Here is a 144,179-nt window from a genome sequence, read left to right on the forward strand (position 1 = left end):
TTTTCAGATTGGGTTGACCATTTCTGTTAAAAATTAATTTAAGGCATACTCCTAAAGGGCATTACTATTATCAGGTAATTTGCCGCAGTTTTTGAAAAAACATAAATAGGTATAAAAATGCAGCTGATTTTTAGATATTGTAAATCAGAACGGCCCAAAATACCTTCAACAATTATTTGCCTCCACCTGTTTTGTCATTTTACGTACAGAAATGCTTTCTGTATCACTAGGTTATATTCTTCTTGTTACGTGAATTGTCCCCAAGCGATGTCATAATTCAGACCCACAATATGAGAGCGGAGTTTAAAAACCCAGCGTTGTTCCTTCTCCAGTAGTTTTTTCTCCATGTCTGCATGTGGTTGTTGTATTTCCAGAACCACCCACCGCATGTCATTAGGGGTGTGAGCCTTTTTCCTCCCTCTAACTCCCTTCTCTTTTGTATTAATACATTGCAGCGCGCAGCTGCGGGAGATTCTATACACACCTTACACTGTGACAAAGGCCAGTTTATCAGTTGACATACAAAAAACAGAATACATAGGAGAGACCGTCATGGCAGAAATTACAGGACTCTCTTTTACTGAAGATGAGGCAGACAAGATAATAGCCTCCATGCTCCTTCACACCAGTACACCCTACAAAGACACGAGTGAAGCCCAGCAGTGTTGGGATGAACTAACAGAATTAAAACGCAACCTAGTGAAAACAATAATACATGGAATCATGATGAGCGAATATCATAGGGCCAACGCAGCACCACGTGGCCTGATAGTAAACAATGAGCCTTTCATTTTCCAGGACGATTTCATTTTTTTTAAAAAGACTGGTCATTGATTAGCTGGCACTGCACTAGGGACTGGCTAGTCCTTATTGTAAAAACTGCAGCACGCCGAGCAGAGACAATGAAAATTGAAATCCATGATCTAGAGATCAAATTAAAGTCCTACCACTCAACAGCAGAACTTAAAAAAAGATTGGACGAATTGAACAAATCAATGACTGAGTTTGAAATCTCACTGAAGGATACTAAATATGTAAAATTCCACAAAGACAAGAAGTCTTTCTCGCATGAGAAAGTGTATCCATCCATATATCAAGGTCGACTATGTCCCTTCCGGAAAAAACCCTGGTTACAACACAGACAGTGGGGGTTCAGATTCAGGATCCGATTCTTCTGACTCAAGTTACAACCATAACCAGCCGAAGAACAGACGAGGTAGAGCTGGGAGGATGAGAAACAGAGGGAATTTTTGGCAACCTTATCAGGGACCACCGCCACCCCAGTTTTTCTATGGCCATCCGCCGTTTCATCAACCATACCCTCACCAACCATTCCCGTTTTGGGATAACACCCAGATGTCAGGCATGCAACAGCAGCCTTTTTAAGGGAGAGGCAAGAGGCCGGGAAGAGGAAAAACCAGAGGCCAACAAGTACAATGGGCACAACCACTGGAAACAGGCAGAACACACATGAGGAGCCAAGGGCCGGTGACTACACCATCAACCAGCCACATCTGAGAGTGGTGGTTAATTTATCTGACAAGGTTCTCACCCCAGACCAAACTAGAGTGCTAGAAAAGGGCCTGGGTTTTGTCCCAACAACAAACCTGGATAAATTCAAGTTATACTGTGAGTTGAAGGAGTTCGTTCGCAGTATAAAATTACAAGTCTATTTCAAAGATAGACCACAGTCAGTGGAAACCTTGAGTGATACAGGACTAAAGAAAAAATCTTCCTTTACTCCGCCGGCAGCAAGCCTACCAGTGGAACTGCTGGCTTTTGAGAAAGCAATCCTTAAGGATGTGATGGATCTGGATACTGGGTCATTGAGAACATTTTACAACACCAGTAGATCTGAAAAAGAGGCAATACAAGAATTGGCTAATGATACAAACATTACAATAAAACCGGCTGACAAAGGCGGAGCAATAGTGGTGCAAAATTCAACAGACTACGAGACAGAATGCCTTAGACTCTTGGCGGACCAAAGGAACTATGAAATCCTAGCTGTGGATCCAACAGAACGTCTAAGAGTTGAAATTGCAAGAATGGTGGAAGAATGTCTAATAAATGATTGGCTATCTAAGAAAGAAGCAGATTTCCTTGAGAACAAACATCCAAGGACTCCATATTTCTACACAATCCCAAAAATCCACAAAAGACTAGAAAGTCCACCTGGGAGACCGATCGTCTCTGGGATTGGGTCGATTTTGGAGCCTCTGTCCAAGTTTGCAGATGCTTTTCTATGACCACGAGTACAACAAACTGAGACATATCTACAAGATACAAAAGCAGTATTATGCTTAATCAAGGACCTCACATTTGACCCTACCACACAAATACTGGTTGGACTCGATGTGGAGAGTCTTTATACGAGCTTGCCCCATAGAGAAACATTGCAAATCTTGGAGGATATTCTATTTGAAAATGAGTGGCAATACAAGACACCTAGATATGTTGTTTTGGAATGCTGCCGCCTAGCACTGACCGAGAATTTCTTCCTATTCCAGCGAACCATGTACAGACAAACCCATGGAACTAGCATGGGAAGCACATTCGCGCCGAGCGTGGCCGGATTATATGTCCACCAACTAGAGAACAAAAGAATTCTGACTCCCGAACAATCCATTCTCTGCACATATCCAGATGTGGAGACGTTATATTGACGATGTCATCCTCATCTGGAATGGAAATGAGATGGAAGTGGACCTTTTTCTAACCTGGTTAAATTCACAAGACCCTTTTCTGAAATTTACCTCCACAATGAGCAGAGAACAATTGGTCTTTTTAGACCTAAACATCAGAGCAGAAGCTGGTAAACTAACCACTACGACACCTTTCAAACCCACGTCGAGAAATTGCTTACTAAACTTTGAAAGTTTCCACCCCCACCAGTTACGGGAGAATCTACCCTTTGGACAGTTCTTACGCCTACGGCGTAACTGTTCAGAAAAACGAGACTATGAAACCCAGGCTTAAGAACTGAGTATGAAATTACTCCAGAGACAATACCCACACAAAATTGTATCAAAGGCCAAAAAGAGAGCGTCAATCAATAACAGAGATGCTCTCCTAGAAATAAAACCCAGAACTGAACCCAAAAATGACACTGATAGAAGGCCCATCTTTGTTACAACCTACACTGTGGCCTCACAGAAAGTGACAAAAATTGTCAAAAAACATTGGAAGACACTGAACAGTGGTGGCCTTAACCTCACTCAACCCATGTTCAGTCACGGCAAAGGTAAAAACCTGAAGGACTTAATAGTCCATACACGCCCAAAGACTGTAGAAGGCACAGTTCGTCGCCTACATCCACTGCCAACGGGACACTATCCATGTTCCAATTGTAGTGTCTGTCATTTAACGAGTGCTACTAAACAAATTACATGTAACAATGGCCTGACCTGGGATTTGAAATCCTTTTCCAACTGTAACACAGCAGGGGTAGTCTATATGATCACATGTAGTTGTGATCTACACTACATCGGCATGACCACCAGGAAGGTCAACACAAGGATGGTGGAACACCGCAGTCATTTCAGATGTAAGCATTCCAATACAAAAATGACTACTCATTTTTTGGAAAAGGGACACACCCCTAATGACATGCGGCGGGTGGTTCTGGAAATACAACAACCACATGCAGACATGGATAAAAAACTACTGGAGAAGGATCAACGCTGGGTTTTTAAACTCCGCTCTCATATTGTGGGTCTGAATGATGACATCCCTTGAGGACAATTCACGTAACAAGAAGAATATAACCTAGTGATACAGAAAGCATTTCTGTACGTAAAATGACAAAACAGGTGGAGGCAAATAATTGTTGAAGGTATTTTAGGCCGTTCTGATTTACAATATCTAAAAATCAGCTGCATTTTTATACCTATTTATGTTTTTTTTTAAACTGCGGCAAATTACCTGATAATAGTAATGCCCTTTAGGAGTATGCCTTAAATTAATTTTTAACAGAAATGGCCAACCCAATCTGAAAATATCGGCCTTTCAAATGAGGAAAAGGTACTTCATACACCTAAGATGGCCGCCGGTTTCGAACGCTCCGAACAACCGACACGCACCAGCTCTCCACAGAGCGCTGCGTACAATGCGGAAGCAACCGGGCGATCGCAGGTCTTTAAAACAAATCCGGTCAAACAACATTCGGAACGGAGAGACGCTAGTAGGTGTTTACATGAGGGAGGTATCCTGTGAGCAAGTAAGTGTGTGCTAATGAAGTCTGGCAAACGAAGAGCCTTCAGTTACCGTTGTGCGGGTTGATTAACCATCGCACAGCCTTGCAGGTGGGAAGAAACGAGATCAGTAGATGTAATTTACGATTTGCCTTCCACCCACCTCTCGTAGATTGCTAGGATACTGAACCCCTCCGAGTCCATGGGGCACAGTTAGGTCCCACTACATGTATGTAAATATGTATGAGTGTGTGAGCAAGATGAATGTTTGGTTTTGTCACAGTAAGGTGTCCATCACGTTTTGATGCATGAGAACTACCACTTTTTGTGCATAAAAACAATCACGTTTTTGCATATAAAAACGTCCTGTTGAGGACCACGGGAAATGTAATCACGTTTTCCACATGCAATCCAGAATATGTGTCATGTGTGTTTATGTTGGGGGTAACACCCCTTGACTTTTCAAGTTGTCTTTTGTTTTACAGGAACCTCGTGATTCAAATGAATACGTAGGTACTCATGCATGCACTAATTATCGTTTGCAGCATTATTTACTTAAAGTAACTTACAGCAGAGCTAAGGAGTGGCGAACACAGGGCTGGTCCCTGTGTAGTCCCGAAGAAGTGCTTGGGGTATGCACGAAACATGTTGACAGGAGTTGATAGGTACACCTTAACACATTACGTTTAGGGACCCTATTTTTCCACCCCATTTTTAATGTTACCACCTAGAAGCAGGAATAAAGTTTATTGAAAGCTTACTGGGCAGGTATTTTTAAACATATCACTTAGTCCCCTCCACTATTACACCCGCACCACACATAGTCAATTATAAGTGCTCCTACGTAATTCGCAAGTCGCAGCACGCCCCAGCCCGTAGAGGACTGGGATGGCCCCAATGATGAAGCATGTCACCATGGGGCTACCCTGGTGAGTGAAGGGACACCAAGAAAAAGAGCAATTTTCTCTTTTTCCATCTACTATACCTTCCAGACCAACCCCATTGAGCGTTGCGAATGGAATTATAGTGACCGGCTAGGCTCTCAGGTATCTGGTAACAGAGACCTTATGTTGAATGCAAGTATGACTTGCTCATAGTGTGTGAGTTTGTTATTTGTTAGGTTCTGCATTTTCATTCTCGTCATCAGGAGCTCAACTGAGTGTAGAATATATACAGTTAAAGGATGACCCATGACTATACTTTCACATATTTTAATGCTGACACCCTTTGCAGCAACAGATTTGAGACATCTGTGCAATGCAGAAGCTACCGGGTCCAAGGTAGCTGAGAAGTATGCAACTGGTCTATGAACTCTTCCATGAGTCTGAGTTAGTACTGACAATGCACAACCTTCTCTCTGACAGCAAAACAGTGAGAATGACTTGTAGTCAGGCATTCCTAGACCCGGAGAATGGCAAAGGCTCTCTCTCAGCTCCAAGAAGGCAATCAAGCATTCATTATCCCATGGTACCAGATCACTTAGGTCCTTGTGTGCCAATCTCTGCAAAGGCTTCGCCTTCATTAGCGATTCTCCATTTCCCTTCCGTAAGCGCTCATCTTCCCTCCTCCGACGCATGATTATACGGAGACGGACGCTCTACTAACATCCTTTCCAACAAGCTGTCATCTGTATCACTATCATCTTCTTCTTCTTTCCTTTTTTGGGCTTCTCCTACTTTCACCAGCATCTGGAATAGTCTTTCTCCCTCAATAGTCTCTACTCTCCATCTTTTCGCCAATGCATGCCATCATGCATCCTGAAACGCCTTATTGACTTTTTCACTCTTTCGTGACTTTGATCCCTTTTCCTCGCATGTGTTGCTCTTATCCATGCATCTAGCCTCAAACTGCGTGGGTCTGGGTGGGGTTCGCAATGAAGCCATTTTCACTCTCAACTGGTACAATACATCCAACCCGAATCACCCATAACGTGGGAAAGCCAACTCTCACTCTTTTTCAGTAACTTTGTGCCAATTCTGAAGCCAAACTATTGTATGAAGTCCTACTTTTTTGGCCATGTAATGTACTGGTGTTTCCTCAGGTGGTGCCTCTTCACCCACGCGAGTTACTGCTCCTCTATCTCCCCTACAAAGATCATGTAACACCCTAAAACATTGCATGATTGAACCACTCTTTTCCCTTACAAGATGTTTCATTTTTTTTACTTCCTGAAGGTAATCCGCCAATCCCAGCGGAGCTTAACACCAACCAACCTATCGCAGCTCGGCACACTCCGATGTTACCTCTCCTCCTCCCTCAGCTCAGTTCAGCAATTCACCTCCCTTTTCAGGTTCTTCCTTACACATTCACGCACGTCATTCATAGAATCAAGTAACTGTCTGTCCACCAAACAACCGTACTGTCATATAACCGACTGCCTGTCCACGAAACAAACAAACAGTCATCTCAACGTCTGCCCACGAACGGCTGGACAGTCCACTTGCTCAGGTTCATTCACACACACAGTGACCCACGACCTGCGATGATCACTCGAGTCGCTGTAGTCCGCCCTTGGACACTAGCTTCCCACACAACTCTTTCAAGCTCTCTCTCACATGTTCCCTATCTATCAGTGGATTTGTTGATGATGTATCACGACTCTCACAATCACTGAATAGGCAATTACAGCTCTGGTGTCTTCTACACCACAAATCTATTCCGGGATCTTAGGCTATTCGTCAAACCTGACATCAAAAACCAAAACAAATCACATGGATTGCGCACGTTTGGCCTGAAACCAAAATCACTCACCTCTCAGCCCAACTTCTTAAGACACCACACAATGAAATCATCACCGTAATCTAACACACACATCCTATTCATACTAAATTCACTGTGAACTGCTGTCCCTGCTGCACCGTCACTCTCCGTCGGTCTCCGCCAAATCTGTCATCCTCCGCCTTCAAACCTCTGACCTCTCATTCTCTGTTTTTTTTTAGGATCTATGACTAACTTTACATAGCTTCTCTCCTCACTGCAGAGGTAACCTTACTCTTGCTAAAAACTGAAGAAGGCTCGAGTTCCTCTACTAACTTTCTATGGAACTCACGGTCAATGGATCTTTTGTTACCTGCTGAGAAGTGTTGAGAGGAGAAATAAATCATCAAAACTACTCTGAATTATATAAGGACATTACTCAGAAGAACTACAGACTCTGAATTCCAAGTAAGTGTGTTTATTACAAAGCCAAGAACAACTAGATGTACAAGCATCTCATTACAAGGTTATAAAAGTACATGGGAACTAACACAAATCCCAACCTAGAGGCTGGCTTTATGCGATGGAACATAAACAGAATGACAATTTCCAGAAGCAAAATTCAGGCAATGATTGCCCCCACGTCATGTTTGGTCTTCATCTGGCACAGGTACAGAAATTGCATTAGTTTGTCCCTACACTATCACTAATGTGATATCCCTACTTAGCATTTCACAGGCAAGATCAAGAAAAGGTGTCAGTATGTGAAGACTTTCTAAGAAGTACACTCAAGTTGTATGGGTCAAATAGCCAAAGCTATAGAGCTCGTTCTGGGATGCTTCTTCTCTCTCCCTCGATCTCCTCACCTCTGCTCCTGTCTCCAACCCAGGACACTATCCCTAATAGAAAACATGAATATGCAAAACATTCCCACAGACCACCTCATCTCACTGGACACTTCTCATGGGTGATTTTCCAAGCGGTGCCGATGCTCCTAGCTCCTGGCTCAATGACCTTGATTCGCAAGCCTCCATCAAGGAGAAAGAACACCAGCACCCAATTATCAGCTCCTTCCAGCAAAATGTATCACAGCCTCCTAAGCCTAATTCTCCTAAACAAAAGATGTTATTCTAAATAACAAAGACAACTTTCTCCACCTGCAACAGAAACGTGAGAACAGAACAAATCTGAAACATACATGAATTTATCATCTGCACATAGAGCCTTCCAGGGAGAATAAATTTCAGGCTTACACAAATCAGCCAAAATGAGAGTGAAACACATAGGCCTTTCAAATACACATTAGTGAACATTTCATCTAGGCCTTTCAATCTCATCACATTACAAAGCACATCAATGCATTTTTATTAAAAGTGAATGCACGGAAACCTACACATTTTGCAACTAATCACATCTATGTGCAACTTTAATATGGTGCACATTAAACCAAACACATTATGTCACATATAAGCAATTTTGTTGGGCAAATAGCATCAACACTATGAATTACAACATCCTCACATGAATGCTATGTTGTCTCTTTACATGCCGCAACACTTTCCCCAACATTTACGCTTTCATGTGTTAATACTAAACATTTCTACTGATCAAATGTTACAACGACAGTGGAATATATGTGGGTGCGGACTATCCATGGCTATGGGGCACCCCTACAATTTTCAGAATGCCATCAAGCTCCATCAGCCGCTAAATTAAATTCCAGTTCCTTTAGCTTCATTTGGTGCTCAAACTCCCCCCCAACTTACAACTGGTGGAGATAATTTCTCCTGAAAAAAATAGGCTAGACATGAGTGTCACTCTGTGACATAGTTATTTAAATACAACTAACTAAGAAATTTCCATCCTTTAGTGAATAGCTAATATTATACATAACATCATCACCCTCTCTATTATGGGTTCTTTCTTTCAGGTACTTGTAAACAAAGAAAGTAAATGAACTTTCAAAACAGACAGGATAAAATACTTCCTTTCTAGTAAGGTGTTCACAATGTTTGTTCTGTTGTGTGATGAAATTACCGGCTCTTTTCACCAAAGGGGGAATTAAACTCTAATGGGGTGTTAAGAGGCATACTTCTTCCTAGTGCACGAATCAAAAGTAGAATGTTTTGAAACCTTTTAATGACAGTAGTGGTAGTTGAATGACTTTAATATATGCACAGGGGTGGAACAATTCCTTTCTTCGTGAGTAGCTACAGATCAAATAGTGAAGTATGATGAAAATGTTGGAATGTAGGTATTCGTCAGCTTACAGGATGTTAGTGGCTTAAAGGGATTTGGAGACATGAAATCTACTTTGAGTGATTGCTTCCAATATTTTCAAATGTGTGCACATCTAACACATTGAATTTAAGGGTGTCTTGTCTTCAGGCTCGAATTTAACTCAGCCACTGGTAATTACTTGTGCCACATCCCAGTCCATCCCTTTTCCCCACCATACCACCTCAACAAATCATACTTGGCCCTGCTCCAATAGAAAAAGTCAATTTCAAACAGTCAAGTCACATCACCTCTGAGCAGGAACACTGCCTGTGTACCTCAGTACCTGTCTGCCTCAGTGTGATGCCCAAAGTGCAAAGTGTATGCCTTGGTGTGGGCCCAATGCTCATTGTGCCACAGAATTAAACAATCCACTGACGAGGCCCACATAGGCTTCAACTGGTCTGGGGTTGTTAGTTTTCTGATTAAAATGTTACCTGGCTTTGCAGTTCAAGCTTAACTGTTCTGATTGTAGCAGGAATGCAGCCTAAAGTAATTAAAAATGTCTGAGAATAATTCAAGCTTTCTACTCATCACTTTTGGGATGAGTGTCACAGTATGACAAAATGAGTGATATGGGTATGCCCAGACTGTGGAGAGCCTAATAGACTGAAACTAGTCTGGGGTTGCACAGGTTCTCTTTCAGATAACAACTAGACTAGCAGTTTGAGCTAGACTGTTGTGATTGTAGCAGGATCAAGAATACATTTCCATATGGCTGATTCCTTATTGAGTTGGCTGGTGCCAGGAAAAAGAACGATGGACTGAAATGTGTCCCAGATTCATTGCAAGTGGCTTATTAATTCAAGCATTACATTCATCACTTTTTTGTGTAATTAAATAGCGGAAGAGCAGGAGCAGTGGCATTTTACCAAATTAGACAGGGGTGAATGGTTGTTTGGCACTGGAATGTTAAAGGTATGTGACGTTTTTGGCTGGAAATATAGCCGTATTTTTTGACAGAGCACGACAGAAGACACCACATTAACATAACAAGTAAACTGTCTGCACTGCTGTTTTCTGCTGTCAGACGTGTAGGGATGCTTGATATTGCCTTATTTAATTTCACTTTGATTGCTGCATCATTTATATCTGTTTTTTACATACCCCTTTTCTGTCAGTTTGTTATAATGCATTCTGTAATTCGTATGTTCTGATAGAGCAGAGGTAATTCCTATCACTAATTTACAACACTTAACACAGACATGATTTGTGACACTGCTTTACATGAAAATGACACAACTTGTATTAAGCTCCTCATTTCAAGCAACGATAAAATGTAGTTCTGATTTAGATACTGCATCATACAAGCATGCAGAATGTGAGAAGTGTTTTTGTGTTACGTTTAACATTCAATAGGTAGATGTGAAATTTTAACACTTTAATGGTGTGATATTGTGATTAGATAATGTGATAATGATAACACAGAAATTCCTATGTGGGAATGAAATGCTTCAGGTGTTAAGAATGAATAGTATATTAAAATGTGTAACGTGGGAACTGAAAATGACAAAAGAAAAGTAGGTGCCATACGAGTTTAGCAAAAATAGCATTTCGTAAATCTTTCCTTTGATGCCTTTAAACATGTATGTTTTAATAGCATCTAATGTGCAAAAGAAACATTTACAATATATATATGAGTGACAGTGACATTTTAAAAATGTTACGGGTACCCTATACTTACATGAATAGATTGCATTCCTATTGAAGTTATATGAATACGTTTAATTGAATTTTAATACATTATTCTATGTACTGTGAGATTCAAATTTTAGCACAATTTCATCATGCATGGGCTATATTTCATTAGGGCCTCAACCTTGCTTATTATACTAATATGAACTTATGAATTGAATAGTCTAAAGCATATGGGAGCTTTTCTTAAAGTTACCACTTGTGTTCTAACTTTCAATTTACTTCTTTGGCATTTGTACCACACTTGATTAAACTCAAAACAAAGGTCCTACATGCTAGAGAAAAAGCTTGAGAACTAACAGACAAAGGATGAGAGAATAAAGTCATCTACTTTCTGAATGCTACAATAATTGTATGACTAAACAACAATGGTTGTAAAGAAATCACGAGTAATTAATTACTTAATTCTTACGAATTTGTATACTTTTTACCTACCACATCATTTCATCCTATCGAGAGGATCTAATGGAACAGAGTGGTCTGACAAATTTGGTGATGTCAAGGGGTGTAAACCTAGAATAGATGGAGTATAATTGCTCAAATTTCGGAACTGAGGGGTGGCTTCCTTCCCCATCTTGCAGAACAGAAGCTGACAATTTGGACTTCCAGAAACAACGCAAACTGTGACGAAATACTGTGATCTGCTGCCGACTGCTATGCTAGCATAGTGGAACCTTTTCGGCTGAAAGGGTTCACATCAGTACAGCCCTGGCATTGACCCAGCAGTGTCAGACAGAGGCAGATATTCTGTCTTAAATGGACTGGTACTGGTAATTTGGAACATACTGAACATTCCTGAAGGGTTGGTACGAGACACTTCTGATTTCCCCTCTGATCATCCTTTGTTAAGATTCTGATCTCACTTAGCTGAGGAAGATCAATTCCATTAAGTTTCAATCTCGCAGAGTTTGCTAATGCTTTATTAAACCTGATCTAATTTAAATTTAGTTATGTATGCCATTCATTTGAAGCCTGAATAGAATACTAAAAGTTAAAGATTCAATTAACTCTGCTGATTCTGATTCATTATTTGTTTTGTGGCTAAACTCATTTCAATTGGTGTTTTCATCAGAATTAGAAATGTGGGACTTAGAGTGATATTTATAATGTTGTATGATAGCAATTATCTTATTCCAGGTCCTCCTTTGATAATTGTTCATCCTTCACGTACTCTAGTCCCTTCCAGCACAGAAGAAGATCCATTGGAGGACCATAGAGATTTGCCATGGTAGCTAAGGTTTATTTGGGTTTGGAGATAATTAGACAAATGATAGTTCATCAAAAGTGCACAACACATTATCGCTACAACAGTTCTATCTTTGAAATCTATTAAAAAAAAGGTAGAGGACTTCAATGCTGTCCATTGGCTGATGCTGCACATGTACTGAAATGCCAGCTACATCATAGCTACTTCTCTAATTATTTATTAACATTTTCTTTAAGGTCATCTCATGTGCTTTTGAGGAAATATAGCAAAACTGTTTGTAATAGGGAAAGGGTTATTGGATTTCAGCAGGATGAGAAGAAAACATCAACCTGCATTGCTTTGAACATGGCACCCAGAAGAGTGGATTCAGGCAAATGATTTCTTGCAGAGCTAAAGATGTAGAAGCTTTTTGAATTGGAGATGGTTCCTGTTCTGCTCTCTTTTGAGGGTCCTCGATGGTATGTAAATTAGACTTCAATACTCCTAGGGATTGGCTGCCACATTTCATCTGCCGGAATGGGTACTAAAAGGTCAAGTACAGAGAGGCAGAGAAAAGGCCCCTGGTGGGATTGTAAAGTGGCAAGGGTTTTTGTAGCTAGTTGGGCCTTTGGTCCACACATTTTATGGACAATGCAGCGTATGCTGAATGTGATCCTAGAATGCAAAGAGGAAAATTGGAGTGTTTTCAGGGCTGGTTGGACAAAGATAAACCTTTGCAGATGCAGGCATATCAACCAATCACTATCCAAATACAGGGGCTTATTTACAAGCCCCTTGCTGCACTTGTGCTCCACCAGAGTGTCACTTTTATCATGCCCTTGAAGTGCAGTGTGCACATCCATATATATGAGGTCACACAAGGCCACTTTGCGTGGCTTTTCATGGCCTCAAAGATATGGAGTAAGGCAAAGCAGTGCAAGTCGCTGCATTGCCTTATTCTGAGCAAAGAGGCATTCAATGGGTATTGTGGTGGGTGTCCTCACACAATACCCATGGATTTTGACACATTCCCAGATTTAAAACATGGTATGAAACTGGGAGTGCATCAAAACAGTGCGCCTCCCCATAGCAGGCGTAATGAGGAGAAGTGTTTTCATTACTCCTCGTTTTTTCCTCTTTCTATGTGTGCTGAATTCTGCAGCACACATAAAAAGAGAGAAATGCCTCTTAAGATTGTTTTAGTGCAGGAAGGCGCCCCTTCCTGCACTAAAGTAATCCTGCCAACAATGCAGACACCCTTGCACTATGGTGAAAAATGGGTGCTGTCCATGTCTGTAAGGACAGCAATGCACCATATCTTGCAATATTGTGCATGCCTGCCCTTTTGAATAGGTGTAGGCCAGACCGGCAAGAAGCCTTGTAGCAATACCCTACACCAATATCTTGTAAATAAGCCCCACAGTTTCTTCAATAACTTAAGAGAAGAGAATTGCACTCTTTCTGCCAGTTCCTTTGTATACTATTTAATTTTGATATGTCCCAAATCTCTCTGCATAGCCTTATCATTGTTGGTGTTACTACTATCATGCAGCAGGTTATCTAAATTATGCCTCCAGGTACTTAGATGAAAACTGTTTTTTCAAGGTATCTGCTTCAAATAAATGTGTAATATAAATATTTAAAAATACATAGAAGGTAATATGTGTAATATGGTCCTACATTGTCATTACAGGGTTCTAGTGACATTTTCAAACCACTAATCTTTCAGTCTCGTGGTTTAGGGTGTCACTAGAATCACTTGATGGCAATAATGGATCACATTGGAGAGTTTGCTGTTATATATATTCTCTCTCACTCACTCTCTCTTTCTCTCTTTTTCTCCTCTCTATTTGTATCTATATCTCAATTTATATTGATGTCTTTCATTATTGTAGTTCTATTTTGAAGATTACCTATTACAATTGTAATCAAATTTTAAGCATCTTTTTTTCTATTTTGGTATCAATATAATGTTTTCCAGTATTGCCTGTCTTTGAAGAACTCCTTTCCACATCTTTGTCATTTCCAAGTTACTGTAGCAAATTGCACCACAAATCTCTGAAAATAAAATTGTTACTGTGGTTGGTTTATGAATCATTTCTATTTTTTATGATCATACATTGGCTGCGGATTTAGAATGAAGAATGAGGTGTCAAATAAGGCAATTGAATTTCCACAACGATCACTAATGAAGTTCACTCTGTTTTAGTGCCAAAGTGGAGCCACAAAGCCTGAACATAAAGCAGAAACTGAGCTCAGTGCTACAAGTACTCTAATGCAACACTAAATGAAAGTCCTCTGTTGCAGTGTCCATTAATTCTAAATTCGAAATGCCCTAATGCATAGAATCCATTGCTCATACAAAACAAGAAAGTTAGCTTAGTTAATTACAAAATACATTCAACAAAGGAACCGCCTCTCTAGAGTGGCACCTTGCATCAAAATCCCACTGTACTAATTCACCACTAAGTCTTTTCCGGTTCCGGAGTAGCTTGGTACTCTCCAAAAAGCACTTCAGCACCTTATCAAGGGTAGCAAGTGCTTTAAAAATGCAAATGTTTTACTTTTCTATCCCTCAACTATCCTTGTCAATCCAAATAACAGACTAACATATTGACCACTCAAATTATTCTCATATTTCACTATGCTAATTGACCACTAATCTTTTTTGGGGTTCCAGAGTAGCATGCTACTCACTGAAAAAAGTGCTTTGACACCTCTTCAGGGACAGTAAGCACTATATAAATGCAATTACAATACAATACGATGAATCCTGACATGCAACTGTTATTATCTTTTATTTGTTGATTTTTTTTCCTTTCTGTACTCCTAAAATTAGAAAATTAATTAAACAAATTATAATGCAAGTCAAACAAGAAAATAATAAAAAGCTGAAAAGATCACAATATACTTCAATATGCTCAAGTAAGTAACAATAACAACATAAATATTAATGCTAGGCAAAACTGCCCAAAATAAAACGTGGCTTCTCACGGTCACCTACTGTTAGAAATGGGGGTCTCTAGTTGGCAATGGTTTGCACCTTTTCCAAGTAGGGACCCTTCCTTCTAGTCAGTATAAGGGAGTTACACTCCCAAAGTAATGCCTGCTCACCCTATTGGTAGCTTAGTACGAGAAGTCTGTCTTATCTTAGAGGAAGTGTGTAAAGCATTTGCACATAACCAACTGTAATACAGTATAAGCCTTACAAAAGGACACCACACCCATTTAGAAAAATATCAATTTTTTTTATACATAGGACAAGACCAAAACGATAAAAATCCACAATACAGTACTTAGAACTCTTCAATTATCAAAATAAACTTGAAAAACAGTTCCTTGAAGTCAATAGCTCTGCACGGGGCTATCTCAGCACCGTGAACAACAAATCCAAACAGTTCGGGCTGACCGCAGTGTCGCAGGCCAGCTACGGTGTTGGGAAGCCCCGCAAAACAGTACCTTTGGAAATGCAGTGTGTCGGCAACCTTTCATTGAGCTCCGAAAGCACGGCGTCTACAGGCATTGGTTCTGGAAGTCGGTGCAGGAGTTGTCGGGCACTTGAAGTCACATGCGTTGCTGGTGGAACTCCTCACGGTTGAAGTCAGAAGCACCGGCATTGGCAGGCATCGGGTGCTGCAATGCGAAGTTCAGCGGTGCAGCGTGCTGTACCCGCAGGTCACGGTGCAGGCAGCGGCTTGTTGACGGTCGTCCATCGGCGTCAGTGAGGCCAGGACTTAGGTGCGAAGTGATGCGGTGCTTGTCGCTGTGCTGGCAGGTCATGGTGCAAGCAGCAGCGTCATAGTTGCTGAAGTGCTGTCGTCAGCTGACGAACTTGAGTCGATGGTGTCGGTAAGCCAAAGCTGCAGTGCGGGATGAGGATGGTGCATTGTGTAACTTACGATCGGTGCCCTCGAACCACTGTGCAAGCAGCAGAGACGATGTCGGCTTGAAGCTGCGTCATCAGGGATACCAGGGCAATGGTGTGAAGCAAGGGGGTGCGAAGTGCAGTGCCCACATGTTCCGGTGGAAGCAGTGGCTCAGTGGTGGCATCAGCGGACAAGGGTTGCGGTGAGGCATTGAGGTGGTGCCCTCTGTGATGCCTTCAGGACATGGCATCGGTGGCGGCATATGTTGCAGCACAAAACACACAGTCCCCAGCACTGAGGGCAGAAGAACGTGAAGTCTTGCTGTTTCCTAAGACTTCTTGAACATGGATCGCTCTACGTCAAGCCCTTGGAGAAACTCACAAAAATAGATTGAAGAAAGTTCAGTCCAGTCCTTCCACTGCCTAAGACAGAAGCAGCCACTGCAGGCCAACACAGCAAAGCACACAGCAAAGTGGTAGTTCCTTCTCACAGCTTCTCCAGCTCTTCATCTTGGCAGTATTCTTGTTCCAAAAGAGTTCTAAAGTTCTGGGGTTTGGGCCCCAATATTTATACCACCAAATCCTTTGCTCTCTGAAGGCAGAGTGTCTGTACCTAGTCAAAACCAGTTCTGTCCTCACTGGTGCAGCTTACTGGCAGGGGGTGGAGACTGCATAGTGCAAGGCAGCACAGGCTCATTCAGGTGCAAGGAAATATCCTCTCACTACTCTAAATGCAACACAGGTCGATTCAACCCAGACCTGACCCATCCGACTTTTGGAGCCGCTGCGCCTCTCCAGTCCCAGTCATCCAAAAGCCAGACATGCAGTACACACACCTGGCAGGGGCACACTGGATGGTTAGGCAAGAAAATACATACTTTCTAAAAGTGGTATTTTCAAACATAGAATGTAAAAACCACATTCACAAAAAAATAATTTTAACATTCTGAGTTCAGGCACACTAAACTTTATTTTCCTACCTTGTTCCTAGGGCCAGTTATGTTTATAAGATGATATAAACAAACTCCCCATTCTGTCATATGGGAACGGTCAGCCTTGCAATGGTGAAAAACGAAATATACTGTAACTAGCAGCCCGCCCCAGCGTTGCCTGGGGCAGAAAGGGGCTGGGGGCAGTACACCCGCTCCCGCCCCGACCCCCTCCCGTCCCGACTCCCTCCCGCCCCCACTCCTCCCGCCTGCCCCTTAAACACTTACTGAAAATAATAATGAAAGCGATCCTTGAAGTTATCTAGCCAGCATGGTCTACAATTCTTTCTTTTTTTAAAGTTATACTTGTTTTGGGCAAAGATGAGGACGTAGATGATGTTAGGTTTGTTCTTAAGAACAGCTGAATGGTGACTTGGTGTTCTGATAAAAGATGTGTTGCGGACCCACTTGCTCAAAGTACCGATTAATTACTGTGAATCTGTACTTTGGAGCCATCACTTTACTCTGGTATTGCTGCCCTCTCTCTGACATATTAAATCTCTTGGTCCAGACCAGAGCTACGCTCTCCTCCCGCCCCGACTCCCTCCCGCCGACTCCCTCCTGCCCGACTCCCTCCCGCTCCGACTTCCTCTTACTCCGACTCCCTCCCGCCCTGACTCCCTCCCGCCCTGATTTCGAGGTTTACTTTACCTGAGCTGCCGCTCCGCTCCTCTTTGCCGCGCTCCTCACTTCACCGCAGCTCCATGTCCACCACTCCAACACGATTTAGAAAAGGGGGTGGTGATGAACAGAGTTTCTGAGTTAAACAGACCACTCTTACCCAGTCCAAAGATCAGGGCTTGATCCATCACCGTTATTTATCTCACTGCCCCATCCCAGCTCAGAACCTGGCTATATGCAAATCAGTCTGTCCCTGGCCCAGTGCATCATGGGAACAGGGCAGACTAAACTACCAAGCCAATTCTTCACCAGAAAGGAGACAAGCTACCGGGGACCGGTTTCTGGCATTTCAGCCTTCTTCGGCCCGGCTTGCTTGAATCCTGATGGAGCAGTGAGAAAGGGACTCATGTCTGAGTATACCCTGCCACACCTATAGTGGCCAACTACGATTTAGAAAAGGGGGTGGTGATGAACAGAGTGTCTGAGTTAAACAGACCACTCTTACCCAGTCCAAAGATCAGGGCTTGATCCATCACCGTTATTTATCTCACTGCCCCATCCCAGCTCAGAACCTGGCTATATGCAAATCAGTCTGTCCCTGGCCCAGTGCATCATGGGAACAGGGCAGACTAAACTACCAAGCCAATTCTTCACCAGAAAGGAGACAAGCTACCGGGGACCGGTTTCTGGCATTTCAGCCTTCTTCGGCCCGGCTTGCTTGAATCCTGATGGAGCAGTGAGAAAGGGACTCATGTCTGAGTATACCCTGCCACACCTACAGTGGCCAAAAACGATTTAGAAAAGGGGGTGGTGATGAACAGAGTGTCTGAGTTAAACAGACCACTCTTACCCAGTCCAAAGATCAGGGCTTGATCCATCACCGTTATTTATCTCACTGCCCCATCCCAGCTCAGAACCTGGCTATATGCAAATCAGTCTGTCCCTGGCCCAGTGCATCATGGGAACAGGGCAGACTAAACTACCAAGCCAATTCTTCACCAGAAAGGAGACAAGCTACCGGGGACCGGTTTCTGGCATTTCAGCCTTCTTCGGCCCGGCTTGCTTGAATCCTGATGGAGCAGTGAGAAAGGGACTCATGTCTGAGTATACCCTGCCACACCTATAGTGGCCAAAAACGATTTAGAAAAGGGGGTGGTGATGAACAGAGTGTCTGAGTTAAACAGACCACTCTTACCCAGTCCAAAGATCAGGGCTTGATCCATCACCGTTATTTATCTCACTGCCCCATCCCAGCTCAGAACCTGGCTATATGCAAATCAGTCTGTCCCTGGCCCAGTGCATCATGGGAACAGGGCAGACTAAACTACCAAGCCAATTCTTCACCAGAAAGGAGACAAGCTACCGGGGACCGGTTTCTGGCATTTCAGCCTTCTTCGGCCCGGCTTGCTTGAATCCTGATGGAGCAGTGAGAAAGGGACTCATGTCTGAGTATACCCTGCCACACCTATAGTGGCCAAAAACGATTTAGAAAAGGGGGTGGTGATGAACCCTAAGCGTGGAAGGGTATTCTCAGATGTGAGACCCTTGCTCATTGCACCATCAGGATTCAAGCAAACCGGGCCGAAGACGGCTGCCAGAAACCGGTCCCCGGGAGCTTGTTTCCTTCCCAGTGTAAGAATTGGCTTTTGTAGTTTGGTTTGCCCTGTTCCCATCATGCACTGGGACAGGAACAGACTAATTTGCATACAGCCAGGTTCTGAAACTGGGATGGTGCAATGAGCTAAAAAACGGTGTTGGATCTAGCCCTGATCTCTTGACTGGGTGAGAGCTTTCTGCTTAATTCAGAGACTCTGTCCCTCACCACCCCTTGTTGTAAATATTTTTGTCCACCCTAAGCGTGGAAGGGTATTCTCAGATGTGAGACCCTTGCTCATTGCACCATCAGGATTCAAGCAAACCGGGCCGAAGACGGCTGTAATGCCAGAAACCGGTCCCGGGGAGCTTGTTTCCTTCCCAGTGTAAGAATTGGCTTTTGTAGTTTGGTTTGCCCTGTTCCCATCATGCACTGGGACAGGAACAGACTAATTTGCATACAGCCAGGTTCTGAAACTGGGATGGTGCAATGAGCTAAAAAACGGTGTTGGATCTAGCCCTGATCTCTTGACTGGGTGAGAGCTTTCTGCTTAATTCAGAGACTCTGTCCCTCACCACCCCTTGTTGTAAATATTTTTGTCCACCCTAAGCGTGGAAGGGTATTCTCAGATGTGAGACCCTTGCTCATTGCACCATCAGGATTCAAGCAAACCGGGCCGAAGACAGCTGTAATGCCAGAAACCGGTCCCCGGGAGCTTGTTTCCTTCCCAGTGTAAGAATTGGCTTTTGTAGTTTGGTTTGCCCTGTTCCCAACATGCACTGGGACAGGAACAGACTAATTTGCATACAGCCAGGTTCTGAAACTGGGATGGTGCAATGAGCTAAAAAACGGTGTTGGATCTAGCCCTGATCTCTTGACTGGGTGAGAGCTTTCTGCTTAATTCAGAGACTCTGTCCCTCACCACCCCTTGTTGTAAATATTTTTGTCCACCCTAAGCGTGGAAGGGTATTCTCAGATGTGAGACCCTTGCTCATTGCACCATCAGGATTCAAGCAAACCGGGCCGAAGACGGCTGTAATGCCAGAAACCGGTCCCGGGGAGCTTGTTTCCTTCCCAGTGTAAGAATTGGCTTTTGTAGTTTGGTTTGCCCTGTTCCCATCATGCACTGGGACAGGAACAGACTAATTTGCATACAGCCAGGTTCTGAAAATGGGATGGTGCAATGAGCTAAAAAACGGTGTTGGATCTAGCCCTGATCTCTTGACTGGGTGAGAGCTTTCTGCTTAATTCAGAGACTCTGTCCCTTACCACCCCTTGTTGTAAATATTTTTGTCCACCCTAAGCGTGGAAGGGTATTCTCAGATGTGAGACCCTTGCTCATTGCACCATCAGGATTCAAGCAAACCGGGCCGAAGACGGCTGTAATGCCAGAAACCGGTCCCCGGGAGCTTGTTTCCTTCCCAGTGTAAGAATTGGCTTTTGTAGTTTGGTTTGCCCTGTTCCCATCATGCACTGGGACAGGAACAGACTAATTTGCATACAGCCAGGTTCTGAAACTGGGATGGTGCAATGAGCTAAAAAACGGTGTTGGATCTAGCCCTGATCTCTTGACTGGGTGAGAGCTTTCTGCTTAATTCAGAGACTCTGTCCCTCACCACCCCTTGTTGTAAATATTTTTGTCCACCCTAAGCGTGGAAGGGTATTCTCAGATGTGAGACCCTTGCTCATTGCACCATCAGGATTCAAGCAAACCGGGCCGAAGACGGCTGTAATGCCAGAAACCGGTCCCGGGGAGCTTGTTTCCTTCCCAGTGTAAGAATTGGCTTTTGTAGTTTGGTTTGCCCTGTTCCCATCATGCACTGGGACAGGAACAGACTAATTTGCATACAGCCAGGTTCTGAAACTGGGATGGTGCAATGAGCTAAAAAACGGTGTTGGATCTAGCCCTGATCTCTTGACTGGGTGAGAGCTTTCTGCTTAATTCAGAGACTCTGTCCCTTACCACCCCTTGTTGTAAATATTTTTGTCCACCCTAAGCGTGGAAGGGTATTCTCAGATGTGAGACCCTTGCTCATTGCACCATCAGGATTCAAGCAAACCGGGCCGAAGACGGCTGTAATGCCAGAAACCGGTCCCCGGGAGCTTGTTTCCTTCCCAGTGTAAGAATTGGCTTTTGTAGTTTGGTTTGCCCTGTTCCCATCATGCACTGGGACAGGAACAGACTAATTTGCATACAGCCAGGTTCTGAAACTGGGATGGTGCAATGAGCTAAAAAACGGTGTTGGATCTAGCCCTGATCTCTTGACTGGGTGAGAGCTTTCTGCTTAATTCAGAGACTCTGTCCCTCACCACCCCTTGTTGTAAATATTTTTGTCCACCCTAAGCGTGGAAGGGTATTCTCAGATGTGAGACCCTTGCTCATTGCACCATCAGGATTCAAGCAAACCGGGCCGAAGACGGCTGTAATGCCAGAAACCGGTCCCCGGGAGCTTGTTTCCTTCCCAGTGTAAGAATTGGCTTTTGTAGTTTGGTTTGCCCTGTTCCCATCATGCACTGGGCCAGGAACAGACTAATTTGCATACAGCCAGGTTCTGAAACTGGGATGGTGCAATGAGCTAAAAAACGGTGTTGGATCTAGCCCTGATCTCTTGACTGGGTGAGAGCTTTCTGCTTAATTCAGAGACTCTGTCCCTCACCACCCCTTGTTGTAAACACCACTCCAACACGTCATCATCACACACGTCGTCGCGTCGTGGTCATCACGCACGTCGCGTCACGGCCAGCGCTAGGTCCCGGCCGGCGCTACTTTGGGGGGACTACTTTGTTTACAAACTTAATTTTTTTAATTTACTTTTTTTTTTTAATTTATATAGCCTATGTCCATCTACACACCCTGACATTTTCATAGATGTATCGGGTGTGTAGATTGCCGCTGTGGTTCCCGAGTTTACCTGGCCAAAAGGTGCAAGTTCTCTCTTTATAATAGTAGTATAGATTCACCACCAGGACATATCACACACAGCAGTACATGTCCTAATTCTAAAATATACAACACCCTGCCCACAGGGGTACCTTGGGGCTACCTTAGGGGTGACTGGCATGTAGAAAAAAGGAAGGTTGGGGCCTGGCAAGTGGGTGCACTTTCCAGTTTGACATGGCAGTTACAAACTGCGCACAGACCCTGCGGTGGCAGGTCTGAGTTACCTTTTCAGGGCTACTTCTGTGGGTGGCACAACCAGTGCTGCAAACCCATTAGTAGCATTTTATTTACCAGCCCTGGCAACAGGAGCACTTGCACTTTAACACTGAACAGCAGTGAAAAAGTGCGCAGAGACACTAAACCAGCAAAAACAGAGTCCAACCCGCGAAGTCAGAAATTACAAAGACAGGTGAAACATGCCAAAAGATGCCAAGTCTAACACATGTCCTCTCCAGCTGAAAGTAGGGAGAACTACCCTACCTCCTGGGAGTTCTCTTCACTAAGGCGGAAGAACCTGGAAAGACCATCTGCGTTGGCGTGTTCTGTGCCAGAGTGGTGTTCCACCATAAAGTCCATTCCCTGTAGGGAGATGGAGCACCTCAACAGTTTTGGATTCTCACGCCTCATTTGTATCAACCATCTGAGGGGCCTGTGGTCTGTCTGAACTCAAACGTGAGTCCCAAACAGGTATGGTCTCAGCTTCTTCAGCGCCCAGACCACAGCAAAGGCACTCCACCTTGGTTCCTTGGGGAATAGTCTCTTGCAAAGGAAGACTACAGTCTGGTCAAGGCCCCCTTCATTCAGTTGTATGAGCACCACCCCCACACCATGCTCTGAAGGGTCAGTCTGCACAACAAATGCCCTGGAGAATGTGGGTGCCTTGAGCAGGGGCGCCATGCACATGGCCACATTTAGGGCACAGAAAAACCTTGTGTGGGGCCCAAGAAGGTAGAGTAAACAGTCCTCACGCTTAGATTAGGGATTTGTTTCTTCTGTCTTCCACTTTTGCAACTCTAACTATTGTAACCATGTGCCCTTTACCAAAGCACTCCTTCTCCCCTTGTTGGGGAGGGATCCGACATTAATACCCTGGAGTCTCAGAGCCCCCTCTTAGAGAGTCCACAGCATCAAGGGAACCACACACAGCGCAGGTGTTGGAATGGCGCCCCTTGCCAACACACTCTCTCTCTCCTTCTTGGGGAGGGATCCAGTATGTATTTCCTAGAGTCTCAGAGACCACTCTGAGAGAGTCCACAGTGTAAAGGAAGCCACACACAGCAGAGGTGTGGGAATGACACCATTTCCACTGGGATCACAGCACACCGGCCTTAGGACACTTTTTTTCCTCGTCTCCGAGTTGTATTTCTTTCACCCTCCCCCACCTCTTTCCCACTTTCATTCTTTGTCTACCACCCCTGCTCCTATCCCCTCTCCCCATACCTGCTTTTTACCGTACTTATGTGTTTTTAACACATGTAACTACGCTCCTCAACAGTTTTAGATTCTCATCCCTCATTTGCATCAACCATCTGAGGGGCCTGTGGTCTGTCTGAACTCAAAAGTAAGTCCCAAACAGGTATGGTCTCAGATGCTTCAGTGCCCAGACCACAGCAAAGGCACTCCACCTTGGTTCCTTGGGGAATAGTCTCTTGCAAAGGAAGACTACAGGCTGGTCAAGGCCCCCTTCATTCAGTTGTATGAGAACCACCCCCACACCATGCTCTGAAGGGTCAGTCTGCACGACAAATGCCCTGGAGAATGTGGGTGCCTTGAGCAGGGGCGCCATGCATATGGCCACATTTAGGGCATAAAAAAACCTTGTGGGGGCCCAAGAAGGTAGAGTAAACAGTCCCCACGCTTGGATGGGGTCTCATAGTCATAGAAATGACGCCCAGACTTCAATTTATGACTATGAGGCCCCATCTAAGCGTAGGGACTGTTTACTTTACCTTCTTGGCCCCCCACAATGTTTTTTCACTCCCACTGCTGATGTGCCAGATCTGACCCGCTTCCCAGCCCCCTGCCACTCCCTTTCCGCTTTCCTCTTTCCTCTCCTGGGGATTTGTTTCTTCTGTCTTCCACTTTTGCAACTCTAACTATTGTAACCATGTGCCCTTTACCAAAGCACTCCTTCTCCCCTTGTTGGGGAGGGATCCAACATTAATACCCTGGAGTCTCAGAGCCCCCTCTGAGAGAGTCCACAGCATCAAGGGAACCACACACAGCGCAGGTGTTGGAATGGCTCCCTTGCCAACACACTCTCTCTCTCCTTCTTGGGGAGGGATCCAGTATGTATTTCATGGAGTCTCAGAGACCACTCTGAGAGAGTCCACAGTGTAAAGGAAGCCACACACAGCAGAGGAGTGGGAATGACGCCATATCCACTGGGATCACAGCACACCGGCCTTTGGACACTGTTTTTCCTCGTCTCCCAGTTGTATTTCTTTCACCCTCCCCCGCCTCTTTCCCACTTTCATTCTTTGTCTACCACCCCTGGTCCTATCCCCTCTCCCCATACCTGCTTTTTACCATACGTATGTGTTTTTAACACATGTAACTACGCTCCAGCAACTTGTACCTATGCTCTGAAACTGTGTAACTATGTAACCTGTAACTATGCTCGGAAACAATGCATGTCCTGTTTTAAAGTGCTCTAATACCTCCGGGTCTAGCCAGCGCTAAATAAAACTTTTCAAATAAAAGCTTTCTGTTCAGATCACCTTCTCGGGCTGCTTCCTGGAAGTCAGCTCTGTTGGGGGGGTAACAATGGTGCCATAGCCCTTAACAAATCTCCTGTAGTAACTGGTGAGTCCTAAAAAGCCCCTCACATCTGTCAGGGTCTTGGGGGCTCCCAAGCCAGAATGGCGTATATCTTGGTTTGTAGGGGCGCCACCTGTCTGCTTCCTACCTGGTGTCCCAAGTACACCACAGAGCCCTGCCTGATCTGGCACTTACTGGCCTTGACCATGAGACCTGCCTGCTGCAGAGCCTTCACCACTTCCCAGAGTTGCTACAAGTGTTAGTCCCATCTGGAACTGAACACTACAATGTCATCCAGGTAGGCGGCACTAAAATCCTCCTGTCCGGCCAATACCTGGTTGACTGACCTCTGACAGGTGGCAGGGACATTCTTCAACCCAAAGGGCATCAACCGGAACTGGTAATGCCCTTCTGGGATTGAGAACGCAGACCTCTCCTTGGCCCCATCGGTTAAGGCAATCTGCCAGTACCCAGATGTCAAATCAAACGTGCTGAGGAACTTGGCAGCTCCCAACCGATCAATCAGCTCATCAACTCTGGGGATGGGGTGTTCATCAGTCCTGGTGACGGCATTGAGCCCACTGTAGTCCACACAAAACCACAGTTCTGGAGTGGCACCGGGTGCAACAGCCTTTGGGACCAAGACCACTGGGCTGGCCCAAGGACTGCTGGAGTGCTCTATCACCCCTAACGCCAATATCTTAGAGACTTCCTCCTTGATGCTGACCCTGACCCGGTCAGTCAACCTGTAAATCTTGTGCTTTACAGGAGGGCTGTCACCAGTGTCCATGTCATGGGTACACCAGGGGTCAGAGAGAACAGTGGGGAGAACTGTCCCAAAAACTGGCGACAGTCCCCCTGCTGCTCTGGGGTCAGTGTAGGGCAGAGGATCACACCTTCCACTGACCCATCATGCTCCTTGGTAGACAGGTCAGGGAGAGGCTCACTCTCCTCTTCGACCCCATCATCTGTCACCAAGAGCATGCTTGCTTTGGACCTCTGGAAGTGGGGCTTGAGGAGGTTCATGTGGAGAACCCTCAAAGGGTTCTTGGTTGTCTACAAATTCACCAGGTAGGTGACATCACTTTTGCGCTCCGCCACCTCAAAAGGTCCAGTCCACTTGTCCTGCAAGGAACAAGGTTCCACTGGGGCCATGACCCACACTTTTTGCCCAGGTTGAAATTCAATCAGAGTGGCATTCTGGTCATACCACTTTTTCATTTCTTCCTGGTTTGCTTCCAGGTTCGCCTGAGCGAGTTTCCTGAAGCGGGAAGTTTGATTCCTGAATGCCAGCATGTAACTAAACACATCCTGGGGAGGTTTCCTGGGAGCCGCCTCCAAGCCTTCCTTCACCAAACTCAGAGGTCCTCTCACAGGGTGGCCATACATAAGCTCAAAGGGACTGAACCCAAGAGTCTTCTGAGGCACCTCCATGTGTAAAAGAGAAGGCATGGCAAGAGGACGTCTCACTTATGCCCCATGGGTTCTGTTGGACCCTTAATCATGCCCTTCAAAGTTTGGTTGAATCTCTTCTCCAAACCGTTACCTTGTGGGTGGTAAGGGGTGGTGAACTTGTAGGTTACACCACACTTTTTCCACAGGGATGTCACAAAGTTCGATATGAAATTGGGCCCACGGTCAGAAGCTACCTCTCTGGGGAAACCCATGCGGGAAAAGATTCCCTTTAATGCCCAGCCGACCAATGATGCTGTTGTTGTCCTCTGGAGGATTGCCTCAGGGTACCAGGTGGCATGGTCCACCAAAACCAGGATGTACCTGTTGCCCATGGCTGTCTTGGGATCCAGTGGTCCCACAATGTCCATCCCCACCTTTTCAAAAGGGGTTCCAACTACTGGAAAAGGTTGGAGAGGAGCTTTGACCTTCCTCCCACTCTTACCACTTGCCTGGCAAGTTTGACAAGACCTGCTCTGTCCATCTGACTGCCTTTGCATTTGGGGCCAGAAGAAGTGGGTGAAAAGCCTGTCAAAGGTCTTGTCCTGCCCTAAATTATCTGCCAAAGGCAAGCCATGAGCCAGACCCAGTAGGAAGGTCCTGAAGAGCTGGAGTGGGCCGACCCAGGCTCAGCGACCTTAGACTCGCTATACAGGCACCCATTCTCCCAGTAGATCCAATGTGATCCAGACTGATCACCAGCTGCCTGTTCTGCAGCCTGCTGCCGCAGATCCTCCAAAGAAGGGCACTCTTCTTCCTGCAGAAGTTTCCCTGGTGGGACTACCTTCTTGCTGCCAATGGGTGAGCTCGGAGATGTCCCCCAGTTTAGCTACCTGCTCCCCTGTAGGTACCGGGGCATCCCCCTCAAGGTCAGCCTCCTCCCAGTCAGTGGGATCGTCAGGAGCCAGTTTCCCGCGCCCCTGCCCTTTCTTTTAGCAGGGACCTGGGCCACTGTTTCAGGCACCAGGTCCTTCTGATCACCCTTTCCACCTGCCATTGACCCGAGTGGGCAACCATGCCCACTCTGGCAACTCAAGCATCTCCAAGTGAGACCTGAGCTCAATGTCTTTCCACAAGAACTGCTCCAGGATGTTACCTAGCAGACAATCTACAGGCCTGGTAGGGCTCAAACCCACCATCAAGGGACCCGAGACCCACCTATTCAAAGGGAACCCGTGTCACCATACACTGGCACTCTGTCTACAGCAACTACTTGGTGGAATGCCCCGGGGACTACCTGCTCCTCAGAGACCAGGTGACACCGGACTGAGGTCTCACTGACTCCAGTATCTCTGAGAGCCTCTACCCTTTTCCTATTTATGGCCACCCGGTTGCTCTATTTCTTTGTGTTAGGGAGCACCCGGTTTCCTGGCACCATATCACTATCCCCTAGTGAGACGAGGGTCATTTCTGTGGGATCCCCTCCCTCCTGTGGGTACCCCTTGCCCCCAAGCCCTACACTTGCTAACACCTTGATCTGCCCACCAGTGGGTGACTGTGCCCTCTTGGGATACAAAAGGGGGTGGTAATGGCCGGAGCATCTGAACCAATCAAACACTCACACCCAGTCAAAAGATCTGGGTTTAATCCATCACCGTTCTTTAGCCCACTCTGCCACCCCAGTTCAGACATGGCTATATGCAAATCAGTCTGACCCTGTGCCTCATGGGAACAGTCCAGCCTGAACTGCCAAGCCATGCCTTCCCGGGACCGGAAACAAGCTTCCGAGGACCGGTTTCTGGCATTCCAGCCGTCTTCAGCCCAGCTTGCTTGAATCCAGTGGCTAAGTGAGCAAGGGACTCACGTCTGAGTATACCCTGCCACACTTATGGCGGCCAAAAGCGGTTCAAAAGGGGGTGGTAATAGCCGGAGCATCTGAACCAATCAAACACTCACACCCAGTCAAAAGATCTGGGTTTAACCCATCACCGTTCTTTAGCCCACTCTGCCACCCCAGTTCAGACATGGCTAACTGCAAATCAGTCTGACCCTGTCCCTCATGGGAACAGTCCAGCCCGAACTGCCAAGTCATGCCTTCCCTGGAGAGGAAACAAGCTTCCGAGGACCGGTTTCTGGTTTCCAGCCGTCTTCAGCCCGGCTTTCTTGAATCCAGTGGCAAAGTGAGCAAGGGACTCACGTCTGAGTATACCCTGCCACACTTATGGCTGCCAAAAGCGATAGTCAAGTCAAGTCAAGTCAATAAATTTATATAGCGCGCTACATACCCAGAGGGTCTCAAGGCGCTTGATGAAGGGTGGGGACTTACTTGTCAAATATCCACGTTTTAAGTTTCTTTCTGAATGCTAGGTGGTTCTGAGTAAGGCGAAGGTGAGTGGGAAGTGAGTTCCAGGTTTTAGCTGCCAGGTAGGAGAAGGATCTGCCTCCCATGGTGGTTTTGTTGATGCGTGGTACAGTGGCAAGGGCCTGGTTGGAGGATCGTAGCTGGCGGGGGGGGTGTAGAAGGATAGTCGTGTGTTGAGGCATTCGGGTCCGATTTCGTAGAGTGCTTTGTGTGCGCGGGTTAGGAGCCGGAAGGTAATCCTCTTATTGACGGGGAGCCAGTGGAGGCTTTTCAGGTGACCGGAGATGTGTTCTTTGCGGGGGATGTCTAATATGAGCCTGGCTGAAGCGTTCTGGATGCGTTGGAGTTTTTTCTGGAGTTTTGCGGTGGTACCGGCGTAGAGGGTGTTTCCGTAGTCAAGTCGGCTCGTGACCAGAGCGTGGGTGACTGTTTTTCTAGTTTCGGTGGGGATACCGCGAAATGTTTTTTTGAGCATGCGAAGAACGTTGAAGCAAGATGAAGAAACGGCGTTCACTTGTCTGTTCATCGAGAGTGAGGAATCCAGGATGACGCCCAGGTTCCGTGCGTGGTCCGTCGGGATGGGTGCTTTTCCAAGGGCCTCTGGCCACCAAGAGTTATCCCAGGCGGAGGGGGAGGTGCCTAGGATGAGGAATTCTGTTTTGTCTGAGTTCAGTTTCAAACGGCTGTGCTTCATCCATTCGGCTACTTCTTTCATTCCTTCATGCAGGTTGGTTTTGGCAGTGTTAGGGTCTCTGGTGAGTGATAGGATCAGTTGAGTGTCGTCGGCGTAGGAGATGATGTTGAGGTTGTGTTGGCGTGCGATGACCGCGAGGGGGCTCATGTATACGTTGAAGAGGGTGGGGCTGAGTGAAGATCCTTGTGGTACGCCGCAGATGACTTCAGTGGCCTCTGACTTGAATGGTGGAAGGCGGACTCTCTGGGTTCTTCCGGTGAGGAACGAGGTGATCCATTCCAGAGCTTTTCCTTGGATTCCGACGTTTCTGAGGCGTTGTAAAAGGGTGCTATGGCAGACCGTGTCAAAGGCTGCGGAGAGGTCGAGGAGGATGAGGGCGACTGTGTCTCCATTGTCCAGTAGAGTTCGAATGTCGTCTGTTGCTGCGATGAGGGCGGTTTCAGTGCTGTGCTTGGCTCGGAAGCCGGATTGTGAGGAGTCAAGGGATTTGTTGGTTTCGAGGAATGCGGCGAGTTGGTTGTTGACCGCTTTCTCGATGACTTTGGCCGGGAATGGAAGGAGTGAGATAGGGCGGTAGTTTTTGAGTTCGGTGGGGTCCGCTGTGGGTTTTTTCAGAAGGGCGCTTAGTTCGGCATGTTTCCAGCTTTCCGGGAAGGTTGCAGAGTTGAGGGAGCAGTTGATGACGTCTCGAAGGTGTAGTGCTATGATGGAGTCTGCTTTGTTGAAGATGTGGTGAGGGCATGGGTCTGTGGGGGATCCTGAGTGGGTAGAGTTCATCAGACGGATGGTGTCCTCAGTGGAGATTGGCTTCCAGTCATTGAGGATATTCAGGGGGGGTGGGGGTCCTACAGGGGGTTGGGTGGGTTGGTCTTTGGGTCGGTTGTCGAAGCTGTTGTGGATGTCTGCAATTTTGTTGTGGAAGAATGAGGCTTGGGAGTCGCAGAGGGCTTGAGAGGGGGTGATGTCGTTGGAGTTGGCTGAGGGGTTGGTAAATTCCTTGACGATGTTGAATAATTCCTTGCTGTTGTGGGCGTTGTTATCTAGTCGGTGCTTGAAAGCGGCTTTCTTGGCAGTCCGGAACAGTTGGTGGTGTATGCGGGTGGCGTTTTTGAATGCGTCCTTGGTGCTGGTGGTTGGGTCTTTTTTCCAGGCCTTCTCAAGGGAGCGACAGAGTTTCTTGGATTTCTTAAGATCCTCATTGAACCAGGAGGCCTTCTTGCTGCTTAGTTTGATTTGTCGTTTTTTCAGTGGTGCTAGAATGTCGGCGCTGTTGGATAACCATTGGGTGAGGTTGGTGGCGGCTAGGTCTGGGTTTGAGGAGCGGGCTGGGGGGTTTTGAAGAAGCGATGAGGAGATCTGGTCGATGGTGATTTTGTTCCAGTTTCTTTGCAGAGTGGGTTGGGGGTGGTTGTTGGATGTGAGCTTGTTGTAGGTAAAGTGAACGCAGCTATGGTCAGTCCAAAGGAGAGCTGTGGTGTGGCTGAAGGAGACATGTTTGCTGGAGGTGAAGATAGGGTCGAGTGTGTGACCTGCGATGTGGGTGGGGGAAGTGACAAGTTGTTTAAGTCCGAGGTTGGCGAGGTTGTCCAAAAGGGTGGTTGTGTTGCGGTCGTTGTTCTTTTCAAGGTGAAAGTTGAGGTCTCCCAAAAGGATGTAATTCTCGGAGGGGAGCGCGTGTGGAGTGATGAAGTCCGTGATGTCTTCACTAAATTGTGAGCGGGGTCCTGGTGGCCTGTAAAGGAGGGTGCCTCTGAGTGTGGTCTTGGGGTCGGTGTGGATCTGGAAGTGAAGGTGTTCAGAGTTGTCGAGATTGACGTCTGAGTTGGTTGAGATGCGGATGCATTTCTTATGGACGATAGCGATGCCTCCTCCTGTGTGTCCGGTACGGTCCTTGCGAATGATCTTATAGTCTTCCGGGATGGCAATGGTGATGTCGAGGGCTGATGTGGCGTTCATCCATGTTTCTGTTAGGAAGGCGACGTCCGGAGAGATGGTGTCTAGTAGATTCCAGAGGTCAATGGCGTGCCTGTGGACCGAGCGGGTGTTGAGCAGGATGCATTGTAGGTGGTTGGGGTCGGATATCTGTTGTGAGTTCGTAGATGAGGAGTTGTTCGTGGTGCCGTCGAGCTTGCAGGAGTTGCAGGAAAAGGGTCCATGGGTGTGTCCAGGGGCGGCTTGGACGCAGTTGGGGGAATGGCCGGGGTTAAGGGCTAGGAGGGTGGTGGCATCATAGGTAATGCGGGAGGGGTGGACATTACGAGGACCAGGGGCTCTGGCGCTGGGCGCGGTCCAGGCGCGGACGGGCGTAGACGGGCTTACCTTTGGCGCACCTTCGGCGTGGCCGTAGCGCGTGGACGCTGCGCGTTGGCTCATCAGCCTTAAATGGATGGTGGAGGGGGCGGAGCGTGGGAGGGGGAGCAGGGAGGCGGGAGCGTAGGGGGAGGGGCGGGCTGCAGGCACAACAATATGGATGGGGAGATAAGCAACAGGACCGGGAGATGCGAGCTGGCGCTGAAAAACGGGCACAATAATAGATTCAGTTAAAAGAAAGCAATGCCCAGCTTTCCTAAGAGCGATATGCAAATGTGGCAAAACGATGCGAGTAAAGCACAGTTCACGAACAAAACACACTGCAAGCCGAGTTATGCTGAGCGCTACGCAGACAGAGTGGGTTCAGATTCAATTAGTGGAATAACAATAATGCCAGAGGTGAGCAGCGCTACGATACCAAAAGCAGCGCTATGCTATGGATCCAGGAGGGAGGGTGAGCGGCCGCCTCACACGGAGTCAGGCAAGTACAAGGCACAAAAGGGGGTGGTAATGGCCAGAGCATCTGAACAAATCAAACACTCACACCCAGTCAAAAGATCAGGGTTTAACCCATCATCGTTCTTTAGCCCACTCTGCCACCCCAGTTCAGACATAGCTATATGCAAATTAGTCTGACCCTGTGCCTCATGGGAACAGTCCAGCCCGAACTGCCAAGCCATGCCTTCCCTGGACCGGAAACAAGCTTCCGAGGACCGGTTTCTGGCATTCCAGCCGTCTTCAGCCCGGCTTGCTTGAATCCAGTGGCAAAGTGAGCAAGGGACTCACGTCTGAGTATACCCTGCCACACTTATGGCTGCCATAAGTGGTACAAAAGGGGGTGGTAATGGCCGGAGCATCTGAACTAATCAAACACTCACACCCAATCAAAAGATCTGGGTTTAATCCATCACCGTTCTTTAGCCCACTCTGCCACCCCAGTTCAGACATGGCTATATGCAAATCAGTCTGACCCTGTGCCTCATGGGAACAGTCCAGCCCGAACTGCCAAGCCATGCCTTCCCTGGACCGGAAACAAGCTTCCGAGGACCGGTTGCTGGCATTCCAGCCGTCTTCAGCCCAGCTTGCTTGAATCCAGTGGCAAAGTGAGCAAGGGACTCACGCCTGAGTATACCCTGCCACACTTATGGCAGCCAAAAGTGGTACAAAAGGGGGTGGTAATGGCAGGAGCATCTGAACCAATCAAACACTCACACCCAGTCCAAAGATCTGGGTTTAATCCATCACCGTTCTTTAGCCCACTCTGCCACCCCAGTTCAGGCATGGCCATATGCAAATCAGTCTGACCCTGTGCCTCAGGGGAACAGTCCAGCCCGAACTGCCAGGCCATGCCTTCCCTGGACCGGAAACAAGCTTCCTAGGACCGGTTTCTGGCATTACAGCCGTCTTCAGCCAGGCTTGCTTGAATCCAGTGGCAAAGTGAGCAAGGGACTCACGTCTGAGCATACCCTGCCAACTTATGGTGAACAAAGCGGTACAAAAGGGGGTGGTGATGGTCGCGTTGCTTTTTCTTCTGTCGCAGCACAAAACACCCAGTCCCAGGTGCTGAGGGCAGAAGAACTTGAAGTTTTTGGTGAGGGCAAGCTCTACCTCAAGCCCTCAGAGAAACTCACAAAAAGTGATTGCAGAAAGTTCAGTCCTTCCACTGCCTAAGACAGAAGAAGCCACTGCAGGCCAACACAGCAAAGTTGTAGTTCCTCCTCCAGCTCTTCTTCTTGGCAGTCTTCTTGGTCCAAAAGAATTCTAAAGTTCTAGGATCTCGGCTCCAATATTTATACCACCAAATCCTTTTTTCTCTGAAGGAAGAGAGTACCCAGCCAAAACCAGTTCTGTCCTCGCTGGTGCAGTTTCCTGGCAGGGGGTCGAGACGGCATTGTGCAAGGCAGACCAGGTGCAAGTAACCTGCTTCCACTACTCTAAATGCAACCCAGGTCTATTCAGCCCAGGTCTGACCCATCAGACTTCTGGAGCTGCTGCCCCGCTCCAGCCCTTATCATCCAAAAGCCAGACATGCATTACACAAATCTAGCAGAGGCAAACTGGATGGTTAGGCAGCAAAATACCTGCTTTCTAAAAAAGGTATTTTTCAAACACAGAATGTAAAAATCACCCTTCATAAAGATGCATTTGAACATTCTGAGTTCAGGCATACTAAACTTTATTTTCCTACCTTGTTCACAGGGCTAGTTATGTTTATAAGAAGTTATAAACAAACTCCCCATTCTGTCCTATGGAAGCAAGCAGCCTTGCAATGGTGAAAAACGAAATACACTCTAATTCACCACCAGGACATGTCACACACAGCAGTACATGTCCCACCTCTAACTTACACAGCGGATCACTGACATAATATTGACTACAAAAATATAGGCATTTAAAATATCGACTCCAAAATATCGACTACAAAAATATTGAAGTCCTATCTACAAACAGGTAAGTACAAAAATATCGAATCAAAAATATCGTTTAAAAATATGTACTTTATAAAAATATCGAATTTATTAAAATTAATGTACCATTAAATAAATATTAAAAATAAATAACTCAAATATACTTAAAAATACTTAAATAACCTTAAAATTATTAAATAATTAATTTAAGTTATAAAAAAAATACAATTTAATTTGTTAAAACATATATATTAACATATTTTTTTTAAAGATACAATATTATTACCGTAGCATAGCAAGAGTGTTAAAATTACTAATCCCACTCCAATGAGTGCAACAGTAGGGAAAGCGTTGGATAGCGTAGGGGTAAAAATTACTATTCTCACTCCAAAGAGTGCAACAGTAGGGAAAGCGTTGAAAAGCGTAGGGGTAAAAATTACTATTCCCACTCCAGGGAGTGCAACAGTAGGGAAAGCGTTGGATAGCGGGAGGGTCAAAATTACTATTCCCACTCCAGTGAGTGCAACAGTAGGGAAAGCGTTGGATAGCGTAGGGGTAAAAATGACTATTCCCACTCCAGTGAGTGCATCAGTAGGGAAAGCGTTGGCTAGCGGGAGGGTCAAAATTACTATTCCCACTTCACTGAGTGCAACAGTATGGAAAGAGTTGGATAGCGTAGGGGTAAAAATTACTATTCCCACTCCACTGGGTGCATCAGTAGGGAAAGCGTTGGATAGCATAGGGGTGAAAATTACTATTCCAACTCCAAAGAATGCAACAGTAGGGAAAGCGTTGGATAGCGCAGGGGTAAAAATTACTATTCCCACTCCAGTGGGTGCAACAGTATGGAAAGCGTTGGATAGCATAGGGGTAAACATTACTATTCCCACTCCAGTGAGTGCATCAGTAGGGAAAGCATTGGATAGTGTAGGGGTTACAATTACTATTACCACTCCAAAGAGTGCAACAGTAGGGACAGCGTTGGATAGCGTAGGGGTTAAAATTACTATTCCCACTCTAAAGAGTACAACAGTAGGGAAAGCGTTGGATAGCGTAGGGGTAAAAATTACTATTCCCACTCCAGAGAGTGCAACAGTAGAGAAAGTAAACACTTCATATATTATTTAATAAAAAATAAAGTAATATCTATAAAAAATGTATTAAAAGTAATTACCAATTTAATATAATATAATAATTATTCAAATAAAATGTAATTAATACAATTAGTTACCTATTAATACAAATTAATTACAAATTAACAATTAATTAATTAACAATTAAAAATCAATCAAAAATTAATTCTAATTAAATAAATTGAATTATTTAATTAACTATAAATAAATGACTTCCCACCCAATTCCCCTATAAACCCACGACCCGCTACAGTAAATACATTAGTAAAATTAACATAATTAGCAATTAATCAATTAATTAAAATTAATTGCCAATTAAAATGTAATTCATTACCAAATATACATTAATTAACAATTAATTAAAAATGAATACCAATAAATAATTTTACAATAATTAATTATAAATAAATTACTTCCCACCCAATTCCCCTATAAACCCAAAACCCGCTACAGAATTTAATTACGCAAAAATTAAAAAAACAAAATTCATTAATTAAAATAAATTATAACATAAATACACACTTTTTACACATATAATAACATAAAAAACACTAGAAAAAATTTGATATTAATAGAAATTAGATAATTTTAATAACCTATATTATATACTTCGATATTTTAACTATCTATATTTTTAACATTGGATATTACATTACTTGGTTGTATGATTTAACAACTACCTCTGGAATCACGAGTGCCTAAACCACGAAGGCTTAACCACGATCAAATCCCACCCACTATGTTTTGAACCACGACTCACTGAACAACGAAATACATTCTGTTTAAATATAAAACGGAATCTACTACTATGTCTCTCCAGTTCGCTCGGTGCTTCGGGTCTGAGTAGGGCTACATAAACGCTCTAAAAACAATTTGAGGAGTGACACTATTGAAAGGTGCCGGTTCAGCTGCTAGAGTGTGTTTTTTGTGCCACACTCAAAATTAGCTGTTAGTGGTACTATTAAAAAAAAAGAAACTGACAATAAATAAGCGCCGTTTGAGGCAAAACTATACATGGTCTAATAAATAAATCACATTTCCATATCTCTTATATTACACTTGCAACCTAACTAGAATTCCCAAGAGCAGCATAAGTTGATGGGTGGATGGCACCATGGTCCAAACGGTTGACTTCACGTCACAATCTCTGTACAGCAGGGGGTGCACCAGGACCTCCCTCTGGGCCCCCACTACATCCAGCAGGGTTCGCTTCACCACACTGCCCCTCTGCAGTCCTCGTCCTTTCAGCAGGGTGTACTCCATCTCACCCTCTCAAGGGGTGCCATTCCACGCTGCGCCACAGCCTCCATGCCCGCAACCTAAGTGCACAAGTCAAAGTGTCCCAGTGTGGAGTGGGCGCCGAGAAACAGATGAGCGTTCACCCGTCCCCTCTCCATCTTCCTCCCTCCTAAATTAGCCTAAGCGGGAGGGGCTGTCAGGGTTGCACAGTCTGCACTTCAATGGAACGGGCTGAGCATTGAATTTGCCAGCTATTCTGTACATTGCACCAATGATTTCGTTCCTGAAATAGGCAGTGAAATCCCTGTGTCCATTGTCTGTGCCCAGGGTGCACCCGTCCGAAAACAATCCTAAAGTGCCATCTACTGGTAAATTAAAAGCAGGTAAAAAATTAAAACCAGGTACATTAAAACTATCATTAGATGTTTATTAAAAATAGTATACATTTGAAGTGTACTTTAAATACATTTTTTTTTAAATTGTGTTTAAAGGTTGGAGTCGTTGTTAAGCCCACTCGTTCTTTAATGAAGTAGTTGTTAAGGAGCTCGTGGTTCAGTCCAAGGTCGTTGTATATGAGTCGTTGTTAAGGTCATTCGTTGTTTAGAAATCGTTGTTCAGACCGTTTCCCTACATTACTTACCTCAAAAACGATATTTTTGATGTCTATGTTCTGTCCATTCGATACTTTGTCCATTCTATATTTTGAACTCAATATTATGTCCATTCGATATTTTTTACTCAATATTTTGACTGTTTACCTACACAGCACCCTGCCCACAGGGGTACCTTGGGCCTACCTTAGAGGTGACTGACATGTTGAAAAAGGGAAGGTTGGGACCTGGCAAGTGGGTGCACTTGCCAGTTCAACATGGCAGTTGCAAACTGCACACACACCCTGCGTAGGAAGGTCGGAGTTACCTGTTTAGGGCAACTTCTGTGGGTGGCAGAATCAGTGCTGCAGACCTACTAGTAGCATTTGATTTACCAGCCCGGGCACTCTCAGTGCACTTTACTAGGGCCTCACCAGTAAATCAAATATGCCTATCATGGAAACACCAATCCATAACATAATTTACAACAGGGGCACTTGCACTTTAATACTGAACAGCAGTGAGAAAGTGTGCAGAGACACTCAACTAGCAAAAACTGAGACAAAAAGGAAGGTCAGAAAGCAAAAAGAGGAAACACGCCAAAAGATGCCAAGTCTAACACCTACACTGTAATGCAACCCTTCATTAATTAGGTGAACAACATTAGGAGCATATGGCAGAACGAAATACACTTCTAGAAGCTAAATTGTGCCAGTGAAAAATATAAAATCTGGGGCCAATCTCGGCTTCCCTGTTTCATCAAAAGGTGTGATCCTGGAAAATGTTGTTTTTCAAGAATCTTCCTTTTTAGCCTACAGGTGTCAGGCTGATTGGGACTCTTCCCTCTTTAGATCTTCTCATTGCCCTGCAGGGCTAGTCTTCAAAGCAGCAGGTGGGGGTATTGCTGAGGGTGGCACGATGCAGACGGTGCACAGAAATAATATTGACTCAAAAATATCGACTGGACATAATATCGACTTTTAAATATAGACTGGACAAAATATCGACAGGACAGAATATAGATGACCAAAATATCGTTTTTAAGGTAAGTGATATAATATCGACTGTTAAAAATATAGATAGTAAAAAATATCGATTTTATAATAATATCTAATTTTTTATAGTGGATTTTTATGGTATAATATGTGTGAAAAGTGTGTATTTATGTTATAATACATTTTTATTAATGATTTTTGTTTTTATAATCATTGCGTAATTTAATTCTGTAGCGGGTTGTGGGTTTATAGGGGAATAGGGTGGGAAGTATTTTAATTATAATTAATTAAATAATTTAATTTATTTATTGATAGTAATTTTAAATTAATATTATTTAATTTATAATAGTTAATTAATTAAATAATAATTGGTAATTATTTATAATTAATTGATTAATTGGTAATTATGTAAATTTTACAAAATTATTTTTGTAGTGGGTTGTGAGTTTATAGGGGAATTGGGTGGGAAGTGATTAAATTATAAATAATTAATTAATTACATTTATTTATAATTTTTTAATTTCAAATAATAGTTAAATACTTTATTATTATTAAATAATTAATAGTAATTATTTTTATTAATTAGTATTAATAGGTGATCAATAGAAATAATTATTGTTAATTAGTAAATATAATATATTAATTAATTATTTTATACAAATATTAATTATTTTTAATTAATTATTAATCGATATTCAATATTATATTATATAATTATTTAAGAAGTATTTACTTTCCCTAATGTTGTATTCTCTGGAGTGGGAATAGTCATTTTAACCCCTACGCTATCCAACTTTTTCCCTACTGTTGCACCCACTGGAGTGGGAATAGTAATTTTAACCCCTACGCTATCCAACGCTTTCCCTACTGTTGCACCCACTGGAGTGGGAATAGTCATTTTTACCCCTACGCTATCCAACGCTTTCCCTACTGTTGCACCCACTGGAGTGGGAATAGTAATTTTTACCCCTATGCTATCCAACGCTTTCCCTACTGTTGCACCCACTGGAGTGGGAATAGTAATTTTAACCCCTACGCTATCCAACGCTTTCCCTACTGTTGCACCCACTGGAGTGGGAATAGTAATTTTTACCCCTACGCTATCCAACGCTTTCCCTACTGTTGCACCCACTGGAGTGGGAATAGTAATTTTAACCCCTACGCTATCCAACACTTTCCCTACTGTTGCACCCACTGGAGTGGGAATAGTAATTTTTACCCCTACGCTATCCAACGCTTTCCCTACTGTTGCACCCACTGGAGTGGGAATAGTAATTTTAACCCCTACGCTATCCAACACTTTCCCTACTGTTGCACCCACTGGAGTGGGAATAGTAATTTTTACCCCTACGCTATCCAACGCTTTCCCTACTGTTGCATCCACTGGAGTGGGAATAGTAATTTTAACCCCTACGCTATCCAACACTTTCCTTACTGTTGCACCCACTGGAGTGGGAATAGGAATTGTTACCCCTACGCTATCCAACGCTTTCCCTACTGTTGCACCCACTGGAGTGGGAATAGTAATTGTTACCCCTACGCTATCCAACCCTTTCCCTACTGTTGCACTCACTGGAGTGGGAATAGAAATTTTAACCCCACGCTATCCAATGCTTTCCCTACTGTTGCACCCACTGGAGTGGGAATAGTAATGTTAACCCCTACGCTATCCAATGCTTTCCCTACGCTTGCACTCTTTGGAGTGGGAATAGTATTTTTTACACTTCTGCTATCCTATTTAATTATAGTATGTTACTATATATATATGTTTTAACAAATATGATTGTAAAATTTTATTTATATTAATTTTATTTATTAATTAATTAATATAAGTTAATTTAAGTATTTTTAAGTATATTTTATTAATTAAATGTTAATATTAATTTAATTTAACACTGTTTTTAATAAAGTCGATATTTTTTAAAACTATATTATTGTAAACAATATTTTGTACTCGATATTTTTGTACTTACCTGTTTGTAGATACAAACTCGATATTTTGTCTGTCGATATTTTTTCCATGATATTTTTGCAAGTCGATATTTTCTCCCTCGATATTATTTCAGTGATCCGATGCAGCCATCAATTAAGCAAACTCTGCTTTCAACCCCGCTTTCCGCTTTCCCTTTGTCCTGCCACACCATACAAGGGAAGCAGTATTTAGCACAAACAAAAGGGCTCAGAGTTTGAATGGCATACTGACTCACCTTCATTCTGTGACCAGCAGATTTGTCACGGATAGCTGGAAGCAGGTCAGCAGGTCATGTGCAGGGCCATAATAGGTAGCGTTTCGTGCGCTACTGGCCCTGCGCCTCATGGAAGGGACAAAGATTTGTTTTGTCCCCTCGTCCCCACCACCCTTGTTCCCCTATCTGGGGGAGATGTATCCCGTGCGTCCCCCACAATTTCTACGTCCATGCTGCTCAGGTGTTGCTTTTCATTAGTTGAGTCCGATGTATTTGTCAGCAGTGCAAATTGTCATCGGCAGAATGCGCCTTTTCCAAAACTGCACCAGCAAATCAGGTCGCAACGTTTGCAACATGGAGACATCTCAGACTGCAGCATTACATATCTCAGTTCTGGGATATCTGAGTGATATCTCAACAGGAGTGTTTCAAATGTTTCTGGTTTAAAAATATATATACAATACATGTGTGTCAGCAATGACACCAGCGTCCCTGTCAGGAAGCCTGCATAGTCCCCCTATACAGCTACCTTGTCGAAATGCCGAGCAATGTTGCCAGCAGCTGTGGAATGTGCACTATTTGCAGGCCTGTTTTTAGCCTGATTGTTTATGTCTGAGATGAAACAGCTGTTCTTTGACTCCCAGATCAGAAACTAAAGAGACAATCCAATGCAAATTACCTCCCTGCTTGATGCTTTCGGAAGAAGTAATGAGAGAGGGATTGTGTGCTTCTTATCTTGGTGTACTTTCTGTGGGGCAGCACTTCTTCAAAGCCTCCCTGCTGGAGCTGATATCTAGACTAATCACTCTGGTCTGCCTGTGTTCCTGAGCCGTTAATTTATTAAAAGTGTCTATCAGCAAGGAAGGCTCTTTCAAAAAATTATTATCTTCAGTAAAATATCACAGACAGCTGCTGATGGTGGAATAATGAGGCATTGGACTTGGAGGTTCTGTTTTGTTCAGTTTCCCTTTGAATCAGTATGGTACTACACTTTGTTGTTCAAAAATAATATAAATATACAAGAATGTTAAAGCTATGGCTAGTGGTGTCACCCTCCTCAGTGGTGTAGAGGTTGTGCCTGTAAGAGCGGCTGCCCCAGCATGGCCGCAGGTAAGAGCGGGAAAGACTGCCGCCCCCTTGCCATGCCACTGCATCCCATCTGCTGCCAGTGCAGGAAAAGTGAAAAATAAAACAGAAATAAAATGAATTGCCCTTTTATTTTTTACTGCTCTGTGCCAGAGCAGTGTTTGGGGTGGTGCATTGCTGCTGACAGGCAGCAGGGGAGTGGTGCTCACTCCACCAGTTTACACTGCCCTTTGGCCGGCCATCTTGCAATGTCCAGCCTTGCATGCATAGTGTAATCGTCTCCACCTAGTTGTCTCAAGTGGAAAGTGTAGTAAAGGAAGTACAGGAGTCCACTGTAGATATAGGTTCCTTTATTGTAAGTTCCTTCCAAGATATAAAGTACAGAAGTAGATAAGTAGAACCCCACCAGGAGCCAGCTCTCATCAGCTCAGCCTGAGTAGATCAACTGACGCTAAGAGCCAGAGATTCACCCCAAGCATTCTATGATGTCATCAACATTCTAATCAGTAGAGCACCACAGAGAAGTAGTTTACTACAGAAAGCAGGCGCAGGCCTCCTGTGCCTTCTGGAGAGATGAGGCAGTCTGCTCCAGCCAATCCTTGCTTTGCTCTCATGCTGCTCATCTGCAGCATGAGAGCAGCATCGAAATTTGTAGAAGGGGGTTGACTGAGACTACCGTAATTGAGGTGCAGTCACGCTGATGCCAGAAGTAAGAAGAAAACACAGAGGGCCTCATTTATGAGGCCGTGCGTCACTTTTACGCCGCCGGTGCGTCACTTTTTGTGACGCATCGTCGGCGTAAAACATGCCTCCTGTTGCGCACTATTTACAAAGTGACGCATCTAAGCAGATGCGTCACTTTGTAAACCTCTGCGCTACATTATACCTGTGTCAGGTATAATGTATGCAGAGGGGGCGTTCCCTCGCAAAAAGCCTCGTAATAGTGACGCAGTGAAATCTATGAGATTTCACTGCGTCACTTTTAGGACACTATTGCATCAAAATCTTGCCCCTGCCTCACAGCAGGCGTAAGACTGATCCAGGCCCTTTCACATGGGGCTTTCCCCATGTGAAAGGACACATTGCTGGAGTTGCGTCACTTTTGTGACACACTCCAGCAATGCGTCACTTTTGCGCCTACAGATACGTCAGAAATATTGACGTATCTGTATTTCCTTGCGCAATGATGCGTCATATTGTAAATATGACGCATCATTGGGGTCGTAATGAGGTCGCAATGAAAAGTGACGCAACGCTGTTTTCTCGCAGCGATGCGTCACTTTTCATAAATGAGGCCCGAGCGAAACACGGGTAAGAGATTTTAGATTTTTTTTTAATGATCTTTTTGCCCCCAACTGGGTGTGTCTTTCGGCCCCCCTGAAGCACCTCCAAAATTGAGGGTCACCACCCACCACTGAAGCTATCTTTATTTTGCTTGACAATGCTCCATGGAAATAAAAGGACGACGATGCGTCAACAGTGTGTGCAGTGCATTTAACGTCGAGAAGCCATGAAAGCAGTGCCAGCCTTTAGCATGGGCGAGCTGGGCCCAGGCCCAGGGCGTTAATTATCCGAGGAGCGCATGGAGCTGTGTACATGAAGGTTATGCCAACAGCAGCGGCCATCCACTCTCGCTTCAGCCTTATCCGTGCCCCCTATCTGTTAATTTATGTCTGATTTGCTAGTTTCATGTGTTTTTAGCCGTTCATGATCATATGGTGGGCAAAGTTTTTAACAACCCTTTAGCCCCCTTCCTTCCCCTCCTTTCACCCTCTGACCCCTGCTGGCACAGATCAACGAAACCATCGCTAGTTAAACTTTCGGTGATTTAGGGGATCTGGGTGGTCTGTGGATGTTTGTTTTCTGGGGCCAGTCACTACTCAGCCAGTAACTGACCAGTGAACACGAAAGGGACCCCCTACTGCCTAATTTAATTCATTAATATCAGCAAGGGCGCCAAATTTCTCTCTGCTCACTCCAAGGGCGCTATGTTAGAAAAGGCCAGCTCTGCATGCATGTAATGCATTTGTTACCAATGTAAAATGTACCAAACAGTAGGTAGATGTCAAATTTAAACTCCCTTAATTCTAAAGTAACTGACGTACAATTCATGTATTTTTAAAGTCAATCTGTATTGTTTGTGATCTAATTGGGGCAGGGATACATTCTGTCCAACACTCCTTCCTCACTCGAATAACAGCAGCATATCAAATTATGCAAACTCTGCATAGGTGGTTCTCTCAGTTTACTACAGCTTACAACTATTAGCCCAGAAAGTTATAAAGACCCCCTAATAAATTCACAGGACCTCAGAATTCCCAGATTATGCTTACCGTGTTCTAGAAAATAAACAATTTAGACAATAAGACCACAGTAATAATATCCTACATCTACCAACCATTACCATGCCAGGTTAGTCTACCTGCCTACTCAGCCAGCAGTGACGCATCTACTGGTGCGTGGAGAAGTGTGGCTCAATGGTTGGAGACGGCAGACCATGAAGCAGAGGTCAGACCCGGGACCAGGGTTCAATTCCCGACAGCAGGGTTTTGAGCCCAAAAATGTCCACGGACTCGATAATTCTCGCTTCGGTGCCACACTCTGCAACTCCGGGCAATAGCTTGCTTAATCTCCACTATGGCCCCCCGCCAGGGAAAAACCAGGACGGGTTCCCAAAGCAAGCGCTTAGAGACCGTTGGTGATAATGCGCTATATAAATATAAATTACATTTACCATTAACACCTTGTGAGAATCTATCTAAACATGTGTCCATCGGTGTCTTTTATATTCAATGGAGGACACACTTCACCTCTCCTTTTCATTGTCTACCAGTTACTTCAGTTCTTCTAAAATTCTTCGTAATCTAACCTGTAATGTCCCACTTTTGTACTCTCCACTTGTGCCTTTTAAGTACCTACCTTTCAGAGTCCCCAATTTTTATGAAAAATAATAACATCAAATGTATCGGTCCCTTAACATGTTTCACTGAAAATCTGCAAATCCTGCATATGCGAGCAGAGACAACTTAATGTGAAGTTTCATCAAGGATGCTCTACCAAAGTTGACACGCAAAGTAAATCTAGAATCTGTGGTTCCGGTGAATGGTTTCATGTGTTATGGCAGATGATGGTCCAAACCAGACAAGTCAAGGTTATGTTTGACGTTGCATTTGTGCATTTTTATTAACATGAACACAGAGGAGGCAAACGTTGGTTTTAGTAACATAATGTTCCTTAGAAATTAGTTATTAAATAATGGAAAATGCTACTTTTTGCGTGGTCATGCCTATTTTGTACTACATTTTATTGCTGGTTTTTGGACTCTGCACTTAGACTCTGCTAATAGGGCCCCAGTGCAGGTGTTCCAATCCTTGTGCAAACCCTAAAACATGTCAAAATTGTCCATATTCCAAATTGCCATATTTAACTTACATGTAAGTCCCCAGCATGTGGTACAAAGTACAAAGTTAAACATCACTAGTGGATGGCAGCATACATTTTGCTTCCACTGTAGTGAAAGTGCAAGACATGACTCAGGCCTGTTATTGGTAACCTCACTGTGCAAGGTTAAACTGAAAATTGAATCTGCCAAAAAGAACCCTTTTTGACAAGCGTATACCCTCATTTTAAATATGTGTCACCCCTTGTAGTGTAGTTCCTATATTCCAATAGGCTCTGCGCATTGGAATAACATAAACAATAGTTTTGACGTAGGACTGAGGTCGACTAGGTCTCTATTGAATATGTTAGACTTAATTATGAATGCCAGCTAGCTCAGAGGTCACTTGAAACTTTCTCGAGTGAACAGCAAGGAGTTAACTTTCCTGAATAGACAAGAAGGGATTAGTTTCTGACAACCGCATACACATGACAACTTTGCTCCCTCCAGAATAAGGAGTATATCTCCAGAGTCATGTGAAAACAATAGATAGCTATTTCACTCAGTCAATCGTGCATGCTTAGTTTCACCAGAGTGCAGAGAAATAGAGAGACGGGCGTTTTCAATAAAAGTTGTTATTTATTGAGCAGTCTTCTTTCTCATGCAAGAGAAGTGAATTGCCACAATTGCAATACTTGTCTTAAAGTAAAGTGTGTACAGTAAAAGAAGTATTATGAAATAATACTGTAAAAGCATTTATATGGTTTCTGAGCCATATGATACTTAAAACGGATAAAATATATACAATACATACAATGATAAAAGTTGACTAAACATACTCAGCTGGTGCTTCTAAAATACGCCTACCCCGGTGTACCTAACCTAAGCCTAGTACGTGGGAAGGAGTAAATGAGCTGTAGTTTAAGTTAAGTTAGTTTTGCCAAGAATCTGAATCAAGAATTCTCTAAGAATTTAATCAGCTCCGTACCTTGGTTTTAGAATGAAGGAGGTCTTGGATCTCTTTCTCAGGACTCGATCTCCCAGCAACCCGCAAAGGTGACTGGAAACACTGGAGTTGGATTTCTCGGTAGGAGAAAAGACAGCGTCTTTCTCAGTGCGTCAAATGGGAGCGTTGGCTTCCTTCGGCACTCGCATCAGCTGGGCTTTGGGTAAGTAGATAGCCGCTCTGTTCCAAACCACCGTGTGTTTGCTTAAGGCAAATGCTTTTATATTTATACCTGGAAGGTGCCGAGTTTGATGTTAGGTTGGACATAAGACGTCACTAAGAACTTTCAATTCTTTCAGGACTCTCACGAGTTCTAGGACAAATCAAAACAGAAGCAGGGGGAATTCCTGGGCTGCTGGAGGCTTGGTTTGTTTAAAGAACGCGTTGTACTTTCTAGGAGTCTAGGGAAGTAGCCTTGCCGTATTTGGACTGCATTGGCTATGACTGAATATGGATATGATTCTTATGCCTTTATAAGGATATGATTTGTTATAACCACATAAGGGCATGAATCAGGAATATTTAATTAGGGTCATAGATACGTTCACAACACCCTATGCAGGCCTTACTGAGCAAAAGGGCAGGGTACATGGTATTTAAAAGTAGGACATGTAAAAGGTTAATGTTCTTACATTCACAATATATGAAAGCTATCTGCAGTTTCATAGGAAAGCATTAGGATACATTATTAACACACATTTAGAAAATTAATTCGTCTTGCGCTGGCTGCCATCCTATTACCAATTCTGGTGTTTTTATGGTGGTTTTTGCATAATGTAATTGCTTCGCAAGCTGCTGGACTCCGAGCCATTGAAACAAAAACATTGGCTAAAGGAAAAAATGTTGTTTTGGTCTAAAAACACACATTGCCATAGTTCTCCCTGGCACTGAAGGAGACTACTTTATGTGTTAATGTGCTCCTTGTGAAAGAGCAGCAAGCTGTAGCCCATAGTGAAGTCAGCCAATGCTTGAAAAGGGCTGATATGTTGCCCCTTAATGCATGCTGGAGAGAGCGGAAGAAAAACGTGGACAGAACCACAAACTAATGAATGAAGTCTAGCTGAAAAACCCTATAAGTATCTTTGTTATATACTTTTAATAAAATCAAAAAGTTTTGGCTAACTCAGACTTAAAAAAGACAATTGGTCTGTCATTGGCTGCCAGCTGCTTGCCTTTGGGAAGGAAAGAAGCAAGGAAGAAAGAAAGGAAAGAATTAAAAAGATGCAAAGAAAGAAGGAATACATTAAAAGAAAGAGAAAGAAGGAAAGAGAAAGAAGCAATTAAGCGAAGAAGGAAAAAAGGAAAGAGAATAAAGCAAAGACAGAAGAATAAATAGAATGACAGACAGACAGGGTTTCAACAATAGAGCACCCCTTGAGCTTTTATTCAGAGTCCATGTGAGCTTTTGGTATGGTGTAAAAAAGCTGCCGTCAGATAAACAAAAATAACTTCAAAGGGAATTTACAACAGCATTAGTAGGATACAGGAACTGATAAAAGCTGGACTGTGCACTGTGCGCTCATCCAGATGTAGAAAACATCCTGTATCATATCTGACTTTACAAAAAAAGGCAACACTAAAGCAACAGTAAAGTAAAAACAAACAAATCTAGCACGAAGACTGAGTGTAGAGTGAATGCAGAGAAGGTGTTGCTCCTTTACCAGGCCACACATTTAGGGTGCACTTAGGAGTGCTGAACAGGTGGAGAAGGTTCTGCCATGTTGGAGCTAGGGAGAGGGAGGCACTTTGGGATTGTTTGCAGTAGGGCACACAGGAAGTGACGCAAAAGTGGGCAGGGTTACCCCTGGAAACATTTTGCCTATTAATTGGGGAGGAGTCCTGAGTCACCCCCGCTCACAGGCTAGTTCCATGCATAAATGTGGCACCCCTGAATACCTTCTTCAGAACACTACTGGACCTAGACAGAAAAAGGACTAAACCTGCTTTTGAGACCTGTAAGAAGATCTTCAAGAGCTTGAACTGCTCCCTCTTGTACCCAGGATACATTTGTGTACTTCATTGGTAAGTTGGCTGGCCTCTCGATAAGCTCCTGGGACTACCCAAATGCAAGAAGCTCACTTTGCAGGAAGAGCCCAGTTGACTAGTGTCATCTGCATATGGCTTGGACCCTGATGTTGGCTTTTGCTGGAATGAGCTGTGACCCCAAGTGCTGTTCCTGTAGTTCTGGGACCCTTTATTAGTATCAGAGTGTACCCCTCCAGCCTAACCCTGAAAGCGGAAATTTAGACATTTCCTGCAAACCTTTTGCTTTGAGAATCATCAAGGGACTGGGTCCAACCTGCCAGTCGATCTGCTAAGTGTGCATTGTCGATGGACCTGCCTTGCTGTATGTCATGCTGCTTTCTTCACTCATTGTCGAAATGCATGAACACATAGGCTTCTTCAACTCCATCTTGCTTCTCCCACAACACCACAAGTCAAACTTGAACCTCTCCCACTGGAAGTTTTCCCACCTAAATAAACAGTGGGTGCCAGCTACTTCCTGCTTTCTCCAAAGGCTGTAGACTTGGAGAAGGTAACTTTTACTCTGGTACAAGCCTGGTCCTCGTATCTGACCTACACTCCATCACATTTGGGCTGATAATATACTCTATCCTGGCCTAGCACAACAAGTTCAGTGTACGAAAACAGAGACCCCCTGTTGAGAAATCTCTTTTCCAAGGCCAGGGAAAATTCAACAGTGCAGCAAAAAAGTGTCCCTGGTAACCAATTGGAAATAATACATACAATCAACGATAATGGCCATAAGAACTGTAGTGTAGTTCCTATTTCCCTAATAGGCTCTGCGCATTGGAATAATATACACTATAGTTTTGGCATAGGACTGAGGTCTGTATGCTCCTATCAAGTATATTAAACTTAATTACTTTGTGTGCCAGCTAACTCAGAGGCCACTAGAAACTCCTTGTCAAACAAGAAGGGAGTAGTTTTTGGCAACTGCATAAACATGACAACTTTTGTTTCCCTTTAGAATCGGAACACTCAGAATCGTGGAAACAATAGATAACAGTTTCACTCAGCTAATCGTGCATGCTTAGTTTCTGCAGATTTACACAGACAGAGTAGACAGGTGTTGCAATGAAAGGGATTTATTGAACAGTCTTATTTCTCGTGTAAAAGATATGTGCTGTTACAACCAAAAGACAGAATGCAAGATATATAATGTACAGCGTAAGCAGTAGAAAGAAATAACACTGCAATTGCATTGTCTTTTAGCTATGATACATATTCATATACATATACATAAATACACAGGCTAAAATGCGAGTACTCATACGATGCATTCTCTAACTAGTTCTACCCCCGTGTACCTAACCTAAGTGTAGTACAAGGTAAGAAGTAGGTGCTGTATTCTATAGTATGGTATGCTATTGTTTGTTATGCTAAGTTTGTATGCCAAGTGTCCCTCTAGGTTCTAGTCAGCTCTATACCTTGAGAATGAGAGAGGTTGGAATCTCTTTCCGGATCTCGAACTCTAACACCCTGCGAACACTGGAAACTGGATTCTCTGAGATCAGGGATGACAGCGTCTTGTTAGTGCGTCAGGCCGGGACACCGGCTCCTCTAAGTCGAGGTCTCCTCCTTACTTGCTGTGGCGAGTCGTATCGAGCTGTGCAGCTGAGCTGTCCTTTGCCATGGTAAGGGAAAGTATATTTTTACCTGGAAGGTGCTTAAGAATGTTTGCATTAACGTACAGTCAGGCAGAGGAAGACGTCATGAATGAACCCTTAGGGTATAGCAGTTCAAGCATGATGACGCCCGAGACTACTAACTCAATTTTAACAACAAAAGAACCGGGGGTCTATAACAGAGCTTCAAGTACTCCGAGCTGCTGCAAAACTCCTACATAAGTGAGTTAGGCGCTAATAGGAAGCAGTCTAAACATATGAATTGCTTTTACAAGGCCTTGTAAATGCAGTTATATGTTTAGACTGCTTCCTCTGCATTGTTCTTGTTTGTTTGAGGGAAAGGACAAATTACATTAGAGTTTTTCGCCTATTGATCCTTTTACCCCTTGTTTTAACTCACACATCTTTTGATTTTTGCACTGCACTCAATCCCATCTTTATCATTTGTTTATGGGTACCTTAGCGATTGATGGTGCGACCCAATTGAGTAAGGGCGATGGATGGGTCTCATTGATCAAGAGACATACCACCCCATTTTTGGATGACCAAATGAGAACACTTGATCTACATACCTATTTGATGGGAATCCAACACATCTCTGTACGGGTCTTACCAACAATCTCAGTAGGTCATTCGACAGGTTTGTCCTGGCACACATTCTGATATAGAGACTTATATAGCTCTATTAGCACCTAACTCACTTATGTAGGAGTTTTGCAGCAGCTCGGAGTACTTGAAGCTCCGTTATAGACCCCCGGTTCTTTTGTTGTTAGGATTACAGTTAGGGGGATACGAACTGGGCAGGTCTTTAAATTTCCTTCAAACCCTTCTTCAATTGTTTGTGTTTTACTAACTCAATTTACCATACTCACCGTGGCCCTTAAACATTCACATTTTGAACTAGTAATCCTGCTTCTACTTACAGCCTATCAGTTCCTTATTTCCTTTTAAGACTTATATCTGTATACAATGACTTACCAATCCTTGTCACCTATTCTATAAGTCCTAGGGATCGAAAAGTGAGTTAGCATAATAGGTAGCATTTAATAATTTACCTTTCCTGAAATAACCACAGACTCAGGAGAAATTTTAAAAACTTTATCTATGCAAGTTTTGATGAGTCAGCGGCCGCAATACAGTGACCAGAAATTTTACATGTAAGAATATAATTAATAAGACATAAAGTTTGCAAGAAATTATAGCAACACCTTTAGACATTGGTACCTGGTAAGGGTGAGAAAGGGAAATAGCACAAAGACATACCACATGGAATATATTTTTCTAGAATGGTGTGAGGACCATCCCTGGCCATGGGCTGGGGCAAAGATAGGGCTCCCGACTAATCAGGTGCCAACCAGACAGAACAGGTGCAGAACAGGACAGGTAACCTCCACTAGTGCAACGCAAGCGTCACACTCCTCTCTACAGAACTTAGGTACCCCGACTGGATAATCGATAATTCTCCCTCAGCAACACCCCGTTTCTTCTGACAGAGTGCTCTGCCAGCACCTCTGCTCTCGATCTCCTACAGTATACGTTGGGTCAGTGACAGGTCAGATAATTGGACAAGTCGGACAATTTCTCTAACTAAGCCTACCTTAGTTTTACCATTTTCAGGGTAATGTACCACCCCTAAATGTTGCAAATCTATGTGTTCCCTTTCAGTGATTGGTCAGAAAGATGAGGGGAGGCCATCACACCATACTAAGATGAGGTCATTTCAATTTAATATAGTTGATCAATGTTCCTGCCCATAATTTATTTTCCCATGTACTTTTATTCCACCAAGCAACATTGGTTTCACATTTGTATACATTGTATTTGATACAGTTCATTTTCCTTCCTCTCCTGGGGTCAAATGGTCAGTTTCCCAGGAACATCGTGGGTAAGATGGGTCTTTGGCAGCCATTCAATGACAATGACTTCAGGAATTTCTGAGATCATCTGCGCAGACGCAGCCTTTTCAAAATGGAGTTTGTGATACTTTTCAGGCCCATATACAAGCTAATAACAAAGTCAAAGAGAGATACATTAGACTACAAAAATAAATGAATGCACTGTATACCACGTATTCCTACTCTAACCCCTTTACATTATTTATACTATAGCATTAATAGTGAAGCAGAACACACGAGTTTTAGTACAAGCAAGAGCATATGCTTTAGTATGAGTAAGCATGAATCGACCATCTTGGTACTATTGCGCAGAAGCAAGAAGTTCCCACCAAAAGTAGAGATACGTCACACCACGTAGATGTGGCAGACGCATGCGGAGAAGAGTTCCCACATTTTCTGCGGCAATTTTAGGACCCTCTGGTTACTGTTAGTAAAAGCACATTGTCAAGCTCCCCCTAGATGCTAGAAATGTTGTGTTATGCATTTGTTAATAATACAAAACATGTTGATTAATATGTTAAATGTTATTTCAAGGGAAATGAGTACAAGCATGTCTCTGTACGTATGAAACCTTGCTCCATCAATGCATAATAAATGAGTTCTTGGAGAAATCAATAATTCTGGGCTAGGGAAACTCCCAACAGCTTAAGGGTCTGGTTTCTAAGAACTCGTTGTAATGTTCGGGTGGACGGATGTAGGTGACCATGCCTGTATTTGGATAGAATGGCTAATGCCTAAAGAAAGACTGGGATCTGATGGGTATATAAGGCCAATGCGAATTGTGCCTATATAAGGACAAGTATAAGGAAAACCTATATATGGAATCTAAATCGATTCACAACATCCAGTCCACTAACGAATGGACGACAGTACTAAATGCTAACATTAAATGCTAAACATATAAAATTGAGTACCACATGTTGCTAAAAACATTCAGAAAAGCATACTAAAATAAGTTTAAAAAACTTTTCCTAAACATGTAATGCAAAGGTACTGTACATTATAAAGCAGTTTTATCATATAGAGGAAATAAATGCAATATGAATGAATAGAAACATGTACATATGACTAAATGGTTGACAAGTTCTCGAAACCCAAAGCCATTACATAACATGGTACTAAAATGAAATTGTTGTAAATAGGGTGACAATGTGTCCCTGGAAGTGTTCAAAGTTGTTTCTCTATGAATAGTTCTACTGTAAGCTGATTACTGTGCCATAGAAAGAAAAGTTCAATTTTGGAGAAAAAAACAATTTTAGGAAATGTTCCAAGGTTTGTCTTCGTTTTGAAAAAATAAAGGCCAAGTTCATAGCTGTCCTGGTACTCTGTGAGCCGAATCTAAGTCAGTGTATGGGCTGGTGAAAACATGAAATCCTCTATTACTGTAGACAAAACATCGTCTACCGATGCACATAGATGTGAAACATCGGTAGCAGCAATGTTCGTATCTGATGTTACCTGTGCACCTGTTGATCCATCTGGTACCTCAGCAGTAGCATGCTGTGTCTGTGAGATCTCAACGAATGCCATCAGGATTGGTGGCCTCTGGGGACAACACAGAGCATGGGCCGTTATCGGATCCAGCAGAGTATTGATATCCGTTGGCAAGACTGATGGGAGTGTTAGACAGATGTCTAGAATGCATTCTTCCCTGCAAAGCAGGCAGCATAGAACAGGTAAGATGCAATCTTGCTAGATTGGTCTGAATGACAGAAACTATGTTGTATTTAATTCTCGTAGACGAGGTAAGCCCAAAAGTAGTTGTACTATGCACTCACAACACTTCTGTTCTAGGAGAGCTTTCTCCAAAGTGCTGGGAGTGACGCCAGTTGATTGGCTTGCCATAGCATAGTAGTAGGAATAAAAATAGGATTCCTGCAACGAGTGCTAGAATTAGTGGCAGACCACCAAACACCGAATTCACGAAGTTTGGAATGATTCCGATGACTGCCTGGAAAGGTGTTAAAAGTCCAGAATTTATGGTCTTAAATACATGTACAATTCCACTCATATCAGACATGTTTAGGATATGTCCCATCATTTCTGTGAAATGTATAGGGCAGTTTGTAGTTATTAAAGCCTGTATATCAGCTGAAGTCCTTGCAATTTGCAGATCATAGGTTTCTTTGGCTGAGGTCAAAGGCACGGTTTGTCTTAAAAGCATGGCTTTCATTCTGCTTACTGTATCAAATCGTATAGAAGAGACGTTCAGTGAAGGCCATAACGGCGACTCCCTGAATGTGTTTATTTGGGGAACAAAACTTGCATACAGCAAGTGACCCTGGACGTAACCGTTACCAGATATGGGATTCCTGGCAACATGCCACAGCAACCCTGATCATTCAACATGAGGTAACTTCCATTTGAAAGTTGGCCAAACATTGGATTAATCACAGCAGCCGGTGAACCTTGCAGGTGGGTGGATAGGTTTGCTACAGGATCCGCTACATGCTCCTCTTCTTTATTTGTCTCTCTTTGTTACCATGCTCAGGACTTTTTTTTCTTTAACTAAGACTTTCTTTTTATCTGATAATTATTCCTCATTCCAGACATATGAATGACATATGTCAATTTCATTAATTTCCTGTTCCAATTTAAGACAATATGTTATGTAATTATTTTATGGTTTTGTTTATGAATATAATTCTGTAGTGCCTACATTCTTATGAGTACCTGTGGCTGGTTAGCAGCTCCAAATGGAAGCAGAGTCAGTCAGCGAGTGTTTTACTGATTGTCGCCTTCTAAGCCATGAAAAAGTCTGATTGTGATTTGGGACAAACGTGTTGACTGTAGTCATCGATATATTGTATAAAGGAAATAAAAGATATGTTAGACCTCGAGGTCATTAATTGGCAGAAGCATGGATCTTTGTTCAAATAGGGACCCTTGCTTCTAGTCAGGGTAAGGGAGGCTCTCACTTTAGATAGCCCCTGCTCACCTCATTGGTAGCTTGGCACAAGAAGACAGGCTTATCCCAATGGCAATGTGTAAAGTATTTGGACTCAAAACATACAGTAATACAGTGATAACACCACACCAGTTTAGAAAAATAAAGTTACTTTATCTAAACTCAACAAGACCAAAACAACAAAAAAAGCTTGTAGAAAACAAATAGCTTCACCTGGGGCTATTACAAAGTCGTGACAGCATTAAATCCAAAGTACCGTGAAGACCACGAGGTGCTTGCTGTCAGGCATGAAGTCACCAGGATCCCCAAACAAACAGTACCTTGGAAATGAAGTCTATGACGACACACATCATTGTGAGGATGAGGCGTCGGTGCAGAGGTCGAGGCCGGCTCCCTAGCTGCAACAGGGGAGGCGATGCATCGTGCCCACGATGAAGCGACATGTCAAATCTAGGACAGGGGATGTTGGTTGCATCGGCGGGGAAGCGTTGGTTCCGGTGAGGTGATGCAAAGTTAGCTTGTTCTTGGAGTCACTCTTGGTAGTTATCTTCACTGCGATAACTGGATGCAGGAACTGGCTGTAACAGAGTTGGAGGGAGCGCGGGCATGGGGCACGACCAATGACTGCAGTGGTCAGTGGGCATCAGAGCTGGGGTGTAGGCTGGGAGGTGCATTGTGCACTTCACAAATGGTGCCTCTGGCCTCGGTGTCACAGACAGGGTTTCTTGCGTCTTTCCAGTTGCTTTCAGCTCCCAACTGCTCCCAACAGCAGGAACAACCTCCAGAAGCCCAAAACTGGAATAGGCACCTCCTGTCTGGTCAGAACTCTCAATTGTTCATGAAAAGAAAATCCATAGGCAACTAATTGGTCTTAACGAAATATCAGTCCATAAATCTTGGCTGATAGCAATAGACTCAATGTACCACTGGTGACTATAAAAGATTCATTTTATTAATGCAAATCTATTGTTGAAATGGCTGCAAAGCACATACGTTTTAAAGTTCGGTATAAATAGACATATGAAATACAGTAACAAAAAATGAACACACAAGACACATCAATTTCAGACCTGGGATGTATGTTTGCAATGTCACATAAAGCTGGAACAACTGTACATACCTTGAAATTTCTTAACAAGTAGAAGTCTAAATACTCACACAGAACAATATAACATCACAATACATACAAGAATAAGGACAGTGAATTATATACAGGAGAAAACAATACAAAATAGTGGCTTAGGAAATCATTCAATGATGGTTCTTTAATATGTCTACACAGGTTTCAGTGAAATTGACACCTTCATCAGGAAAGCCATGTTGAAAAATGATGCAAGAAAGGGAAAGGTGCATTGGGTCTCAGTGCAGCCAACTCACAAAAAATAATCTAAAAGGTCAGAACACTCAACAATAGAGTTCAGGGGAGCTGGGGGTAAAGTTTTTATGTCCCTGAGACTTCAGAACAGGAAGCCAGCACACACATGCCTTTGGAGATTCTTGCTTAGCAAGGATCCAATCTTTGTCCTTTCTTTTGCGGAATTAGCAACTGCAAGCCAATCCCACACAGCACACAGAAAAAGGGACAGTACTCCTCCTCACAGCTCTTCTCCTTAGCAAAGGTTCCTCTTGAGTCCAGTAGTGATCTAAATTTCTGTGGTTTAAGTAAGCATGAGTGAATTTTGCGGATCTCGCGTTCGCGAATTTGCGGATTTGCGAACTCGCAATCCGCAAAATCCGCGAATTCTTGCGAATTTGCGGATTTTATTTTTTTTTTGTGTTCGCAAGGATTTCTGCCAGTTCGCGAGGGTTTCGTACCAGTTCGCAATTGCGAACTTACATTTCGTCGCGCAACGGTCGCGAATTATGTTGTTTCTACGTCTGGTTCATCATCACAGGTTCCCAGCACCCTCTGTTTCACCACTGCAACCCTCTGTTACATCAATGCCACCCTCTGGTTCATCATTACTGTAGATTATGGGGGGGAAAAGCAAGCACACCATCCCTGCTTCAACTCAGATGAATTAATTTGGGGTTAGTTTATTAATGTGTCACTGTTTTAAAATTCCAGTCTGGCACCTGCTTCCTTATCTGTAATTTTGCTTTCTGTTGCAGTGCATTTTTTTTCCCCAGGACCTTCTTTGTGGCCTACTTGTAGCTATTGTATGAGCCTGCTGTGAGGGTCAGAGCAGGGTCATACAATTGTTGCAACTAGCAACTGAATTCTGAGGGGCCCCAGTCAGGAAGCACTACCGGGAATTGTTACTAATGATGAGTTTGAACTCTTGCCCCTGCCGAGTGCTTTCACTTTTGAAAAACTCGTTTTTCTGCAATTTCGCGGGGTTCGCGGGGTGCGAACACGCGCAAGATCGGATTCGGAAGCCGCAAATTCGTGCGAATATGCAATTTGTTTTTTTTGCGGCGTGTTAGTTGGCAAGGTTTTGTGCGTTTTTGCGAGCCGCTCGTAGCGCAAGACGCGAAGTTACCCTCGCGGTCGTTCAAGGGCGCAGCCATCTTGTTTGCCTGACGTATTTCCGTTTCCGGGCGCGAAGTGTAATCTCGCAAAGTCCGCGGTTTGCCAGTACAGTCTCGCGCGTGTTCGCAAGGAAAATCTCGCGCGAACTTACCCGCGCGGTCGTGAACGGGCGCGGCCATCTTGTTTCTCATTCATTGCTATGGTTCTGGGCATGGTCTTTGTATCCTCTGTCAATCTCTGCCATCCTTTGCTTGTTTGAAGTTTTTTTTTATCTATTTTACTTATTATCTATCCCTCTATTTTTCTAGCCCTATATTTTTGTGTTTACTGCTACTTTTGGTTAATTTTAAACTACTTTTGTAAACTCTTTTCTTTTCTTCTCTTCCCTATTCTATTTTCTTTATTCCTTTCCGCCCAGACCATGGTGAAGGGAGCCGGGAAGCATCCCGAGAAGGGGAAGGGTCCCTCACCCCGTGTCCGGCTCCCGTGCGGGCGTTTGAGGGGGGAGCTAGTGATGCCACGGGAGATCTTTACCCCGGAGGAGGTGGCCCAACTCATTTTTTATGTTCAGCGCCGCCTCCCCAGGACCATCATGGGAGGCGGCAAGATCAGTGCCGGGTACGGGGCCCGGGAGCGCCGGAAGCGGTGGGAGAAGGTGTGCCAGGCCATTTACCACCACTCTCGGGTCTGGCGCACCTACAACCAGGCCACCCACCGCTGGACGGATGTCCTGACCCGTGAGCGAGATCTGCTCGACCTCCTTGGCCTTGAGATCCCCGGGCTTGGTGAGTAGTAGTAGCTATGTCTTTACTACTATGTTTTCTCCTGCTGTGTTATTATATTGCAAATTTTTGTTTTTTACCAAGAGCAATAATGCTGCTCATTACATTGTAGGTACATTTTATTTCAAAATCTTCTGTGCATTTCAGGTACACTGCTCTCCTTCTCAGTAGTGTTGCTACTATGCTTATTTTTTTTAGATTTTGTGTTCATTTCATTGGCCTGTGAAATTATGTATGAGTGTAGTTGAAAGAACTGCGCAATGCTACACACTAAGGTTCAGATTTTTAATTACCGGCGCATCCCTGCAAAGTTGCAGGGATGCGCCAGTAATTGTGCGTCACGCCACCATCACCCATGGTGCGCCGTATTACAATGCGGCGCGCCATGGGCCCAAAACGTCACCAAAGCGTTACGCATCTGTGCCGTAAAGGTGGCGCATTGCTGGAGTTGCGTCACAACGATGGTGCAGCTCCATCAATTCTCTGGGGTGCCCTATCTCCCCAATGCTGCGTCAAGCCGTACGTCTGCTTCAAGCAGGCGCAGGGTTTGAGTCACGCATCATTGTCCTCAAAGTGACTGATTGAAATCTTGTAGATTTCCCTCAGCCACTTTTAGGATGCGTTCCTGCGCAGGAACGCCCTCCCTTGCGCCGGAACACCCCTATTGGCGCAGGGCTTTACAACGTGATGCATCTCCCAGATGCGTCACGTTGTTAATATACGCCGCACCATTGCGCCTCTTTTGTGCTGTCGCTGCGTCACAAAAGTCACGCAACAATGGAGCAAAAGAGCCGCAAGGGCCTTATAAATCAGCCCCTACAGACTCAAGTCCAGTCCTTCCTTTGTACACATGGCGATAAGAAGAAATAGTGGTGGTGGATTAATAGTTTGAGTATTTTAATGCCTGGTGAATGTAGTAGGAAACTTTAGTGTTGTCGCTGATCTTCAATCACGATGGACTTTGGCTGTCACTTTGCGTGCTGCGGACTGCTGCCTGCCAATCCTAGGCAAACCTTTTTAGTACTTTGTTTAGTGAGTTACATAGGGTAGTTTCCAATTCGACGGTCCGCAAATCAAGCAATACTAAAGTAATGACGTAGTCGACCACATGAGATTGGTCAATAATATATCCCGTGGAGTCGTTCCCTATTTGCTATTTCGCAAAAATATTTTGTTACTTTGTTAGTTCTTTTTTAAATGTTTGATTTGGTTGAGAAATAAATATCATCCATGTTTTCTGTTTTTCTTTCTTTCATGTTGTACATCAGCTTCCCCCAGGGGCAAGAGGAGGACACAGGAGGAGGAGGAGGAGGGTGCTGTTGTCGATGCAGGCCAGGACCGGGCAGTCGAGGGCTCCTTTGCTGGCCCCAGTAAGTTTTAATTGTAATATAGAGTACTTATTTTTTCCTAGCGTTCCTCATTCGATTTTTTCTAAATCGTCTTTGATCTTCTTGTAGACAGGATCTAAATTCTTATCCCTATGACTCCGTGTGGTATTACTAGATTATTCTTATTAGTCTGTCTGTGTAGCTAACTAAGATTGCACATTTGGCATTTCCATTGGACTCCCATTCTAGTCAGCAATAGCTCTATGCACTGAGTGTAGTCCTCTGGGATTGTCCATAATGTCTTTTCAAGTATTCTAAATGTTTATGCTTTGACCATTGCCAACAATAAAAAGGTGAATGACCACCACCAAGAAATAATAAGATACTACTTTACTTTTGGTTTGGATAGGACAATCCATTCTACTACTGTTGCAGGGACAAATCTGCACAAACAGAACTATGGACACTAAATAATGCATCGCTTAGCTTATCAATTATAATAGGTGCTGTAACTGTTAGACTTTCCACATACCTCAGTGATAACAGACTTTGTAGTTGAACCCCCAATCTCCTTACTGACTAGATAGTGTGGCAGAGTCATTTAGCTCCCAAAGTCACAGATGGCAGAGGCACGGACTCATGCTTGCAAAAATTCGAAAACCTTTAGCTCATCCACTCTAGTCTGGAGGACCAAAAACCACAGAGTCTATTTAAGTTTAAAAGCTTTATTAAAAGTAAACACATTTATTAAATTCAAGTTTGTCATAAAAGTGAACGTGTAACTGAAAATGGAAAAGTGCTTAGTGCTGACGATTAATTGGACACATTTCTTGTGGTCGAGCCGAGCTCTCACCTGGTTTGAACTTGATCCTGCTCGTGTTCTTAGAAGTCAAGGTTCTGTCTGTTAGGAGAAAAAGTGGTGCGTGTTAAAAAGTAAAAAGCAAACATTCATCAGTTGTGCCAAAAAGTGCAGCAAGACAACAGCCTTCCCTGGAAAAAGGGACATTTTTACTCTAGAGTACACAGTCAAAAATTATTAAATTGTACACTTTTTTTCACATTTCTTTCTTCCTCCTAGACCAAATATTATATAGTAGTGAGTGGTGTATTCTAACATTATTAAATGTACTTTGTAGGATGGAACATCTGGAGACGGGGCCAGCGCGGAGGTGGTGGCATTGGACGAGGAGGACAACTCTGAGGAGGAGGCGGTGCAAGTGCCGGAAAAGGACATGCCTGTGAGGGTTCACACGGTGGTGGCGGGCAGAGGTAAGCTATACATTCCTTAGTCATTGAGATTGAAGACTGCAGAGTGTGCTTTCTGCACGGGTGTATTATAAAAAAAGCAGGTAGTAGCCTCCTCTAAATGTACTTCGACTTAGCTGTGAAGTTTTTGGCGAGAAGAATCCCAATCAGATCTGAGGTGAACTTGATGGATGGGATGAACGAAAAGCGAAAGAAGGGTGTAAGTAAGTGTGGAAGCACGAGAAATGTAATGATGACTGGCAAAGAAGAATGATATGTGTTTGCTTGGTCCCCGAGGTGGCTGGGAAGGTAAGAAAATGGTATGGTGCATGGCTGGGTGAATGATGAAGCAAGGATGGGTGGAAGGAGAACAGCCTGGGTGGGTGAGACAGAAACTGTATGTGTGCAATATACTTTGAATGGATGGATGGATGCCTGGATCATTCATGGTACTATCTGACTCTTAGATAGCATATGTGAATCTAGAGAGAGTAGACGGTCACTGGATGAACTAAGTGTTACTTTGAAGAGCATGTAACACCGCACCCGCACGTCCGTTCCAGTGTAGGAAAGGCAAGGAAAAGAAGTTGTAACGTTGTCCAAAGACTACCATGAATAGTAGCAGTAGTTTGTATTGCAACTGCAAGCACAGCATATATCCAGTTATTACGGTGGGCACTCCCTACCTCCCTTAATAACTTTAGTTTAGTAGTAGTACGTCATTCATGTGTGGGGGTATCACTGTTCACTCAATAATAAGCAAAGCACCTAAAGTCATCCCATATGTCATCAAATACATCCCATGTGAAGTGATAGATAATCAGATAATTTAGCTTCTTCATTTTCCTTTTCTAATACTCATTTGCACTGTAGGGTGAAAGCTAAATTAATTAAGCAGTAGCCCTTTTAACAGAGTATTCTCAGTGCCACCCGTAATAGAAAAGTAAGAGCTTCACCACCTGCATGTACTGGACCGGTACAGTAACGCAAGTCTGTCTCACTCACCATGGTGTGCGTCTGTTTTTCTCGGGTGCAAGTTCACTGCGCTGGCATTATGCCGGCTTGCATAAGATAACGTACCAATTTTCCTAAACAAGAGAGAAGAAGAAGAATAAGAGTGGTGTACTGTCATAGTCGACTGTAATAGAAGTCCATAGTGCTCGTAGAATTTGTTCCTTAAACTCCCACTAATGTTAGAGCAAGGATGAAGAAGTCGGAGGTTACATAGATACTGTCCTCAATAGTTATGCACTGTGCTTTCAATTTGCTACTTGTACTGTGACAACTTTCTGCTCAATCATTTTGTGTTAATCTTAAGGAGCATTGGTTACAGACTATGTCTTTCTTTTTTCATGTAGTTGCTCCTTCCAAATCCAAGACACCATCAAGGAGGAAGGAGCAGGCTCGAATGGCCCGGCAACGGAGGCTGGATGCCACTGTTGCTGAATATCGGCGGCTGGTGTCCCTGGAGGAGGAGGAGACGCAGTCTGGAACAACAACAACGTCCACTGGGACAGCTGCCTCCTCCTCCGTGCGGGCTGCCAGCCAGCGCAGTGCTCCAGCGGTACGGAGCCGGGCTACCAAAGCCAAACGCCACCGCCCAGCAGCAAAGAAAGCAGCTGCCCCTCACAGGATTTGCAAGGCACACCGGCGCCGCTTATCCCTCAGACTGTCCTACCTGGAGCAGGAGGTCCATAATTATAAGAACGTGGTGGAGGGCCTCCGCTTCGAACTTGCCACCCTCCGCAAGGAGCATGATGCCCTGGCTGCTAATTCCAACAGCACCCTGCCATAGTGTCCCTTGCCCCTTTTTTAGAGACTTTTGGGGGGTGGGAATTGGGAGTTGGGATTTTTGGGGACTTTTGAAGGACAATCGTTGGGGTTAGGGAGGGTCTTGCGGGAGATTCTTTTGTTAGGGCTATAAAAATATACTTTTTGAAACTTTATCTGACCATACCTGTTTTTTACTGCTTTTGAGTCTGGTGGGTGGGGGTTTAACATAACAGTAAGTTTGTTTTCCTGAATAGTCCTAGGACTTTAGTAGTACTACCGTCAATCAAATCTCTCGTCTCTCCTAATACTCCATTATACTACCTCCAACCAAACGCCTATCTTACCTGTAATTTCTGTTTGCAAGTAGGGCTAGGCCCAGGGCTGGCTCCACGGGAAACAGCAAATAAGGTTGGCAATCCTGGGCGGATAAAATTTCCTCATAGCGGTGGTACTAGTGGTGTGACACAGTGGCAGTTGCTTGCCTATGAAAAAAAGAAAATGAAATCTGGTTTGTCCTCCTGAGCAATACAAAGGTACAATACAGAATATAGCAGGTGACAGAAGTACACTAGAACAGTGCCACGTTGTAGCCTAACAAATGTTAAAGTATAACTAATTCGGTTGAAGTTCTTTGACATTAGCCATGGGTCTTTGTCAAGCAGAGTAAGAATATATCCTCGGATTTCTTCACCAGCCTGTTGCTATCACCTTATCCTCCCCAGCAAGTGTGTGGATTTATTGCTGTAATTTAGTCACACATCAATCAAAACCACACAGCCCGGGGGAAGAGGGTTAGGGTTTGAAAAATGGATGGGTACGGGGGTTTTTGGGAAAGGTTTTGGGAGACAAGAAAAAGTAGCACAGCATGGACGAACAATTGTGAACATAAACAAATCTTTGGGTACAAACCTATCCATCAATCTTTGAAAGTGCATACACTACTGTAACTGCATGCATGTCAGTTAAAAGTAATTAGTACTTTCGACAACTGTGGAAGAAAGAATGCGACAGTACAGGGCGTGGGTGGAAATATTGATAACTATATTCAACATAAGGTCTCTGTAGCCAGATACCTGAGAGCCTTGCTGGTCACTATAAATCCATTCACAACAACACTCAATGGGGTTGGTCTGGAAGGTGTCAGGTTTACTCCCCGTGATCCAGTCGATGCAAATATGGTTCCACCTCCAAATGTCACCAACACCCAGAAGTGTAAACACAGGGTGTTCGAGGCATTAGGCGGGGGAGAAAAATAACAAACTAAAATAAAAAATGTGGGATGGGTAAAGGTAGGGTCAGCAGGGAAAGGATACCTGTAACAGAAGACAAGACAGGCATCAGTGAAGTGCTGTCCTAACATACAAGGGTACTCTCATATAGTCTCACTAAATAGTCTGCAAGTCTCCCGCCTACTCATGGGAAATGTAGTTTCATAGTACGGTAGGCGCTTAGGGGCTGCGTAACCTGACAGAAGGTATAGTAGATAGAAAAGGAGAAATTGCTTTTTTTCTAGGTGTCCCCTCACTCACCAGGGTTGCCCCTTGGTGACATGCTTCATCATTGGGGCCATCCCAGTCCTCTACGGCCTGGGGCGTGCTGCGACTTGCGAATTACGTAGGAGCACTTACAAATGACTATGTGTGGTGCAGATGTGATAGTGGAGTGGACTAAGTGATGTGTTAAGGGATCAATGTAGAAGCAGAGAGAGAGCCAAGAAATGCAGTCACAGTCAGAGAAAAAGGCAAGGGATACTGTATCTATGTGGTTGTAGTGGTCCTGTTGGAAGTGGTAAGTAAGTTGCCCGCAGAAAAAAAATCCTCCTATTAGCGGCACTCCTCCATTGCAGCCGACGCTTCGTCCATCGATGTTGGTCACCAGAAGACACCCTGTCCACTGCCTGCCTGATGCTGAATTGTGGCTCGCTACTGTGAAGCCTGACTCCATCCTTTTTTCCCCATTGCAGAGACTGAAACCCGGCCTGTAATTATTCAACGAAAAACAGGAAGTGATATAATATTACAACACCACTGATAAATAAATATAAGGTATGTAGGCTGTAAACTGTGTTTTAGAACAAAATTAGATCTTCCTAGCAGTGCTCCCACCCAGACCCTTACTAAAGCCAGTCGCAAAAATGTAGAAGACCCCCAATCAAATCTCAAAAAACGAGGCCTAGCAGAAAATTGGTGACAAAACTTACTTTGAAAGTAAAAGTAGGCCGAAGTACCCTAATTACCCATTACCCACCGTGGATTGCATTCAAACCACTTGCAAGCAACCAAGCAAAAGTAGCCATAGCCAGCATCGCTCCAAGACTCGAAATCCCCCCCACTCAAACACATGCAATAGAAATACTGCTAACCCTAACGAACCCTAAGTTAAGAATAGTGGCAAAGGCTTTCTTTAACTATGCCAAATCCCCCCTTTCCCACCATGGATTTTCATCAAATGACTTGCAACCAAAATTACACATTCTCACGAGTGCTCTAAGACCCCAGAACTCAGTTTGAAAAATCTAGAACACCCCGAAACACATGCAATCCTGCTGCTAGGGCTAACCCTAACGAACCCTAAGTTACAAAAAGTGCCAAAACTAAAGGCTTTTCCGCGCGGATTTTGTCCCAACCACTTCTACCCGGTATTAGACCTTCCCAGGAATGCCCCAAGACCCGGCAACCCACCCGCCAAGAAGCGTAACACCCCCAAACAGGCCAAAAGCAAAATCTCATACTTGCAATATTTCTGGGCCTTCGGTCCAAACGCGCTGCGTAGCTAGGCCATAAGTCGGGGTTGGCACGACGGATTTCCTGAAAAGCAAATGCAATCAAGATTAGAGTGTCCCAGCAGTGCTCCCAGACCACGAAACTCACCCACAAACACCAGGAAGCCCCCCAAACAGGCCCCCGAAAACGCTACATAGAGCAAAATGTCAGAAATAGCCCAAAAAAAAATCGGCCTGGATTTTGTCCCAACCACTTCTACCCGGTATTAGACCTTCCCAGGAATGCCCCAAGACCCGGCAACCCACCCGCCAAGAAGCATAACACCCCCAAACAGGCCAAAAGCAAAATCTCATACTTGCAATATTTCTGGGCCTTCGGTCCAAACGCGCTGCGTAGCTAGGCCATAAGTCGGGGTTGGCACGACGGATTTCCTGAAAAGCAAATGCAATCAAGATTAGAGTGTCCCAGCAGTGCTCCCAGACCACGAAACTCACCCACAAACACCAGGAAGCCCCCCAAACAGGCCCCCGAAAACGCTACATAGAGCAAAATGTCAGAAATAGCCCCAAAAAAAATCGGCCTGGATTTTGTCCCAACCACTTCTACCCGGTATTAGACCTTCCCAGGAATGCCCCAAGACCCGGCAACCCACCCGCCAAGAAGCATAACACCCCCAAACAGGCCAAAAGCAAAATCTCATACTTGCAATATTTCTGGGCCTTCGGTCCAAACGCGCTGCGTAGCTAGGCCATAAGTCGGGGTTGGCACGACGGATTTCCTGAAAAGCAAATGCAATCAAGATTAGAGTGTCCCAGCAGTGCTCCCAGACCACGAAACTCACCCACAAACACCAGGAAGCCCCCCAAACAGGCCCCCGAAAACGCTACATAGAGCAAAATGTCAGAAATAGCCCAAAAAAAAATCGGCCTGGATTTTGTCCCAACCACTTCTACCCGGTATTAGACCTTCCCAGGAATGCCCCAAGACCCGGCAACCCACCCGCCAAGAAGCATAACACCCCCAAACAGGCCAAAAGCAAAATCTCATACTTGCAATATTTCTGGGCCTTCGGTCCAAACGCGCTGCGTAGCTAGGCCATAAGTCGGGGTTGGCACGACGGATTTCCTGAAAAGCAAATGCAATCAAGATTAGAGTGTCCCAGCAGTGCTCCCAGACCACGAAACTCACCCACAAACACCAGGAAGCCCCCCAAACAGGCCCCCGAAAACGCTACATAGAGCAAAATGTCAGAAATAGCCCAAAAAAAAATCGGCCTGGATTTTGTCCCAACCACTTCTACCCGGTATTAGACCTTCCCAGGAATGCCCCAAGACCCGGCAACCCACCCGCCAAGAAGCATAACACCCCCAAACAGGCCAAAAGCAAAATCTCATACTTGCAATATTTCTGGGCCTTCGGTCCAAACGCGCTGCGTAGCTAGGCCATAAGTCGGGGTTGGCACGACGGATTTCCTGAAAAGCAAATGCAATCAAGATTAGAGTGTCCCAGCAGTGCTCCCAGACCACGAAACTCACCCACAAACACCAGGAAGCCCCCCAAACAGGCCCCCGAAAACGCTACATAGAGCAAAATGTCAGAAATAGCCCAAAAAAAAATCGGCCTGGATTTTGTCCCAACCACTTCTACCCGGTATTAGACCTTCCCAGGAATGCCCCAAGACCCGGCAACCCACCCGCCAAGAAGCATAACACCCCCAAACAGGCCAAAAGCAAAATCTCATACTTGCAATATTTCTGGGCCTTCGGTCCAAACGCGCTGCGTAGCTAGGCCATAAGTCGGGGTTGGCACGACGGATTTCCTGAAAAGCAAATGCAATCAAGATTAGAGTGTCCCAGCAGTGCTCCCAGACCACGAAACTCACCCGCAAACAGACGGAACCCCCCCTAAGAGCACCTCAAAGGCAAGCAAGTCATCAAAAACACAAAAAAAATTCCGCCTGGGATTTGGTCCAAAACACTTTTATCCGGTATTAGAGCTTCCCAGCAATGGCCCCAGAGCCGTCAACCCAGGAGAAAACGAGTAGAAGACCCCCAAACAGCCAAAGAGCAAAAGTACAAAAATGGGGACTTAGTCACTTTTTCACAAATTTCCCAAATCACTCCGCGCGCGCTCTGCAGCTAGGCCCTAAGTCCCCTCAGCCACCATGGATTTGCTTCAAACCTCTTGCAAAGTAAAGTATATATAGCCAGCAGTGCTCCCACACCACGAAACTCACCCACAAACACCAGGAAGCCCCCCAAACAGGCCCCCGAAAACGCTACATAGAGCAAAATGTCAGAAATAGCCCAAAAAAAAATCGGCCTGGATTTTGTCCCAACCACTTCTACCCGGTATTAGACCTTCCCAGGAATGCCCCAAGACCCGGCAACCCACCCGCCAAGAAGCATAACACCCCCAAACAGGCCAAAAGCAAAATCTCATACTTGCAATATTTCTGGGCCTTCGGTCCAAACGCGCTGCGTAGCTAGGCCATAAGTCGGGGTTGGCACGACGGATTTCCTGAAAAGCAAATGCAATCAAGATTAGAGTGTCCCAGCAGTGCTCCCAGACCACGAAACTCACCCACAAACACCAGGAAGCCCCCCAAACAGGCCCCCGAAAACGCTACATAGAGCAAAATGTCAGAAATAGCCCAAAAAAAAATCGGCCTGGATTTTGTACCAACCACTTCTACCCGGTATTAGACCTTCTCAGGAATGCCCCAAGACCCGGCAACCCACCCGCCAAGAAGCATAACACCCCCAAACAGGCCAAAAGCAAAATCTCATACTTGCAATATTTCTGGGCCTTCGGTCCAAACGCGCTGCGTAGCTAGGCCATAAGTCGGGGTTGGCACGACGGATTTCCTGAAAAGCAAATGCAATCAAGATTAGAGTGTCCCAGCAGTGCTCCCAGACCACGAAACTCACCCACAAACACCAGGAAGCCCCCCAAACAGGCCCCCGAAAACGCTACATCGAGCAAAATGTCAGAAATAGCCCAAAAAAAAATCGGCCTGGATTTTGTCCCAACCACTTCTACCCGGTATTAGACCTTCCCAGGAATGCCCCAAGACCCGGCAACCCACCCGCCAAGAAGCATAACACCCCCAAACAGGCCAAAAGCAAAATCTCATACTTGCAATATTTCTGGGCCTTCGGTCCAAACGCGCTGCGTAGCTAGGCCATAAGTCGGGGTTGGCACGACGGATTTCCTGAAAAGCAAATGCAATCAAGATTAGAGTATCCCAGCAATGCTCTCAGACCACGAAACTCACCCACAAACAGACGGAACCCCCCCTAAGAGCACCTCAAAGGCAAGCAAGTCATCAAAAACACAAAAAATTTTCCGCCTCGGATTTGGCACAAACCACTTTTAGTGCTTCCCAGCAATGGCCCCAGACCCGTCAACTCACCTGCAAAGAGGTAGAACAACACCCCCACAAGTGCTGAGTCTTTCTTCATTGGGCGTAAACCAGCCCTCTGCTTTGATGGAAATAGGAGTCTGGAGGAGGAGGATAGAGGAGCATGTTCTTCTGAACTTGTGAACCTGAGGAATGCAGACTGCGGCACCTTCAAATAAATTAGCAAACAAGTGAAGACAGTTCTGCTGATGGGCTTGTTTTTGTGATTATCTGATTAAAGTTTGAATTATATTAACTGTGCACAACAAAGAAAGACAGACACACAGGAATAAAAGTGAATAAGGATGAAAAAGAAAGTTATTGATTCGTTGTCTCATTTTCAGGGCTCGAAGTCGGTATCACGGTCCAGGAATAAGAATAAGGCTTCGTCATCATACTCTGCGAATTCAGCCAGGGTGAGGTCAGTGCCACCTGACAGAGTAGAAATTCCCTCATCTATGGTGCTGGCCACCTCCTCTTCATCCGGCACGCTCTCTCGTACTCTTATATCTGGTGGTATGAGGTGCTGATTCATCTTGATCATTGTTAACCTCTCCACATTTTTGGGCGAGAGGCGGCTCCGTTTGGGAGTTACAATCCCACCAGCCGCACTGAAAACCCGTTCAGAAGACACACTTGCGAGTGGGCAAGACAAGTAGTTTAAAGCCAGGTTGGTGAGCTGTGGCCACAATTCTTTTTTCCCATGCCAATACGCCAATGGGTCAGAATTAACATAGACCTCTGTGGAGTCATTCAGATAGTCCTTCACCATCGACTCAAGGTCCTCCTCCAAGGTTCCTCCACTTTGCGTAGCTCTTGCTGTGCCTCTGACCTTTTGAGAACCAAACCCACGCAGAGCTAGCCAATCCTCTTCAGCCTCCAATGTTTCTGTTGTCTTTCGTGCAGATGATCCGGTTGCCGGTGTCTATAACGGCTGAGAGGTCACTTGTGCCACAGCCACAGGTGCAGAAGTGGATTGTTTTGACTGGGGATGGCCTGCTGATGTACTGCCATTTCCTTCAATTTCCAGCCGTTCTGTTTCAAACTTCTTGGCTGACAAGGCTAGCCAACGTTTGTACTTTGTAACATCTTCATCAGCAAAAGGAAAGAATGCTCTGCCTGCCAGCGCCTTTTTGTAGCGTGGATCCAGAATAGTAGCACAAATGTAATGCTGTTCTGAGTGGATCTTTTTAAGATGTTCATCACCTTGTAGGAGCTCTAATAATTGCTCAGCCAGAAGCAAAGAAGAGTCTTTCTTTTTGTCATCTTTTCGAAACACAGAACACACCTCCTTCAGTTGGTCCTCCAGCATGTACAACAATGGGATAGCTTTTCCCAAATTAGAGTCCTCCTTGCTGACTGCACGCGTGAAGACCTCAAAAGGACGAAGCATGCGTGTTAGGCTTTCAACTATGTTCCATTGCGGCCCACCCATCCTCAGCTCCTCTATACCCTCTTTCAAGAAATATTGATCGAGTTGCGTATACTGCTCATACAGACGCTCAAGCATGTAGAAGGTTGAGTTCCAACGTGTTACCACCTCCTGGATGAGTGCTTTCACTGGCATTTGACATTGATATAGCATGCTCCTCAGCTGCTTGCGGGCCTTAAAAGAATGCCTGAAATGCTTGCAAATTTTTCGGCAGTTCTCCAATACACTGTACGCTGCACTGCGTTTATTACCCAAGAATTTTTGGACAACCAGGTTTATACAGTGCGCCAAACACGGCACTCTGAAATAGTAACCGTCCCTCATGGCCTTAACTATATTGGAGCCATTGTCCGTGGAAACATAACCAACCTTGCGTTTTAGTGGGGACAGACAGTTAAGGACCTTTGTGTTAAAGACATCCAAAATGTTTTCTGCTGTGTGACGTTTCTCCAAACCAAACATGGCTAGTGTTGCATGTTTCCGAGCACCTTTAAAAACAATGTTAGTGTCAACACCTGAGTTTAGCTTTGCTTTAGCCCCTGAAAAAGAGACCCAGTGTGCAGTGATGCACATGTAATCAGCGCCTGCGCCACTGGTCCACATGTCTGTTGTCAGATGTATAGTGTGAACAGCACTCTTCTGCAAAGCTGCCCCAATCACCTTCAGAACATCTTCATGTAGTGCTGGAACCGCAACTCGGGCAAAATAGAACCGGCTAGGAACCTTCCATTTAGGGCAGAGCACTGCCACTAATTCTAGAAAACCAACCCCTTCTACAAAAGAAAAAGGGAGAAGGTCCAGAGCTAGCATTTTAGCCAGCTTAGTGTTATACAGACGGGTCATTGGGTGGTTGCGTTCATATTGCGCTTCTGTAAACAACATCTTTTTAATGTTGCCCTGGACCAATGATTTACGGGATGATGATGATCTCTTCGACCCAGTTACGCTCGCTGATGAACTTTTCCGCATTGATGTCTCACTCTCTCCCACACTCTTAGTGTGGCTCCCATGGGGTGTGCTGCTGACATGGGAACTGGGTGTAAGTGAAGTGTTTGAATCGTCTTCTTCTACCTCCTCGTCATCAGCAGATGACAAATCAACGTTTTCATTACGTGCAATTCCGGCTTTCTTGACCGCCTCTAGGTGCGGAAACCATTCGACAGCGTGCCTTCTCTCAAGATGACCTCTCTGGCCTCCGGTACCATAGTTAGAACCAAGCTTACCACGACTAAATCGAAGCTTACAAAGGCTACAAATGGCTACGTTTTCCTTTTTTGGGCAAACACTAAAGAAGTCCCAAACTGGAGACTTGAAATGTCTTCGGGGGCCGGAGGAGGCGGCGATACTGGTGGTGGTGGTCCTGCTGCTAATGACAGATGAAGTGGAGGATGTGGATTGCCGAACTTCAGTACGTTTTGCACTTTCACCACCACGAATTGAGGTCGAGGACGAGGTGGGTACCTTCTTGCGAAGAAATATGGAAGCGGTAGGTTTTGGTGTACTACTTAACTCCAAATCTAATGATTCCATTTCCATTGCCTCCTCGCCGACATCATCATCACGCTCAGCAGCTTCTCGGGATAGGGTCAAAATGTCTCTTTGCTGCATGCCCGGTGGGGCTGCAGTGACCTTTGTGATGACTGGCTCGTCGTCATCGTGAGAGGCTTCATCACCAGCAGTATCTGTCACTTCTTGTTGAGCCTCATCACACTCCATAGGTTTGAGTTTTTGGACGACCTTCCTTTTACGCTTAGGTGCCGGTGTCAGATCATGGTGTGCCTCTGCCTCACTGTCAGACCGCAGTTGTTGTGGTTCCCAAGACAGATCACTTGCACCAGAACGAGGTGGGCTTGAAGAAGATGTAGACACCCCCCTTGATCTTTTCCTTGCTAGGGATGTGGAAGACAATGAATGATCATCAGGAGGAGTGGCTTCCAATGATACCTCAGCTTCAATGTCGATTTCCAAATGTGCCCCTACTTCGGGAGGAACAACTATTGTGGGCACTTGTGAACCTCCATGCACCTTTGCTTGCGCATCTCCTTTTGCTGCCTCTCCTTCCACATGTACTTGGGCGTGTACTTGCACATGGTGTTGTTGCGGCTGTGGTTGTTCAACACTTGTCAGATGAGTTACAACAACCTGTGTTGATTCAGGGACATTGCTGCTACTTTCTTGCGATGAGCCAACATCACTGGTCGATGGTGATTGGAGAAGTACACTGACTGCCTCTGAAGCACTCAAGGGCTTTGACTTAAGTTGCCTTGGTGGTGGAGGCACTGAACCCAATGGAGCAGGGGTGCTGCTCTCAGGTTGGTCCCCAGCAGATCCTGCTGCTGCAGGCGTACTTTTTTTTTTGCTCCCAAAAAAAGTGGCGGGTGGCACACCAGCCTCCTTGGTAACTTGCTTCTTCTGCTCCTTACTAGCAACTTTCTTGCTAGAGGAGCTACGGAGAACTTTCTTTGGGGGCGGGGCCATCTTCTTCAGAGCAGGTCAGACAGCAGGCCGCAGTTGCACGAATTGTAGAGTTGTCTGAGGCCAGACGTGACGTCGCGTGACGTTATGCTGCACACACACACGCACCGCTGCAGGACTTCTTCCTGGCACTGGTGGTTCTCTTGAGTCTTGTGCACCTAAAAAAAATGGAAGACAGAGGAACATCAGTTCAGTTATAGAGCACAAAAAAATCGAAAAACACTGCAAAATCAGCACAATCCCAATCCATCCATGCCCTCCATAATGTTTAAATTCAAGACAACCCACAGAAAGACTAGGCCCATGCAAGACTCACTACCCCTGGGCATAAATAAAGGTTGAAAAGTAGGCAAAATGGTTGGAGGCCTAACAACAAAGCCTGCATTCAAAATGGCCACTTGCCTGCCAGCACATGGCCAGTGCCTGTAGCTGCACTCAAAATGGCCACCAGCCACATGGCATGTCCCTCCCCATGAACACCCCCAAAAATCGAAAAACACTGCAAAATCAGCACAATCCCATTCAATCCATGGCCTCCATGATGTTTAAATTCAAGACAACCCACAGAAAGACTAGGCCCATGCTAGACTCAAATACCCCTGGTGAAAAGGCCACAAGTACAGGCCCAAAAATCGAAAAACACTGCAAAATCAGCACAATCCTATTCCATCCATGGCCTCCATGATGTTTAAATTCAAGACAGCCCACAGAAAGACTAGGCCCATGCTAGACTCAAATACCCCTGGTGAAAAGGCCACAAGTACAGGCCCAAAAATCGAAAAACACTGCAAAATCAGCACAATCCCATTCAATCCATGGCCTCCATGATGTTTAAATTCAAGACAACCCACAGAAATACTAGGCCCATGCAAGACTCACTACCCCTGGGCATAAATAAAGGTTGAAAAGTAGGCAAAATGGTTGGAGGCCTAACAACAAAGCCTGCATTCAAAATGGCCACTTGCCTGCCAGCACATGGCCAGTGCCTGTAGCTGCACTCAAAATGGCCACCAGCCACATGGCATGTCCCTCCCCATGAACACCCCCAAAAATCGAAAAACACTGCAAAATCAGCACAATCCGATTCAATCCATGGCCTCCATGATGTTTAAATTCAAGACAACCCACAGAAAGACTAGGCCCATGCTAGACTCAAATACCCCTGGTGAAAAGGCCACAAGTACAGGCCCAAAAATCGAAAAACACTGCAAAATCAGCACAATCCTATTCCATCCATGGCCTCCATGATGTTTAAATTCAAGACAGCCCACAGAAAGACTAGGCCCATGCTAGACTCAAATACCCCTGGTGAAAAGGCCACAAGTACAGGCCCAAAAATCGAAAAACACTGCAAAATCAGCACAATCCCATTCAATCCATGGCCTCCATGATGTTTAAATTCAAGACAACCCACAGAAATACTAGGCCCATGCAAGACTCACTACCCCTGGGCATAAATAAAGGTTGAAAAGTAGGCAAAATGGTTGGAGGCCTAACAACAAAGCCTGCATTCAAAATGGCCACTTGCCTGCCAGCACATGGCCAGTAGCTGCACTCAAAATGGCCACCAGCCACATGGCATGTCCCTCCCCATGAACACCCCCAAAAATCGAAAAACACTGCAAAATCAGCACAATCCCATTCAATCCATGGCCTCCATGATGTTTAAATTCAAGACAACCCACAGAAAGACTAGGCCCATGCTAGACTCAAATACCCCTGGTGAAAAGGCCACAAGTACAGGCCCAAAAATCGAAAAACACTGCAAAATCAGCACAATCCTATTCCATCCATGGCCTCCATGATGTTTAAATTCAAGACAGCCCACAGAAAGACTAGGCCCATGCTAGACTCAAATACCTCTGGTGAAAAGGCCACAAGTACAGGCCCAAAAATCGAAAAACACTGCAAAATCAGCACAATCCCATTCAATCCATGGCCTCCATGATGTTTAAATTCAAGACAACCCACAGAAATACTAGGCCCATGCAAGACTCACTACCCCTGGGCATAAATAAAGGTTGAAAAGTAGGCAAAATGGTTGGAGGCCTAACAACAAAGCCTGCATTCAAAATGGCCACTTGCCTGCCAGCACATGGCCAGTGCCTGTAGCTGCACTCAAAATGGCCACCAGCCACATGGCATGTCCCTCCCCATGAACACCCCCAAAAATCGAAAAACACTGCAAAATCAGCACAATCCCATTCAATCCATGGCCTCCATGATGTTTAAATTCAAGACAACCCACAGAAAGACTAGGCCCATGCTAGACTCAAATACCCCTGGTGAAAAGGCCACAAGTACAGGCCCAAAAATCGAAAAACACTGCAAAATCAGCACAATCCTATTCCATCCATGGCCTCCATGATGTTTAAATTCAAGACAGCCCACAGAAAGACTAGGCCCATGCTAGACTCAAATACCCCTGGTGAAAAGGCCACAAGTACAGGCCCAAAAATCGAAAAACACTGCAAAATCAGCACAATCCCATTCAATCCATGGCCTCCATGATGTTTAAATTCAAGACAACTCACAGAAAGACTAGGCCCATGCAAGACTCACTACCCCTGGGCATAAATAAAGGTTGAAAAGTAGGCAAAATGGTTGGAGGCCTAACAACAAAGCCTGCATTCAAAATGGCCACTTGCCTGCCAGCACATGGCCAGTGCCTGTAGCTGCACTCAAAATGGCCACCAGCCACATGGCATGTCCCTCCCCATGAACACCCCCAAAAATCGAAAAACACTGCAAAATCAGCACAATCCCATTCAATCCATGGCCTCCATGATGTTTAAATTCAAGACAACCCACAGAAAGACTAGGCCCATGCTAGACTCAAATACCCCTGGTGAAAAGGCCACAAGTACAGGCCCAAAAATCGAAAAACACTGCAAAATCAGCACAATCCTATTCCATCCATGGCCTCCATGATGTTTAAATTCAAGACAGCCCACAGAAAGACTAGGCCCATGCTAGACTCAAATACCCCTGGTGAAAAGGCCACAAGTACAGGCCCAAAAATCGAAAAACACTGCAAAATCAGCACAATCCCATTCAATCCATGGCCTCCATGATGTTTAAATTCAAGACAACCCACAGAAAGACTAGGCCCATGCAAGACTCACTACCCCTGGGCATAAATAAAGGTTGAAAAGTAGGCAAAATGGTTGGAGGCCTAACAACAAAGCCTGCATTCAAAATGGCCACTTGCCTGCCAGCACATGGCCAGTGCCTGTAGCTGCACTCAAAATGGCCACCAGCCACATGGCATGTCCCTCCCCATGAACACCCCCAAAAATCGAAAAACACTGCAAAATCAGCACAATCCCATTCAATCCATGGCCTCCATGATGTTTAAATTCAAGACAACCCACAGAAAGACTAGGCCCATGCTAGACTCAAATACCCCTGGTGAAAAGGCCACAAGTACAGGCCCAAAAATCGAAAAACACTGCAAAATCAGCACAATCCTATTCCATCCATGGCCTCCATGATGTTTAAATTCAAGACAGCCCACAGAAAGACTAGGCCCATGCTAGACTCAAATACCCCTGGTGAAAAGGCCACAAGTACAGGCCCAAAAATCGAAAAACACTGCAAAATCAGCACAATCCCATTCAATCCATGGCCTCCATGATGTTTAAATTCAAGACAACCCACAGAAATACTAGGCCCATGCAAGACTCACTACCCCTGGGCATAAATAAAGGTTGAAAAGTAGGCAAAATGGTTGGAGGCCTAACAACAAAGCCTGCATTCAAAATGGCCACTTGCCTGCCAGCACATGGCCAGTGCCTGTAGCTGCACTCAAAATGGCCACCAGCCACATGGCATGTCCCTCCCCATGAACACCCCCAAAAATCGAAAAACACTGCAAAATCAGCACAATCCCATTCCATCCATGGCCTCCATGATGTTTAAATTCAAGACAGCCCACAGAAAGACTAGGCCCATGCTAGACTCAAATACCCCTGGTGAAAAGGCCACAAGTACAGGCCCAAAAATCGAAAAACACTGCAAAATCAGCACAATCCTATTCCATCCATGGCCTCCATGATGTTTAAATTCAAGACAGCCCACAGAAAGACTAGGCCCATGCACCACTCACTACCCCTGGTCAAGGCCCCAACAACAGGTCAAAAATCGAAAAACACAAACTTTTACAAAAAAAAAAAATCGAAAAACACAGAAAAATCAGCACAATCCCAATTCATCTATGGCCTCCATGATGTTTAAGTTCAAGACAACCCACAGAAAGAATCAGTCCACCCACCACTGAGTACCCTGGGCCCTGGGCAAAAGGCCCCAAAACAGCCCAAAAATCGAAAATCCCAAAATTTTAGTTGCAGCAACTGTAATGCCCCAAACAAACTTACTTGTAAAATTTCTAATCCAACAGTGATCCAAACAAAGTCAAAAAGGCCTCAAATCCAAAGATCCAGCAGCATCCACAAAAAGTAATCCTTCCAGGTCCACATCCAAATGAAAAGTGACCAGGAGATGGACAAAGCACTGGGAGGAGCCTGCTGAACAGGAACAGGAAGTTGAAGACTATGGGGCACTTCCTTCCTCCCACCCCCCTGCCCCCTCCCCAAAATGGACTCCTCGCTAAAAAAGTGCAGGCAAATGTCAAACTAAGGAGTTATTCACATAAAAATCATCATTTCTAGAAGGTTTATGCTGCTTGCTGGTGGATTTCTTGTGCAGAATTGCAAATTTATATTTTCGCTCGCCGCATCTCAAATCTCGCAATTGCGAAGTACCGCGAGACGTGATCTCGCCGTACTCGCGTTGACAAACTCTCGCTGTGCAAGTTGGCAAGCCGCGATGACGTAATCGCGCTCGCCAAATTCCCGCGGGATCACACAGCAAGATCCAAAATGGCGCAGCACTCGCAAAATATCGAGAAAAACAACTCGGCAAACGATGAGAAATGCCGCGCGCCGCAAAAATTGTATCACCAACGCCGCGCGCCGCCAAAAAAATCCGCTCTGTGCGAATTTGCGGATTTTGCGGGAAATCCGCAAATCTCGCGGATTGCGGATTTCCCGAAAATCCGCAAAATCCGCGAGCGGAACGGATTTTCCGCCCACGCTTAGGTTTAAGGTCCACTACTTATACCCCATTTTGTCTTTGTTCTTCTTTGTACAAGGGTCAACTTATATCACAATCGTTCAAAGCAGCAGCTTTAAACAAAACAGATACAGCACTGAAAGTATCAATGCATGCATCCTACACTAAATAATCACTGCGAGGAAATCACCTGTCATTTTCCTCCTCTAAAAAACAGGTACATCAAGGCAAGCAGCTGTGCAGGCATCATTCACACAACAGAGGAACAGCGTGGTAAGTCACAGTGCAAACACCCCTCACAAAGTCCTGTACAAAAAGCAGCTGAGCAGGTTGCATTGCAAAAAATAGGTACAGCATGAGAATCTGTCATGTAAGTCTTCAGTACTACACATAATTGTCACAGCTGTTTAAGCCTTCCTTGCACAACAAGGGTATAGACTGAAAAAACAGCAGTGCCGACCTCCCTCTGTAAGCACATTCAACACAGAAGGCAGCTGTGTAGTCCTTACTCACACAGATCAGGTACAGCATGGGAACTAGCAGTGCATACTTCCCTCACGAAATAGAATATGGAAATTAGGTGTGCAGGCTGCATAAAAAAACAAAGGTTTGACATTGGAAGTGGCAGTTCAGGCCTCCATGACAAAACAGAGATATGCAGCTTTGCACTCATCTCTGTCAAATCAAGAATAGCACAGAAAACATATGTGTAGGCTCCATCACTTTACATTCTGTTACCTACCTGTGTTGCAGGGGAAGCAATAAACTTTGACTTTCAATGATAACACCCCTACTGGGCACATAGAGGTATGACTTTTACTCAGATTTAATAGTTTACCTCAGAGGTGATGGTCCTCTGATGGATCCTTCTCTGTCATAGTGAGGGATGAGAAATAAGGGTGTCCAATCCTTAGCAACTGGTTGAGTAATTTAGGTGATGGAATAGTGATTTTAATCTTGAGCCCATTAGTGGCAATCTCTTTCTACATGCTGCTAATGATATTATCTATCACATTCTGTAAGTATAAAAAGAATACACAGGGAGTAAAAAGAACAAGATCCCATCTTGTACTAGAAGACAAACAATGTAAATATTATGACAAAATGAACATTCTGGAGGAGTTTAGAAGAAAATGACTTAAGACAAAAAAACTGATTTGTGACAGTCTAATGTGGAATTTTGTGATGGCTTAAGTATTCATCAGAGGGGGGCTTCATGCAGAGTAAGAGCTGTTCATGTCTTGCACGACACATAGAACTACCTTGTCAATAAAAACATAAATGTGTGCCTTTCACGCATCTAGAAAAATGACACTGAAACTGAAAAAAGCTGAAGTACCAGCACTGTAAAAGTGAGCTTGACTGGGTTGAAACAGTAGGGTTAATCAAATAGTGAGTTTTAGATTTTTAGTAACTGATTACCTTATATTATTAACAAAGATGTCATGAAAAAGTAATGAGAGGTTTAGCATTTCTCTTGACTTTATTGCAGAATGTAACATATTTGACATTGGTGCAATTTGTACATGTAATATGTTAGATGTTTGAAACTTTCAGTATACGTCCTTATCATTATAAAGATCATTTATGCATAGAAACAATTTTATTCTAATGACTTTAAGAAATAGTTTACTTGTGGCTACTTTTGAAATTGTGATAGTGGAACTCGATTAGAGTTGAGCATTTCTGTATAAAGATCATTGATAACCTTACAAAATGCTCATTTACAATATGGTTGATTTATTTCATTATGCTTGTGTCTAATTAGGAGTTTGTTTTACTAAATGAGATATGCAAACTTTCAAATGCAATTGAATTGATTTTCTCCTTTGGCTGCATTATTCAGACATGCTATATGCAAATCAGTCTGACGCTGTGCCCTGTGGCAAAGTGAGCAAGGGACTCACGTCTGAGAATACCCTGCCACACTTATGGCGGCCAAAAGCGGTACAAAAGGGGGTGGTACCGCTTTTGGCCGCCATAAGTGTGGCAGGGTATGCTCAGACGTGAGTCCCTTGCTCACTTTGCCACTGGATTCAAGCAAGCCGGGCTGAAGACGGCTGGAATGCCAGAACCCGGTCCTCGGAAGCTTGTTTCCGGTCCAGGGAAGACATGGCTTGGCAGTTCGGGCTGGACTGTTCCCATGAGGCACAGGGTCAGACTGATTTGCATATAGCCATATCTGAACTGGGGTGGCAGAGTGGGCTAAAGAACGGTGATGGATTAAACCCAGATCTTTTGACTGGGTGTGAGTGTTTGATTTATTCAGATGCTCCGTCCATCACCATCCCCTTTTGTACCGGAGTATCTATTTGGACATGAAAAACCGAAGAATGATCACATGACGATCAGGCCAATGTGGGCCGACCATTGATGTCATAATGACAAATATGAACTATTTAGCCTGTATTACTGCATTAAGTTTAAGCTCAAGCGACACCTTTTCCATTTACCTTGCCTCCTGTCTGCCTGCCGGACTTACTTTTATGCCCCTTGCCTATTGACCTAGCTGATGAACTTGCCTGTTGGATGATCTGGAGCATTTTGGATAGAAAATTGACCCAGTCTTTTATGTGTGTCTAAATGTTCTTTTCATAGCAACTATGCTACAATTATCTGATTTTAAATGCCTAATAGTAAGAGCCATACATTTTTTCAGATAATTAGGTTATTTTGCTCTTGTTCTGTGTAGTCACAGCAGAGCTCTTGGTTTGTACGATTTTTGTCAGACTAAACTTCTTTAGGAGGTTGGGTCTTCCAATTGTAATACTCTATTTTTACAGCATGGTTCTGAGTAATATTTTTGAAGATGATCTTCAATTTGTGAAGTAGTCTATCAATTAATGGTCCTCATTGGGTGGCCGACTGTTGGGCATCCTGATTTTTTTCCCCCTCATTCCGAACTCCATTGGAAGATCATTAACACTGAGGTGAAATATTGAATCTGAGTAAAAATCCTACCCATAAGGTACCAGTACGAGTGTTAAGGTTGAAATTCAACATTTATTGCTTCCGCTGCAGCACCTGCATGGGAAACAGCAGTGTATACCTCTGTGTCATATGAGGCACAGCAAAGCTGCATGACCCTTCTTTGCATAAAACAGGGGAAGAGGATTTGTAAGCCTCCCTAACACAAACAAGTGCATCACAGGTAACAGTAGAACAAAATAGTAAACCTTGCTCAGTTGCCAAATGGAAAGTCAGCGAAGGAACAGAAGTACCCAGCACCCATGTATACTATTTCATATTTGACACACAAACATCTTCTTATTTGTTATGCAAAACAAATTTGGATTTTTAAGCTCCTGCCCACAGTCATCTACTAAGCGAAGTGATGTCGTCAACAAAAGCTAGGATTTGTTGAAAGTTTTACATACGGCATAGATTCACTAGGCATTAATGTGCATTAAGTTTTACTGTGAAACAGTCCAGGCATCCATCCTTAAATAAGACGATTACATTTCCATACTAAATATATTTTATTTCTATGTAACACCAGGCGTTGCTCGACTTTAATTTTCAAAGTGCATGTTTTGAGCCCAGCAAGTGAACTCTTTGAAAGCTTCCTAGGGATTGAATATGTTCATTTTAAAAATTATTTAGACAGTGAACCCAGAAAGCTTTCGCATTTGGCCTGGCTTAGCAGATGATTGAATGGACTATTTTGGAAAATATTAGAATTGAAGGCACAGTGGAAAGAGGTCAGGCGGGGGCCTCGGTGACACAAAGCTGAAGGATCTGGGTGACATTTGTTCCAGCCACACTTTCGAGTCCAAGGAGGCTATTGGGGGTTCCTTCATCTCTCCAGCTCTGCAGTAACCGTGAAAGTTAAACCAAAGGCCCGATATGAGTTTGGCGAGAGGTCGGATATTTAAAATAATGCCCTAGAGCACTTATAGCAAGAGAGACAGGATACCCGTCATACACGTCGGCAAACTCTACATCAGGCCCTGCAGGAAAGCATATCTAGGTGGATATGGCACTGATGTGCTCTCAGCCTTTCACGGAATGCAGGGCAGCAGCTACGGTTACCCTGCTGTGATACATGAAATCTTGGTAAATAGTGTTCTAATGTCTCCGGAGCAAGCACTTTTAACATATAATGCCTCCCATACACCTTATATCCCTCATTGACATATGTAACATTTCCTGTACACTGATTTACACACTTGTATGAGATATTGCTGTGTGCAAAATGTATTTCAAAATAAATTAAATAAATGTAATAGCGGGCATAGGAGAGATGGGCTGAATCTTTAGAGGGTGGTAGTGAGATACTCCATGGAGATCTTGGGGGTATGCCGACAAGGAACCACCAACGCTAACGCTAGTTGTGACCTAGACCACACAACTGTTATGTTCTGGAATGCATGAAATGTGTCTGCATAGTTCCATTCCTCGTACTTCTTTCTCTTCTTTTCTTCGCACCACTCATGTTGTACTGTGTTCTCTAGACCACTTCGATCTCCTTTTTCTCCTACTACTTCCAGCAGCCTTCCTCACTCTTTGTCCTTTTTCCCCCATCCTTACGTTGTTTTTCTTCTTCCATCTCCCTTCTTTTCTCTCTGTATCTGTTTCTTTCACATTAGCTCTCCCAGGAAAATTATATATTTTCAGTTTAAGGTTGTCCAGGATTATTTCTAACACATGGGGAGAGATTTATCAAGTCTTTGCATTGGTGCAAAGTCACAAAAATTGTTACATAACGGTGCAATATATTGCTTCCAAACTAATGCAAATTGAGCTTCGCACTAATAATATCAAGAGGGGGGGCGTGGGGGGGGCGAGTCCATTGGTGGTACACGAGCATTCCCATGCTATCATCCATGTTTTTTTATGCCAAGCTCTACCTACTAATATGTGTAGAGAGGGCTTTCCACCAATAAATGATGCCTCCCTGAGTCATGCATGAATTAGGAGAAACGTTTTTTCTGCAAACATTTCAAACTTTGCAACTTTAGATGTGTTTTGTACAGAACACATGCAAAGTGGGAAAAGATTTAAAGGATGTCCGAACACAGTATTTTGTATTGGAATGTTACACGTCCGTTATAAAATCTATGGTTGGCATCACACGCACATCTTTGCACAATGTTGAAAAGACATTTGCTTGATGCTAGGGAGCCCAATTGCGTATCTGAACTTGGGAAGAGAGAAGTAGAGCTGTCTCTTAGTACATATGATACTGTCACCTCTCCCTTTCATTTAATACTGCTCAACAGCTTTGATTGTGCCAGTGCGTTCCATGAAATCTGCTACTAGCTGTTTTTTATAGCCAGGAATTTAAAAATGTGTTTATCTATTTAGTTGATAGTCGGAGTTAGGTCTGGTATTAGCCAAGATATTTTGATTTTACTAAAGTTATATTTATAGTATACTTACGTAGAGGAGTTTTCAGCTGGCCCTCTTCATCCATTTGTCAGTTGTTGTGTCATTCATATTTTTCTTCTGCCCACAACAGCACACAGCATGTGGCAGTGGGGCTGCACACATCAGCTAGTTTCTGCACTCTATGTGAGTAATAGAATTATGCTCTTACACATGGAAAACATTCACACAAAAAGAATTACCCTTCAGCACCATGGACTACACTGGTACTGTGTGCTTTTTGAGACCAATATATATTCTAATGTAAGGCTGTTTTTATATAAGGATGAGGGCCAGGCAGTTCCCTTAACGATTCTCTTTTTTAAATATGAAACAAATTCAAGAATTGCAAACACTAAAGGGATAGAAGTCAATGACAGACCTATTGACCTTGCTAATGCTGGTTTACATAGCACACCATACAGTACTGCTGCTACTTCTAATGCAGCAAATAACAGGCGTTTTCAATAGTGTACATAGTTGCACGAAAATGGGCATTATGTTGTAAGGGGCGGAGGCCTCACTGAAATGATAAATACAGTCCTTGTCAGAGTGACCCACAAATGTTTTTTAAATAAACCAGTGCTTAACCCTCTGGAGGCTTGGCATATATGGCTTAATTTAGCAGTAATCTGTAAAGTATTTATGCAACACTCAAACAGTAATAAAGTGGAAACACACCACAAGAGAAATCTCTAACCAATTTAGTCAAATAGAGTAAAGTTTGTTAAATAAAATGACACCTAATGTAAAAAAGCTGGTGTTATGATTTTTTAAAGTTCTAGTTGAAAATAGCATAAGAAAACAAAGCACCACTCACAGATGTCTGGTCACTCTGGACCTGGTCAAAGTCAAAAGTTCAGGCCAACTATGATGGAGAACGGGCTGGACCGGGTCCGCTCTGGTGAGTAGTATATCTTCTCAATGCCCAAGCAGGGAATCTCAGCTGGAACGTCACATTGGCAGGGGTGCATGGCGGTCATTGTCTGTGCAAGAAGCAGGTCCCCACTGGAGCTTCATGTTGGCGCGTGATACTGGCAATCGCTGTTTGGTGCGAGGAGCAGGTAATCGGTAGAGTTTCGCATTGGCGGGAGTCATGGCAGTCCGTACTGAAGTGGGCGGTTATCACTGATATGAAGAGCAGGTCATCGTTGGAGCTTTTTATTGATGGGTGTTGCTGACGGCCATTTCTTGATGCAACAAGTCCGCCTGCGAGGAGCCCAAAACATCTAGATTTTTACTTAGAGTTCAGGAAGAGTACACTCGGAGGACAGGCAAGAGTCCAGGACCTCTTTTGCATTACGATTCACTCAAGAAGAGGCCAGCAGCAGGGCAAAGGCAGGACCAGGTGGTGATGGTCACCTGGGCAGTTGCAAGGGAGTCTCTGGAAGCTTGTTGTGTCCCTGTAGCTAAAACCGAAAGTGAGCCAAATTACCCTGGAGTCACTTTTGGGGAGCCAGGCTCAAGGCAAGCTGGTTCAGTCTTCCTTATTCTAGCAGCTAGGCAGTCCTTCTTTTGAATCTTCCACAGATCCAGAAGTGTACTGATGAGAGGTTCTGAAGGTGATATGCTTATACACAGTGCCAGCCTATTGGTGGGGGGGGGGTGCCCCTTTGGGTATCCTTTTCCCTTTCTTGGGTTTGGATCCAATGTATCTAGGGTGACAAATGCAGGCTGGCCTAGGTGTGAGATGCATTTATCAGTGGCAGGGCAGGCCGCCCTTGGAAATCAGAATGTTGTTGGGCATAGCACTAAGGTTGCCCTTTGAAGCTAGGGAATGGCTGAATACTACTCCACAGAACATTCTGCTCAGGTGACAAAAGCCCTGTCTCACACCGCCATTTTGTTTCTATGTCTGGAAGGAATACACAGCATACCACAAGAGAGCCAGTCACAGTAATTTGACCCTGGATACTGGCAGAAAATCAGATGAGTGGAAGAAGAATTTCTATGTCTCTTCCCAAACTGAAGTAAACGCTTATTGAATGTAATAAGTTAACCCAGTGTTAGTTTATGTTAGTTTAGAGGTAGCCTCACAACAATGAAAAATTACTATTAGAGTTTTTCACTGTCAGTAGCTGTTAAACTTAAATACACATGCCCCACTTTTTATATACCATGCCCCCTGCCCAAGGTCTAATTTAGGGGTGACTTATAGGGGTGGGTGGAACTCATGAAGTTTCACTCCACCGAATTTTGCAGACGTACATGAAAACTCCAGGGGATTCTGTGGAGGTAGAAATCAGCACATTGAGCTACTTGCACTGACTTTTAGCACTCTGAGTTTATTCCATGCTGAAAAATCATTGCAAACAGCACCACATGGCGTGCTAGTGGGCGCTGCTTCTTCAGTTGCTTTTGCTGCCGCTCAATTAGATCTTTTACTCAAGCGCCAGCTTTCTCATCGCAAATGGTCATGAGCACCCGCATTGGGAACATCAAGCCGGGTGCATACCTAGCTCTTGGAAATCGCAGTATAGAGTGCCAATTCTGACTCACACTCAACAATGAGAAAAATACTATGCCTAGTAGCTGTTGGTGAAATTTGGCGAGAAATCCATGTTACAAGCACAACGAAGAGTTGGAAAAACTCTGCAAACTCTGCCGGCAGAGCAGAATAAATTGTCCACTCCTAGTGACTTATAAGTATTAAAAAGGAAGGTTTATGCTTGGCAAACAGTTTATTTTGCCAGGCCGAAATTATTACAGCTTGGGAGCAGCAATTTTCAAGAAGGTTATCTTTCATCATTTTATTATTAGCCTGTGACAAATATACATGAAAGGCCAAACGGGGACATGACCCATCCAGTAGGGTCACCCCAAACGTTTTGCCACAGCCTCCTGTTTTCTGAACCCATTTTCGTTGGTTTTTAGGACCATGTGCACTTTACCACTGATAACCAGTGCTCAAGTTCTTGTGCTGTCATATCTAAACATGATACATTTGGCTTGGCTCAATTGGCCTACTTATTTACTTGTAAGACACAAGCAAAGTAGTTCTACGTGAACCCAGGGCCTGTAAAATAAATGCTTCTATTGAGTCTGCAAAAACAATAATTGATGAACAGAATGCAGAACAATGTCCTACATTCATCCCAGTACAAAGATTTGGGTCTAAAACCATCCTTTTTTTGCTCACCATACTATTCCAGTTTGAACCCAGCCATATGCAAATCAGTCTTGACCCTGTGCCCAATGGTCCAGCCCGAACTGTCAGGCCAGGTCCTCCCTGGACTGAAGACAAGCCTACTAGGACCAGTTTTGGGCTGTGTCTTAACTGGGGTGGCAAAGTGAGCTAAAGAATGATGATAGATTCAACCCAGATCTGTGACTGGGGGTGAGTGTCTGAAAAGTTTCATGACTCCGTCCATCCTCTCCTTATGTTTGCTTTGTTTGCCCTAAGTTGGCAGGGTATGCCCAGACGTGGGTCCCTTGCTCACTTTGCCCCTGGATTCAAGCTAGTCTGGCTGATGAAGGGTATTACCCAGAAACCTGTCCCAGGATGCCTGTTTCAAGTCCAGTGAAGACATGGCTTGGCGGTTCTGGCTGGACTGTTCCCATGAGGCACAGGGTCAAGACTGATTTGCATATAGCTGTGTCTGAACTGGGGTGGCAAAGTGAGCTAAAGAATGATGATGGATTCAACCTAGATCTGTGACTGAGGCTGAGTGTCTTAAAAGTTTCAGCACTCCGTCCATCCTCTACTTGTGTTTGTTATTTTAAGTATGGAGCACAGATTGTGCCATGCACTTAAGCATTTGTTTAAAACAGGCCCGCATCTTCTGCCTGTGTGTGCCATTTTAAACTGCCATTTCAACATTACAAACTCAACCTTTCGCCAGGCCCAAACCTTCATTTTTTAATACATCTAAGTCACCCCTAAGGTAGGCCCCAAAAAGCCTACAGGATAGGGGGCATTGTCTTTGAAATGTTGAACACATACTTTTAAGTTTTACATGTCTTGGTACTGTAAAACTCTCAAGTTCTCTTTTCAGTAATGCAAGGCCTAACTCTTCCACAGGATAACATTGGGTTACCTTATCACATTTAATAAGTGATTATTTTTATATGGGACCAGGTAGGAATACCATGATTGATGTCTGAGGAAATGTAATCTAAATCTCTTTTTAATTGTTAAGTTGGATTTTAAGTCACAATTCCTAAAATTCCACCTTTAGAAATGTTGCGTTTTCTTGTCATAAACATTTGTTGCCTTAAGCCTACTTCCTGGGTCACTTGACTAGGTATATTTGTCTTTGTGAATTCTTTCCAGACAGACAGCATCACAATAGAGATTCTGGAGTTTGCAGGATGAGCCATCCTGAACTGAGGAGGGGTGCAGAGCTGTCACCTGTCCTACTTGCACTTCAATTACTCTGCCTCAGCTCACACATAAAGGACTTCAATCTAACCTGTTATTCCTGCAGATAGACTTGGACCAGGACAATGAGGCCGGAAATTCTAGCTACTTCTAGAGGTCAAGACTCTAGAATTTTTGTTCACTTCAAAGTGGGCACAAGGTACGGAGGAACATGGCGGCCACTAGCTAAACAGCCGCGGTCATGCTCCCTTGGGCTCCTCACTAGGGATTTTGATGCCAGGAATTTTTTTTTATTTGTTACATACTGTTGGTATAACCCCCTCTCCCGCGAACCTTGGCGGAGGTGATGCGTGGTGATTTTCTCAGGCCGGGTGGACGGGCGGTCTTGCTTTCTCGCTCCATGGAGGTCAGTGATTGATTATTAGTAAATGTTCCACTTCTTACCCTTCCTTTAGGACATTGTTGAACCCGACTGTTTATCTAGATTGTTCCACTTATTCCCTTTCCCTTAGTATGGTTGCCGTGAAGTTAGTAAAGATAGCATAAGGTTTAGGAATTAGTATAAAGGTATTAGGCTACACATTAGGTCTTTCTCACGTCCTTGCCCTAGTTTTAAACCATATTAGTTAATATGTTTATTGTGATTCATGCCCTATAGTGTCCCCTTTTACTCTATGATACTCACTTTAATCCATAGCTATATCCTTGTTCTGATACTTATCATTGATGTATTACTTTGCATTTGCCTACTTGTAATGGCATTTTCGTTTTAAACTTATACTATATAAAACCCTTAAAACCATCAAGGTGTCTGTGGTCATTATACATTAAGTGGAAATAAAGGTATTAAATGTGTAAAACATTTTCTCCCTGTTAGGAAACCCTTATCACCTGTCCACTGCTAGCTCCTGATCCGTCAGGAGTAATGTGCCTGTGGTAAGTCAGGTACATGAATAGTAAGTGGTGTAAGAGTCACCCACTCGATTACTCATAGAGCGTGGAGAGGTTTCACCCGGTTCATGCAAAACACTGTCATCGTATGCACGCCAGGGCCCAGTGCGTGGAAAATTTGGTAAATCTAGTGAGCCGGGTGACCTGCGCGCTCTATCAGTAATTTCTGGTAAGCAGAGGAATGGTTAGGACTAGTAAGATAGGTAGATAAGATGGTTAGAAAATAAACCGTGAAAAATAAATGTGCTGCTAAAATTTTAATATTGATTGTGTTACTTAATATTTTATTGCGCAACTGTTTTTTTAAATATTTTAAATGTTTGAGAAAATTTTATATATATGTATTGCTGCTAAATATTATATGTTTTATTAACAAATTGTGTGTGACTGTTGAGTGTTGTCTGAAATCCCCGGGGAATTGTATAACGGATGGTGAGTAGAATCCATCGCGTTCTGAGGTCATTTGTAGGGAGGAAAGGTTAGTGCATGGTTCGAGTGGAACTGGAAGCACTAATTAGGTCTTTTTCGGAAAACTGTATGAATGATAGTGACGGGACTGCTGATAGAAACCTTGGTCTGATATCACCTAGTAAGGGTCACACTAAGGGAGTAATAGAGTCATCGGAGCTTGGATGATAGCAAAGGGAAACGCTGACGAACCCCAGGCTTAGTATATATCCCGGAAAGAAGTGGATGAGTCTGGGTAATAGCAGGTTTTCTAATGCTTGCGTGAGGGTAGGCAAGAGAAGTCTATCCGAAGTGCATGAAAAGTAGACAGAAGTGGTTTACTTGCAGTAAAAGAAGAATTTTCTATCTCTTTAGAACACTCCTACACAATGGCGAATGTTACACGTTGTTGACTAAAGTTAGCATTAGTCCCTTGAAGAAAATTCAAGGTTTCCGTCACCTTGTAAAGGAGGGAGTCAGTCGAAGGGCTGCTCTGACGTCACTCCGTGCCGCGCTGGGATTGGTTAAACCAGCGGGTGTGTAGTGAAGCTGAAATTGTAAGGGAGGGGTGAGTGCCTGAGCGTGAGAACGCGTCTCGCGAAAAGGCTGCACACCCATTGGTCAAGAACTTTTGCAACCTCTGTACTGATTGGTTGTTGAGAAATTGGAGTCGCGCTAGCATTGGAAGCTCCAAACGAGGTAGTCAAAATTTTCCGCACCGAGCTTATAGATTGTTACGAGCGGTGTATGTGGTACCCTGACTTTCTGCCTGATCCAAGAAATCTAGGGTGTCATAAGGAGTTGATGAGTAAAGGCAGACCTCACAACATGTACGGAGGAAAGAGAAAAATGTCATTTGCCAGCAAAATAAAGAATTTCTTCAAAACTGACAAACCCGTACGAACTAGGGAAGGTGTGATCATTCCTCCGCCAGATACTCCAGCGTCTTTCATGATGTTGGAGAAAGGGTATCATACCTGTGTATGGTTAGAGAACTGGGTAAAGTACACTGCGGAGGATGGAGTTTTAGCCTTTCCCATTGAAGGTACTTTTAACGGGAGAATCCTATTTAACTTGAGGAACCAAATGAATGAATTACATCCCAGACCTAGATTAACTCAGTATGAAGCCTTAGAGGAATGGGAAATTGAGGCTCTAGAGCGAGACAGACCCCGAATGGACAAGGGAGTGACCCGATGGTATCCAAAAATGGTAAAGGAAACCAAGGAGCAGAAATTGAAACAGTGGAGACAAAATATGATGGTAGAAGGGTTATTCCCCATGTTCGGAGCTAATGAAATGGTGGGAGGGAAGAAATGTACTGAGAAAACCCGACACATGATGCCCCTGGGTGAATCGGAAGATGAGTTTTTAGAAGACTTATTCATGAAAAATCCCCCGCCTTATAACGAAGAAACCAGATCTCAAAGCTTAACTACTCCAGTGAGACCTTCAGGAAGAAGAAGTACTAGTGAAGCCGATTCCACAGGGATAGAACAGAGAAGAGCGGGAGGAGAGGGATTTGGTAGACCCGACCCCGTGGTCCCGAATTACAACCCCTTTGGTGAAGGACTAGTTTTGTCAACTCCATCAGCTCCGAATATTTATCCTTCTCTAGTACCCCAAATAATACAGGATCCCCCCATGAATCGAGTATTACACGAGCAGGAAAGAGATGCCCTGAGAGGACAGCGGAATGATCTCATACATGCTATAGCTCAGATTAATCCAAATCCTGAAGCCTTGACGATTCCAGTAACCATTGGTCCAGTTTTTCCTCTATATGGGGACAGAATGAATACTCCAAAAACTCCAGTCATAACCCCGATGATGCCCCCGCCCAGAAGGGAACCACTCATTATTGATGACCAAGCAAGTGAATGTGAGTCCATGGTTTCCTTGATGGATCTGCCTAATAGGGAACAGGGACCTAGTATGTCTCGAACTGGACCTCAGACTAGGAACAAAGACGTACTAATAGAGTCTTCATCAGGAACTCAAAGTGCGACAGTGGTAACTCCCGAGGAAATAGAAAGGTGGACCCGAGAATTAGAAAAGGGAACCCCTCATCCGAAGCCACTAGATATTTATAAGCTAAGAATAGAGCTAGAGGAACTGAGCGCAGGGAATGTGAGTTTAGACCGATTGAATGTCCGGGAGGAAGATGAGTTGTTGTTCATGTGCAAACACCTTACTCGGAACGCAAAATCATACTATGACAAATTAATGGAAACGGCAGTATGTATGGGAATAGATATCAGCAGATCCAAGGTACTACAGAAATCCTACAGGGTAGAATTTTCAGACAAAGATCTAGAAAACCTGAATACCGCAGGGAAGAAAACGCAGATTAAGGAACTGATAAACTTAGCACAGAAATGGGGAGATCTAGACAAGTGGAAAGCCAGGTGGGCAAAGAAAAAGGAGGATAGCAAGGAGAGACCACGGACTGCTGAGTACGTCCTACAAGAAGTGGACAAACCAGAAAAATTATGTCCCATGAGGGAAGTCCCAGGGGGAAAATATGTCCATGTCCCTTGGTCCAGACAAGATATAGTATCATTTACCAATGACTTCCCTAAATTGAGGGAGAAGCCGGTTGAGTGGTACCGACAGGTTGAACGCTTCATAAAGGTTCAGAAATGTCTCCTGAAAGACCTGGATGGGTTTTTCGACATTGTAGTACCTGTAGATTTGTGGACCGAATGCAAAACTGAAATTGATTGGCCAAATGAGGAATATGCACGAGATGACAGAACAGGCGCTCCCTCACCTGAAGTAATGAGAAAGTATGATCAAGTCATACAATACCTAAAGAAAAAGGTACCTGCAAAGGAAACTGATTGGACCCGTATAGATAGAACTACCCAAGAGCGTGATGAATCAGTTCACTCCTTTTATGAAAGGTTACTACAGGTGTTCAAAACTTACAGTGGAATCGATAATGTGGACATGAAGGATATGACCCATTTCAGTTATCGATTTGTGTTAGGATTGAGACCTGAAATATCCCAGTGGATTAGAGATAACAAAATCAGTTGGCAAGGGAAACCCATTGATGATGTTCTCAAATATGCCAAATACTGTGAAGATGAGATCGAGAACAAAAAGAAAGCCCTAAAAGAGAAAGTAATGTGGGCTCAGGTGAAATTAACTGAACAACAAGAAAAACAGTTAAGTAAGATGACTAACAGTAATAATGCTACAAATCCGAATACTGGGGGTGGAGGCAGGCCCCGGGTAAAAATGAGTAGAGAAGATGCTATGGAAAAATTCCCCTGTCACGGATGTGGTCAGATGGGGCATTGGAGAGATAAATGTCCGCACTTGCAGGCTGGTAATGCCCCCGTAAATGGTTTAAATCCACAGGTGCAGAAAGAGGGGATCCGAAAGACCCAACAGCAGGTAAATCAACCCCCAGTGCCTCGCGCTCCTAGACAGAATTATAGGAATCAGGGTCAAGAGAATGAAAGGGTCGAAGTGTGGGAAAGAGAGAATGAAAGAAATGCACCCATTCCTCAGTACCTGTTAAATGATACTTTCCTCTGCGATGATCAATACTGACGGGGCCTGAGAGGGGAGGACAAGGAGTGCGTGCTTGGCGCTTCCTTACCGGTAGACCAGACTGGACCATACATTGAAGGAAAGGTTGAAGGGACAGATGTCACCTTTCTATTGGACACTGGTGCTACCCGTTCCACTGTGAGAACAGTGGACGTTCCTAACCTACCCCTCTCGGGAGATGCTATCCAAGTAGTGGGAGTTTCAAATCAGATAATCAGTACTCCGGTAACTGAGCCTATGGAAATTTCCATAGGGAATTTCAAGGAAATGCACCGATTTGTGGTCTGTGATTCCAGTCCCGTGAACCTATTAGGACGAGATTTGCTGTGCAAAATGCGTTGCACCATCTTTTGCTCACCAAATGGTGTTGAAATTCAGACCCCAGATGAAGATGGCCTGTATAAATTGATGTTACTGAGGCCCGACACAGAAATTAAGCCCATGTCCATTGAAAGTCTACCTGAAGAACTACAATCGAGCGTAATACCTGAAGTTTGGGATTTTACTGGAAAAGATGTAGGCTTAATGGCAAATGTAGACCCAGTAAAAATAGCCATAAAAGCAAATGCTGTATACCCAAATACCAAACAGTATAAAATGAGTGCAGAAGTGAAAGAAGGAGTCGCAAAGGAATTAAACAGATTGCTCAAAGCAAACATCATTCAGGAAGTGATGAGCAGTCCCTGTAATTCACCCATACTTGGAATTAAGAAGCCTAGCGGAAAATATAGGGTAGTGCAGGACCTGCGCAAGGTAAACCAAATTGTAGTACCTTGCTGTCCAATAGTGCCTAACCCTGCAGTGATACTGTATCAGATTCCATGGAATGCGGAATGGTTCACTGTCATTGACCTGTGCCATGCATTCTTTTCCATCCCATTGCATCCAGAAAGCAAATTCCTTTTCAGTTTTGAATTCAACAGCCAGGTCTATGTCTGGAATCGTGTCCCCCAGGGGTACACCGAAAGTCCATCGATTTTCAACCAGATTCTAAAGAAATGCCTTGAATCTCTAGTTCTTCCAAAAGAGTCTGTCCTGGTGCAGTACATAGATGACCTCCTGGTAGCATCTAGAAGTCAAGACGACTGTGTCACTGATACCATTGCCTTGCTGAATCACCTAGGAAAGGGAGGACATAAGGTTTCACCAGACAAGCTACAGTTCTGCAAAACCTCAGTAAAATATCTGGGGCACCAGATAGAGAAAGGGATCCGAAAGGTCACTTCAGAAAGGATCAGGATCATTCGAGAAATGTCACTACCAGTAACCCAGAAAGAAGTAAGAATGTTCCTAGGAGTTGTTGGGTACTGCAGACAGTGGATCGTGGGTTTCGCGGCTATAGCTAAACCCTTGATTAACATGACAAAGAAGGGAGCGGAAGACCCAGTTTGTTGGAATGATGAATGCATGACTGCTTGGGTAAAATTGCGAAATTGTCTGTGCACAGCTCCAGCCTTAGGGATGCCTGACTACACTAAGAACTTTGAACTGTTCTGTGACACGAGAGACAATTGTGGGCTCTCGGTCTTAACCCAGGAACATGGTCTGATTAGACGTCCTGTGGCCTACTTTTCGGCCACACTAGATACAGTGGCTGCTGGATTACCGGGATGCCTGAAAGCAGTAGCTGCTACCTGTACAAGTCTAGAGCAGAGTGAGAACATTGTGATGGGACATCCTGTCATTGTATTTGTTCCACATTCAGTTGTGATCTTGCTCACCCGAACCAAGACACAGTATCTCACCCCTAGTCGGCTGACTAAGTATGAGAGGATTCTCATTGGTGCAGAAAATGTAATAATTTCCCGATGCAACATTCTAAACCCTGCCACTCTATTGCCCCTTCCCATTGATGTAGAGGCAGGAGATGAAATTGAGCATAACTGCATAGACTTGACTGAATTTAGCACAAAACCCCGGCCTGATATCAAAGAAGTGGCCTTGGTTGATGAAGACCTCAAAATGTTTGTGGATGGTTCATGCTTGAGACATGAGAATGGAGGTTTGAGTGCTGCCTATGCTGTAGTCACTTTGGAAAAGACCCTGGAAGCTTCCTATCTTTTCGAAGTTAAATCTGCTCAAGTAGCGGAGCTCATTGCTCTAACAAGAGCTTGTTAAATTGGGAAAAACAAAAGAGTAACTGTTTATACTGACAGTCAGTACTGTTACGGGGTTGTTCATGACTTCGGCCAACTATGGTTGCAAAGAGAATTCATGACTTCCTCAGGTTCTCCCATCCGAAATGGAAAACCAGTACAAAACTTACTAGAAGCCATCCAATTGCCCAAAGAATTGGCTGTGGTCAAGTGTGCGGCTCACCGATCTGGAAATGACGAGGTGACAGCCGGAAACAGATATGCTGACCAAATTGCCCAGTACTGCGCCCGACATAAAATGTCTCTCCTAATTAAATTATGGGGAGGGGAAAGCAGCTGCCAACTGATGTTGTTTGAAAGGTTGGGAACATGGGATGAATTGAGAGAACTACAACAGACAACAGACAGGGAAGAAAGGAACAGGTGGAGGCAGGATGAATGTCGACCAAGGGAAAGGGATGGTGTAGTGGTCCATGTAACTGGTATGCCTGTACTACCTGAACGACTGGTTACCGCAATGGCACGGATAATACATGAACCAACACATATTGGGAGGGATGCCATGTGCCGAATGTTTGAAAAGGTGTTCTACAGTCCAAAATTCAGGAGCACAGCAGACAAACTTTGCCAGAGGTGCTTAGTGTGTCAACAGTTCAATGCAGGAAAGAAGACAGTAGTGGAACAAAGTACCATTGGGAGAGCAGAAGGTCCCTTCATTAGGATGCAGGCAGACTTCATAACCATGCCCCTGTGCAAAGGATATAGATATGTCCTGGTCATAGTTTGCTTGTTTTCCCGGTGGGTGGAGGCCTACCCAGCAAAGAAGAATGATGCCCTGACTGTAGCTAAATTATTACTTAGGGAACTGATACCCCGCTTTGGAATTCCTGAGACAATTGAAACAGACCAAGGTGGACATTTTTCAAACGAAGTCCTAAAAGAACTCTGTAAAGCATTCAAAATGGAACAAAGGCTGCACTGTGCCTATCATCCAGAGGCTTCTGGAATAGTCGAGCAAATAAATGGCACTCTCAAGTCCCGGCTGGCAAAACTGTGTGACTCCACAAAAATGAATTGGATAGAAGCTTTGCCCATGGTGCTGATGAGCTTGAGAAGTATTCCAAACAGAAAGACAGGCCTAAGCCCCCATGAAGTGCTGATGGGAAGAATGATGCGACAGGCATGGGTACCTGGACACAAACTGCTAAGTATTTCTGATGATATGGTGCTAGAATACTGCAGGCAGTTGGGTGACCAAGTGCGTTCTATCTCTCACCAGATTGGAGAGACTGCTGTCGAATGGCCTACAACTCCAGCACACAATCTGAGACCAGGTGATTGGGTAGTGTTAAAGAAACATACCCGGAAGAGTTGCCTTAAACCGAAGTGGGGCAAGCCTCGACAAGTGATCCTTGTCACCACAACTGCTGTGAAGTGTGCTGGTGTACCAAAGTGGATCCATGCAAGTCACACGAAGAAGGTGACTGGAGAAAACGCGACTGAAGCCGAAGGTAGTCCAGCTGAGGAGACTCCAGAAGAGGGTCCGGATCCCGCTGACATCGAACTACCAGGCACAAGTCAAGAAGTTGAATGGTTTCCTGCTGATGACCAGGTTCTTGATCCTATAAGAACCAGAAAATACTCTTACCTAGGTAGTGAGTGGGACAGTGCAGGTGAGTCAGAACAAGAAGGAGAAGGTCAGATCATCAAAGCCATCATCAAATCTGATCAGGGAATAGGCCAAGTAGGGACAGATCAAGTCATCGACACTCCTTCTCAGACAGAGGAGGCTGGAAAGGGACAGATAGTAGTCAAAGCGGAAGTTCATGCGGAAGAAAATCAAGAGATCGAAGAGCATGAACTAGGCCAGTTAGAAATAGATGAACATGTTCAGGAAGAAGAGCCTAGTGAATCACTCACAAACGAAGATCACATACAGTCTAAACCTGAACTAGGTCAGAGTAAGGACCAGGCAGAAGAAATAGATGAAAGACCTGGAACTAGTCAGACAGGAAGGGAAAAAGACACTGCTGAAGCAATAGTGCGACAAAGAAGAAAAAGCAAAAGAGTTCACGAGGAAGAGCAAGTTTCCTCGACTACAAATAGGATCGAAAAGAAGGATGAACCCCGATATGTAAAAAGACTAAGAATAAGAATAAAAACAGTCGAAGAAAAACTGAAAGACAGAAAAAGGGCTGAAAGTGAAAGAAAAGAAGCCCGAGGAAAATCAATCCGAAAGGGCGGCAGAGTAAAGAAACAGAACAAACTGTATCGGAGCCCTGAATGGACTTATCTGGTGTTGGAAGAAATTGATGAGCCCGAAGCCTGTGGCAAAAGCGACGAAGGGTCCATTGCTGATCGGAGTTCTGACGAAGACCCTCCTTGAGGTGAAGCGAAGTAAAACCTCTGCTGAGAAGAAACGAAGAGGGGTTGAAAAAGCCACCTGTAAGATAAAATGTCTGATTCAAATGTCTCTGGAAGATCCAGAGTTAGCTGTTGCAAAACATGCTGTAAAATATGCATCTGTAGTGTAGTACTAGTGGTAATGATATGGATAGGATTAACAGTGTTTATACCTTTTATGATAAGCAAAGACCCAAATATATATCCTACAGACTTGACGACACAAGACGCAGAAGTTGTACATACCGAAGAAACACCACGAAGAGTAGAAAGACGTGACAATTCAATGAGGCTGAGACATACACGACCTGACTTAGAAACAGCAGATGAGGGAGAAATACATTATCACGAAATGAAGAACAGGACACACTTAAATGTTTTCGCTAATCTTTTAGTGCACTATGTAGAAGCTATGGAAATAGAAGATTGCTATGTCTGCATGATGCTACCTACTTCTGTAGCTGAAGGCGTGACATACCACCATTTACCCCTGACCTATGGAATATCATGTAGTATTCTAGCTAGTTTGTTCTATAGAAGCACTTTACAGTACTATTTAACCAAACACTGACGTTATCTTTTCAGAACTTCCTATTAGAGGGAATCTGAACCTTGTACATACACTTGGTGGAGTGACTCGCTACATGGGAGAATACTTCCTGACGATAGGTGACATAGATCTGAATGAAGCTCGTAGAGACAACTTGACGTGTTCCTTACATGCACAAGAGAAAATGTTCTTGAAAATGGCAGAGAAGAGAAGGGAAAAGTTTCAGAAAAAGGCAAATGACGAAAAGAACAGGACCCCTAGATGGGCAGAAAACATGGATAACACCTCACAAAGCGAAGTTACTCCTGCTCTGTTGCTGGATTTTGAACGAAAAGGGAAACTCTGTCTTCATAGAGAAAAGACTAGTTATTATAACAATGTATTCATTGGTTCCAGCGAGTGTGAACATAATTACAAGGTAATTGGAGGTTGGGGTTTCAAAAATGGGTCAGAACCTGTGTTTCCAGGAATTTATTATATATGTGGAAACAAGGCTTATTTCAAATTACCGGATCACTGGTATGGAAGCTGCTACTTTGGCATTGTCTTTCCGAAAATATACCATGTGAACAATGCAGCTGGAAGCAATGAGATTACTAATGGCTTAGTGCGTAGCAAACGTGAAAGTGTAGGAGAAATTGTAGGTGATATTTTTTAGTGCACTGATACCTGGAATGGGGGTACTTCTGAATACTCACAGAATCTGCAAATTATCTACAGTAGTGGATCGGTTATCTACTGACACTGCTGCTGGATTTCTGATGATCAATACCGAAATGGTTGCGATCAGATCAATGGTTTTACAGAATCGCCTTGCTCTTGATACCTTATTGGCAAAAGAGGGCGGAGTCTGCAGGATGCTGAGGGCACAACATTGTTGCACTTACATTCCTGATAAAAGTGTCGAAATTAAGAAATATATAAGAAACATTACTAATTTGGAAAAAGAACTCAAACCATTAGAGGTTGACAGTGCCTGGAAGAGACTGACTGATGGTCACTCCTCTGTAGGTAGTTGGTTCTCTAACTTAGGTAAAAGTCTTATATGGAAAATACTGATGCCAATAGCTGGAATAGGTTTGATTGTTCTGATCATATTCATCTGTTGCAGATGCCAGAAATGCAGAAAATATATAGTGAACAAAAGAGGAAAGCGAAAGGCTGAAGAATTAGAATTAGAAGAATTAAGAAACCAGATATATAAGAAAATAAAGAACAATCATACACACAGAGAGGCGGAGAGAAAGCTCAACAATAAGTTTGTCGAGATTGAGATGGATGAATTGGATGAATGAAGTTGGCATCTGTTTTCATGTGTAGTGATGATAGTAAATATCATCAAAGAGGGGATTGATGGAGCAAGGATTCGCACGTAACGCGACTTGCTCTCTTCATGAACCTCGCTTGAATCATAACTGTACTAATTCCGATTGTTTGTCATTTTATTTGTATTTCCCCAACACACGGGTGTCCCTAGGAGGCTTGCCTATGTGTTTTTCATCATAATCAAGCTTGCACATTAATAAAATGGCCGCTTTGCAGGAATCCAGTCTGCGCATGCGTCGGTCATACCCATGTGATGTGACGCACTCGCAATCTGGAGGGAAAAGTTCGCTCATGCGCAGTGGTGTTAAAATGGCCGCTTGTCACTAATCATGCTTCATGCTATCTTAAGCCGCTTTTGTATACGCATCTTTTCTGCACTAACTCTTAATGCTATAAGTATTATGAAATAAGGGATTAAGAGTAGTTGGTCATGGTGTACAGTGTATTCATTTTATTTTGTGTTATTAATTTGTTTTCGCTTACTTTTCATGTACCGCGTAAATGAGGGCCTGGACTTAGTGACCAGAACCATATTGAAGCTGACTATCCCTCATCACGTGACCTAAGATCTGGGACGTGCAGCAATGGAACCTGGCCAGTTGGCCATTGAAAAGGGGACTGTCCTTTCCAGACACACCTTCGCCCTTGAAGAGAATTTTTGCTCTGAATGTGCAACAATGTTGCAAACCTTTTCTTCACTATTGTACTTTCCCACACGTAGGCCTGGGAACCCAGGTGTTAGGGGGAGGGTAATGTCACGTGAAGTATAGGTGGTACCTATGATCTAACCACCTCCCTTGACCAATCAGAAGATGGGGCTTTGTCATTTTGCAACATTTATGGGTGGTCTTGGGGACTTAAAACTGTATAAATAGCCTAGCTTAGCTTAGAGAAATTGTCCGACTTGTCCGAGTAGCAGACCTGTCACTGACCCTACGAACTCTATAGGTGCCTGATACAGAGTGCTGCGGAGCATTCTGCCTGAAACTTTCCACAAACTCCAAGGGGTGGAAATTAGTCCTAAGTGCTAAGCGAAGCACTTTGCTGGGAGATTCGAAAACCCAATCGGGGTTATTGGCGGATTCCGTGCAGAAGAGGGGGTAACGCTGGCGTTGCAACCGAAGCTGTGAGGGGTTGGTCGTGCCTTGATGAACCCAGTCCTGACCCAGACCTGAGGGGTATCCTGTCCTGACTGTCCATGAGCTCTACCTGCTCACCTCCTGGTATTTCCTGAATCCTTGAGGGTCCTTGTCCCGTTCTTTCCCAACTGACCCGTGGCCAGGGTTAGTCCTCATTCTCACTTAGGTAAATATTGACATAGGTGTCTGTCTATACTATATCCTTAACTTTTCCTTTTCCAATTAAAGCAATCTTGCCAGTGATATTCTCCACATCTCCTTTGAATGTAATTTCATGCAATTGATTATTAGTAAATGTTCCACTTCTTACCCTTCCTTTAGGACATTGTTGAACCCGACTGTTTATCTAGATTGTTCCACTTATTCCCTTTCCCTTAGTATGGTTGCCGTGAAGTTAGTAAAGATAGCATAAGATTTAGGAATTAGTATAAAGGTATTAGGCTACACATTAGGTCTTTCTCACGTCCTTGCCCTAGTTTTAAACCATATTAGTTAATATGTTTATTGTGATTCATGCCCTATAGTGTCCCCTTTTACTCTATGATACTCACTTTAATCCATAGCTATATCCTTGTTCTGATACTTATCATTGATGTATTACTTTGCATTTGCCTACTTGTAATGGCATTTTCGTTTTAAACTTATACTATATAAAACCCTTAAAACCATCAAGGTGTCTGTGGTCATTATACATTAAGTGGAAATAAAGGTATTAAATGTGTAAAACATTTTCTCCCTGTTAGGAAACCCTTATCACCTGTCCACTGCTAGCTCCTGATCCGTCAGGAGTAATGTGCCTGTGGTAAGTCAGGTACATGAATAGTAAGTGGTGTAAGAGTCACCCACTCGATTACTCATAGAGCGTGGAGAGGTTTCACCCGGTTCATGCAAAACACTGTCATCGTATGCACGCCAGGGCCCAGTGCGTGGAAAATTTGGTAATCTAGTGAGCCGGGTGACCCGCTGTAATGGCAGAGTTTTTGGCTTTATTTAGCAGTGATATAGATTAGTCTTGCTCGCATCTAGTATAGATATTCTTAGCCTGTGTTGGCCCTTTTAAGCCCTTTTTCCAGACCTAGAAGAGGATAGCTGCTTAATATGCCTTTATTCTTGACTTTAACCTGTCTATTGCCTATTGGCTTTGACATATTAGACACATTGGTATGGTTTATGTAGGTATTCTGACAGAGCTAAGGAGCATTTCACCCCTTTCAGGCCTACAGGCCTAGAGCTAGAGGGACTCCATCTTGATGAAGCTGAGAGGCTTTTCAGGGCAAAGGCAAAGTTTATAGTTAAGGCTGTTGTGTGCTAGAGGAAGATCCAGTTAGGACCGCTTCTTATCCGAAGAATGTGTTTTTCTCTTGGGCCCAGACGTAACAAGCAGATGGCCACTGCGGTTGTGTGGAAGCCTGGGAGCTGGCACAGGAATTCGGTAAGAGACAGCCCTCTGCTGGAAATTTCCATGAGGGGAGAGGAATCCATATTAGCGAGCTACAGGAGAGGAGGAGTGTTCATTCCAGCTTGTGTGCAGTTCAGTTCAGTTTGGAGTGCAGTGCAGCGTGGTGCTCAGAACAGCTTGGAGCACAGAACAGCTTGCAGAGAGAGAGAGGATGTCTGTGGAGCTGCAGAATAGAGTGCAGTTCTTAAATGGAGAAAGAAGGCAGACGATTGCTGAAGATGAGGAGAGAGAAAGCAGTGCAGAGAGCATCAAAGAAGGCTGTCAGCTGGAGCAATTGGACCAGAGGCGTGGTGATGTGGTGAAGGAGGGAGAGACAGAGAGAGCCCTAATCCCACCAGAGGCAGAGAGAGAGCCCTAATCCCACCAGAGGCAGAGAGAAATCTTCCTTCTAATAGGTGAGGTAGTCTGAACCAATCACACTTACATCTTAATCTTATCTTTATTCCCTAGGCTTTTGCATAGCTAATCTTTTCCCTTTCAGCGGAGTGTTCCTGTTATGTTTAATCTTTTCTCTTTCAGCGGTGTGTTCTACCTATAGTCTTTGTCAGTTCTGTGTAAAGGTTTATATTGTACTAATAATAAATGACCCCATTAATTAGTGAATTAGTATGCCTGAGTTCTTTTATGATAAAGTTAAATAACTCAATCACATAGTGTGTATCCCATGCAGTGAGGGTAATCCCCTTTTCTAGTAGTATTACTGTTTGAACAGATGCTACCCCTGATCAGGTAAGTAATAGTGAGGGAGAGAGGAGACCTGCAACTAAGGGACCACACCCTCCCATAATTCTGTAAACAGCGTCTTCTGTTCCAAAGCATAGGTAACCTTTTTCCTCCTAGTCAGATGTTATAGCCAGAACAGATGTTGCCCCTGATCCGGTAAGTCTGAATGAATAGGGAGAACAGGGAGCCCTTGAGCTAGGCAATTGTTGACACTAAGTAATTCGGCTATCCCATAATATTATTGTAGTAGTAGATCCTTAGTGAAGAGACTTCCCAATATATATATATGTATAGGTGTTCATAGGAATGTGGTCGTCGTTGATATGCGGCGTTAGTGAGAACACTGGGTGGGAGACCAGTGTGGATACCCACAAGATTGTGGCTTGAATAAGTGAGAGCGCTGGGAGGTTGAACTAGCGTGGAGTTCGACAGGATTGTTGATCGTTTGGAAAAGGGAGCATTGGGTTCTGCAGGCCCATGTGTAATCGCACCGGATTGTGCGCAATATCTGCCCTAGGGTAGACCGGTCTGGGTCTGAGTGGCCGCGAGACCAACTGATGTGAATAAGTGTGGTGTAGGGTATGGATATCCCTAGTAATCAGTGAGTATTCTTAGTATCCCTATAGATTTAGTGGTGTTTTTAATAATATGAGCTTGTATATTGCGAGTTCCCCATCCTCAGGTAGGTACCAGGTGCCTGGATAGGTGGTCCTGAGGAGGGAAGGTGAGTACGTTCTGGCTGGGTTGGAGGGGCCCCTAGGGGCTGATCCCACCTACTCAGAAAATCCAGCCATTACACCTGCGCGCTCTATCAATGCGTGGTGATTTTCTCAGGCCGGGTGGACGGGCGGTCTTGCTTTCTCGCTCCATGGAGGTCGGTGACTGCTGCTGGAGGTGGGAGGAGGCAGCAGGGCTGTGGCGACGCCGGGAGGCCGCCTGATTCCTGTGGATTGCAGGAGGCAGAGACAGCACTGGTGCCGGCTTTCATCTGAAGTCCAGTTTTCTTCTTAGTTTCAAGTCGAGTTCAGGATGATCTGAAGTCTTGGGACACAGCTCCTACTCTTATTCTCAATCTGGGGGCCAGATCACCTGCTAGGTCCCTCCCCTGGGTTGGACCAGGAAGGGAGGCGGTTAGACCCCCTTTCCTTTGTCCAGCTCTGCGCCAGGACTGGGGCTGGAAAGCCCCAGCACCGGTTTGGACTGGCTTATGCACGGGGACACCTTGTGTGCCCCAGGCAGGTCTCATTCTATTCAGCCCTGTCCTACCCAATACACAATATCCTGTTTGGGGTGGTGCTCGCACCTCCCAAAACAGGAAACCCTTTGTCCAACCCTCCCTCGCTGGAAGGACTCCCAGAAGCAGGAGGTCAGACTCGTGTCTGTGGTGGCAGCATCCATTTTGTGATGCTGAAGCTCGAGTTTAACTTTAACCGGGGTTCAGGTTATGTACATGTTGTGTCCCTCTAGAAGGGTAGAATGCTGCCAGAATTGGCGAGGGGGTAGTATCCCAATTCTTATGACACCTTACTCAATCAATCAAGAAATACTTTATTCGGTTCAATTTACAAAACCATAAAAGTACAAAACACATAAAAATGGTCCATAAGTCACCAGGCAGCATAACAATGATAAAATACAGCATAAAAAGTCAGGGAGTACCCATAAAAACATGCAGCACATGGTGGCAAAAGTTTACAAACGACAATATGTACGTCATTCTATAATTAAAAAAAGCAACATAAGAAATTGCAAGTTAAAAAGCTTGATTCAAGTTACAATGATCAATATTTATGGTAAATCGTCTAGGACCAGTTGATCTTTTTACTGAGTCTCACCGCTATGGTTAAAAACTTAGCCACATTGTAAATTTCCCATATTTCTGCTACTAGTTGAAGATACAGTAAAGCTGGCTTGACTTGCCTAAACCCTTTCCCCTTTAACAAGGGTATAATAAACTTTTTCCTGATGTCTTTAAAGTAATCACAAAAAAACAAGAAGTGGGCAGTATCCATGATCGAACAACCGTCACATTTGCACAGATCTAGATCCAGTCCCTTCTTCCAGCTAGGGCGGCCTGAAATTAATAAATGAATTTTATTCAGTCGGAACTTTGTTAAAATATACCTATGATTTGCGTTGTTAACAACCTTTAGGTAGAGTTCCAAATCATGGCCAGGGGAAACAATCAATTGATGAGTCCTGACAGAGGACTTTAACAACTCCCTGCCTTCTCTGTCCATTCCTCTGTGCAGCAAGAAAGTGTTTTTAGCCCACTTCAAATCGGCTTTCACCAGATTAGATGGTTTGTTAAACAATTCAGGCCGTCCCAACATTGCACACGTTTGTTGTACATATTTCAGCCAGGGGATCTTGTCCCAGTGATCTAACATTAGGCAATCCTTCAAAATTTCGTGTTTAACTTCAAGCTCTAAATTAAGCCAGACTGATATCCATTTTAAGAGGGGGGCCATGGCGATTCGACCCTCCAAATAGTCCACGCTGCATTCCTGGTGGACACCTTACTCGACATGTTTTGATAAAGCCAAACCAAAGTTAGCAAGTAACATCGAGGATTATAATGCACTTAAGAGTATATGGTATGGCAATATCCCAGAACAGCTAAGGGAGTTGTTCCCGACAGCTGCAGATGTGCTCATCTCGTGCCAGAGCACCATCTCACATGAAAGCATGCACTCTGCCTCCAGGATTGTCGAGGCCTTCCATAGGAGTGGCTTATAGGTTAACATGTGTCCAGTGAGGTTAGATATAGTGATACTATAGCTAAGTAAGAGGTGATTACACCAACTAACCCCAGCTGATTGATCAGCCAGTTGTGTCAAATATGGAGGCCAGGCCAGGGGTGGCACAATACATGCTGCAGCCCCTGGTAGGCCTTGGATACACCTATGCCCTGGGTACCTGGAGTACACTGTTACAGGGGCCCATAAGGTGAACCAGTTCCAATTTGTAATGCACCTAGAGTGCATTGACAGTAATTTAGAGAGAGAACAGCAGGCTGAGGGTCTGATAAGCAGGCCCACAGCCACATTAAGTCATAAACCAGTGAAGCAAAAAGCAAACATTTGGGGTGACCATAGGATAGCAGACCGTACTCTCCTACACCTATTATAAGGCAAGGGGGATTCAAACTACCTATAACTCCCTAGTACAAATAGGACAGGGAGGTTTACAGGTCCAGTAAATGCAAATTCGACTTTGGAATGAAAGCTACTTACAAAGTTGTAATCTCCCCTATTTTTGTAAATATGTAGCCCTAAGGTTTCCGCTAGGTGCCCCAGGGGTAGGGTTCCATGTAACTATAAGCAGTGAAATGATAAAAGATGTTTCTATAAGCCCTTGTGAGGGAAAAACTACTAGAATAATTGCTCCCCATTGTAGATCATTAACTCCTTAGGCTAACATGGGATATTTCAGTTAAGTATAAATATTGACAAGAGCAAGATACAAATATTATTGAAGGTATCAGACTGATAGCTATGATACATCAAACAACTTGCCACTGTTAGATTTATAATAACTATCAAAATAAATACACAATTAATCTTTCTTTTCTGTAAGCCAAAATCCAGGTTTCCAGTTGCCTCTGCCATGCTGAGACAGGATGTCTTAATGAGGTGTGGAGTAGCCTGCTGGAGAGAGACAATGGTTTTCCTGTGGGAGTAGAACTGAAACAACAGAATCAGAAGACAGGAGGGGTGGCCAAACGGTCTTCAAAGGGAGAATGACATTTTAGGACAGTACAGGCTCATTCCCACATCCAGCCACCCCAAACACACAGGAGCCCCTGTAATTATATTAAGGAGAGGGATGGAAAGGGAATGTTCGGGAATCTTAGCCATGCCAGCGGGTTGGCTGAACCTGGCCTAACCTCCAAGGAGAGAATGTATCCATGTTGGATTTTGAGAGAAGAGTGCTTTCTGGGACAAGAATATGCCACGCTTTGGAGAAAGTGGTCATACACCTGGGTCGCACTTGCATCCCACTGGTCAGGGGTGCCCCCTGCTTGACACCCAGGAACACAGCATAAATATGGAAGAGTTGCCAAGCACCTCAGATTTACTGCGTGATATGACAAGGAGAAGAAGGGCTGCCCTGCTGGAGACCTGATCTCAACCCCAAAGGTCTGCACTCTGAAAGACTACCCTTACTGCACATTCTGGGACTACAGCCCTAAGGAATTTGCGTGGCTTCAACAAGGATTAGGGAGCGGACTCCCTGTAGGCTGCAGGTTAACAGAACCCACCTGCATCATTTACACCAAGACGTCCCCATCCTGGAGTGCATCCAGTGAAATGTTAAGGATTTGGCTAGGTGCATTGTGGGAATTTTAGTCACAGCATCCCAGGGACCATCTTGCATATTCTAGACCCCTGGATAGGTGTTGTGTACACTTTGAACCCTCAAGGAGACCTTCTGTAGGATCCAGAAGTTTAGTGAAGTTTGGGAACTTTCTAGTAGGAAGCTCATTAAGGTGACCAACTTGACACTGAGAGTCAAGCTGGAGACTTTCATCCACGGCCCAGCCTGGATTTTAGGTTTGTCCCACTGAAAGCTCTGGAGCTCCAGACTTCCAGGATTTGACCCGGGCCTTGCAGAAAACCAAGCCGATGACGTTGATATGAATCCAGCCCTCGAGATGAGCCTTGCTCAACATCGAGAGAAAAAGCTCCAGAAAAATGATGAAGAGGCTGATTATGATGTCGGTCGGAAAGGCTCAGAACGTCATTTGGTTTGTCCGAATCTGTGTCGGAAGCCTTGTTTCCGACCGACAAATTAGGATATCAGGTATCCGTTTGGTCTTTTCCACTCGGTTCCGACCAGCATTCGGAGAAACCAAGTCGGTCAGAGCCAACTCGTATGGTCTATGGACCGTGTTTCTGACCAACACATTATGATGTTGGATTTGGACAGCCTTTCCACATTGGTTTGTCTGACACAGATTCGCTGTTGGAATTTGACTTTAATGGCCCATGGCAGGCAGAGGCCTGAGGCCCTGAGGCCTCAGGTGGGGGTCCGTGGGGGTACTCATGTGTCCCCTCTTTACAACCATGCACAGTGTGGCAGGCACCAGGGGGTGCCTGCCACAGGGTGCAGGGTGTTCCACAACCACCCCTTTATGAAATGGGAGCCTGTGTTGTCAGTCGGAACCCAGGCTCCCATTGAAATCAAAGGGAGTCCGACCGGACGGTGTTTGGAACCATTGTAATCGGTCGGACTGACTCCCCGAATCCGATTCGGTTGGAAGCCATTCCGAGACTAAGTCGGTTGCGAAGGTAACATTTTGACTGAGTCCTCCCGCTTAGTGTATCCGACCAGGGCTCCATCACGATCACCATCAAACGTTAACTTTGTCCAGGTCAAGCACAACCAGACATTTCAATTTGGGGCTATAGGTTTTGAAGCAATAGAAAATGTTTTTTATTTAAAAATTCATATCTCTGGTTCCCTACATTTAATTTTTGTAATTTCGGTGTCTATTTGTTCATAAAAATATAGGAATGTTTTTAAAAGGTGGTGTCGGATTGTTATTGTGTATTTTGTCTCATTTAATGTATTGGTGTTTAATGCTTTACACAACTGTCTCCTAAGTTAAGCCTGTCTACTTCTTGCCAGCTACCAAGGGTTGAGCAAAGGAATAATTTATTGAGACCCTAACTAAAACATTTTATGTATTTGTGGCCCTGTTCCTATTGGTGAGCCATAAATTATCACCATTAATTAAACACTTTTCAACATAACTTTTTAGAGTTGTACAACTTGGGCATTTTCCTATTACATATAAATAGAGACTACAAAAATCGACTAAATATAAGGAAATTAAATGCAGGATACTATACTGAGATTGCAAGACTCCACGAATTACCACCAGATACAATCTAGGAGACTTCTGATACTGTGGACAAAGCTTCAATACTAGCATTTTTACTGGGTTTGCCGATGAAGCACAGCTGTCACAATCCAGAGCTGTTCTTGTGAATTCTATTAATTCACTTTGCATTTCTGTAGATATTGAGGAGAAAAACCTGCGCAACCACAAATTAATACAGAACTATAATAAATTCTTTGGTCTTGATTTCACAGCAACAACAAAGGACAGTTGGTAAGTGCAGCAATAATGTTTATTGCGCCAGCCGACACGTGTTTCATTGGAGTGAAATACACTCCAAATCTTCAGGGCTGGAAATAAAACAACAAAATATAATACAATTACTAGTGGTATGGATCACCACTGCTAATTCAAAATCAAACTCGGACAGAACAAGCAATTCATGATTCACCAACGAATAATACGACAGAAAACGAGTAAGTCTAAGTGAGAAATGAATAGACCTACTATGGCAATATGCTTTGTGAGCTTCAAAGGCACTGCGCATGACATATATCAAAACGTTGATATTTGAGACATAGTAGTATGAAAAACAGAAGGCACACAGAAATCCACCCACTGATCAACATGATTGCATGCACAGAGAGAACAAGCAGTGGCAAAACCAATAGTTTTTGCCTACGGGAGAACTATTGACTTTGCCAGTTTCTTTTTAGTTAGGCTTTACAGGTGCATGGCTGCTGAGCAACATGACTAAAAGTTAGAAAAATATTGTGTTACGAAGTGGCCAGAGTTGACCACAGAGGGGAGTGGTCCTTTTCTTAGTATGAGATAATTCTCTGGTAGTCAAGCGGAACTTAGGTGTTCAGGGGTGGGTAGAAGTAAAGGGAGGTGAAGGTGACTTGAGGGTGCAGATAAAGGGAAGAGGTCAAGAGAGGTGTCGGTGTCTTGAGGGTTCAGTGGTGGGCAGATGTAAAGGGAGGTGATGGTGACTTGAGGGTTCAGGGGTGGGTAGAGGTAAAGAGAGGTGAGGGTGACTTGAGGATTTAGGGTTGGGCAGAGGTAAAGGGAGGCAACACTGACTTGAGGGTTTAGGAGCAGGTACAGGTAAAGGGAGGTAAGGGTGAGTTGAGGGCTCAGAGGTGGCTAGAGGTAAAGGGAGGTGAGGGTGGCTAGAGGGCTCAGGGGTTGCAATAGGTAAACGCAAGTAAGATAATTGACTGTTCAGGGTTGGGTAAAAGGTAAAGATAGGCAAGGTGACCTGAAGGTTTATTGGTGGTCAGGGGTAAAGGGAGGTGAGGGTGACTGGGGAGTGTGACTTGAGGTTCTGGGTAAAGGTGAAGGAGGAGAGGGCGACTTAAAGACTCACTAGTGGGTAGAGGTAAAAGGGGGGAAGGGTGATTTTAGGGTTCAGGGGTGGGTAGAGGTAAAGGGATGCAAGAGTGACTTGAGTGTTCAGGAGTGGGCAAAGGTAAAGGGAGGTGAGGGTGGCCAGGTGGTTCAGGGGTGAATAGAGGTGCAGAGAGAAAAGGGTATCTTGAGGGCTCAGCGGTGGATAGAGGTAAATGGAGATAAGGGTGAATTGAGAGTTCTGCTGTGAAGAGAAGTAAGAGGAGGAAAGAGTGACTTGAGGGTTCAGGGGTGGATAGAGGTAAATGTAGATGTGTGACTTGTGGTTGTAGGGGTGAGAAGAGGTAAATGGAGGTGAGGGTGACTTAAGGGTTCAGAGGTGGGTAGAGATAATGAAAGGTGAGCATGACTTGAAGGCTCATGGGTGGATAGAGGTAAAGAGAGGTGAGGGTGACTAGAGAGCTATGGGGTGGGTATATGCAAAAGGAGGTAAGGGTAACTTGATAATTTGCAGGTGGGTAGAGGTAAAGGGAGGCGAGTGTGACTTGAGAGTTCAGGGGTGGTTAGCAGTAGAGGGAGGTGTGGATGGCTTAAGGAATCAGGGTTGGGTAAAGGTAAAGAGAGATGATGGTGACTTGAGGCTCAGGGGGTGGCTAAAGGTAACAAGGGTTAAGGATGTTTTTATCATCATTAAAAGTGACAGGTGGCCAAAATGTGTGTTTTGAGATTGGTCACATGCCCCAAAGGTTTGTTATTTCTCATTGTCTACGTTCAACTCTAGGTTTCAAACTGTCTTGAAAGTAAAAGCAAAAAAAAAGTACTACAATCTGATCATAAGCAGCACGGAAGAACACTAATCAAGAAATTAATTAGTGTTTCGTCTATGCACCAGGGAAGAAAAGGAAGACACAGAAAAAAAGTGAAGTCAACAGGTACTGACACCCGAAAACAAATGAAAACAAGAAAATAATATTGACAATGAAGCCAGCGAATGGTAAGTCATTAAGAGGATAACTGAAAGCTGCTTTTCCAAGGTATTTTTTCAGACACAATAGATCATCACAAGCGACAGCACATGTGATGTTTTAGGCGTTAACTAAAAACGAGGAATGGAGGGAACTGCAGCAATCTAAGAAATGACAAGTAACAGAATCTAAATATTAGAACGAAAAATGTACATAATAAGCCAAATGTGCATTAAAGAGTGTGAAATATAATGTTAAGCTGATTGATTTACCAACGTTTCACGTAGTGCACTGCAACCGCCACAAATGCTGCGCTACGTGAAAAGGAGAGAGGAGGAGAGTGCCCTATTTACTAAAAAAAGGCAGTCTCCTTCCCTCTCACTAGTGCCGGCCCCGAAATCAGCTGCAATATGCCACGGAGACACCTTTGTGCCATAGTGCAAAGGTGTCTCTGTGAGTCTGGAATAGATTTTTTACTAGAAGTACAAAATACTATGCTGAGACTCACTTCAAACCTTTTCCATCTTTGTATGTGTGCTGTACAGTGCAACACAAGTGCAAAGTCGGAAAAGGAAGGATAAATGAAAGCATTTCTCTTTCCTTGCACCCACTTAAAAAGGGCGCAGTTTTCTTATGCTAAACCCAATCTACTTTACTTAGTAAATTGAATTTAGCATGAGAAACCTTGAGTGATTGCATGGGAACACCAATGCTCCATGCTTGGTATGCCCCCATGGTGCCAAGTAATGCAAAGCAGCGCTATGCACTGCTACATGTTAATTGTTCGTTATTTCAGCACTAAACAAATTTAGCGCTGGGAAATAAATTGGAAAAAAAAGATTTTGCGCTGAGTTGCATGACCTTTGTGACGCAAACATGGTGCAAAATCTTAGTAAATCCCCCCCGAAATGTGCAAACTTGTAGTAGGCCATCATTGTTATTCATGTAGGCTGCAGAAGAACCCTGACATTAGATTTTTCTAGTTTGAAATAAGTTTGACATTGCTTAAATGTGCACAACGTAAGTTAGAAGCTTGTCCATAGAAGGATGCCTAAAGATGTTTCATAGCTACATAATTTTCTCATTTAACATACTGTATTACTTTATTTAACAACATTTTATTTTTGAATGTCATGCACTTCCTATCTTTCTTATGTTTCATATCTAATTTGAATGGAAAAGCTTGTGCATTTAAACAATAATGACTTTATCTGTAGTTTAAGCTTTGTCTTTTTCTTGTAAAAAAAAGTCTTATTTATCATAACTTTTATATAGGTTACTTGCTCTGCTTATGCCCATTTTGAAGGTGTTTTATGTGATCAAACAATAAGTTGGTTATTTGTTTTTAAGCAAGGGGCACTTTGAAGTCTCCTAAGATCTTCTGCTGTTTCAAATTAATAATTGCATGTTCTTGTTAGAAGTAGTGCACTTTAACAGAATGTCTATGGTTCTTACCGAGTCAGGTTATATGAATTTCCATGTCTAAATCGGGTATATTTCTACATACATGTATATTTAATATGTCCTCTTTTGTGTACTGTAAAGTGTAGTTTTGTGATGATTTTTGTTAGTCAGACAGTCGTTTAGTATAAAACAATGCATTACCTAACAGTGAGTTTGTCTTTTTAGTTAGTAGTTTCTTGTTCTCAGAGTACAACAAGTAGAGATATAGGTCAATGGATGTGGAAGGCCTATGGGAACAATGCCTGATGTTTACAGAATCTAACTGTGGAAGACTGTCTGTAGCTAACAACATGATAAAAAGTTTAATCTTCATGTATTTTTGTGGGCGAAGAATCCTGTTGTCTGATTGGCTCATGCAGGGGGAAGATGTCTACAATGTTTTTGATATTTTTTCTTGACTTTTTTATTAGTGCTTGTTCATAGGTAGGACCACCGCTTTTTCCTGGAGGATTCCCCCAGACTTAGACCCTTGACGTTAGTAGCTACTGCTGCTACTGTTTCCCTCCTTGCCTTACTTTACTTTTGATTTGACAGCTTGCTATTGTGTGCTGATATGATTGGATTTATTAAGACATGGCCACCCATCCATGTACAATCTACCTATTCAAAATCGCTTCCAGATTTTTAATGGTCTGGACGGGGTGGATTGACAACAAGCTCAGACATCCCAAGAAAATTTGGTTGGGAACAAGTTTCATTCTCCAGTTTTTCACCCCTTGTTTAAGGACATAGTTCCCCTTAAAATCACTGAGATTGCGAGTGGGATTCCCCAGGATTTGCCAACTTTACAAAAGGCCCCTAATACTGACAGTATGTTACCATGCAACAGTAACACCCTGGAACAGATACAACACCCCATAGTTGATATCAATATTAGGGGAGGGGAACAAGCAGGTGAAGGCCTGGCCCAGAAAGTGAAAGATTCATGTGCACTGTTGTTTTGGAATATAGCAGGGTTTAGGCAAAAAATCACAAATCCAGCCTGGGAGTCAGTTATTAATGGTCAGGATATAGTGGCCTTGCAAGAAACTTGGATACAGGAATCAATCCATGTAAGTGGCTATAGAACCTTCTTTACACCAGCTGTTGGAGGTCATTTTGGAAGAGCTAAGGTTGGGTTGACAACGCTCGTCTCAAATCAACTTAAAATTAAACAAACTCATTGCCATTTAAACTCCTGTTATTTCCAAATTATAACCCTACGGAATCATAAAGGAGCTGTAGTGTTAATTATTAACTTTTATAACAATGTCCCGAAAGATGATATTCTGGTTGTAATGAAGCAGCTTAAAGATGAAATTCAGTTAGAGGTAGACAGAAATGAAAGGGAGCTGATAATCATATGGGGGGGGATTTTAATTGTTCATTATGTACTAAAAGGAATCAGGGTCTATGTGGCCTAATGATTGTGAGAGACATGCATTTGACACACTTTGATCACACCCTGATGGGGGACTTACTAAATGAACTATTATTCATGTTTGACTTGGGGTTTGCCAATGAATCTGCCCTAGAACCCACACCCTTTGCTCCGACTTTCGTTGGTAGAGGCCTATCGACAACTATTGATTTTATTATTACTTCCAGTAACCTCAATCATAGACTCACGGGGGTTACGAACATCCAACTACCCATAAGTGACCACCTTCCACAATCTGTTAAGGTAGCAGATTTGTTCCCAGACCCATCGACGGCCGCGCCTCTTATAGAGACAGCGGTTGATGTTGTCCTTGGGAGACAAAACGGGTATACACTTAAATGGAGTAAAATAATCCCCACAACCTTTTTTGAGAAACTATGGGAGATGTGCTCAAATAGCTTTATGATTTGCCTAAGCGAGAACTCTACTAACGATCAAATTATTGAGCACTTCGGAACAATAGCTACAAATATAAAAAGTAGCCTAAGGGTAGAGGCAAAACGCAGAGGCAAGGGGCCCAAGAGCTGGTTTAATACTGCATGTACAAAGGCTTTGAAAAATCTAAAACAGGCAGTACACAGATGCCCCAGGGATAAAAATGAAATAAGAGAGTGCAGGAACACATATACTCAGGCCCTGAAAGCAAGGAGAACCGCATTGAATAAGGAGGCACTAGATTCCCTCTGTGAGGCCTCGCAATCTAAAGATTCTGTTGCATTTTGGAAAGCAATTAACACTCCTTTCCCCTATGAAACCCATAAGGCACGAATCGAGATTGCAATAGATGAGGACAAATGGGTAGACCATTTTTCAAATCTCTATAAGGCACAGGATGACATCCATGGTGGGGGTATTAACTCTAGCCTGGATGCACAACAGAGTTACAACTTGATTACAACAATTGATGAAGTGCTTTTAGCCTTGGGGTCAACTAAATGCGGTAAGGCTGCCGGACCTGATGGGATTCCGGCAGACCTATTCAAAGCGAATATTGAAATCTGGGGGCCAATGTTAGTACAACTTTTTAATGCAGCTCTCTCAGTGGGTCTAAAAGAATCCTGGTTCACCTCAATCATTGTCCCGATTTACAAGAAGGGGGATAGGAACAGCTGTGCCTGTTATAGACCAATCTCCCTTCTTGATTCTTCAGTAAAAATTTTAGGACGTGTTGTATTGGCAAGACTCCAAACCTGGGCAGAGGAAAATGATATTATTAGTGATTTGCAATTTGGTTTCCAAAAAGGGATTGGCACAATTGAGCAAGGGTTAAACCTAATGCTCTTGCAGCATAAATATATAAGGATCAAATCCGAACGCTTGTATTTTACTTTTGTCGATCTTTCCTCAGCGTTCGACTGTGTATCACACTCTAAACTGTGGGATATAATGAAAGGTTTGGGAGTGGACAAAAACATTATTTGTTTTTTGAGGGAACTCTACAGTGGAGCTACAGCCTCTGTTCGTTATGGCAGGGGAGGAGAATGCTGCAGGCAATTTAGTGTAGGTCGTGGAGTGCGGCAAGGTTGCGTACTGGCACCTTTTTTATTCCTTCTTTATATCAATGGTCTCGAGCGTCACCTGCTGCAGGAGTGTAGGGATATGCCCAGGGTGGGGAGGAGGAAAATCCCTGCGCTCATGTATGCGGATGACGCAGTACTCATGGCACGCACTCCCTGCGCCTTACAAAAACTAGTAGTTAGCTTTGAGAAATTTATGTTGAACCTGGATCTACTAGTAAACTGTAGTAAGACCTTCACAATGAATTGTGGCCTAAAACCAGGTAAATTAATGAAGCGTATTTTCTTAAACAATGTGCCGCTGGATAACACCCCAACCTTTTCTTATTTGGGCATTTTATTCCATGAATCAGGTTCCTGGACAAGCGCTATTAAGGCTAGAACTCTTTTATTCATGAAAACGATCATGGCTTTACAGAACTTTGTTAGGAAACTGGGCAGGAAGCCGATAAAAGAAATGTTAACCATTTACAAAGCTACATGCCTGTCTGTGGCTATGTATGGCTCAGGTCTATGGGGATATGCAAATGTTGATCAAATCCAGCTGGTAGAGAACAAATTTTTGAGGGGAGTTCTAGCAGTTCCACAGTGTGCAGCCACATTTAATTGTCACGCTGAACTCGGCCAACCCTACATAACGGACATTATCAGAATCCAACCTATCCTACTGTGGCACAGGGTATGGACTACTAACGAGTGCGTTATGAACCGTGCCCTGCTACGTGACACCCTCAGTTTGGACCATGCGGACAGAATGGAATGGTTGAGCTATGTAAAGCACTTTTTGACCGAGATTGGTCTACATTCATATTTCTCGGACCCAACCTCAATGGACACTATTCCTAGGAAGTTACTAAAAACTATCTGCCTGGACCACTTGCTGGATAAGAGGAAGAGAGTGGAAATCTTGAAATCCACAGTACACTCGCACCTTCCTACCCTCTGTGAGACTAATACTGTACAGCCATATTTATCCCTGCCCATGACTAACTATGATCGTTTTCTTTTAACTCGTTTTAGATTTTGTATATTTTTTAGATTAGTGTCTTTTCCATGTATGAACTCTTGGATTCATATTTTGCCCACCTGCTTATGTGATGGTACATCGCAACAATCTGATATTCATATCCTTTTCTTCTGCAAATTTTATGCTGCTATTCGTAGGAAAATTATAGTCCCTTTTTTAAAAAATATGAATTTAACCAGATGTCGCCCAGCTTTTTTAGAAGTACAGAAAATGGACACGATTTTAACTGTTACTGTGATTTTAAACTATTTAAAAAGTGTTTTTAAATTCAGGAAACAAATCCAAATTGAAACATCATAGACTCCCTATCGATCTACCTCACTGTACTACTAATCATGAGAAGTATTTGTTGTAATTACTGTACTACTGTATTTTGTTTTGTGTTTGTTACTTTTATGGTTATTTGCTTTTAACCGAATAAAGTTATTGACTAAGACATGGCTGAGTCTTGTGAACTGCTCTTTATTGGTAGTCCTGCTACTTTAATTTGATTTTGAAGCTTTATGCTCCTTTGATTTTACTCTTTTCAGTTTGATTTTGAACTCTCATAAGTTCTTATAACATCGAGGTCTGATCCTGATTTATAGAATAGGGAATGTATTCCTTTCTAGATTACGCCTAAATACATTTAATTTGTTTGATGATTTATTCTAACCATTAATCTTTTGATGAGAATTTCTGTAAACAGTTTCAATTAATGGAATGACTGAATAAAGATCAAAAATACTTAAAGATCTTTACTAATCTCTTAATGAGAAATAAAGCATTTAAAATGCTACAACTCTCATTATTGACTGAACTTAAACTCTATTTAAGATGTCCAACTTGCTCAGTGACTCTTAATAGATAATTCAAAGTTAGCGTGGAAAAAAGGGCTTAACACTGACTTGGACAACTACTGGATTTAATTTTGGACCCAGTATGATCACAAGTTAAGAAGTGCCCTCTATAAGACAGTGCAGACGAGTTCCAAAGGTGACTAGCAAAGTTGCAAATATTTACATTACTGATAAACTTTACATATACTTTTCTTGTCAGGATGTGTCAATTCCAGACTAGTTTGGCGATCATTATTTGGTCTATCACAAAAAGGAGCTCAGAGGGAAAGAAACGGACAGGGTTGCCCTCCACTCAAAGACCATCAACAACAAAAAAAAATCATTAAAAAAATAAATAAATAATAAAACCCTGTCCTTCGGACGTAAAATTTATAACAGACCAGTCACATGATCCTGATTGCTGTCACACTCCCCTATATACTGTCTTTTTCTTCAGGGGTATTAACTGAAATACGTCCAATATTATTTGGAAAGTTAAAAAAAGAACCTATTGGCCAACAATTCTTGACAGACACATAAAACAACAAACAAACAGGTGTCTGAGACCTAGATCAGTGCCAAGTATCCACCACATAAAATTAAAAGCAGACAAATTTCTGCAAAAAAATGTGAAGAACCGAATGGCACCTCACGGGAGCACCACCCTCGGGGCAACTGGCATGTAATCTCCAGACTAGGCCCCTTTCTCATCACTGGTCGTTATTCAGTTAAAAAAGAAAGAGTGTGTCCAAACAAAACCAAAACGTTTGCCCATCAATCGCCTACGAACACATGGGTGATATCTTAAAACAAATAGATCAACATTACAGACGCTTTAGCCCCATCTTAATTAGAACATTGTGCCGCTTACTCTTCCGAGGTAGAGTCTGTTGCTACAGAAGAGCAGTAATGGCAACCACTGGACAGGACAGTTGTGGAGAATCCCACAGGAGGAAAACAAAGGGGGACACATGGCGGGCTCCAGACACCGGTTCTAGCACCAGGTAAAAGGGCAGAAGCATAATCTAGGTGGCGGGCGTAATTGAGGAAGGAGCCTCGGCGTGAGAGTTCAAGATGGTGTTAAGAGGGAAGAAGAATGCTGAGCTTCAGACCAAAGAAATACAGTACAGGAAGGGTCCATAGCTGTGGGTACATGTCGTAGGCTGGCATTTAAAGAGAAAGGCTGATACTGTTGTGGAAGCAGGAGGGAACCGTAATACCGGAAAGCGCACCAGGGAGTTCTGTAGGTAGGCATGCAGGCTTAGAGGCCCCGGTGGTACACCTTCCCTTACCAATTCTTATGGCGAAAGTCTGCAGGGACACAGCAACAAAAGCAGGCGTATGGGCTAGATGGGGAAGTGGTAAAGGTGTGGATGGGGAGCAACATTTAATACACCTAGTAACTTGGACCTTTAAATAATTTGGAGTGTGGTGTTATAGTCACAAAGATGACGTCAACGGCCATTGGGTAAAGGGAAACTGTTCACGCATAGACTGGGGATTTTTTATTTTTTTTATTTTATATTTTTTTATTGAGAATCCATGAGGCATAATAAGAATACAATATACATGATTTGAATGAAAAGAGACAAGATACAACATAAACAAACCACATAAATTAACAACACTGAAATAGTGTGAAAAAGGCCGCTTTTATTGAAACAGGTGCACATCACAATTAGGAGCCCTTGGCTAGATGCTGACCCTGGGCGTAGGTCACGTAGTAGCGCGGCGCATAGCTGCACAAAGTACATTTCGCACTACTCAAGCTACGCTTAGCTACGCGAACTGCGTAGAGCACTGTGAAAAATGCTATTCTCACTGATTGCACAGTGCCGGATGCTTGTCCTCACTGTGCAATCAGTGCAAACCGCATCTTGGACAGTGCAAGCGGTCCTTTTCTGCAGCTCAAGTAGATTTCTACTCGAGCAGCAGCTTTCTCATAGTGGACTGGTAGTTTCTCATCGCAAGCGGTCGCAAGCATAGGAAACTACTCGGAATGGAAACCTGATCTCCCCGCGTTGAGACAATGACATTGATTCTGTGACCATGGAGGTCCTGTGTACGGATAGGGATTAGAGATGATAAGCCCGGTTCTGCGGACTGTCAAAGGAAGCTGGACAGTTCTGGGAGCTCAGGGGCGCACTCAGAGTACCTTTGGCAACAAGGAAAGCAGCTGGACCCAGTACGCTGCTGCCACTCATGGGCAATGTAATTGATTCTGTGGCCAAGGGGACATACTTAACAAGGGAAAAAAAATCTAACACGCCCGTTTCCGTGGACTGCCAGAGGGAGCTGGACAGTGTTTGGGACAGCCAGGGCCCGGCATATGGGCCCATTACAAAAGGGGGGGGGACAGTTGGTCCCTGAATGGGGCTGTTATTCCCGGACATTGAGTGTGATTATGTGGCATGGAGGCCCGCTTTTACTGTTGGAAAGAAAGCTTACCAGGTGGTGATATGGGAAATAGGGGTGAGGCGGGTCACTATGGGGGTAGCACACAACACCTGTCTAAGAGGGGTGTGGTTTCAGGGACAGTTACATGGTACACAAAGGTTGTTTTTCTCAATAATAACAACAGGGTGCAGTCGGGACCCAACAGATATAATGTCTGTGCGGGGCTGAATTTGTTGTGGGGTTGGTGTGAGCAGGTTCAAATTCGAGGGCATGTTAACAGCGCGTCATGCGACGGAGAGGGCAAGGACATCGCATATGCTTTATCTGCCTCACAGTGGGGTGAGTTTCTGTAAAATGTACACTGTTACGAAGGCTTATGGTGATGTCCTGCTTAGCCAGGAGCAAAGAAGACAAAAGACCAGAGTGAGGATTGACGATGGGGTACAGTTTCTTTGGCAGCCGTTTCAACAGGGAAAGTCTCTAGTACGTTGGTCAGCAGAAATGTCCACAGCCAAGGGTAGTTTTGGGCAGGGATAGTCCCCAATTGAAGACAAGTGGGGTACATGTATTTTGGGATTGAGGTGAGGAAATTTTGGAGTAGGATCCCCTCTTTGACGCTGGAGACTGGGGCCTATGTGCAGAGGTTATTCAATAAGTTACACGTGATTGGGTCTAGAAAACACTAAAGGTGTTGTTCTTGTCCTTCACAACTCGGTTGTTTTGGAGGCAATTTTTAGGATATGAATTAGTATGGGTAAAGGGACAAGTTAAAGGGGAAGCAGCCCGAGGGCAGCAGAAATACAGATTTGGTTTCGCAAGTCTACGACAGATCAGAGAGGTTTTGGCAGGGCTGTAGGGCATAGGTATCTAGTTTAATTTTGTCCTGGGATGTGTGCCACTTACCTGTGAGAAGGTTGGCACCAGGCAGAGGTTGTTATGTCACAATGGTGGGCTAAGGGACGGCTTTTCCTCTGTTCTCGGTACTCCTGGGGAGCTGCAGACACACAAGGTCTTGGGAGGCTTGCCATGAGGTCAGAGCATGGCGGACATGAGGAGTTTGGGGAGAAAGCTTAAGGTTGCACTGCCCAAAATTGAGAAGTGGCCCCCGGGCTCCTAGCGAGTCCTGATACACAGGTTTCAACTCTTAATCATTCATGTTTAAACGGTAATTGTTTATTGTATTCATCAAAACTCTTGTTGCATTCACAAGAATATAGTTCATTCAAAGGAGATATTCATTTTTCGAAAAAGCATTTAAATAAATCCCAATGCATTTCGAAATTCATAATGCCTTCTTCCAGGGGATAATTGTCTACAATGAGGAAAAGAGAAAGCGAATCAAAAATAGGGAATGGGTCAAAAATACGTGAAATTAACTTAAGATATGCCAATTAAACTCCGCTGATCAAGTGTGAAGAAATGGTAAATGGGATCCGTGTGCGTTAACACCAGTGAAAGGGTTGAGCGTAAAGCGGGTTCAAAGAGCAGAAATGAAAATCGTTCGTCCCATGAAAAAAAACGCCAGTTAGCAATGTGCACAGGTCAGGGAGGAAGTATTGCTAAGATATGTTGTGTTCTAAAATGTTATTGTTGTTTTTCATGTTCAGGTCTGTTGGAGGTCTCCGGTGTGTCTGTTTCGATAATTGAGAATTCATTAGTAAACTGGGAAGCAAAGTGGTGCAGACTCTGGGTCACTTGGGATTTGCTCTGTATCACTACCACATGGCATCGTAAAGTGAGAAGGGAGCCTGGGGAGGGAAGTAGCTGCTACCCTCTTAGAATCGGCTATTAGTGGGAGGTAGATGTCAGGAATGTTAAGACAGGCGAGTTCTTCCAATGGTCAAGCGGCTTGCTAGGTGGGTTCTGGCACTGTGGGGTGTGGCATGGGGGCTTTACAGATAGCGGAAATAGAGAAGCAAGGAAGGGGTCTATGGTGACAGGACGTCTTTTCAAGAAGTTCAGGCGGCTGGCTTTATCATATGACTCAGAGGTGTTTTTAGGGGTTGACGTTTTTAACTTTTTCACACGGGTCGGATTGCTGTCAAATGCAGGTTCCCCTTGCGAAGGTTCTTAAGGTGCCTAGGTTTTGGGGGAGGTAGAAAAAGGGGTAGTTTCCCCCCACCCCCCATTTACTGGGTGGCAGTTGGCAGTCAAGTTGGCATGTTTTTGCCAAGTTTATTTGCCATGGACAGAGGCAATCCCGGCTGAAAGGGAACAGGTAGACAAGTTCACGAGGTAGGATTGTTAAAGTGCTTTAGGAAGTTAGCTTAGTTACAGGTTAATAGGCGTAAATGTTAAGGTTGAAAGGTTAAAGGTGAAAGGGTAAAGTTCAAAGATGAACAGTCAAAGGTTAAAGTTCAATGGTGAAAGATTAAAAAGTCACAGGAGGGGCACTGAATTGCAGATTTAAAATGTTGTGTGGGGGAAACATAGGGATGGGGGTAGTTTAACATAGGTAATAGTTTTTGTAGTGAGGTCGTAGTTTTGTAAGGCTTCAGGCCAAGGGCTTTACTTGTGATGTGCACCTGTTTCAATAAAATCAACCTTTTTCACACTATTTTGGTGTTAGTGGTCTGTGCTCCTCCCCATATTTCCCAACGGGGTCCTGGGAGGCAGCCGATCGGAGGGAGGTCTGCCCCGTGATGTTTAGGAAATGGTAGTGGCTCAAGCATCTGCTCCGCACCCCTTTGGGCTATTTGGGATGGTCGAGCTATTTTATAGCCCAAGGGTTATTTATTTCCCCATTTTATTCGACCAGCCACCATTTTGTGGTATTCATAGTGGCTGGTCGTAGGCATAACATAGCTTTTTCTCCTCTCCCTCCTTTTTTAGTTTGTTTTTGGGAGAAATTAATTTTCCTAGCTAGAAAATTGCTTTTTTTTGTTGGCTTTGCATTGGAACAGGTGTACAGGGTTTCTAAGTGATTGTTTTGGGGTTGTCGCTTTGAAGCAGGTGCAGCGGCGGTTGGCAGTCAAGTTGGCATGTTTTAGCCAAGTTTATTCATTATTGAAAGAGGTAATCCAGGCTGAAAGGGAACGGGTAAACAAGTTCACGATGTAGGATCTTTAAGGTGCTTTAGGAATTTAGGATAGTTAAAGGTTAATAGTCGTAAAGGTTAAGGTTGAAAGGTCAAAGGTTAAATGCAAAGGTTAAAGTTCAAAGGTTAAACAGTCACCACAGAGGGTACTGAATTGCAGGTTTAAAATGTTGTTTGGGTGAACCATAGGGGTTGGGGTAGTTTAACATAGGTAACCGTTTTTATATTGAACTTGTAGTTTTGTAAGGCATCAGGTAACCCTGGGCGAAGTACTACGCTACGCTCGCCTAGTTTGCAAAGTTTGTGCTACTTCGCACTATGCAAATTGCACGTAGCACAGTGCAAACACGCGTAGCGGTCATTTTTGGCTTGCCAGCGGTCCTCAAAGTCAAGTTGGTGACCGTGAGCAAGCAAAATGACATCCCGGTGAGACTTTTTCCTCGTTCGCGATCAGTAACATCTCCCGGCGAGATTCTCAACGCGGGGAGATCAGGTTTCCATTCCGAGTAGTTTCCTATGCTTGCGACCGCTTGCGATGAGAAACTACCAGTCCACTATGAGAAAGCTGCTGCTTGAGTAGAAATCTACTCGAGCTGCAGAAAAGGACCGCTTGCACTGTCCAAGATGCGGTTTGCACTGATTGCACAGTGAGGACAAGCATCCGGCACTGTGCAATCAGTGAGAATAGCATTTTTCACAGTGCTCTACGCAGTTCGCGTAGCTAAGCGTAGCTTGAGTAGTGCGAAATGTACTTTGTGCAGCTATGCGCCGCGCTACTACGTGACCTACGCCCAGGGTCAGCATCTAGCCAAGGGCTCCTAATTGTGATGTGCACCTGTTTCAATAAATTGATTCAAGCAAGCCGGGCCGACGACGGCTGAAATGCCAGAAACCGGTCCCCGGAAGCTTGTCTCCTTTCCGGTGAAGAATTGGCTTGGTAGTTTGGTCTGCCCTGTTCCCATGATGCACTGGGCCAGGGACAGACTGATTTGCATATAGCCAGGTTCTGAGCTGGGATGGTGCAGTGAGCTAAATAACGGTGATGGATCAAGCCCTGATCTTTGGACTGGGTAAGAGTGGTCTGCTTAATTCAGACACTCTGTTCATCACCACCCCCCTTTTCTGAACCTGTTTCAATAAAAGCGGCCTTTTTCACACTATTTCAGTGTCAGTGGTTTGTGCTGCTCCCCATATTCCCCAGTGCATTCATGTGCATAGAGCTATGCTTCAGAAACCACCATACTATTCTCAGTTTTACTTTGTAGAAGCATAGACATTTGAGAAAAAGGTCCATGGGGGTTGAGCATTTAGTATGCACCTACGTGAGTGCCCTTTCACATGGGACATCGATGGCTGCAAGGATCCACTTCGCCCTTCAATAGGAAAGATGGGATCTCCTGCTTACAACATGAAAATGTCTGTGGTGGCCTAACAGAGAGTGCACCTGCACACCTTACACCTTGGCCCTGGAGAGTCGAGTGTCAGACTCGATGAGGATTGGTGCAAGACCCTCATGACGATGGGTGTGTCACAAAGCCAGGTGCTCTTAGTCTCAGGGGTGGCTTCAAACTCTACTACTTGTTTGCCGCGTACTCATCTGAACAAATGACATGAATGCGCTTCCCTGCGTGTGTGCACGCGTAACTGCTTATAGTGGAGTTCGGCACCAACTTTGATCATGCTGCTATGCTTGTGACTGATGGGAATAGTTCATTCTCGGTGTGGTGTAGATAAGGTCGTTTTATGTTCAACTGTGGAAGGAGAAACTATTATTTTAGGTTGGCATATTCAACGTCTCAAATCATTAGGTAACAAGTTAATGAGATTCCTTAGAGTGAGCATCTGCAAACGGACTTGAGTGCCTGATTAGAGGTGCCATTGCTAGTACACGTACCTTGATAATGGGGCGGGCGATAGTCGGTCATTAATGGCATGTTTGGATAAATCACTTTATCAGCACACATTTGAGTCATGTGATTCAGATGGATGACATGGTATTCTATAAGGAAAGAAATGCTGCATTGGAGCGATTTATTTTTTTTAGCTTTAAAGGCGAGAAATAAATACTGCATTTTAAGTCTCTATTTTTCTTTAGCATTCCTTCTCTGAAGATGAATGTGATACAATTAGAACATGTTCTAGTTTCAGTAGAGAATCAGCGATGAACAATAGTTTTATGAGAAGGCACAGACTAAACTCAGCTGAACAGATCACTCATTTTCAGCGGCTCTGCGACATCTCGTTCAGGAATGCTCCATCAGTGGAGGAAGCTATATTCAAAGAAATCAGTCCTTATTGTGTTCGTGCCAAAAATCATCATTCAGGAAATATTGAGGGAGCCAGGACCTTACTCACTCATTGTTCACTAAAATGAAGAACATGAAATATGCTGCTGATGTCCGTCAGCTATGTCATGCTTACAATTCAGGAAAAGGTATCAGAGCCTATTAATATTGCACTATATAAATCAAGAAATTAATATAAACATGACAATAACTAGCATTACCCTTAATATCAATGTGCAACATCCAATGCAAACACATTGCCTTTGAAGAAAATGTGTTAAAAAACAAATATGTAGTGGTACAGGGTATCTGACTGTACCATTGCATAAGAGCACAAAGTAGTTCCAAAATATTGCGTATCCTCATTTTAAAGTATTTTGAGGAAATTCATGTTTTGTTAGCAGGGGCGGACCCTCCATGTGGGCGGAGGAGTGTCGGCCCACTGCCTTCTTGCAGTGTGAGTAGCAGAAACATAAAATGATATTATAAATACCATTTTAAGTTTCTGCTTCTCGCACTGCGAGAAAGAAGAAGGGTTTGGTTGGGGGCAGGCGGGTGGGTTTGGAACTGCTTGACAGCAGGGGAGGAGTGGCTAGCCCAATGCTGTGGCCCCTGACTGGTTGACCCTCTGGGGCAAACCGAACCAGTCATGTGCACTCTCCCTTTTCTCCATGCAGACAGCATGCAGCCTACTTGGAGAAAATGGCCTCCTCATAGACACCTGTGTGGTCGGCTTCCCAACCAATTAAATAGCTGCCATTGCAGCGTTGTGATTGGCTTAGGGGAGGTGAAGAAGGCTGTCTGCTTCCTGTTGAGGCAGGAAAGCAGGAGCAGACCCCGCAGTAAAGACAAAGGACACATTATGGTAAGTTTTATTAATTCACTTCTTATTATTTAACCCTCCTCTTCCCTCACAACCACTAGCCCGTTCCCCCCGTGTGACCCAGCGCCTGCCCTCCCCACCAATGAGCCATGCCGGAAGCTACTGGTTGTCAGGTCTCAAACATTTATTAACTCATTTTAAACAGTGCTATTAGAACAATGGGACAGTAGAAGTTATTGTCAACGCACGTGCATTATCAAATGAAAAACTGGTCACTACTATTACAGAAAAAAGGCTAACAAAAATAGGTACCAGCAAACTATTCTTCCTCACAGAGGCCAGAAGAAGAGCGGTAGAGCAGTCCCCTTTCAGGCTTGTGGATTATTAAGCATACAAAGTTTCTGGTCCTCTTTTGGAGGGCTGTCAGACAATGAAATAAAAGCAGACAAAATTATCTGCAACTGTTCCATACAGTCAAGAGTCCCAGTTTCCTCGAATTCTGGATAACTTCCTCCTCTTCACATTAAAAGTTTCAAGATAGCTGAGGAAAGTGTCTAAAGTCCAGGAACAGGGTCAGCAATGTGGGCATTGTCAGCTGCCACTCACTTCATTTAGAACTCCAGCACAGTTCCTATTAGCAACTGGAGTGATAGTTCTATTTACAAGACAATCCTTATCTCTAAGTGGACAATAGGATGGCTGGTCTGACCCTCAATACCATGTCGTGAGATGAGGTACAAGATAGAGTAGATCCAGACCTCAGCCCTCTCCCAGGAAGACAAATCTATAGGTTCTACTTCTTCTGGTGTTCTCTTGTCCTGTTGTGATATGAGGAAGAAATAGTAAGCATCTTGCCTGATAGGCCACACCAGTCAATGATTGGTGACAACGTATGATCAAACATAAGAAAATTCACCAGCCTACCTTTCAGTTTTTCAAATTGGTTTCTGGGAATCCTTGCTCTCGAAATCATTCGAAACAGCGGAATCCTATGGTCAGTGTGTGTAGTTTAGAAGTCCTTCCCAGCACCAGTCATGCAAGGAGAAATCAACCTCTCTTGAAACTTAACCCTAGTTGGGTCTGAGACCAATTCTTATGCTTCTGTGAGCTGAGACAAGTTAGTTAATCACAGACTACTTTCAAAGACCACTCTAAAAGTAAGTCCATTTTATCATCTACATGTCAAATTTCCAAGCTCCAGTCTAGTTTTTGTTCTGCCTGATATTGTTCCTAGTGACTACCTCCTCTGCATTCCAAAATATGTGGCAGTGCATTCTCTTGCTTTCCTGCCATCAAAACAAGCCTATGGCTATCTACCAGGGTAGTTTTTCACATCAATTCAAAGATAATCTTTTTTACTGGAGAAGAGGCAGCCCAGTCACACATGGATTAGCTGCAGTCCAGGCTATCAGATACAGAAAAGCATGGTTAAAGAAAATCAGCACAACTTGTCCTCAACAATTTATCACTGATTTGTGTTCACACTGAATTAGATGTTTGTGTATGGATGACGTCTGTAGAATTTTCCAAGTACACTTTTGAACAATATCACTTTTATTCACAAGTACACCTTTACTTTAGGCAAAGGTTTTTTAATCTCTGGAGTAAAAATTGTTTCAAGTTTTAGGTAGGCCTCACTTTTGCCCATCAAAATTCTGGGCTGTGTGAATTTTTTATTCAATTCAATTAAATCTTTATTTCGATTGTACTGATCACACAAGACACACAAAATATATATAATATCTTGATAAATACATGATACATCACAAGCACTTGACAATAAATATAAATGTCTTCTAAAGCGCACTGCTGCCCTGAGGCGTCATGGCGCTGTAGACCGCTGGGGAACCCGTCCTGGCTGTCCCTGTGAGATGGTCTCTACTGGGTATCTCCAAGGTGAAACCAGGCATCCCCGGCGAATGTGGGGGGCCGTTGTAGAGATGAGGAAAGGTAATGCCCAGAGTTGCAGAGTGCGATCCCTGATTAGAGTAGGCACCGAGGCGAGAATTATTGAGTCCGCTGACCCTGGTCCATGACCCTGCCGCGTCGGGATTTGAACCCTGGTCCAGGGCCGTTCTCTGCTTCCGGGTATGCCACCTCTAACCAGTGAGCCACACCACTCCACTGAGCCACACCACTCCACTCCACTCCACTACCGGCATAGTCCCGGATTTCTTCAAACAGGCGGTCGTGGTCCCTATACTGAAAAAAACTAATGCCAACCCCACGATCCTGAGTAATTTTAGGCCAATCTCCCTTTTTCCTTATTCAGGGAAAATTCTGGAGACATATGTCACTCGTTGCCTGAGTGCATTCATTGAGAGCTCGTCCTTTTTGGATGATCAGCAAGCTGGCTTTAGGCCAGCCCACTCAACTGAGGCGGTCATTGTGGCTGTGATGGACACCTTGAGGAAAGGTGCCGACAAGAACATCTCCCAGGCACTTGTCCTGCTGGATTTGTTGGCGGCTTTTGACATGGTCTATCATGCGATATTGATCGACTGTGTCAACAATGCGGGCATTCAAGGCTTGGCCCTCAAGTGGATTAGATCTTTTATACATCGGCGGTCTCAGGCTGTGCACCTGTCCACCTTTTCTGCTTCTTACTCCGCCTTATCCTGCGGAGACCCGCAGGGCTCCGCCCTGTCCCCGCTTTTATTTAATCTGTATATGCAACCCCTCATAGCTTCCCTCCGTAATACCCCGGTTACCATCTTTAATTACGCCGATGATTTGCAGTTGATCTTCCCCATTGAGTCTTCTCTTTCCTCTTGTGTCAATTTTCAATCCACCATGCTTGACATCTCGGAATGGATGTACCACAGCCAGTTGAAACTGAATCCCACCAAGACCAAAGCTAGTGCTGATTAAGCATGGGCTGAAAATTCGTTCCGATCACGGAATTTGCAGATTTTCCGCGATTGCGCGATCCGCGAATCTCGCGAAATCGCGTTAAAATCCGCGAATCAGCGGGGACGTATTTTCAGCCAAGCACTTACAGGGTTACAGCAGCAGGTGCAAAAGAAGAAGCTAATTTTTTGTAACCTTTTACAAAAGGGTTACAAAGAAATTAACTTCAACTTGGGCACCTGCTGCTGTAAGCCTGTAAGTGCTTCCTGGCGCCTCGTTGCCTACTTGCAACTATTCTCTGACTCTGCTCTGACCCTTGAAGCAGGGTCAGAGAATAGTTACAAGTAGGCAATGAGGTGCCTGTCACAAAAATTAAACCTCAACAGGAAGCACTGACAGATATAAAAAAACAAGCATTTGCAATGCAATAGGTCTCGCATTAGGAAAGTTTGAGCTATTGGTCTTGTAAATGACAATTTTTTTTATTTATGTGTTGGTTTTGAAAATAGCTAAATTAATAGCTTTGTCATTTACAATGCAATAGTTATAACTTTCGCAAATGTGACACCTATAGCATTTGTAATGCAACATGTTTTGTACTTAGCTGTATTGATATTACAAATTACAATGGCTTTTAATTTTTTTAAATAATTAATACTTAAATAAAAGTGATTTTAATTTATAATGGCAATAGCTTAAACCTTTGTAAATACTCTTTTGTGCAGATTATGTTCCGTGTATTTCATTGTGACGAAAATCTAAGAACAGAAGTGAAATATCAACATCTTTTTGCGACATTTGTAATAAAGTTTGAAACATTGAGAGAAAATATTTTAACCAGTTGTTGTTGAATGGTTGCGCAGATTCATGCTGGGGTGGCGCTGAGTGGTGCTGTAGTGATGCTGAGTGGTGCTGGGGTGGTGCTGAGTGATACTGGGAAGGTGCTGAGTGTTGCTGGGGTGATGCTGGGGTGGTGCTGAGTGGTGCTGTGGTGGTGCTGAGTGATGCTGTGGTGGTGCTGAGTGATGCTGTGGTGGTGCTGAGTGGTGCTGTGGTAGTGCTGAGTGATAATGTGGTGGTGCTGAGTGATGCTGTGGTGGTGCTGAGTGATGCTGTGGTGGCGCTGAGTGGTGCTGTGGTGGTGCTGATTGGTGCTGTGGTGGTGCTGAGTGTTACTGGGAAGGTGCTGAGTGTTGCTGGGGTGATGCTGGGGTGGTGCTGAGTGGTGATGTGGTGGTGCTGAGTGATGCTGTGGTGGTGCTGAGTGATGCTGTGGTGGTGCTGAGTGGTGCTGTGGTAGTGCTGAGTGATAATGTGGTGATGCTGAGTGATAATGTGGTGGTGCTGAGTGATGCTGGGTAGCGCTGAGTGATGATGTGGTGATGCAGAGGGCAAAAAGGCACAAAAAGCAGTCTAACAAAGGGCAGAAGGGCAGAAAAACAAGGGAAAAACGAGTCTAACAGAGGGCAGAAGGGTACAAAAAACCAGTATAACAAAGGTCAGAAGGGCAGAATAACAAGGGAAAAACAAGTCTAACAGAGGGCAGAAGGGCACAAAAAACTAGTCTAACGGGGCAGAAAGGCACGAAAACGAGTCTATCTATACAATGGGAGTCAAGAGGGGAATTATACGGCTAGGTCACCCTCCACTCAATCTATCCAAGAAATACAAAACCTAGTCCTCAGGGCATTTATCATTACAAGTCCGTGTACACAAGTGGATTGCCAGAAAGATCATTCCACCCGCACTTCTAATTCTAGAAATTGTTTGGCGTGTATCAGACGAATGCCAAAGTTAAAAGGGCCAATCTCTGATAAACATATAACTAAACAACACAGTACAAACATCCACTAGAAGGACAACACTTGAAAAATGTGTGAATAGCTAGATGACACCTCACGGGCGCACCACCAATGGGACCCCTGACTGGTACTCACCAGGATGGCCCTGTTCTCATCATTGGTGTCATCTAGCTTAACGCAAACGTGTCCGACACCCCAAAGGAAAGAAAGACAGTGAATGGTGCAGTGTACGCAAAACTTATATGTGACAAGGACTAACAACGTTCAACATATAACAAAACAACTATTGTGCACACAAGATACATGAACCTTTTATTTGTATTCTCTTGTTGCCAACAGTAAACATATAAACATAAAAAAGAGTGAGGCGAATACTACCTATCGATTCGCGCTCACCTCGAAGCCGACATGTTTCATTGCCATGGTGGGATTCAGGCAATTTCTTCAGGGCAAAAATTGTAAGGAAGCCACTGCCAGCTATACTGTGTTTTAAGTGCTAGCTGGTGGATTTTTCTTTCATACCGTTACTGTAGCGTCTTTATGCTGTCAAGTACCTACTCCCGATCGGTGAGTCAGGTCTGAACTCCCTTCCGTTTTTCCGTGGAGAATGTACGTTAACGAAAACGAGTCTAACAGAGGGCAGAAGGGCACAAAAAACAAGTCTAACAGAGGGCAGAAGGGCACAAAAACAAGGGAATAACAGGGGGCAGAAGGGCACAAAGAACGAATCTAACAGAGGGCAGAAGGGCAGAAAAACAAGGGAAAAATGAGTCTAACAGAGGGCAGAAGGGCACAAAAAATGAGTCTAACAAGGGGCAGAAGGGCAGAAAAACAAGGGAAAAATGAGTCGGGCAGAAGGGCAAAAAAACAAGGGAAAAACGAGTCTAACAGAGGGCAGAAGGGCACAAAAAACGAGTCTAACAGGGGGCAGAATGAATCCCGCCCTGCGTGTTTGTCCACAAAGATGCCACCTTTTTGTGCAATACCTCTACTCAACTGGAGTACTTTCTACTGTCTAATCAGTAGGTGCCCCCTCGCTGGCTAAATGTATAGGGGCAGATTTACAATAACTGGCGCATCCCTAGGGATGCGCCAGTTATTGTGTGCGGTAGCTCCGCCACCCATGGTGCGCCGCATTTACAATGCGGCGCACCATGTGGCAAAAACAGCACAGATGCGTCACGCATCTGTGCCGTAAAAGCAGCGCATTGCTGGAGCTGCGTCGTGCTTGTGACGCAGCTCCAGCAATGCTCTGGGGGGCTCTATCTCCCCAATGCTTCATCAAGCCTTGCCACTGCTTCAAGCAGGTGCAGAGTTTTGACGCAGCATTGGCCTAAAAGTGCCTGAGTGAATTCTTGTAGATTTCACTCAGCCACTTTTATGAGGCGTTCCTGCGCAGGAACGCCCTCCCCTGCGCCGGAACCCCTCCTGATGGTGCAGGGCTTTACAACGTGACGCATCTCTCAGATGTTTCACATTGTTAATACCCAGCACCATGGCGCATCTTTTGTGCTGCCGCTGCGTCACAATAGGTCTCGGTAGAGGGTGGGAGTGGTGAACCAGAGGGTGGCAGTGATGAACCAGAGGGTGACAGTGATGAACCAGAGGGTGGCAGGGGTGAACCAGAGGGTGACAGTGCTGAACCAGAGGGTGGCAGTGCTGAACCAGAGGGTGGCAGGGGTGAACCAGAGGGTGGCAGTGATGAACCAGATGGTGGCAGGAGTGAACCAGAGGGTGGCAGTGGTGAACCAGAGGGTGGTATGGATGAACCAGAGGCTGGCAGTGGTGAACCAGAGAGTCGCAGTGGTGAACCAGAGGGTGGCAGTGCTGAACCAGAGGGTGACAGTGGTTAACCAGAGGGTGGCAGTGGTGAACCAGAGGTGCTGTGATGAACCAGAGGGTGGCAGTCGTGAACCAGAGGGTGGCAGTGGTGAACTAGAGGGTGACAGTGCTGAACCAGAAGGTGGCAGGGGTGAACCAGAGAGTGACAGTGCTGAACCAGAGGGTGGCAGTGGTGAACCAGAGGGTAGTGGTGAACCAGAGGGTGGCAGTGATGAACCAGAGGGTGACAGTGGTGAACCAGAGGGTGCTGTGCCCATACATGACCGCATGGGTAACTTCGCCATGCAAGCGGCCCGCGAACACGCAAAAAGCCCCGCGAACACGCAAAAAACCCAGCGAACACGCAAAAAAACAAAAATACGCAAATTCGCACAAATTTGCGGATTTTGCGGATTGCGAATTCGATTTCGCGCAAATTCGCAGAACGCAAATTTTGCCCATACTTAGTGCTGATAGGCGGGCTGGCTAACCCCTGGAATACTAACTTTTGGCCCCCCTATCTTGGGTCCCTGCCTAGCACTGCCAATTCAGTAAAGAGCCTTGGTATAAATATATCCAGCGATCTGTCTATGAGGCCTCAAAATAATGCAGTCACATCATCCTGCTTTTTCCACCTTCGCAGGATTCAAAAAATCAGTAGGTTTCTCCCCACGGATGCGCTTATTCTTGTTAGTCATGGCTCTAATCACGTCCCGTATTGACTACCCCAACACTCTTTATGTTGGGATCCCTGCCTACCATCTTCACCGCCTGCAGCTGGTGCAAAACCAGGCAGCTAGACTGGTTTTTCACCAGCCCAAACATCAACATGTCTTGCCGCTGCTTAGGAGCCTTCATTGGCTCCCGGTTGCTAGGCGCTGCATGTTCAAACTTGGTTGTACGATCTTCAAGGCTCTGTCTGGTCAAGCTCCTGCTTTTATCTCTTCTAGCCTGAAGTACTATGTGTCTCAGAGAGATCTCCGCTCTACTTCGTACAACCTATTTGTTGACCCTAAATTCAAACGGAAAAAGCACGGCGGGCTGTGTTTTTCTTTCCTAGATCCCAAGTTCTGGAATTCCCTCCCGATATCCTTTCGACTATGCTGTAGCTATGACTGTTTCCGCAAAACGCTTAAAACTCTCCTCTTTCAGCATGCCTTCGAGTAACTCCTGCACCTGCTTCCCGTATTTGTTTGAGCGCCATGAAACCGTTGGGCGACCGTGCGCGGTACAAATATTTTTAACATAACATAACATAACATAACATCCTGGCCCCAAAATATCATCAGGAAGTGGGAAGCATTGGCATACACTCCGCAGTGAGAGTGGGCCTGCCCCACTCGCTGTGCTCTTGTCTGATGGGAGCAGGCAGCCACCACCACCACAACTTGGATCCTGCCCGCAGGAGTGGGCTAGGACAGAAACATTCTGACTCCCAAGGCAACACATGGAAGTGCGGGCCATGCAGGAGCAGGTGGGTTTGAGAGGGGTGGGCTCCTTGGCTTCCCCCAACATGAGGAGCCATGTGGTGCCAGGTGGGACTTGGCACCCCAAAAAAGAAAAGAAAGGAGAATCTCTGCATCAAAAACAAAGCAGTGGCTCTGCACGCCACAGTGGGATAGCTGCTCATTAAATTTGCAGTGTTCCTGGAGGAGCACCCCACAATGCCCTGCCGGTAGCTTCAACATATATGTATTGTCCTCTTTGTGGTGACCCCAGGGTGGCTGAGGCACCACCAACATCACAACATAAGCATTGGGAAGGATCTGCAGGAATACAGCAGCTTCCCCCCACAGATGTTTTAAGAATGACTGACCCTATATTTGTGTGATCGTGGAAAAATAGACACGTCTAGGATTTGAGCAGTGTTTTAAAACACTCCCTAGGCTGGAGCTTTGGCTCTACAGCTGGGAGTACTGCACTCTCTAGAGGCTGGGTATATGGTTGTAATCGTTCTGGCATTATATGTCTAAATTCGATGCCCTCTAGGGGATGCTTTAATTATTGCATTTTCTTGGTCAGAAAGTATGTAAAAAATACACACAAGGTTTGCTCACTTTAATACTTTATTAATTTTCATTTTAAATGCTTTAATGATTTAACAATGCCATCAAAGACTTTTGATCAAAGTGAATACACTTTATTAACATGAATAAGTGCATTTACAGCTGATGAGTATTATTGATAATTGCATTTACCTACAAATTATGTCTTTAATACATGGTATGGTAATCTTCAACCTCTAGTGAAGTAGTGTGGCTCACTGGTTAGAGGCGGCAGACCCGAGAGCAGAGGACGGCCCGGGACCAGGGTTCGATTCCCGACGCGGCAGGTTTCGGGACCAGGGTCAGCGGACTCGATAATTCTCTCGCCTCGGTGCCCACTCTGATCAGCGATCACACTCGGCAACTCTGGGCATTAGCTTGCCTCATCTTCACTAACGGCCCCACCAGACCGCCGGGGATGCCTGGTCTCACCCTGGAGATACCCACTAAGGGACCATCTCTCAGGGAAGCCAGGAAGGGTTTCGCAGCGGTCGAAGCGCGGAGATACTCCTCCGGGAGTCGATCCTAGCGCTATATAAACCTGCAATTAATTAACCAAGACAGTGAACTTCCCATATATGTTTGTATGACCGTTTTAGAGGGGTATAGGTGATTATTTAATTGCATCTGCTGTATTTTGCATCTACTTGTGTAGTATTTAGTAGTTTGTGTGTGTTTAGTACACATACTTCTAATTTTTCTGAAGAAATAGTACTGACTGGATAATCATCTATTGAGTGTTATTATTGAATGCCAGTGAACCATGATTACTAGCCCACACCACGTCCCTGAGTAGGCCTTGGACTGCTTTGCTTCTCTACCCAGAGAGAGTCATGCGCTACCATGGGGTGCTTGGTACGCAGTCAAGACAATTTCGGACCTATTTCTTTTGATGGGCGGACAATTAATAACCCAGTTTCCTACATTGCTCAATTACTAATTTCACAGATTTATTTTGCAACAACTTTCCGCATTGTCACTCATGTAAAGTTAGATTTTCTTTATTAACTATTGACTATTAATATGGATTAACAATATCGATGGGACAGAGTTTTGAGGACAGATTATCGAAAATGAAATATCGGCAGGTCAATAATCTACATTTTCTATATCTAACTCCACTTATATGTACATACAAGGTACATATATCATCACGTTATGAATATATGGAGTAAAGAATAGTACATCTATGAAGATGTGGAGTAAGGAATAATCAATTTATACCTCCCTATTTGTACTTACCTTTCAATATTTTGTCCCTCAATAATCTGTCCTCTATATTAGTACTCCACAATGTTGTTGGTGTCAATATTCAATCATTGAACATCTGGGGCCATATCACGCATTTTCATTGTTTGCACCAGGAGCATCTTTTAAAAGATGCACTGGGCACAAACAATGAAAATGCACCCTATTACGATGAATCCACTGTCTGCAGGGCAGCACATTCATGTAAAAACACTGAGTGGCTGCTTGCAGCTGCTCTGTGTTTTCACAATGCAGGCGGCAACCCGCCTGGACTTTTGAAGGGGATTAGAGATCCCCTTTCGGGTGGATGTAGTCAGTTACTGCACCAGCCTGCAAGGGGATGTCTGGGGGGTCCATAGGACCCCCTTTCCCTCTCCAGAGGGCTGCTATAAGGGGGCACACTCACAGTGCGCCACCTAGAAGGTGGAGCACTGTGAGTGCGCCCGCTGAGAGCTTCTTTGCCCCTACGGCCGCATCTGTAAAAGAATTTCCTCATCTACATAGGACACGCCCCTATGCAATTGAGGGAACGCCCCTGAGGTGACATTGGCACTTTAGGTGCACCAGTGCCACTGGTATTACTTACCAGTGGCACAGTGCCCCTTTTCGAAACGTCAAAGTGCCCTGGGGTGCACAAAGCAGGCGCAAACACCCGTTTTGACCCCGGAGAACTTACTGTAATACGACCCTTAGTCCAATGTCTGTTGCATTTTGCTTAGAACTTTTTCAGTATTTTTATAGCAACTTGATTTGCACTTTTAGAATCATTAGTACTTTAACTGCATTGCTGTTTCGATTGCATGTTGCATATCACAATTCATGCACAGTTTTTTTGTTTTTTGCAGTCATGCTCATGCCAAACTCAGAATTGTGACCCAAGAATACCTTAAGAGAAAACAAATGTGCTCTTTTGTGCCCAACTTGTTTCACCATGTGGGGGATCAGTGACATCTCGCAACAAGAATTTAACCTCTGCTTACATAGCCTCCTAGGGAAAATCACTGCAGCATATGTTGTAAATATCAATGTACCCCAGACATCTGTACAGTCATTTATTCAAATCTATGTGTTGCCTTGTGAAACAAGCTAGATAACATTTTTTTTTCAATGCTAAGTAAAGGATAAATGGAATGAAATTCAATTTTAGATTCATGTTTTTGCTCATATGCTAAGGTGCTAAGATGCACTTTAAATCATCTAACATGCATAGAGCTTGCACTTTATCATGTAGACTTTGGATCAGATTAACACAAGCATTTTCATCTCTAACATAAATGTATATCCCAAAATATCTGAATTTATGCCTGACAGAAATTCTCAAAAGGATTCCAGCACAAGTGATGATAAATCCTCACTCAAGGGTTGGGGAACATGTTGGGGCAATGTTTACCTAAGAGGTTTGAAAACACAAACATATATTTACATGTGTAGACATTCTCAATCTTTGTGCCAACCCTTTCCTACTCTGAAAATTGTAGTTTTACTCCAACTAAGGGCTGCAGTAATTCCTCTTCCAATATAAGAAGGGTAGCTGTCATAAATTGGGCTATTGTTTGACTGGGACGTTAGCCTTATTCAAGCTACAGACACAATCCCTGGCAAGGTGAACCACAATAAGTCACTAAATTAGCCAGTGCTTACCCTGGGTAGCTTGGCACAAAAATCAGTCAGGCTTAACTTAGAGCCAATGTGTAAAGTATTTATGCAGCACACAAACAGAAATAAAAGTGGAAACGCAAAAGAAGAAAAATCCCACACCAATTTAGTTAAATAGGTTCAATTTTAAGAAATGATTTGTTATCATAACAACATAAATGTAACTAGTAGTACAGGAGTTATGAATTTCATTTTTGTTTAGTAAAATCTAGTGCCTAAAAGAATATTTCTACATTTGGACTTAGTCATTTTTATGGAAGCCGAAAATCTCTAGCGGGACGAGGCAGGAGGCTGTAGCTGAAGTCAATTCTAGGAGTTCAGATACACCTTTGGTGAAGAACTGCTGGACAGGATTTGTTGGTGTGGTGCAGAATCTAGTGGGATCAGCAGCAAAGTCTGGCCGACCAGGTGATGCGCCTTGGGGGGTCGATGAGCAGGTTAGTCGCGGTCTTCCCTCAGTTATTCAGAGCAGTTTTTAAACAAGTTTTGTTTTTTGGCTATATGGGCACATTTTGCACCACAACCAAGGGTCCGGGATAGGTAGGACACCACCTGGGGGCTCAGTTTTCACTCAGAATAGGTTCAGGCTTGAGTTCATTATGGTGGGAGCCTGTAATGTCCCTGTGATTCTTAACAGGAGGTCACTAAACTATCCCTTGGAGTCAATCTGGTAGTCCTGGGTTCTGGAGAAGAAACATAGCTCAAACAGCATTGCTGGCCTCCGAGGGTTCAAGGGAGGCTCTGGGCAGCAAAGCAGTCCTTTCAGGTGCAGAAAAGAAGTTGTGTGATGCAGAGAGCAGGCCACGGCAGCAGGCAGTCCTCTTTGAGTACTTCTTCAACTTCAAAAAGTGAACTGAAAGTGGGTTTGACAACCTATTGTTATACCCAGTGTTTTCTTTGAAGTTCAGAGATGCTTCTAAAGGTTTGTATGTGAAGTGCTTGACATTTCTTGACTTCACTGACATGGCTCCAAGCTGGTTGCAGTCACAATCCCTTTGTGTGAATCTAAGCACAGCCTATTCAGTTCAATGTAGAATAGTGCCTAGCTCACCCCATCCTACCATCAGATTACCCATTCAGGCACACCTAATTCTTTTATTGTGTGGGTGTTTGGGAGGAATTCATAAAGCCTAACTGCCAGGTAAACCAAGTCATGTGACCCAAGGGAGTCTGCAATAACAAAGGGCTAGGAGCAGGAAAATGACACCTTTCTAAAAGTAGGTACTAAGAGGTTGGGCTTGTATTTGTCAGTAAGTTTAGGCAACTATTCATTCAAACATACAGAGTTACCTTAACTAATTAAAATTCAATTCCTATTTGATTCATCATAGTGGTCACAAAACTTTATTATTGTGGCCACAAATTTATTTTGGCATGTATCTTTTTCCTAAAACATTGTTGTTTCTTAGCACAACATGTCATACACTTTGGAACCCAAGACCTATTATGGAACTCAAACAACTTTTTGAACCACCTCCGCATTAAAAATGCTTATATACACAAGACTTTTCAAAGAAATCCATCATTAAACATAATTGCAGAATTGCCAGACCTTCTGCACTGGCAGACTGCATCGTGAACTCTGCTTTCTCATTTAAAAAAAAAAGAAAAAAGATACATGCCAAAATAATTTTGTGATCATGCTAAACACTATGAAGAATCAAATGAGCGTTTAATTTACGTCAGTAAAGATAACACTTTGTATGTTTGAACTTTCTAAAAGTGGCATTTTCAGAATTGTAATTTAAAATACAATTTAATCATTTAAGAGGATACATTTTTCATTACTTAAATTAATATCAAACATGTAAGGCCTCCTGCTCTCAGTCAAAAGTTAGCACTTACAAAACGTAATAAACCTTGGCGAGACGTTTATATTGCCAAGTTGAATTGGCAGTTTAAACTGTCTTTAGGCTGCTATGGCAGACCTAGGACATGTTTTAAGGTGCAACTTAAGTGGGTAGCATAATAGGTGCTGCAGACCCACTGGTAGCATTTAATTTACAGGCCCTGAGTGTATGGCATATGTTAGAAATGGAGACTCTAGTCAGCAGTGGTTTGCACCCTGTTCAAGTAGGGCCCCCCACATTAACTTGGAGGGTGAGCGTAGTACACACTAAGGGGCATATGTATCAAGCAAATTCGCATTCGCAAAGGCCGAAATTCTGCGAATTTCGGCCTTTGCGAATGCGAATAGGCCGAACGGCATGTATGAAAGCAAAAGCCATGCAAAATAGGGAATCGCTAAAAATGCAAATCTGTAGAATGCGAAAAGAGCCATTCTGTGAAAAAATAGCGATATTGAATTTTTGCGATTTTCCTGTTACCGAAAATCGTAAAATGAAAATTGCTAATGTAGGAATTCGCATAAAAATCGCTTAATGGCCATTTTCGCAATATACAGAATCTCAATGATATGTATGAAAAAAATCACAATTAGCGATTTTCGCAAATTTCCAAAATACAGAATCGCAATTACCACCAAGTAGGAGCAGGTGGTAACCAGGTGCAAACTATTTAAGCAGCAACAGAATTCAAACAACTGTGTACCACAATGGCGGGGCTTTACATCATAGCAAGGAGGATGCGTCTGAGAGCTGCTACACAGAGGAGGCTGCGGCAGGAGAGGGTATTCCGTTTGCGCATCAGCATCTCCCAGCGCCTTGAGGAGGACCTCCACACCCATTACAGGCTTGATGAAGACAGCATAAATGATTTAATAGCAGAACTCAGACCCTACCTTGAACACCCCACCCGCTGGACAAATGCCATTCCCACTGAAATACAGGTCCTGTGTTCACTACACCTCTTGGCCTCTGGAAGTTTCCAGGGGGTGATTGCGTCAGCAGGAGGGGTGTCACAAAGTTCTCTTTCGCGATTCTTCCATGCCTTCCTAGATGCCATGGTTCGGAGGATGCACCATCACATTTACTTCTCCAGCACACCTCAGGCAATTGCACAGACAAAGCAGGACTTCTATCAAATATCGCATTTCCCACACATGATAGGATGTATTGATGGCACACATGTTGCTATATCCCCCCTCAAACAATGAATACATCTTTAGAAATCGGAAGTGCTACCACTCACTGAACATTCAGGTGGTGTGTTATGCCAAACACATCATAACTGACATTGTAGCAAAGTACCCTGGCAGCACACATGATGCTTTCATCTTCAAACACAGTGGGATATATCGTAGACTCTCAAGAGGGGAGTTTGGCGAGGGATACCTACTCAGTAAATACCTTCAGACATAGGGGTCATTAGTACCAACTACCATGTGCATGTCACAGGCTAACATATTTTGTCTAACCCACAGGTGACAGTGCTTATGCTGTAGGTGATTTCATCTTGACTCCCTACCTCAATCCCAACAATGCAAGTGAATGCAGATACAACAGGGCACACATAGCTACCAGAGGCACAATCGAACGGACATTTGGTATCCTGAAAAGCAGATTCCGGTGCCTCATAAGAGTGGAGGTGCACTCCAATACAGTCCCAATACGTGTTGTAAAATAGTGGTGGCTTGTGCCATGCTCCATAACATTGCCACAAGAAAAGGGACACCAGTGGAACTGAGTGACTCTGGATCCTCTGATGTAGAGGGGCCAGGACCTGGACGTATGGTAGCTGGTAGAGCTGTTGCAGCAGCTGGGCGACAGAGGCGTGATGAGATTATGCGCAACTATTTTTGGGTAAGAAAAAACGACACAATGCCAAGTAATGTAAGTGTGAAAATTTGCTTTTAATCCTTAATAGCAGGATATGTATGAACTGAAAACGTACAGTAGTATACAAGACATTTTTTGCACATTTTAAATTCACAATGCCCTCAAAAGAAATGGAATGATGCACGAGTCAAATGCTGCACAGCCTATTGTTCATTTGTAGGTGCAGCCCTATTATTCGTGGCACTACGGCGTCTCTCTAGGGTTGGCGGTGGGGTGGTGCTGCTCCGAACAGACTGGTTGTCTTCCTCACTGGGAGTCAGCACTCCCGGCCTGTTGCGCATATTTGGCGCAACTCATCCACAGCAGTGGTAATCTGCAAAAGTGCGCTAGCAATGTCTTGTGCAGCATGAGTAAATTGGTGCTGCATCTCAATGCTGCGCCTGGCCTGGATGTTAGACATAGCCGCCAAGCGGTTAATGGCCCGGGTGTACCTGTCCTGGCATTGACTACCTCTGCGCATTTGATCACATACGGCCTGTAGGCCATCCTGCAGGTCCTTCCTGAGTCCACGGAAGCCCTCCCTCATCTCCCTTTGTAAGAGTTTCATATTTTTTGCCTGCAGGCGCTGCACCTGCAACATGTTCAGTTCCAGTCCTGCATACACAGATTCATCGCCTCGCCCTTCAAATAAGTTGGCTGCGCGTCGTCTGCGCCTGGCTGCAGTACGTGAGACGTGCTGGTCTGTTGCAGGTCCCTCTTGCTCTGGCTGTGTGTACACATTGTTTTCATTGTCACCAATTACATCTGCCTCATCTTGGATTGGCGCCAGAGGCCTGACAATGTGTCTCCTCCTATGTCTGCGGGTGGTCACTGGGCTGTCATCCCCATCTGTGTTCACATCTTGGCAGGCATCTCCTGACTCGTGACTCTCAACCACTGTCCCACTGCCTGAGGGCTGTGTTGTAGATGGTGCTGTGAATAGAACAGCACACATTAATTTACTTCACTAACTTGCACTGTGTTAATACATTGTTCTAAAATATTTATTTTACATTGGGCTCTTGTTTCACTGTCAAGCCCAGCAGACTATGTGGTAGACTATTATTGATGCAATTTTTACACTTTGAATTACATGTGACTACTTCTCCCATAATGCATTGCTATGGCTGCCTGTGTGCCTGCTCTGGACTACCTATCTTATTTCCCGCCCCTGGCTCACTGCTGGGGGGTGTTAGGGGGTGTGAGGGGGTGTGAGGGTTGTGAGGGCATGATTCTTACCTTTTCCTGCTGCTGGCTGGTCAGAGCTGTCAAAATCAGCCACTCCTCCCACACTCTCTGGTTGCAGGGTCCCCTCAACCAGTTCCTCCAGGGGTGTAGAATCAGGAACAGATGAGGTCCCACCACCTGTTAACCTGGACTGTTCCAGCCTGGAAGCTAGTTTTTCCTTAGAGCGCAGGCGCAGGTCGTACCATTGCTTTCGGAGGTCCTCTACACTCCGGGGTGTCACACCCACAGCATTGACCTTGTGCTGGATTTCTTCCCAGATCCTCCTTTTGCGGCTCTCTGGCACCTCCCTGGATTTCCTTCCAAAAAGTAGTTTATGGTTTAACACCATTTCATGTATCAGAGCCTCCAATTCTGCCTCTGAAAACTTTTGTTTTCTCTTCCTGGAGCTCTCAGTCTCCTGCTGCTGGGAATCCTGCCTGGGCGTGGCTCCACTCTCAGCCATGTTTCTCCAGGTGCACACTGCTCAGTTCCAAACACTCCTTCACTCTGCATCAGATTTAGGAAGTCAGGTGCAGCATGGGAAGTCAATCACTTCCTGGTTGTGATGTCATCATGCTGCACCAGAGTTCCTGATTGGCTCATTTGCGAAAATCGCTAAATTCTGATTTGTTTCCCGCGATTTGCAATTTTTCGCTATTATTGCAAATTTTAGGTGCGATTTCTAAAATTGTGCGATTCCTACTGGTTCAGGAATCACATTTGGGGAAATCGCAAATAAATAGCGATTTTTAAGGAATCGCTATTTATTTGCGATTTCTTTCATACATACCGATTTGCGATTCTGAATGCGCGATTCGGTAAGAATCGCATTTTCAGAATGGCAATTCGGCACTTTCATACATATACCCCTTAGTTTACCTGTGCTCACTTTCAGGTAGCTTGGCACAAAGCAGCCAGGCTTAACCAAAGAGGCACTGTGTAAAGTATTTGAGCGCACACACACACACACACACACACACACACAGAGTAATACAGAGTAATACAGTGAAAACATCACGAAGGGACTCTACACCAGTTAAGACAGAAAGCCAATATTTAAAACAGTAAAAAATGACCAGAAAGACAAAGGTCCAACATACAAAAGTCAAGATATAAATCCTTCACCATTAAATGCAGTTATAGCATTTAGAAAACAATAGCTCCAACTGGGTCTATTTGGTCCCGCTTGGCCAAGACAATTCCACAAGTTCAGTCCAACTGTAATGGAGCGCATGCCGGCTATGAGTGTCACATGGTTCCCAGTACAGTTACTTGGATGCATTGCAAAGTCAAAGATGGTGTAATGTGCAGTAGAGGCGAGGCATTGTGAAGGCAGGTGATGCATTGGTTCCTTACTGCTTTGCAGGTCGTTGGAACATTGGCACTTAGGGAGGATGGATTGTGCAAGGAGGGGAGGCATTACTGTAGCAAAGTGATGCATCAGTTCCTGGAGGCAGTGCAGGGTCATTGAGCAGCTAACTCCCGGGGATAATGTGGAGATCAGGGGAGATGATGCATCTTTTGCATGCACAAGACCACAGGTCCTGAAGGCAATGTGATGTTGATGATGTTTTGATGTGAAGGTGTAGTGCGTCAAATCCATGGCGTCAATGTTGAACCACCAGGTTTCAGGTGCTGCCTCGAGCGGTGTGTCACAGACTTTGGTGAAGCAACGCTTAAGACTCACGTGGCGGTGGAGGTACTGCGGCACTGTCAGTGGTTTCATTGAAAGTTGCTGTCATTGTGCTGCACACTCAGTGAGTGGGGACCACGACTTCAGGGCAGGCAGCAGCAACGCTTTGATTTTGCAGGGGTGGGCAGGTTCTGAAGTGATGCGTGGAATCGATGTGTTGATTTCTTGGTTGCAGCACAAGAATCACCCCAGAGCGTCTAGGATTAGATTTGACAACACTTGGCAGGTCAGTACTCACAGCAGAGAAGCCCGGGCACTGGTAGCAAGATGCAAGTGAAGTCTTTGATGGCCCTGAGACTTTCAACACGAGGCAAGCTCAACTCAAGCCATTGGAGAAACTTCATAAAGCAGGATGCATAGAGCAAAGTCCAGTCCTCCCACTCCCAGGGAACAAGCAGCAGACAGCAGGCCAACACAGTAAAGCAAGCAGGAAAGTGGCAGTTCCTCCTGGCAAACAGCTCTTCTTCTTGACAGAATGTCCTCAATCCAGAAGTGTTTCTACGATTGGGGTGTCAGAGGTCCAGTACTTATGACCATTCTGGCCTTTGAAGTAGGGAGATTTCAAAGAAAGATCTTTGTAGAGCACAAGACTCTGCCCTTCCTGGCCCTGGATCTGGCCATACTACGGGGGATATGCATTTATTATTGTGGGGACAGGCACAGTTCTACTTGGGTGCAAGTGTCAACTCATCCCACCACTTTAGCTCAGGAAGGCTCATCAGACTGCTGATGAGCCATCAGGAAAAGCAGGTCAGACTTTAGCTTCCTCTGTAAGTGACAATCTAGAGTGAATTCGCAAAGTCAACCTGTCATTCAACACGGGCGTATATTCTAAGGATAGGCAAAGGTATCAAATAATTAAAGTAAGAAAATGGCAACTTTCTAAAAGGGGTATTTTTAGACCTGCATTTTAAAATCCAACTGCACTAAAAGATGTGTTTTTAAATTGTAAGTCCAGAGAGACCAAACACCAATTTTCTATCAGCTCCCAATTGGAAGATACCCGGGTGAAATGATACAGGGTAGCTCCAATGGTAACCTATCGGCAAAATAGGCCTTTCCGCAGTAAAAAGTAAATTTAGTGATTTTTTACTACCAGAACATATAAAACTTAAAAGCACATGTCCCACCTTTTAAATATGCTGGGGCTACCTAGGGTCTACCAATCAATCAATCAATCAAGACATTTGTAGAGCGCACTACTTACCCGGAGGGTCTCAAGGCGCTTGGGGGGGGGGTGCTGCTACTGCTCGAACAGCCAGGTCACCCTTGGGGGTGCCTTACATGTAGTTAAAGGGAAGGCAGATATACTTGCCAGGTCGACAGAGAAGTTGAATCAACTGTCCAGAGAGGCTCTGCAGTGGCAGGCCTCAGACACCTTTGGAGGACTACACATGTGAGTGCCACAATCAGTGTTGAAGACCCACTTGTAGCATTTGGTTTACAGACCCTGGGCACATGCAGTGCACTATACGAGGGACTTACTTGTAAATCAAATATGCCAATCATGCAGAAACCAAATGCCATTACATTTAAAACAAAGAGCACAAGCACTTTAGCACTGGTCAGAAAGTGTTAAAGTGCCCACGACGGCTGAAATGCCAGAAACCGGTCCCCGGAAGCTTGTCTCCTTTCTGGTGAAGAATTGGCTTGGTAGTTTAGTCTGCCCTGTTCCCATGATGCACTGGGCCAGGGACAGACTGATTTGCATATAGCCAGGTTCTGAGCTGGGATGGTGCAGTGAGCTAAATAACGGTGATGGATCAAGCCCTGATCTTTGGACTGGGTAAGAGTGGTCTGCTTAATTCAGACACTCTGTTCATCACCACCCCCTTTTCTGAATCGTTTTTGGCCACTATAGGTGTGGCAGGGTATACTCAAACATGAGTCCCTTGCTCACTGCACCATCAGGATTCAAGCAAGCCGGGCCGACGACGGCTGAAATGCCAGAAACCGGTCCCCGGAAGCTTGTCTCCTTTCTGGTGAAGAATTGGCTTGGTAGTTTAGTCTGCCCTGTTCCCATCATGCACTGGGCCAGGGACAAACTGATTTGCATATAGCCAGGT

This window comes from Lissotriton vulgaris, chromosome 7 (assembly GCF_964263255.1).
Source record: "Lissotriton vulgaris chromosome 7, aLisVul1.2, whole genome shotgun sequence".
Taxonomy (NCBI): domain Eukaryota; kingdom Metazoa; phylum Chordata; class Amphibia; order Caudata; family Salamandridae; genus Lissotriton; species Lissotriton vulgaris.